Source organism: Vicugna pacos, chromosome 34 (assembly GCF_048564905.1).
Source record: "Vicugna pacos chromosome 34, VicPac4, whole genome shotgun sequence".
Taxonomy (NCBI): domain Eukaryota; kingdom Metazoa; phylum Chordata; class Mammalia; order Artiodactyla; family Camelidae; genus Vicugna; species Vicugna pacos.
The window spans coordinates 12,933,871-13,057,953 of NC_133020.1; the positions used below are offsets into that span (position 1 = coordinate 12,933,871).

The 124,083-nt window shown below is 39.4% G+C and overlaps 1 protein-coding gene across 3 annotated transcripts; it reads left to right on the top strand.

Annotated features, from left to right (window-relative positions):
• Positions 1 to 1,452: 1,452 nt before the first annotated feature.
• On the top strand, positions 1,453 to 94,831 carry RERG (RAS like estrogen regulated growth inhibitor). 3 transcript variants are annotated; one of them, XM_072954307.1, is made up of 5 exons: positions 1,458 to 1,711; positions 5,046 to 5,202; positions 82,150 to 82,206; positions 91,460 to 91,533; positions 93,096 to 94,831. In XM_072954307.1, the coding sequence occupies exons 2-5, from the start codon at positions 5,142 to 5,144 to the stop codon at positions 93,501 to 93,503; spliced, it is 600 nt and encodes a 199-aa protein (XP_072810408.1). In that variant the 5' UTR covers positions 1,458 to 1,711; positions 5,046 to 5,141; the 3' UTR covers positions 93,504 to 94,831. The 3 variants fall into 3 exon arrangements, with proteins under 3 accessions (XP_072810409.1, XP_072810408.1, XP_072810407.1); XM_072954306.1 differs by lacking the exon at positions 1,458 to 1,711 and adding an exon at positions 11,145 to 11,331 and having other exon boundaries at positions 5,185 to 5,202; XM_072954308.1 differs by lacking the exon at positions 82,150 to 82,206 and having other exon boundaries at positions 1,453 to 1,711.
• Positions 94,832 to 124,083: the final 29,252 nt, after the last annotated feature.

Below are 124,083 nucleotides of genomic sequence, written 5' to 3' on the forward strand. Positions count from 1 at the left end.
GCCCCCACCCTCCTTAATAGGCAATTTATCAACAATCCATTGTTGCTCAGCTTGCCTCTTCTCCAATCATATTATTAAAATATTTATCCAACAAAAGTTAGTCTTTACCCAGAAAGGGATTTTTTGCTGCTAAGAAAAATAAGATCCACCCCTCTCACTCCCAGTTTCATTGGAATCATAAAAGGGTTTCTTAATGTGATTCCTAGTTGCATTCTGGAGATGGACTCTGGTAAGGAATACCCTCCTCTCTCGGACTAGAGTAGCCCCAGAGAAGTCTCTCAAGGGAAGCTTTGAGTTACCCGACCAAGGGCAGCACCTGCCAGCCAGCTCCAGTACCTTCTGCACCAAAACTGTCCTTTTGAGATTCACTATGGTTTTTGCTTCTGACCCTGTCTTGGCCACCCCTCACCCTCTTCTACTGAAGGTAGCTTATGGACTCTGCCCTGCAAATACTGAATTTGATCCTAACACCATACTCCAACTCCCTTTCCTGCCTTGGAAAAATTCCACCTTTGTATTCCCGGCTCGTGGCCTCTGCACTGGAATTCAGCCTCAGGGCCTACCCATTTCACTGACCATCTGGAATACATGATTTCAACCCCCATCTCCTGAACTCCACCAGCCTTCTTTATGTGTGGTGTTGAGGTGGCTCTTTCAGAGAAGTTACCCCCCAAACAAATGCCCACCGTCTCTGGGCCTACCAGTGCATCGTAGGACACAAAAGGCGAGTGGAAATACACACACTGTATCCGTGACTAACTAGGGTGCAAGTGTGAAGGAAACTCCTTGAAAGAGTTTCCTAAGAATCAAAACTCGATTCATAACTGTCTTCCCCACAACGTACTGCAATTCTATACGCAGTGAACTGTGTCTGACTTATTCCCTGAAGTATCCTCAGAATCTAGCTCCGTGCCTTGGTTATGTTAGGGCCTCAATAATGTTCGTTAAATAAACAAATGTTGTAGACGAGTTAGATGTAAAAGGCTAAATGATCAAATATATTTTAAAAAACAAAGTCCATATTCCAAAGAAAAAATGACTAAGTAGTATCTGATAATCACTACCTTTGTAAATGTAAACAAGATACTATTTGGGTTTCATCTTCTTTATCTCCAAAATGAAGCCAGTGGTAGCGTGAAAGAAGTTAGTACATCATAGATGCGCTGTCTGAGGATAATTAAAGGTACCCCTACGGGCTGTTGTGAGGATGCTTTGAAGTAGGGAACAGAAAACACTCCGCAGGGATGTTTTCACACGCAAGGTTTAATCAACGCAACAGGTCTTTCTGCGAGAAATCAGAGGGGAAATGAGCAGGGGGAAAGGGAAGCCGGCCTGGGGGGTGCGCGGAGGCGGATGCTCGCACTCTCCAGCCGGGGGCGGCCTCCCTCGCGGGAGGGGAGGAGCGGGGCCCCGGCCCCGGTAGGGGGCGCCGCAGCGCCGCACTGCAGCAGCCTGGCGGCCCCGCCGGGCAGTGCTCGCGTCCTGCCGCAGTCCCTCGGCCGCTAGTCGGAGCGAGCGCGAGCGCGAGCGCGGAGACCCCGGCCGCCCCGCCAGCGCTGGCCGCCGCCGCCGCCGCCGCGACCGCAGCCCAGCAGCTCGGAAGCGCCACCGCAGACGGGGCTGCGCAGCGTGGGAGGGCGAGCGGTCCCGGCGGGCCGATCCCGAAGTTGCAGGGGACAGCGGCTCTGCCGGGCCTGGAGAGTGTGAACAGGTGAGTGTCTCGCACGTGCCCAGGTGGCTCTTTCCGGATCACTTCCTGCAGCCCCTTCCGAGGCCCTGAGCGCTCGGCCTCTGGGGCGGTCCTCCTGGTCACGGGGTGCGCCCACGGCGCCTCTGGGGGTCGCCAAGAGGGAGCTGCGAGCGCCGGCGCCCTCCGTCCGCGCTGCGTGCGACCGAGAACGCCCTTTTGACTTAGGCTGCATTTGCTCCCTCGGTGGAGAGCGAGGGACCTGCCGTCCGCAAGCGGCTTGCTTGTTTATCGCTGCAGGATACCTGTTGCGTTCAGAGCAGTGCCATAGCCGGGGTCTTAATTATCCTCGTCCCTGTGTGTGCCGCGTCAGATGAGGGAGATGTCCTGGTAGTGAGACCAGGAAAACTTGATTTTAGATCCAGGGGAAGGGGCAGCCCAAAGAGGATCTCATCCCAAAGACCAGGCTAGATTCTTTGCTTCCCTAGACACCTGAACTTGATTTTGATGAGACCCTAAAAAAAGGAGTTAGAAAAACCAATACCTTATAAAGATGCTTGCTTTTTTTTTTTCCAAGTGGAAGTAGAAAGCATGGACCTTGATAAGTATAATAGTCTTGGGAATGAATTTACTATTAATAAATATGAATAAATCATTGTTTTTAAATAAATAAGAAAATCAAGTTATTAGTGAACTGAATGCCATAGGTTTATTGGATTGTAAGTTCCTTGACGGTGGCCACGTTCGTTTTGATATATGATTGTTTGTATATGATTAGCATAAATGTGGAATGAAATCAATGCATGCATTAATAGTAACACAGAATTTGGAGTCTAGCTTCTTTTTGTCTTCTAACTTTCTTTTGGCACTTCTATGTTTAGAAGAAAATTCCTACACGTTTAATCTCCTAAATATCTAGGTGTGATTTTAGCTTTAGGAATGATAGGAACTGGGAAGTTTTTGTCCTAATAAAGCACTGTCCATGTGAAAAGTGGACAGCTTCTAGACTCAGCCAGAATATTTTCGCACAACAACATGAAAACAAATGTTTTCCTAGATCCATGTTATGGAAGGTCTTGGATTGCTAATTGTTTCCAACGTCAATGACTTGGCAACAGGTCACCTTTTAAAACAATTTACACATTTATCTTTGTTTTCTATCTTTGTCAAATGTAAGAAATACATTTTCTCATGTGAGAAATAAAACGTTGAAAGATATATGTCAGTTTTGTGTTTTCCTTTAAGGGATTTTTCTAAACATAACATAAGATTGACAATAACCATCTGTGCCTTTATTAGATTATATACGAAAAATTTAACCCACACAATTTCTCTTTCTTATGTGAAATTCCTATGCCTCTGAGGTCATTTGGGAGTTACTGAAAAATGTGACTTAACAATTTTTTTTAATGTGATAGCTACTTTCATAAAGCATAAATCAGCTGGTAAATTATTTGGATTTTATGTGCATGGGAATGAACAGTTTTGCATGAAATAACAAATTGTTGTTTACATGAGTTCCAGACACTTGAATGTTCTATGTATCAAAGGAATGCTTGCAATTCTTATGTGGACTTTATTTAGTGAATATATCTTAATAGATTATGCTTCCGCGATGAAGCACGGAACCTTAAGCAGAGGCTTTTTTTTTTAATGAATGTGTATAAAATGACAAATAATGAATTCTTTTATCTTTAGCCAAAAGTATGGGACTGGACAAATTACAGATGTTAAAGCTTCTAGGTTTTGTACTATTAATGGTCACTAAGTAGTTTTTTAATTATTGGGGGTGAGATAAACAGCAGCCAATGTTAATGTTGACTTTTTCGTCCTTTAGATGAAGCTTTGGCATTTGGAAATCTTCCCTCTTCACCAAAACTTGTGAGGCACGAGTGGATGGCTTTGATGTCTAACGAGGGAAGCAATTACATATTAATGTCTTGGTAGAAATGCTTTCTCAGAAGGACATTTACTCTTTCCTTTCTCTAGAGAAGCTCTTTTTAAAAAATCTGTAGATGCCAAAACACTGGTGGAAACAGCCCAGATAGCAGACTTGAAAGTGAAGTCTTGTGTTTCGCTCGAACACATTGACCACAGAAGTTCAGAATCATGTGGACGGTGTGAGCCTTGATGTGAGTGACTGCACCAAAATGCAACTGCAGTGCCCAGATAAAGAAGAGGAAGAATCTCAGGGAACTTTTGCTGGGTCACTTGTCAGGTCGCATCTCAAGGGGCGAAGGCAGCAGATGCCACGTTTTTAGAGTGATCGAAATGGCAAGTGCCGGAGGAGAGAGCTAGGGATGGCGAAGAGGGAAGGTGAGGGTCAGAAAAACATTACAAAAGAACAGACGTCCCGGGAAGAACAAGGGGAGATGCGGGGTCTCGTTTTCCTAGAAAGTACACGTCTGAGATGGGGCAAGGGTTCCCAATAGCTGCTAGGCTGCTTGAAGGGCTCTGAGTGAAAGAAAAGAAAAAGTTGACTTAATGCCCTTCCTCCCTCCATACCTGGAAGTGGTAAATTGGACGCAGGATGACTGTTAGATAGTTGTCTGATCATAAGGAAGGATTCCTGTGATGGCTGGGGGATTTTTTTCATTGACCCCAAGGCTCTTTCCAACTTTATATTTCCATGGTACTAACAACCTCGATGTCAACCCCAGAGCATCCATTTATATAAAACGTGCTTACATTGAACATAATGTCATTTCCCAAGTGTCAGGACAGTATCATAAATAATTTACTTGATGTTGTCGTAGAAAAGGAATCAGAAGTCAGCACGTGGCATTTATCTTTTGTGTACGAGGGCATTGTGCCCAGAAAAATAGAAAAATATAATCTACACATTGTAAGTCAATTCCTGGAACAAAGTTATCTGTCACATGACTTGACCATGTGAGGCAGTGTGAAATGCAACAGTGTTACAGTGCTGTTGGCTAATATGAATGTTTACCATTCAGCCCAAAGGGAAATAGCCATCCAAATGTGAATCTGTCCATCGTGTGTGTGTCTGCTGGATGTTTACAGACACGTGGTAAATACATGCATTCGTATACTTCAAGTGTTTTTTATTGAATACTGGCAAAAACCCCGTTCTTTGAGGAAGTACTTTTGAAAATGCTATCTTGTGTAAAAATGTGTATGTGTTAGAACCAAACAGATCTAAGTGAAAGTCCTGGATCTATCATTTATTAGTTGAATGGTTTATAGTAAACTGCTCCAGCCTTCTCACAGGACAATGGTGAAGATCTCCAGGGAAGATGCAGATCCAGTGAAAGGTCCTGGCATCTAGGGGATGCTTAACAGACAGGACCCTCGTTCTCTGGTCATTTATGAATTCCCAAATCTCTGCTGTTTGCAGATTTACAATGAAATGGTGAATCCACAGACTGGGACCAAAAAAGATCTTCTCAGCTCTTTAATTTGAACCACAGTGAACTGTCTGCCAACACCCGGCATGGCTAAAAGTGCAGAGGTCAAACTGGCAATATTTGGAAGAGCAGGCGTGGGCAAGTCAGGTAAGATTTTTGTGCTGGTTGCTGTAGTGTGTTCGTATGTGTTTGTTACTGTGCTCTGTTACTGACCGACTGAGCGGAGGGTGGTCTCCTGTGTTGTTCTTTTAGATAAAGCCTCTTTCTCTTTAGCTAGAGTTTTCATTTTGTGTAACCAGATTTTACGTCCTCTTTTTCTTCTTTATGGTAAAGCAGCTCTGCTGGTAATGCACAAGGCAGTGGATACAGCACGGGTCTTGGTGTTCTGAGGAAGGATGTGAAAGCTCCAAAGAAATCAGATTGTAGAAATTTTAAAAATTACGTTTGTGCTTTTTTCTCTCCGTGAGATCCTGAGGGGCCAGTTTAATAGCTCATCAATCTTGATATTCCCAGCAACCGGCTCAATGTCAAGTATGTGTTGGGTGCTGAATAAATGCTTGCTGAGTGAATATATCTTTACAAGACACAGAATTGTATTATCACCCGAAACTTCTAAAATTTGGGGACGACTGGTGGACACTGAGGCGCGCATGACCTCAAGAAAGACAAGAGCTGTTGCCAGCGCCTCTGGGGTGAGTTTAAACAAGCAAACTGTGGCTTTGATTAATTATCCAGAGGCTTTTTCATTCTACGCCTGAGTTAAGGTTGACAGACCTTTAAGTGTAAGGGCGGGCGAAATGGTGCAAGTGAAAATGTATCTAATTCAATTTGAAAAAGGTGTCTCAGGTTTTATAATTAAAGAAGGTTAAGGAGATGTTGCTGAAATGTCGGGGCAACATGACTTGTCAGATAACGTTGCTTTGATCTCTTGCTAGAGGATAGACCCCTAATTGACTTGGCACACTGAGCTTTGGGTTCTCAAGAAAGGACTCAAACAGACATCTCGTGGATGTGTGTTTGAAGAGGGAAACCCGTTTGGATCATCCAGTGTGACAGATAATCCACATAATCTCAAGCAAACACACGTGAGCAGCTTTTAACGTGACCATCCTCTCTTTCTGAACCAGCTCTCTGGTGTAATCTCAGCAGGAGACCTTCCCTGTTCTAAGTCTCTCTCTCTCTCTTTTCTTTTGATTTTCTCAAGAGGGCTCTTTTCTGCCATCACTTTTTTCTTCAACTTGCTGCTTGCTCTGGCCTCTGGCAGAAACCGAGCAAAGAAAATAGATCGCTGGCAGGGCTAAGAAACTGACAGTCCTCACAAGATTGAAGATCATTAAACTCCTCCCTATTAACCTCCTCCTCCGTGCTTCCTGATGGCGTGAGAACCTAATTTCTGTGGCTGGTAGAGGGATCTGGAGAATGAGGAAGCTGTTCCAGTGAGTGGAGGGTGAGGGCTGGGGAGTGTGTGGGAGGCCCGTCTGCCAACAATAGCTGCTCTAAGGTTCTGGCGAGCGAGGGGGTCTCCCCCTAGAGCGAGCGTGCTGTTTAATTCATTCATTCAAAATATAACACAGGCAAGAGGGGACGGAGGATTTTTAACCTTACATCATTTACCAAAGTAAACTCTATATGATTTGAAAAGTGAAACATAAAAATAAAAATTCTGTTGACAGAGCCACTTGGCTGTAGGCACTGTAGACCCGCCCTTTCCCTCTGTAGGAGCTCAGAGCCAGCTGGATATCTCCTTCTCTCAAGGTCGGTCCATCAGCCTGAGCTTAGACCTCGGTTTCTTTTGTCTTCCCCCAAATTATTTCGATGATTGTTCCAATGATTCCTCTCATTCTTTACTGGCCTTCTCCCTTGAGCATTTCTTTGCCCACTGATCCATCGTTTTCTTTTCCCTAAGCTTATTGAACTTGGGCTCTGCCCTCACTGTCTTTAACTTTTTTTAACCTCCCATTCGTGGCTTAAAATATGGCCGTCTTCCATGGTGATCATGCTGCTGGAATTGCCCTTGCTCAGGTCCCCCCAGATCAATAACCAGCCAATCCAATGAGTATTTCCCAGTTCCGGGCTTGTGAGCATTCAACACGACCACTTCCTCTTTCCTAAAACCCCTTCCTTCCCAGGCTCCCGTGACATCACACTCCTTGGCTTTCCTACCACCTCTCCATTGACCCTAAGCAGTCGTCTTCATGGGTTGCTTTCTATTGGCCCACCTCTCAGACATCGGGGCTCCCCGAGTTCTGCATACCATCCTCTTGTCTTCTCACTCCATCCACTCTCCCTAAAGGTGAGTCCTCACACCCAGAGCTGAAGATAAGACCTACCCACAGAGTCTAAGTTCTGCTGACCTTGATTGTAATCTATGGGAAATGCAGAAGTTGAACTTGATCATTAAGGAAGACCTTTCCAGCTTCTAAAACCCTGTGATTCTTGATGAACGAATCTTCTTTGGACTGGTTTCTTTATTCACCTTCCATACATTCTACCACGTGTGTTTATTTTCATTTAGGTGAAAACAACAGTGTAGACTACACGCCTTCAAACAATTTCCTTTTTCTCTGTCATCTGTAGACAGACTGTGTTTTCCTATTTCAACATCAGACTGTTTGCCTGAGACCGTGTGACCACACCTCACATTTACAAAGTAGTACCAGTCTGACTTCTGCGTGGGAGACCATCTGGAGACCTTTTCCCATAGCTCGGTGAGAGCAGCCACAGAGTACTTCAAATCTATCAACTTTGAAACCAGACTGTAGCAGTATTGAACTCATGTTTATTCTAGTTCTTTATTCATACAGATACATCACTTTCTCATTGTCTCCCACGTTTGCCTTCCTGTTGTACAGATTGTATCTGTCTTATAAGTGACTTTTGTTTTTTTAAGTCTGCAAGGAATTATACCTGCTGGCATGTGGCTCCAGCTCCTTACTCACTCACATGCCTCCCCAAAATGGTCATGATCTTCCTGTGGGCTTGAACAATCCATTTCTCTCCGAACGCCCAGCAGGAGAGGTATTCCTGGGAAGGGGGCGGCAGCTTGTGGCTTTGGAGCGGTAGAAACTGAGCATCTCTGATCTGAACCTGGGTCTGTGTGTGCGAATTGCTTCAGAGGCTACAAGTCTTACTTTGTTAATCTACTTTTCCTCACACTCAAGACTAAATTGGAATTTGGGGTAAATAATACCATATTGTCCCTTTGCTAACTAACAGAGGGCAGGATGCCCTGGAGTCAAGAACAGGAGCCCTGGGGTCACACCGTTAGCTCTGACTCCCAGTTCCACGCTTTATCAGCTGTGTGAACTTGGCAACTTTGACAAGGCACTTAAATCCTCAATTTCTGCACTTCTACAAAGAATATAATAGTGCCTATCTCAAAGAGTTGGTGTTAGGATTGAATGAGTTATTACATGCAACTGTTTTAAAATAGCTCCAAGGCACGTAGTAAGTGCTCAAGTATTAGCTTATATTATTGTAATTTTTCAAGATATGTCCTTTTTAATTTGTAAGTTCTCTAGGGAAAACATGCAAAGATATAGTCACATTCAAGTGGGTATTTGCGTTTTCAGTAAAAGTCAGAAAACTTATAAGGAAAAAAAACTCCATATCACCAATAAGCACACCCTAAACACACACACACACACACACACACACACACACGTTCTCTGTTTGTCTTTCTCTTAAATCCAAAGTCTGGTTAATGTCAGTTACAGCTTGACCACTGATGATCATAACAATACTTCTGCTGGCTTGTATCTTAGAAATCTTGGAAAAACAACCAGAAATACTTTGGTGCCATCAATAAATTAACACACCTTAAATTTGAAAGTGCTTCTGGTATGCGGTAGATGGCTTCCCCAGCTGGGGTAATAGATAAGCCCCCGATGTTTAAAACAGAATGTAACGTTAACCAGAAATCTTTGGTTGACAAGTTGACATCAGAAGTGTCTGCCCAGGCAGAAGTTAATAACGTGTTAATTACAAAAGGTGTGGAGTCTGGGTGTGTGTGTGGACTGCAGGGTGCACAGCATCTTCTATACTGCGAGCATTCTTCTTCCTTCTGCCTAGGTTTAGCAGTTCTTGGGGTTCTGCCTTCAGTGAGCTTCCTGGCTTAGCGAGCTTGCTGGGTTAGCGTGGTAAGCACTGTGGCTGCTGCACAGTATAGAGCCGAGCTTTCCCAGCCTCTTTGTCTTCTCTTGCTCCAGCAGAGTGAACGTTTACCTTTGTTGACCAAGGGCAAAGCAGCCAGTAATAACAAGGCATTATTTCTGTGCATCAGCCTCGAATGTGACCGGCTCCAAGTAACTAAAGCAAAAAGGCCTGCCATAAAACCTAGAATGCACACCCTGCTTATCTAAATGCTTCCTGAATTCACATTTTCACATCGGTAGTAAGTGTGGGAGGAGCTGAGAGAAAAAAACAGCTGAAATTTTAAATTTCCTTTCACAGTTGACATTCTCATTTTAGAATTGAAATATTGTGTGCCGTAGCTAAATGTATTTCTTGAAAGGGCTGGTCTCAAAGTTAATTGAGTAATGCTATCCTCTGACTCAAAAACCAATTGATGCACTCACCCATGAAGGCTTAAGTTCATAGACTCAGGTTGCTGGGCTAGAAGTTGGGTGCCAAACACAAACAAGCATGTGATATCATTTCCCTTGGCACAAAGAGGGCTCTTTTTTCTTCCTTTTTCTTGTTCTTATTTGCTTTCCCCTCTCGCTCTCTCTCAATTATAAAAGGTTTTGAAAGGGTTTTTTCATTTTATTTTCAACTAGGACAGGGACAATTCTGATTCTAAATGTGACTTTTCAGGGGGAGGGTATAGCTGAAGCGGTAGCGCACGTGCTTAGCGTGCACGGGGTCCTGGGTTCAATCCCCAGTACCTCCTCTAAAAATAAATAAACCTAATTACCTCCTCCCTCCAAAATAAAAAAAAAATTAAAATAATAATAAATAAATAAAATATCTTTGAAAGTAAATACATATGGCTTTTCTAGTAAGCATGCTTTAACATCGATGTGTCTTTTATGGCTGAGATACGTTTACGAGATCTCATATATATTAAATAAAAATAGTAATAGCATCTTAGGTAGGTCAGTTTCCTTATGCTGTAAAGCTAACCTTTGTATTTCAGAACTTTTTCTTTACCCAGGTAGCTGTATACCAGTCCATTCCCTTAATTCGTTCTCAGTGGTGTACGTGTATGATGCTTCCTAAACATCGTTTTCAAAGTACTTCTAAAAGAAGGAGGAGAAAGATCTAGGAAATTTGGGGCATGTAAGCATCTCATCACAATCATGTAATTCTTTTTTGTATGTTTTATAAATTATATACAATACGGGCAAAATTTAATGCTAACCCATAATATATTTGTTTGTTTGAATATAAAATGATTTTCTCCCAAAATTAGTGACTGAAATGGAGTCTTCAGGAAAATATAGCAAGTCGATCTGTGGCTCCAGTAACACCTGGGCTTCGGGTCCAGCTTCAGGACCACGAGCAGAGGAAGTAGCCTCCGCTTGTGCATCACGTGAGTGTGAGCTCTGACAGTGGTCCTGGACCTCGCTTTTTACCTACTTAAGGTGCCAGTCAGCTCTTCACGTTCTTGTTTATTCTTGTTCTAAGATTACACAGTATAACCTTAATGGGAAATTTTCTTTAAATATTTGTTTAGGTAAGAGGGGCAGATTGTGTTTTGGGTGATTGCAGAACATCCATAGCTCCTGGAAACAAGTGTGCGAGCGTGTGTATGAAAAAGCCTTTCCTAGGTTGTCGCTGAAATTTAAAGATTACTGGAAACGAGGCCCATTGGTTCCTTGCATAGTTGGTGGTTAAAGAAATAATTGTGTTTTAATGGATTGGGCCAAAGGGAGGAAGGAGGCATTGAGACAGGTTTGGATGGGGCTGGAAATATAGCTGTTTTCTTGTGGTAAATATGGTGATGTGGTTCCCTGTGGCTTTCAAGTGTTTATACCTTCCTCACCTGCAAAAATAGAAAAGCAAAAAGAGGTAAACAGCCAAAAGGAATTGATTTTCATTTCATTCCTTCATTCCAAGAAGAATAAAAGGGTGTTTTCAAATTGCAGGTGTATACCTATGGTTATGTGCAAACGTCAGACTTCTGTGCAAGGCTTAAGGCATGCTGACCTTTCTTGCCTGCCCAGGAAGTAAAGCAAAGATGAGGAATGGTGTTTGTGAAGGCTCAGGAAAAGAAAAGAGAAGGAAAGAAAGAAAATGCAAGGAAAAAAAATCATCAGAATTCGTTGTTTATTGGTGGGTAAACATTTTGTAGGTTGACGGCGACTAATTCTTAAGCTTTCCTCTTAAGATAAATATAATTAGGAAGGAAACAATACTGGAAAACAAGACAAAACAAAATCAAGAACCATTTTTCAAAGCCAAAAGGCCGTATCTCTGTCCCTGCTTCTTTTCTATTGAAATATATTATTAAAATTCAATTGTCCTTTATTTTTAGCTGATGGCTAATTTATTCATGAAACTATTTCCCTGCAGTTAATTATCAGTCACCAAGTGGTTCCATTTTGATCTTGACTTGTTTTCTTGGCAACTGACAAAGACTGACTGTGAGAGAAGGGAGTGAAGAAAGTTGTAAATCATCCTTGTAGTTCCCCTTTTTATTACTGGTATTTCTCCAACTTACGGGTTTGGGGAAATCAGCCAAATTTTCAAGGTGGTACCGGCCTTGAAGCCAAAATTCCAGTGCAAACGCATCCCTGTTGCTACAGCTGCCTTTGAGAATTAATGTGGTTTCAGAGAAACAGGCATAATTTCTTCCATGCCATTAAAAATGAAAGAAGCTATATTAAGACAAGGCAGTCTGAAATAGGTAATTTCAGCCTGGGATAAGCAAATATGTAAAACTCTGATACATATGTATGAGAAATATATATATGAGAGAGAGTCTCAGCTAGGTCACCCAGCTTCTTGGAGCCACAGGCAAGGCTAAAATCCAAGTTGCTGACTGTGCAAGGCTTTTGCAACTTCGCCACTAAATGTTTCTCATTTTGTAATCAACCTGTTCTTTTTCACATCCTTTCAAACACTTTATGTTAGGAAACAAAATGATCATTTGTAATACGAACTTTGTATATAAAAAAAACCTAATGAATTCTATTTTTATAAGAAACTTCCAGTAATCAATGAATTACCAATGCATGACAAAGTCCCTTGGGAGTCCTGGGTATGTTGCCAATCCATACAGCCGAGATTCTCAACAACCTGTATGTATAGGAAAGCTCCCCTGTAATGTACTGCTCCATTTCTTTTAGCTTTGGATCAAGCGTAAGAAGACTAATGAATCACCTTCTGCTAAAGAATACATTTTTCGTTGTTATCAAAAGAGAGTATGATGCACTATGTTCTGTAGTGTCATCTAATGATTTAAAACAGCACCCAACTGAACTGACTGAAAGCACTGGGGTTGAAACTTCAACTTCATCCCACCTATGTCTCTCTTTTTATTTATCTGTCAAATGATACATTTGTTTGCCTTTTTTTTTTTTTTAACAGTGATGCAGGTCAAATAGGCTGTGAAGGTACTTGGAAAAATTACAAGTGTGATTAGCATATGGTCCTAATACTTTGATGCTGTCATTATTGAAATTCAGGTGGTTCCTCCCCTGTGTTCCTTAACATTTATGTCTGGAAAAGCAGTACAGTCATTTCCCTGGCTGTCCATCACTGGAGGCCGGATGAAACCGCTCAGTCCAGGGGTCAGCCGGCAGTGTTCCTGCACTGAGTATATAAGGTTACAGACTTTCCAGAGGTTGTAGATTCTATGCTGAAGGAATTTGCACTTTCAAATTTGTGAAGGAAATAGACACTGAGTCAGGGTGTTCTTTTAGAATCAGTATATAAAGGGGTCAAAAAGGGAGGAACGTTTAGGAAAATAATTTGGATTTATGCCTTATTAGAGAAGGAAGTCTGGCTTATTATAGAATTTTTTGATAATCAAAACTTACCCTTACTAAAAAAATGAAAGCTTTACAACATGTAAATTTTTTTGATGGGAAGATTTTCAAAAAAATATGTAAATATATCTACCTAGATATTTCCCTATAATCTTACACTACATTTTTATTCATTCATTCAACTATTCATTCAACAAGTATTTGTAGATCGCCAACTTTGTGTTCTAGAATAGCTTGTATGTAGTACAGAATTCACGTCTATTCCAAAAAGCCAGAGTGGTAGCTGTTTCTAGTTATCATTATATACCCCAAGCAGATGCAGACTGGATCCTCAATAGAATGAATAAGTTGAGTTAGACCATGTGGTCTATTCATGCTTTATAATTTCATCAATAATCATACATTTTAAGCAGTCTCTTTATTGTAACCAAAGTGGGTTCCTTGTCTGCACTTGGATATCTCCAGTGACAGGAACTCAGCCTTACTGGAAATAGACCATTCTATCCTTGGGTAACTGTATCAGTTACAGTCCTCCAGAGAAACAGAATGTAATAGAAAATACACATGATTTATATACGTATGTATGTATGTATGTATTGGGGCTGACAAGACTGGAATCTGCAGAGAAAGGTGGTGGGCTGGAAACTCAGGCAGGAGTTAATATTGCAGTCTTGAGGCAGGATTTCTTTCACTCTGGGAAACCTCAGTTTTGCACTAAAGGCCTTCCAGTAAATGGATGAGGCCCACCCGCATTATTCAGGCTAATGTCCCTTGCTTAAGGTCAACCGATTGTAGATCTTAACCATATCTACAGAGTATCTTCATAGCAACTCCTACATTGATATTTGATTGAACAACTGGATATGGTAGCCCAGCCAAACTGGTGCATAAAATTATCACAGCAACTCTTCCTGTCTGTTACTTTACCTTCTTTGGACCCAAAGGCTTTTTATCAGCTTCTACTCATTGACTTCAGCCCCTTCGAGTTACACAGAGCACTTCAAATCTCTCTTCTTTATAACAACCCCTAATGTATTTGAAGACAGCCAGTTTGCCTCAACCCAGGCCTCAGATTTCTCTTCCATTGCCTGCTTACTCATAGCTATTTCATTTGCTCTGCAGAGAGCATGGTTTCTAGTTGTGGAATCCTCCTTGCCGTCCCACTCCAGTGGTGCATTCCATGAAGTGTGGGTCCTGGAAATGACATTTCAGGTGTAGATCGCCCACACCAGACCAGAGCACAGCTGTGGTTTTGATACTGGATGCTTTGCTTCTGCTCGGACAGTCTGAGGTCACTGTTGCTTTTAGGGTGACAGCGGGCACAGTGTTGTCTCATGGGGAGTTTAGTGCAAATGAAGTTTTAAAAAAAAAAAAAATATATATATATATATATATATATATGCTATTGCTAAGTCAGATTTTCCCAAACCTATACCTGAGTGTTTGTATGCTTCATTCAGGTGTGGAAGTTAATTTTTACTCTCCTAAATATGGCTTTGTTAGATTTAATTTCTTCTTCTGGAGCCTTTTGGATCTAGCATGTGGTCACCCCTCTCTATTTTCTGTCATCTAGAAATATGTTGGTTTTGGAACATTTTAGGCCCTTCATGCTCTTATTGAATCATAGAACTTTCCATTTTGGTGTAATTTGGCTCAATAAAGTGATGAAGAATCGCAGTGAGTCTTTTGGATAATTTACAGCTAGTGAAGCCAAATGAAGTTCTTTGGCTCTCGGTGGGGACATTAACACCATATCACATTACTTCCATGGTCATTAAATAAGTTCTGTTTAGATTTGCCATAAAAGAAGGCTGTCTGGGAGGAAATCTTACAGTTATAATCCTTTGTTTGATATTTAATTTAACATTTCTTGTTTCTATCTCACATTCTTGTCTTAGGACTCAAGGCACTCTGCTACATAAAGTGCCTAACAGTGGTCAACTTTTATTGGGCCCAGTATCTATTCTATACAGAAGATCATTTTCCAGAAACTTATTTCACGATATGTGTGCATACTTCTGTACTGAAATAGCCGAGTTTATGTGAGGCAGGTCAGAGCTGAATTTGGGAGAATTTTCTTCATTGGGTTACATCGGGAGACACCAATGCCTCAGAATCACCAGGAGGGCTTGTTAAAGTACGTGCTCCAGGTCCCCATCCCTGGAAGTTCTGATTCAGCAGGTCTCTAGGAGGGCCAGAGAATTTGTATTTCTAACACGTTCCCAGACGATGCGGACGCTGCTACTCCGGGGACCACATTTTGGGAACCATTGCTTAAGTTTGCTAAGTACTCAATTTCCATTTGCAATAGGTGTTTTCAGCTTTGACAAAGCATGTAGCTTTTTGTGAGCTGCATGTAATAAACACTGAGTGCCAGGCAGTGTCATGAGTACTGATGATACTGAAGGTAAATAAATCAGACAAGCTCTCTGCCCTCATGAAGCCACATTCTAGTGGCAGTAGACTAGGTGACCAAAAAATACTCTACTGGGGCAGAGCAAATGTGAGGTTTCTCTGTGGTTCCTTAAGACTAGAATTTTTCATTCATTTCATAGTAGGGTAAGTTTTATTTAAAAAAAAAAAAAGACAGTGTAAGCTTCAACAATTGTTAACATCCTGAGCTTTGATTTTAAGAGGATGCTTTGAGCTATTTGGCAATCGTAGATGGGGGTTAGGCTGAACTACAGGTTAAAGGTCTGGGAGTTAAACTTGGCTGAAGACCATGATACCAGATATTCTATGGAGAGAAACTAAGCAGACCACATAGGAACTGAACCCAATAAATTTGACCTAAATAAACTTATTAACACCATGCTCCATCAGTCAGTTAAAGCTAACGTAGAGCCAAATAATGTAAGATAGTTGTTCTTTTGGCAACATTTGGAAAAAATAGTTTTAAATTACTTGCTGACAGTTGCATTTATAAAACTTATGCAACGGTTGTATGGACAGAACTGCAATATGGAGAAAAGTTCATAAGTTTCCACTTTGGGGGTAGAAAGATAACATCTTTTTCTCAATGATGCATTTCCTGTTTTTTTCTAATATATTTTTTAAAGTTCTCTTTTATTTTATGCTATGGGATAGAAATTTAAGAGGTGAAGCCAAAAATAAAAAGGTAAGAATACAATTGTACATATTTCTCTGTCTGAAAAATATTTGACTTCTTTTTGCGTGGAAACTCGTAAATTACAACTAACCCTCCTAACTGAGCCAGTTTCCTAGTCGTTTGGCAACACATGTTGAGTCTGATGTTTTAAAGGAAGGTTCAACCACACTTGGTAGGATGAGTAATGGTTATCGGTTCCAATGCCTGGGAATATTTTTCCATTCAAATATTTTATATCTTGAGTCTGGTTTTCTAGCAGTAATCCAAAAGAGGCGAAGTCAAGAGCACAGTAACCATACATTTAAACCCTTGAGTCCCCAAAACTGAGCCCATGGTTTCCTTTGTCTCCTACTCATCAATTTACAAATATTGATGAAAATCCTGCTATGTTCCTAACTCTTCCATCCTCCCCATCCTCCCACCATATGCCCAATAAAATGTCAGTGTTTGGGGGGGAAGTCCAGAGAACTACAGAATTGTTCTTCTCTTCAGGGACCTTACTGTTTTGTGGGGCATGTATGACTTACACCTGGAAATCAGCTAGGGATAGTTTCCAGCACAATGATTGATTTGTACAAATTTTTATCTGGAAATAGTTTTTAGAAAATTGCCAGAGTTGCACAGGCGGTGCAGAGAGCTCCTGTGGACCCTTCACCTGGTGTCCCCCCAACCCGGTGATCACACCTCTCATAACAACAGTATGGTATCAAGACCAGGAAATTGGCACGAACACAATGTCAGTTGTATGACATGGTTACAACTAAGCCGCAGGTCTTAGAATGACTGATTTTTGACTCAATTCAGGCTCAGGGCTGGTTTGAAAAGACAACTGGGGAGGGATTCAGAAGGAGAACCTTCAAGAAAGCATAAATCTTATCATGAATTTTCAAACGGTGAAATCCGATAAGCTACTCACCATTGGAAATTTACATGTTGAGGTCCATGCAGTTTCGAGTCTTGGATTGTACACAAGACAGCATGCTAGCCGTCTAGTTCAGGCCATAAATGCTGTAAGAGTCAATGGCGGGAAGAGAAATCAATAAGAAGTACTTGGGGAGGCCTTGAAGGGAGGCAGTGAGACTGAAATACTGTAAGTTCAGCGGGATTTTGATGGTGAGGAGTGAACCAACATCCCCTTTCATTTCTTCTCTTTCAAAATTATGATGCTTTCTTCATTACCAATTCACATATGTCATCAATACTGGAATTAGAAGGGGAAAGAGGACAACCAGGTGGTACAGGAAAGGGATAAGAACTAAATGACGCTGAGGGAGGGAGAAGAGCTTTGGAGATCCTGCTGATTCAGTTGCAGGAGACGCCCTTTTAAAGCTCCCCAGAGCCAGCTTGCCAGTCCCGTTTCCTTCCAGTAGCAGGAACGTGGGTTTGGAGCCTGAGAGGCCATTTATTAACTGTGTGTGTGGTCAGCTTACTTAACTTTGGTGTACACCCGTTTTGTTTTCAGTAACGTTCACGTGATAATAATCATCTTATATTAGGGCTGTTGTGCACCCAAACCAAATGAGATCTGGTAATAACCAGCAATCATGATGATTAGCTAACGCTTACAGCATTGACTACAGGCCAACTTCCATTATAGGACTTGACACATATGAGCCCATGTAATCATCATGACTTCTTTATGAACTGGCCCTACTGTTGTCCAGTACTTTACAGCTGAGGAGCATGAAGAGTAAGTAAATCACTTGCCCAGAGTCAGACAGGTAGAGATGGAACTCCAGCAGAAATGGGATTCAAACCCAGGCACTTTGCCTCTGGTGTCTGTGCTTTGATCCACAGCACTCTCAAAATTTCTTACAAAATGCAGTGCAGAGTTGGCGGTGCTGAAGTTGAAGTTGAAGGCAAGTGCCTTCCTCCCCTCTCCTTCTCTTGTCTTCTCTTCCCCTGTTACTTAGGAATATTCATTTATATTAATCAATACCTACAAAAGTATTTTACTTCACTTGAACCATCACTAGAGAAAAATGAGGCACCAAAACAGAGAGAACTATGATGAAACTACCAAGAGATCTTAGAGCCTTCTATTACAGTGTTCTGCAGCTCCGTTTTTAAAATAATATTTCTAGTCCAAATTCTGCCTATGATTTCATGCTAAAACCTCTTATTGGGCTTTTGAGGAGCAGCAGTATGTGAAGGAGGTGTTGAAGGGGAAGGATGGAACTTGTAAAGAAAGATGGAGGAGCTCAACATGTAATATGTGAAAAATGTGGAGCGGAAAGGGAGGATACATGAATAATTTGACCTGGAAAAGCCCCAAAAGCAAAACTCAGAAGCTATTTTAAAATGTCAAAGTCCTAGATGTCAACATTAAAAAAATAATCATCAAGTCAAAAATTTTAAATGATGGGATGTGTTAAAAATATTGGACTGCAGAGATTTTCTTCATTATTTATCACAATAGGAGGATGTTTTTTCCTTTGCTGAAGTACAAGATGTTCTTGTGAACCAAGTAGCTGGAAGAATCAGGCTCCTACACAGGGCAAAATGCCAGGAGGCTTCAAACATTTCATGAGGGCAGATTGGGTAGGATTGGATCCCATCAGATAACTGGAGATCTTTTATCTGCTATGAATAATTCATGAATAATTATTGCTGGAGACTTCTGGGTCAATAAATATTGTTGAAGATTATGGTACTCCTCATAAATGCGAAGGACCACTGTCATCACCGTTGATGATTGTTTTTGATTCCGTAACTCATTATTCAAAATTACATTATGGCACTACTATTCTGGGTGAATAATTAGCATAAACAATTATTGCATTGATGGCAAAATGGAAAAACTTTACATGTAGTTTTCTCAGGTCATTTTTTCAGATTCAGTTAAAAGGAAGTTTTGTTCGGTACAAATTAAGAAATTCCTCAGACCAGCTTCACAAGAAAATATGAGGTTTTGTAAATGTGTTTCATTTCAGGTGTAATGAAACAAGATTCTTTTTATTATTGTTTATTTATGCAGTGTAGCATTGACACAGTTAGTAAGTAAACACTTCTCTCTTACTTGGCCACCTACAGTATAATCATTATAATCTCTCAAATACCCTTGTCTATCTGCTCAGTCAAGTTTATTTAGTTCTGGCATCTTGTACCGAATTCTAATATCATTCACACTATTGATAGGTTTTATTTCTAAAGTGCTCTGGTTTGAATGGCTCAAAAACTTCTGTAGAGTAATTTTATTACAACAAAACGATTTCATTTTACTGAGGGACAAATGCAGACCAAAAGAAAGAACTTGCCACAAAATATCAAATTCATTTTCATCTAAGAATGCTTTTTCTATAAAGATGTGTCGATAAAGTTAGAAACAAAACTGAATTCTTCAAGTTCCACATTTTAAAGATACTGGACTAGCCATTAGATTAAATGAGAGAATTTTCAAATCACCATTTTTATTTGATAAGTGCATGTATGTGAGCGTGTGTGTCTGTGTTGGCCAAGAGTGCACTCCAGAAAATCAGACCCTAAACTAAATATGAACGGCAGTGTTTTCTGCATTTTTTTAAAGGTATGGAACATTTTTAGATACTAATGGGCTTACTAGTAAGTCTCTATTTAGTCTCATATTTAGTGTTTTAACTCCATATGTGGCAAACACTGGTCTAGAATATAGGAATATAAGAAAAACACATAACTGGCTCTACCCACTTGTAGAGAGTTGTAGTCAGAATGGGAAGGTTGAAATAGCAGGTGGTAGGTGTATCTACAGGCAGGGAAAAAAAATCTTGTAATAACCTTTAACAAAAAAGAATATGAAAACAAATATATGTATACATATGCATGGCTGGGACATTATGCTATGTACCAGAAATTGATGCATTGTAACTGACTATACATCAGTTTAAAAAAAAAAGATATTGGCTCCTTATACGGGTGCTCAGTTTGAGTCATGTTAACTGGCGCCCCAGGATAGCTCAGGATGTTGTGTCCTTCTTTCTCTCTGTGTGTCTTCACCGGTGCACACACTGAACACAGATGGCCTAGAGACCGCTGCTCTGTCTCAGTCGGTGGAGCCAGGCATTCATACAGCTCGGGGCTGACTTTCCAAGATGATTGCAATCAGCTTCTGATGTTCTCTTGCTGAGGTTTGCAGGCCCATAAACAACAAATAATAAGAATGGTTTTTTTTTTTTAACGCCAGGCACTTTACAAAGCATTTTGTTTATATTATGTCATAGTTCACCACAACACAGGGAATGTCGGTCTTGTTATAATTTCTCTCTTCCAGATGAGGCTTGGAGAGGTTTAAAACTTGCCCAGAGTGTACATGTTGTAAGTGGCAGAGCCAGAACTTAAACCCCATCATGCTGACCCCAAGTGCCAGCTCTTGTCTGTTTCACGCCCCGCTCCTACTATTCCCGTGGAGAAGAGCTCAGTCTTCTCTGGCAATGTCAGTCACAAAACACAAATGTCTCCCAATTGATTCACGTTGAACTATTTGTGATCCATGAGATTCTCATCGGTCTCCCAAAGAGGCTGCATTTTGTGACACCTGCTAGTAACTCTAATGCTTTTACAGCCCAGGAGCCAGACTTCTGGGATTCAAATGCCTGCTGTGCTAGAGTGTAAATTACAGAATGCAGACATCGGTGTGTGTTTTGATCAGTGCGGTAACTCCATTACCCAGACTAGGGCTTGACGCACGAAGGTGCTAAGTATTTGGTGAGTGAAAGGCTGCTTCAGTTGGCATTGCAAGTATTAAGTGGAGGAATCCATGATTCTACTTAGTGCCTGACAACTAAGTGCTCGATCAGTGTGAGCTGCTGTTCTTCTATATGAGATTGAAGCCCTTGGTCTGTGGTTGAATAGGCCTGTGATCCTTTGAGATGCCAGCGATGAGGAGGTTTGGTTATTTTAAGATGAGAACTTTTCTCTCTCCTTCCTGGCTTTTCTCCTTTCTCTCCTCATTCTCACCTAGGATGTTTTATTTCAGTGGCAGCAATTAACGATTACACAGTATTTATAAACTATAAACTGTTTCATGGATGCTTAAGGATAACCTCTCCTCTCCAGTAATAATTATGTATAAAATACCTTCCTCTGAATGCATTACTGCCAGTAATTGGGGAATCGGCACTTCTAAAGGTCTGTAGAAACCATTTCTCAGCCCAGAGAAGGGTCATGGGTTTTGTTTTTAGTGTAAACTAGATGCTCACGAATCATCAAAACCTTTCCCTTCACTTACGGGTTTACTTGATTTAATTCAGTGTATTTTTGGTGCAAGGTCCACCGTCTTGGGAGCAGAGACCTGGCTGGCCTTTATACCAGGGCTTTAAACTTGATCACAATTGCTAATATGAAGCCCAAGTGTAGGGCTTCATCTGTTGGAAAAATACTTACTCAGGGGAAAAGAATGGTTAAGACAAGGTGTAATTTTCTAGCGTATGTGTGCCAACCTTGTAACAGGCTGATAATGTTAATTATCTCCATCAAGGAAGCCAGGGTCATCTCTTTTGTCACAAAAGCTCTGCTGGGGCAGAACGAAATGTTCTTCTTTTTTCCCATAAATAAATAACAGCTTCACGGCACGTCATTTCACTGGGCTAGGCAGTGTGCTTTCCCCACAGTATCCTCTTCTGCTGGGCTGCTTTCTCACTGGACTGAAGATGAATCCTGCTCACCAAATCGTTGACTAGAGAAGGCTCACTTATGGAAACTCATGGGGAAACAGCCACCTCTTTCTCAGATTTTAAATGTCCCGGAAGGAGGAGGGAAGTCATGGGATCATAGTCCTCAGGTGGTCAAAGCTCACCCACTCCGCTGTGAATGGGGCACGCTTGCTGCTCATTGAACTTCACAGATGGCCGGTACGTCCCTTCCATGTGCTTGTCTGTTTAGCTTAGAGAGTGTCTCACGAATACACAAAACCCACAACCATCCAGCTGAGTGGCTCTTTACCTGAAGTTGTGCACACATCCAATTTAAACCATGGGAACAGGAGCACAGTGGAACTGAAGCTGTGTGTCTGCTGTGGGAGGAGGATGACATATTAACAGTATCTTTATCATCCGTGATGCAACTTTTAGGTATCTGTTTGCCTCAGTTTGGCAGGCAACACAGATTTCTTCCCACCTTCCTGACTTGATCTTCTTTCGACCTCAGTTTAATTTGAGACAAATAAATGCTGAAAGATTTGGGTAATTAACTAAACCAACAGGGGAAAAAAAATCCCTCAGCCAAGTTTGCTGTGCATTAACAAGGTAAGTGGAGATGTTCCATATGCTATAGAACCAAGATACACAATCATTTGTAGAGTAGGGTGAAAACCACCTACTTAGCAGGGAAAAAAAAAAATGAGTGGGCAGAAAAGACTGAGAGATTTACAGTGACCTCTCTCTGTTGATCCAACTTTTCATTTCATTAGGCACTCTTGGCATTCAGTGTGTGAGGTGCTAAGGGGAGGAGATGTGGTCCTGTGGCATTTGTACCTCATTCCATTTGGGGCAAACCTTCCATTGGACTTTACCCAAAGCACCACCCCTGAAGGCAGTGTGTGAATCTCTTCAATTCAGTCACCATCTCTAGGTGGCTAATTAGAATCTTTCCATTTCAGCACTTTATCTGCTCATTAGCTGTGACTATTAACCGTCAGAAGGGCTAAACTCAGGTCGCTTTGCAAGCATTAATTCGAGAAGCTCTCTGGCTTTCTGGGTCCTTACATGAAACTTCTCCACAGAGTATATTTTGGAAGATAGCATATGTAGATATTTCAAAAACCAAAGCAAACCAAAAAACTCTCTCCATTTCTGATGGATGTAAAGGGGTGACTCCTTGACTTGAGTTACCACATGCCAACCGGCAACCAGAAATTGGCCTTGCAAAGATAATAGATTTCGAGTTGGTTGTGGAAATCGTTACCTGGGGAACCCAGTATCACCAGTACGGTTTTCTCTGTGGATTTCATCAGGTTCTCAGTGGTCAGGCAATCAACCCAGGATCCTGCAGCAAACAGAAGGTGAAAAAAACGGACATAGCAAGAGATCCTGCTGGTGTCAACAGAATTGCTTTTAACCAATAAAGCAAAGTAGAACTTCTTTCTTGGCAGCTGCAAACTGGGCATCGTGTGAAGCATTCCTGGAAAAGATGGACTCCAGGCTTTTAAACAACATCAAGACTGTATATCCAGTGCCTGAATCTGAGATAATGGAATGTTATTCAAGGAGTAAAGCATTCTTAGTTCAGATTTCACTGAACACCAGTTGTTTTTTTTTTCAGGAGATCAGATTTCTTTTTTTTCCCCTTAATTAAAAACATTCAGTCTAATAAAGTGGATTTCCAAAGGCATAGGTTCTGAGAGGGTGAATGTATATATTTTGGCAACTGAGGAGCTGCGGACTGACTATATGTAAGAGGGAGTACGAAAAGGGTGTTTCAAGAGATCTGTTTCTAGTGACTTTGGAATGATCATTTATGATCATCCTTAAATGTCTTCTGCCTCTGCTCCCTTCCCAGCAGCCTGGAATGTGCCGATGAAGGCAGTCAGTGGTGGTTGTTTAGGGTCCAGCCTGGATGCTGTGAATGGTGCCAGGCGAGCGTGGACGCCCTCCAGCTGCTCTCTCTCTCTCTTTCACCCTTCCGTGTATAATCTAGCATAATCCCCTGAAGTTGCCTCAAAACAAGAAAATCATCTTAAATCCTTGCACAGAGTTGGTGAGTCATAGTTTTGATTGTTCCTGTAAAGGTACTTGGTTTTTTTTTTTTTTTCCCTTCCGGCAAAGCGAAATCTCAAATTCAAATCCTTTTGGCGGGGGGGGGGGGGGGTGGGAACGCATAAAATGAAAAGAAGGAAGCCTCTTTTCATCGATTCACACCTTTTCATGGTATAGTAATAACCTGAATCGTTTGCCTACCTCTGAAATTCGGAAACATGAGAATGAACACAGAGGAAATAATAGCCAGGTGTTCATAGGCAGGTTTCTCTCACTTGCAATGGGATTTAGAATTTCCCTTATTTACATATCTTTTCTCTCCAAAGAAGACCCAGAGTCAAAATGATCAGGAATGTCTCCCAGCTCTAAGTTCAGCAATCTCTCTGCTCTACTGTGTTGCTGTGTGTCCATTATTATGTCCTGGACCCTCAGTTTCTAAAACTGTCATTTTAAGTTTGTCTTTCTTTGCGGGAGACAGAATCGAAGACTCCAGTGTGGGCAGTGTGGGGATGGGAGTATAATTAAGACTCTCACTGTGTTCAGAGAGGCAGGTATTATTCTCCAATAAAAAGAACCAGAATTCCTTGGAGAAGTGATTCCAGGGCTGGGGCAGGCAAAGGAAAGATGAGAATAGAATTCTTGTGGTGCCAGAAAGTAAGAAAGTGCTGGAAAACAAGAGAGGATGGATGCAAGTCCATCAATGTGAAAGGGCTCCCAATGGCCAGAGTTGGACTAATTTGAGCAAAATAAATAACAACATAAATCCAATAACAGTATTGGTTATAACTCAGTGGACAAAACGGTCATCCTTGAGTCCACATTGACATAAATAACCAAATAAATAAAAGTGGAAGAACTAACAAGTCTTCTTTACAAAACAATTCCAATTAATAAATATAGATGAATGGTTAGAATAGAACAATAGAACATCACACTCATAATTTCTGTGGGCAACTGTGGATGGATTTCATGGGTGAACATTTAAGTATAAACAGGATGTTTGCACAGTTTCAAAGTATCTCCCCTAAAATAAACATTTATTAATTGCAAAGGGAAAGACAGTAACTTTACGGAGAAGAACCTGGCAGGGACCACAGTAACTGAGTACTAAAGGGGAAATTTAATCAATTAATTAGTTAATCACTAGGAATAAGGCACATCTAAATGGCATGAGTCACTGAGAAAGATAAGTCATCTCTAGGGCATTCTTTCCAACAGTGTGTAACAATCTAATCGTGGGTTAACACCAGACAAACTCAAATTAAAGGACATTCTGCAAATAGCTGGTGAGAACTCTCCGTACTATTTTGACAACTCGTTTGTTAAGTTTGAATTTATCTCAAAATTAAATCATTGCATAAGTGATATTCAGTTCTCTCTCTCTCTCTGTTTTTCCAAGACTGGAAAAGAAATGAGTCTGAGGCGTCCGGGACAGTGGCAAGATAACTGCTTATGATAAAACTTGGCATTTGTTCATTCAATAGTTACTCAGAAGCCAGGAGGTTGAATCACTGTGTTCTTCTCAGGGATTTAGCAGTTAACAGGCCAGACAGATCCTGACAAAGCAGTAAGTGCCAGGATAAAGGAGGGACATGATTCAATGGGAAAACGCAGAAGTAACACTTGACTTGGGCTTGGGGGATGAGAGATCACAGAGCTGAAGATGAGTACAAACAAGCCAAGTTGGATGGGTGGAGGTGGGGGGTGTAGTTCTGGGGGGAAGCAGAGATGTGTTTCAGGCCAAAGAAACAGCATAGCAAGAGTGGAAGCAAGAGAAAATGGAACTGTTGAAAAACAAAGAAGTAGTTAACTTGTCTGGACCATGGAGTTCAAAGGGAGCTAGAAAGCTAAGCAGAAACTAGATGATGTTAAGTTTGTTACTTAACCTAAATGTAGTGAGGCAGCTAGTAAAATTGGCAGCTCCAATTAGGAAATGATCAGATTAATATTTTAGAAAAATTACTCTGGCTGTCCTGTGAGAATCAGATTATACAGAGGGTTGGGGCAGAGGTGGAGGGCTAGGGAGACCAACTAGAAGGCTATTGCAGAAGTCCCAGCAAGGGATGGCAATGGCCTTGACACAATGGTCAAGGCATTAAAGAGAGAATGGACAGATTTGGGAAGTTTCATTAAGGTATAATCAGCAGAAGTCAATGCTTGATTGTATGAGGGTGGTGAGGGTGGGGGGGGATCTACTGCTGAGAATGTTAGATTCCACGTCCAGAATCTGTAAGTCATTTCTTAGTCTACATCTGGATTTATGCTATCACGTACAGCAGTGGCCTCTGACTCAAAGATGATTATCTGAAGGTCTGTGATGATGCTTGTGTGACTGTGACAGGCACACCCCAAGATGATCCCCTAATGAGTCATGTCTCTTCCCCTTGGGTTTGGGTGGAACCTATAACTTGCTTCTAATCAATAGAAAATGGAAAAGGAGATGGAATGTCACTTCTGTGATTAAGTTATATAAGACTCTGTCTTAAGCAGACTGGAATGAGAGAGACCCCCTTGCTGGCTTTGAAGAAGATGCAGTGGTCTGAGTGGGTACGTGGCAGGGAATTATGGGTAACTTCTGGGAGCTGAGAGCCCCGCCCCCAACAGCCAGCAAAAAAATAAACCTTAGTCCCACAACCACAAGAAACTGAATTCTGCCGAAGAACTGAAGAGGCCTGAAAGTGGATCTTCCCCAAGTCAAGCCTCTGATTGAGACCAGTCCCCAGCTGATAGCTTGATTGCAGGCCGGTGAGACGCCTGACCCAAGAAACCTTAAGATTGTAAAGGGTGTTTTGAGCTGCTAAGTTTGTGCCAGTATGTTATGCAGCCACAGAAAGTGAATGCACTTGCTCCAGGTGCATGCATTCCCTTTTGCATTTCCTGTCTTTCGCTCTGTCCATTATCAGAGTCTTCAACCAGGGATCTTTCTTCCGGTTTTTATCTATCCTTGTATTTTCAGCTCTTTCACCTGGCTGTTCCAAATATCAAAACCTCTCTTTGGCTCTAGTTCCAGAACTGGGTTAACTTCAAAATTAAGGAACATCTTACGACCTTTGGAAAACCCTAAGACTATGATGTGTACATAACTCATGACTGGTGACGTTTGCTTTCAGGTTTTAGAACAGCCCAAACATCTTCCCAGTGTTTAAATCCTGAGGGCCCTTTGTGGACCCAAGCTGCCTTTCCATGCTCTCCTGTGTTCCTTACCGTAGGCCCTGTGGATGTCAGGTGCTTTCAGGCTTTGTGTAAGCTGTCATCGTCTGATTCAATTCTTGCAGTTCTTTGAACCCTCTAATCTAACCCCTAAACTGGACTCGATATATAGTGCACCCTCAACTCCTCCATCTTACTATTACTAAGAAAAGTAACATTTTAAATTAATACTAGGAAACAGATGATTATGAAAAGAGCATATGTGGGGATGTAGATAGTCTAAGAAATCATACAAGTTTCTTAATGTCAGGCTCCCTGGTTGGTATCCTTGCTGAAGTGGGTGATAACTAGAAGACTGTGGCTTTCTGCCTTTTTCATGAATTTTTGAGGATGAGATTCACCAAGCTCTCTACTTCCTAACCCTCACTAATGAGGAAGGTCATATAAATTCCTCTCCCAGAAGCTGTTTCTTCCTAATGCTCTAGCCGTACAACCATTTATTCAACCAATATTTATTTACCACCTGCTATATTCCAGTCATTGTCTGAGGCTCTGGAAATATAGCAGTGAATAAAACAGTTTAAAACAACAGAATTTACATTCTGAAGGGTCAGAAATATAATAAGAAAATAAATATTTGCAGTGTACCTTATGTCAGATGACGGTAGCTGAGAGGGGTGGGGGGAAGTAAAGATGGGAATAGAAACAGAGTGTTGAGGATTGCAGTTCTAAACAGGGACCAGAGAAGATTTCAATAAGAAGACTGCATTTAAGCAAAGAGCTGAAGAAAGCGAGGAAGTGAGTCGCGTGCTGATCTGCATAAGGAGCATTCCAGGCCAGAACAAACAGTGCCAAGATCTTACGTCTGCAAGGACACCAAAGAGGAAGACGGGTTTAGATGGAGAGGAGATGGGGAGAGGAGGGGAAAGAGGCCCAAGAGATTCTTGGGGGTGGTGAGACCATACAGGTTCCTAGTCCCTGTGAACACTTTGACTCTTACTGGAATGACATGAAAAACCATTGGAATATTTTAAGCAAAGGAATGACACTCTAATTTCTACAGTAGACTCCAATATGGTGTGTGTTGGGGGAGAGAGATTGAAAACAAAGATGGAGACAGAGAGACCCATTAGGGGGCTATTTCAGTAATCCGGGTAGCAACGCACAAATGTGGGATATTGCCATCACCGCAGAAAGGTCTGTTTGTCTTAGTGGGAAGAGGGACGACATGGCATACCTTGGTTTCTTTTGTTCACTGATGTCAAGAGATCAAAGGATCTCTTTACTCTGAGAGGCCATGATGGTCTAGGGTGTTCTCTTAACGCCCACCAGTGGAGAACCAGAGAGTTGTGGAAGGGATGATAGATTCCTCTTCCTCTCAAATTTATTCTCGCATTTATTTCTTTCTAAGAATTGTAGTTTGGGCTGGAAAATCCCTTTTAAAGAAGAACAAATAAAATCTTACTGAGCACCTATTATATGCTAAATCAGTTTTAATCTGACATTGGTTAGTTATAAGCACACATTATGTGGGTCCATTTTTTGCTAAATTTATCTCCACACTAAGTGTGTGAAGTGTATCTTCATTTCTTGGTAAGCCACAGTTCAGAAAAAAATAAATGACACGTTCAGAGCAGGATTTAGTATTAGAGCAAGAATTGATCCCAAAGACCATTCTCTTTTCATTAATTGACTTGATACTATCTCCTTTTTGAGAATTTCTTCATGCGTGATGATCAAGGAAGAATGTTACTAGATTAGAAATCTTTGTATATGTGTTTGTGTAACTTCATTAATATTAAGAGGTGCTGCAACCATCTCCAAGTAACAGTGGTTACCCAAGCTTGGATCTTCGAGCAGAATGTGCTTTCTTATCCTTTGTCAGTAGCCTATTCTATTAGAGCATGAAAGATAAATATCTCTTTGCCAAGGAGGCATTAAAGCTGGCCGTGTGAGTAAAAGAAAACACTGGTGGAAGTACGTGAACATTGGATTGGGTGAGGGGTGGGGGACAGAAGTTACAGTCGTGACTTTGCCACTAATCAGCCTTGTGACCTTGGGCAAGTAAGTGGTCCATCTCTTTGGATATCTACTTCTCATCCTTAAAATAAGACTGCTGCCTTTCCAAGAACCCATTCTAGCTCTGGAATTCTGGAATCCGGTTTGGTGTTCTCTACTCTGACTTGCTCTGCTGGGAAGACATTTTTCTAGGTCCTTGTGTCTTCAGTATTTGTTTATTTCCTGATAGTGCAGAGGAAATCAATGTGCGGTCTAATAAAATTATCATAAAATCTTTCTTCAGTGTAATTCACCTAGCACAATGCAAAACAAGGTCTCAGAGTATTTTGTTTCACTCTTAAAAACAGCCAGAAAACTGAGAAGGAGCAATATATATGTACAGCATTAATTCACATTTGTACCTAATGTCGTCAAACTTAAGAGCTAACAGTGTTAAGGCTGGGCATTGAAGTGTGAGCAAATTAGTAATAGTCCTGAAACCCCAGACCTAAAGAACATTCTGGCTGCCAGTTCAATTGTATTTAAATTTCGTATTACTAAATTAATATTTAGCATTTAGTTGTGCTAAATGCTGCATTTACTCGTAGGTTTGTCGTAAGCTTTGCTCTCAAAAAGGGAAGTGTCTTTCACTTAGAATCCATCATGGTGCCTTAACCCTCCTTGTCGGCTAGAATGCTGGTTCTGCTGCCTCTTGAAATCCCAGTTTTCAAAAAGTCCACTCTTCCCCTTTCCCACCTCTCAAAAATTATCTTGATCATAGCTACCAGTTTAGCCTGACGTCGTGGAGAAGTTTTATCTGTAGTTAAGAGGCTTGAAGAGTGAGAGATGCAGGGCAGTCTGATTATCACTGTAGGAATCCTAATTGAAACCAAATTATCCCCTGTGTTAATTTTTTTTTTTTTTAATAGGAAGAGAGAGAGGAAAGCAAACCCAAGCGCCCAAGCCCCCTCCATTTTCTGCTTCGTAGTGGAGTTCCCAAGAGGCTTCTCCTGGGTATGATTCATTGACTGGGATCATGTGGGCTGTCCCCAGGGCCATCAGCTCTTCCCAGCTGCTCCATTAATCTCCAGGAAATCCCCAGCGCTGCAACTGTCACTGTGTAATTAAATGCTGTGTTATTTTCTGCTTGGTCCTGGACTTCGGCAGCTTATTTTCATTAATAGCAGGGCCTGTTCTTTGTCACTTATCCCATAAGGCAGTAGAGAAGGATCCTCTGAAGCTTTTCTCTTTTTCATTTCCTCCTCTTCTTCTGAATCAAGTAGTTTCCTTCTTCCCCTCTGCCTCCTCCTCCTCCTCTTCCTTCTATTCCTTCCCTCTCCCACCTCCTCCCCTTCCCCTCCCTCTTCTGCCTCCTCCCATCCCTCTGCCTTGTCCCCTTCCCCCTCCCACCTCCCCCCACCTCCCCCTCCTCCCCCTCTTTTGCTTCCTCCCCCCACCTCCCCCTCCTCCCGTCCCTCCTCCTCCTTCCCCCCACCTCCTTCCTTCTCCTCCTTTTTCTCCCTCATCTCTTTGACTCAAAGACAGAGTCTCTAAATAATATATCAGATTGATATCAATGGCTTTTTATTTTCCTTCTAAATTTTTCCTACTCAGAAGAAGATGGAAAACTTTAGAATTTAATGAGCTTTTTTTTTAAATTTTTTCCCCACGAAGCTTAATCTTTGGCTTAGTCCATGGATCAGCAAACATCTAGGCTATCAAAGGTGAACAGGGGAAAAAAAATCAAGAATTTCACTTCTCGATGTTGGCATCATGCCAGTAATTTCTTAATGGTGGCCACAAGGACCACACCTTGATATGAAAACAGGAAGACCTTTTGAAATCATTATTTTTCTCCCAAGTCCAACCTCAGAATTTTCCCTGAAGATACTCTTTTATTGCCTAAAAGAGATGCCACTGCTTTCCGCACGTTGGCTAGTTTCCTGACACCAGATGAAGTGTCTTCCCCCAGCAGAATGTAGTGGCATCTCAGGACATCTAGGGGAATAAGGGGTTCTAAGGGCTGATGGTCACTGATTTGAACTGCAAGCTCGCTAAGGAGCGTCCCTCCCCATTATCATGTCTCCTGTCAATTGAGTCTCTGCCTTTGGGTGGGCACATTAAAATTAGGAGGGGGAGCTTTAAAACGCTTGGTGTCTGGGCCACAGCTAAGACCGATGCGAGAGGGAAATGTTATGGAGAGAGGTGATCAGTTTCTTAACTCCACGGGAGAAACTGATGAGGAATAATGACCACAGCTCTCCTTGGAGGCCAAGTTATTACACGGTTGCAGATCTGGTACCTGCCTGGCTGTCTCACTTTCTCCTTAAGCAGAGGCAGCATGGTGGAGCAGGTAATAACGCTAAGGGTCTGGAGTCAGAGCGAGGTAAGAACTAGCACTGCTGCCTACAAACCTGGGGCAAGGTTCTTGACATCTCTGGGCCTCAGTTCTCTCATCTGTAAATGGGGACAATTTTTCTAGTATATATATGTCCCATGACATTTATATAAGAAAAGACATATAAAGTGCACACACAGTGTGTGACACTTGCTAAGAGCCCAGTGAATGATTAAGGCATGTTTGGCGTGATGACTCGGTTCCACACATTGCTTTTGTTCCCTTTGCCCTCTGTTTCCGTACAACATATGATCCAGGACTCATAATTCTCTTTCATGCCTCTATAATTTTATATATGTTTTGCATTCTAACCACAGGACACTGTCCCCTTTGACAATTTACTTGGCAAAGTGATATTTATCGTTCAAGACTTAGCTTGGTTTCTCCCTGCAAAGCATTCTTCCGCTTCCCTCATCTGGCCGAAGCACTCCTTTGGTAACTTTCCTCCTGAACTTTGTACCCATCTTGAAAAGGGTAAAAAGTGTGCTGATAGTTTAAAGGTTCATCTGTCTTCCCACCAGATTCTAGTTATCAAGACAGGAGCTCAGGGGTTTTGCTTTGTATCCCAGTGCCTAGCACAAAAACCCAGAACAAAGTAGGTGTGCAACAGATATTTTTTGAATGAAGTAAACAAATGAGTTCTTGTAATATATTTTTCACACACACACACACAAAAGCTGGAGTTACCCAGAATATTGTCAAGAGTCAGAAAGGAGAGGAAGACATAGAGAACCAGGTCTCCAAAGGTAGAGATGACCTGCTCGTTAGAGAAAAGAAACTTGGAAGATGTAACAGCGGTGGTCAGATGCTTTTAGCCTCTCGAGGAAAAGTGTCTTGATTGTTTCTTGAGGGCTCAAATTTTAATTTATTAAATTGAATTGAATGACAAGCTTCCTAAGGAATTTGATGCTCCCTTTGCCTCCCTTATTCACTGACTGTCAGCTTGTCAGTTTATCCTGGAATTCCCTGAAAGCTTTAAAAAAAAATCTGAGGCCACATCCTAGACCCAGGCATCAGCATTTTTTTAAGTTCCCCTAGTGACGTCAGTGAGAAGCCAATGTTGAGAGCCCAGCACAGACCTTAGTCTAGTTTGTTGCCCACAGCAGAGGCTCAAAGCTGTCTTCCGATTGCACAACTGAACCTTTCACTTGTTACCCAACTCCTTCATAGCTTATCATAGCTGAGAATGAGAGCAAATAGCAGTCTTTTCCCAATACTGAATTAATCAGCCTACGAGTCTTCGAAACAGACAAGAGCAACTAATTTGTAGCTCCAGGGAATGACTGTTTGTTATTACTATTTTTGTGTGTGCTCATCTTTGCTGTCAAATTAATATGTTATGTTCTTTGAGTGGTAAGACAACTCTAAAACTATTGCAGCAGGATGTGGTGCTTCAGGGAGGGAAATAGGGGCCTCTGTTTCCACCAACTGATCCTTCAGGTATCTTGTCACCTTGACCAAAGCAACCTGATGATTCTCCATGAAGACATTGGCCATTCAGCACATCAAGGTGGCTAGGCATTCCCCAAAACTGCTGCTCTGAACTTAATGGTTGGTGTCAGTGTAGAATTTCACATCACATGTGAAGGGAAAGAATCCAGGAGGATCAAGGATAACCTTCACTCCCAGAAAGGAGAGGATGTTCATTGTGCATCTGAAGACAGGAGTTGAAGGAAGAGAGGAGATTAAGAAGGAGTACCACTTTTAACTCTGACCTCCCTTACCATCTTGGAAGTCGAGGAACTCTGACTTCCAAACCAAACTTCAGAGCCTATGGGTTCATGTTGAAACAGGCAGTGCCGATGTGCTGCTGATTGCTTCTGCAACACTTGCCTGCCACAGAGAGATGCTTTAAAAGCTCATCTTTCATCAGCGTCCCTCCGGGGGGTGGGTAGGAAGTTCCTTGTAGATTGTCACAGGCAAATATCATTCAGGAGGTTGACTTCTCGTTGTTCAGAACTGCATTACTACAGAAGAAGCAGTTTAACTCTTTAATCTTTGCAGGTGTTCAGTGTTGTACCTGGTACCTTGTGTGCCTAAGGCCCACGTGTGATAAAGATAGACAACATTTGTAGTGGTCTTCTCCTTTGCCGTGCAGCACATTTCCACACGTGTAGTGACGTCACACAATACCTATGATCTCACAGTTTTCATGGGCCAAGAGTCCTGGATCATCTTAGATGGGTTCTCTGCTAAGGGTCTCAACCAAGAATTACGTTCTCATCTAGAGGCTTGAGGAGGGGGAGATCTGCTTCCAGACTCATTTAGGATTTGACCTTACTTTTTGCTTTGCAGCTGTATGTCTGAGGTCCCCATTGCCTTGCTGACTGTCAGCTGGGGGCCTCTCTCAGCCCGAGAGGTGCCCACAGTTCCGTGCCTCATGGCCTCCTCACAAAATGACAGCTCACTTCTTCAGAGCCAGCAAGGGGCTCTCTCTCATCCCAGTCTTAGGTAATGCAACATAATGATGGGAGTGACAGCCCGTCATGTTTGGCGTATTTCACTGGTTAGAAGGCATTCACATGTTCTACACTCACCAAGATGTGTGAGGAGAGGGGTTTATATAGGCCATGACTCACTGCTGTGACCATGTTGTGTGGGTTGCCACAATATTCTAAATAAGGATTTTATGGAAGTTGTCGACTGTCAAACCAACTCAGTAAAGGTGGCACAGTGTGAAGTAAAAGAGAGAGCCCTGGGATTTTGCATTCGTGTAGCTCCACGGCCTTAGACTAGTTACTTAAACTCTGAGACTCAGTTTTATCTCCAGTAAAATGGGAACAACTAACATCTACTATATAGAGTTGTAAATATAAAATTACATGTGTTTTTGAAAGTTGCTGTATGTTGTTCCAAAAATCTTAGTCTCCATTAAAAAGAATGATCCATAGAGATTATTTTAATATGTCTGTGTCCTTTATACCCAAGATCAAGTCACCAAGATTAAATCTTCTCCATGTAACTCAGCTTCTGGAATTTTAGCAATTTATCTGGAAACAATATAACTTATTTTCTCTAGCAAGTATGAACGCCTATGCACAGGGTGAACCTCCAGTTGAATCCTCCAGGGCCAGATTATACAGAGGGAAAAATAATCAGACAAATTGAGGTAATTTAATTACCATAGACTTTTCCCCTCCCTACAAAAAGGATGGAAGAGGCACACTTTTTAACCTGGAGGTTATAATGAGAGTCTTAGAATATCAAGCTGTAGATCACAGAATTTTATCCTCGCTCATACTGTTCCTTTTTAAGGAATGCATTTGAGGTTTAACTGTTAAGGGACACTTTTTTAGGAATACAGATCATACCTCAGGAGCAAAGAAACTAAATATTTTGTGTTCTGTATTCTAGTTGTTGAAACATTGCGTGATTTGGATTCAGTTTATGTGTATTCTGGAAATTGTGGCAGTCAGCATAAGATCTAAGGGGAATGAATATTATATAAACATAACCAACCATCAGGAAAAAAATCAGAGGCCCGCCAACCTTCCCTAAGACCTTGCCTACTTAGGGATGAAGCAGACGATGGGGGAATTCTGTGCAGGCTGTGCAGTGCTTGGTCTATGTTTGAGAAATTACTAGACCTACTTTTCTGTCACTTTCCATCAGAGTGTTATATGAGGTGAAGGGAAAATAAGATTGCCTATGAAACAGAATATCCTTCTTCATGCCTGTCCCCACTCTTTCCTGGGGCATTTCAAATCATGCCACCTAAGGGAGACATTAAAAGTACCTCAGTTCGTGTCCAGAAAGAACTCCTGAGGTGTTGGTCCACTTAAGAAGGACAGTTGACCCCAGACTGACTTGGTAATACGCATTTTTCACAATTCGCTTCTTACTGCTTTTAGGACACACCCTCTGTCATGATGGTTTGCTGTCTTTAGAGGCTGTTAAATCCATCAGTTCAAACACCCTCTCTTCCCAGGTCTACAGCTTGTAACAATGATCTGAATCTCTGTGCGTTCCTGATAAATGAGGTCCGTATGATCGCGTAGCATGCATGCGGAAGAAGTTTACTGGATGAAGAAAATTCAGACATTCACATTCTGTATCTTCTCTAGAGAAAAATTTCATAGGTCATATTTCTTTCTTTCTTTCTTTCTTTTTTTTTGGAAGAAGCAAGCCAAAAGTTTAGAAAAGCAAACACCATCCATTTGAGGCTAAATAAGACCTTCTTTCCTGCAAAACCAGTCCTATATACAAAGGAACGTCTTTCCCTTCTGTTTGGACCATAGGCCTGTCTGGATTAACGCCCTGTCGCTATGGTACTGATAAATTATTTGCATTATTTAAAAAAATACAAAATGTAGACTTTTTTAAAAAATGAGAGCAAAATGAATAGAAATAAAAGTTTGAGAATTTGCTTCCTGCAGCCCTTTGGAGATGACTGCTGTGGGGGAGGAAATGGGGTAACTGGTGGTGTGATTCAGCCCTTTCTTCCCTTCCCTGATTTGTGCTCAGCGTCGCATTCTGATGGATGAGTGTCATCGGGTTTGACGGGAGTTGCAGGAACTGGAGAGTGACAGCGGTGCAGTGTGGGTTTCCCTAAATTCTCATTACACATTTTACTTTTAGAAAAGATACTTGGCTTCCTAGAAAAATTTGATTGGATGACAGAGATACTAAGTGTTTTCTTACAGGCTCTGCATTACACTTTTTGGAGAAGGTGAAGTGATACATAGTTGAAATACAACTGGGCGTCATTCCCAGTGGAGTTCACAGCAGGTAAACCCTGAAATGTGTGAGTTAAAGGTTAGTCAGGCTAAGCCTTTGTTTTCTACAGCCATCATGGGCCTGTGTAAGAACCGGGTTTTTTACGGATTTAGGATAAACTGTAATAAAATAATCTTTCTAAAATAATACAGGAAGGCCAGTTACTCAAAGAAAAGAAAACATCTCGTTAGCTTTCTAATTTTTTGACATCTCAGAATGACAGATTGTAGAATAAACATGCCGTAAGGCGTGAAACTACATAACATCAGCAAAAGTATTCTTCCTGGGCTGGAAATTGTACACCTGATCTAGGAGTTTTAGATCAAATAACCTATTTCATGCCTTCGCTGGCTTTCTTTTCCTAACAAGTTTGATGGATGCTTCCATTTTTTAGGTGCCCAAAAGAAAGACTTTTCTTTGTCAGTGTGTATTTCAGGAAGATGATACAAATTTTTGAGTTGCAAACATGGCGGAGAATGCGCATACCCTTCCACTTTTGAATTCATAAACAAAATTATTTTTATTTAGCTTTTACTTTTCAAAATTCTAAACTAAGTTGATTGGTCAATTTTAATACTCCAGTGCTTTCTTGATCATGGATTAATAAATGTTCTCCTGCTTGTATCACAGGTTTATGCTGAAATTTAAGTGATATCATGACTGGGAAGACATTTTTTTTAAACCATTAAAGATGATACGATAATGAATTGTTGTGACGTTATGTATTACTACATATTATTACATTTCAAGTTATTATTATTACATGCATTGCAATTTATGTCTTCCAGCCCACATGGCTTCCATTCCACTTTTTCATTATGTTTGGACAGGAAATCTCCCTTTAATACTCTCTTAATGAGATAATGTCTGTAAAATGTTGTGAAGTCATCAGGAAGCGAAAGATCATTATTGTTAAGTCAGAATGTAGAGAGGAACAGTTTAATATCACTCAGTGTTGACGTCATTCTGGAATCAGGAATGTATATGTAGAAAACACATGTTTTGCAACTGAGCAATTGGCTCCTCTTTCCTAGAATGATATATAGTTTAATGGCTTTGGACGAGGAGAAAAGAAATAAGACACATACTTTATGATGTGATCGTACATCTTTGAGTCAATATTTGATCATTTTTAACCTCTAACATTCTTATGAGCCAACAGCTCTCCTTTGGTTCCATTATGGTTAACCCTTGGGGGGCAATTTCTTGGTGTGGATAGTTCTTTTAGCAAGAAGCCAGGAGACTTTTTTCAAGCTTAATCTGCCAGTTGTTTTCTTCTTCTGAGATAAAATTGTCTCATGAATGGTAATTTAATTCTTCAAAGTATAAAAGAGAAAATGACTGAATTTCCTGATAGCTCCCACCAGTGGTCATAATGACATTCTTCCAGAGTTTACTTTATGAATAGCAAAGCCATTTGACCGAACCTTTGCAATGACCTCCCAGGGCATTTTTCACCCGGCTCTATGTGTGACCTCATGTCTCACCTTCTTTTTTCTGTTCTCCACTCTCTCTTTATCGACGTAAACTTAGAGGGCCACCCCTGCAGGCTTTGGTCATATCCTTTCTTCCTAAATGGAATGGAGAGTAAGTGCATCTGTTGATTATAACCAAATCTAACACTTATGGATTTCCTCTGATGTTCTAGGAATTGTTCTAAACTTTCTATGTATATTAATTAATTCCATAACAACTCTATGAAATCATTAACCTTATCCCTGCCTATAGATGGGGAAACCGGGGAGAGGAGGTTAAGTAAGTGGCACATCCAGGATTTGAAACCTCGCAGCTCTGGCTGCCAGCACCCTACACTGCCCGCAGCCCTTACAATTACTAACCGCTCTCTCTTTAAGTCTGCAAAGTCCAGCTGTTAGCTGTCTTAATGAATGGGGCATCTGTGGACACAAACAAGGAAACAAACCCCAAGCCAGCTTTTGAATTGGATATGGAAATTTCGTCAAAGTGTTCTAGCTTAATGTTTGACGTATTGTTTGGATTGTTAAGATTTTTCAAGATGGAAACTGTCTTGCTGTCTGTTTGGTTCCTGGGTTAAATCCACATGATTCAGTCATTACAGGACTTGCTCAGGGCCTCCACTGTCCAGGGAGGGTTGAGGGTTTTATTTGGAGTCCTGTGTGTGTGCTGATTCTAAATGAAACCAGAGTCTCAGATGCAGAAAGTGAACCAAAAACAGATTTTCAAAGCTCTTATGTCTGTGTTTGGTTTCTTCCAAAGGCTGGGGGGGGGGGGAGAGCGGAAAAATGAATGTCTGGATGCAATAGAATTGTCACTCTTAATCATTTGTACATGTTAGAGGAACGGAGACTGAAAACATATGACATATCTTTATCACTCACGGTCTGCCTAATAGCTGGGAGCAACCTGGCTGTGTGGTCTTATTCCTCAGTTTGGATGAAGAACACTGGAAACTTCTGCTTTCCACTTGGAAAGCTGGGAGCCTCTCCTTCCGTCCTCACCACGTCAGAAGGGGAAGCTGTGTCCCCGTGGAGTCTTGAATGAGGCTTTTAGCGGTGAGTGAGGCTGACAGATCCACCTCAGCGATTCATCAGTAGTGCAAGGGACCCTAGGAGACAGGAGGCCCCGCATCCTCCCTATCGCCTTCAGCCAGTGTGACTTCAGTCTCAAAGCCTCTGCCCCCAGGCGGAGGGTGCTGTTGATGAATTACTGGATTTGCCTCGTGGGTGTGCAGTTTTGCATTTGAATGTTCTTGGCCAAGATCTCTGGAGCTGCTGCTTGCAGGAAGCTTGGCCGTGGGGTCTGTGCTGCGGGGAGACTGGTTCCTTCTCGGGCCAGAGTCACAGCCCCAGTTCCCCCAGCTCTTACCCCAGGACCAGAAGGGGCCGTTTGAAGCAGGCTTCCAAGGGACTGAGTGGCCCAGGGCAGGGGCTCTCAGGACCCACAGAGGATGCGCCTTGTGGATTCTTTTCACACTGCAGATAGGGCTGCATCTTCATTTTTGATCTGAGACTTCAAACCTTTGTCACTCCCTCCATCATCAGCCCTTTGCGGTAAAATGCCGAGGTCCCCATTGCTAGTGGGATGTCATTCCTCTCTGTTTGAAAGGACAGAATTGCCTGCTATTTTTTGACTTTTCCATTTCGAAAAAGTTAAATTCCTAGCTAAGATATACCATTATCTTCTTTTCTTTAACTTTCTCCCACTGGAAATCTCCCCAAATAGGTTCATGTGCATGAATTTCATGTCTCTCCTTTCTTCTTCCGCAAACCTTCCCCAAACGGCTAAACTCAAGCCATCTGCTTTGCATTCCCACTCTGGCCTGGCCGCTGACCCCGGTGATCTGTGTCCAAGCTTGTGAAGTGCTGTTCTCCGCGCTTTGTGCAAAGTCCAGACAGGTTTTGTAGCTCCCACTGTGCAGTGGATAAGCTGCAATAAAGCATGACTATAACTGGAGCTACCCACACTGTATCCCTCAGTGTCTCATTTTGTTTCTCTGTTGATTGGTAATTTTCTCCACGAAAAGCCATGAGTCACTCTGTTGTGGCTTTCGGCTTTGGCAATCGGAATAAGAAAACCCCTAGGCATTTTCTCACACATCTCTTAATGCCTTGATATTTTGGGATGTTACGTGGCAGCAAGCAAATGTTGCCTAACAATTTTTTGGAGAGACTTGCAACTTAAATGTGGAAGGTAATGCGTACAAGGGAATAAGCCAGATACTTCAAAAATTTTTGATGGAAATTTAGAAAATCTGTACATTTCATTGCAGCACAGTGAGGCAGGAGAACGGTTTCCAGCAGGTACAGAACTCTCATCCTGGGCTTGAGCAGTGATTGATGGCAGAGACCTTAATGCAGTTCTTCAGCTCAATTTAGAGATAAAAGCAGCTCCGAGCCCTAGCTTTTAGCCTTTCCCCAAACTGCACTGGGTTTTGAGACCTTTTGTTCCAATCCGCCTTTGAGATTGCAAAAAGTTATGGCTGATCCCGTAAGGAGAAAATCGCTGCTGTCTTTAAAAGCAATTGTATTAATTAAAGGACAACAGAGAAGTTTATCTTGATCCCAGGAGAGCTAAGCAGTAGCTACCCTCTGCAGCCCCCACCACCCCACACACTCATTCTTACAACCCACTCTTCCTCACCACCACCTCCCGACCACATAAACACATTTCTGTCTTGTTCTCTTCTTTCCCTTCCCATCTTTCTGTTCCTTCTACATTTCTGATGTCCAGAGTCTTCATTTCACTGGGGCACAGGGAAATGATTGTGTTTTAGGCAACACACCACATAGAGAAAGTAGAGTTATAATTTCAACACAAGCTCTTAGTAATTAAGAAACTTTTTACCATAGGCGTTCACCTCTTATAACTGAGATAAAATAATTGATCTGATTTTTTAACATAACTGTAACTCCAGAAAAGAAAACAGTTATTTAATGATCAGGGGAACCTCTTCCGGAAAGCATGTGTTTTTCACATCTCTAATGGGAAGGTCCCTTTACCGAATCTCCACCTAAATCGAGGAACTTGGAGAATGTTGCTGTGCATCCAAGGTCTCAATCTTCATGCTGTTACTACAGACTCCAAAAATATATAACAGTAAATATTTCAGAAAACACAATGGTGCATTTTAAGTGGGGTGAGAAAGTATAATGTTTCAGTCGGAAGAATAGTTGAAATGAGTAAGAATGTAATTAGCGAGTTTCTAGAGAATTTAAAGCTACTCTTGAATTTATTGCATTTATAAAATCAAGTTCTTCTTACTACATAGTTAAAATGAGAGAATTGTGGAGTATTGCTCCATTATCTCAAAATCTAGCTTTCCCCTTTCCTGCTCCAATTTAGCAGTAAAATCTGAAATCTTTTTCCTCAGTCATCCAGGGAAGTGTTTCAAGCTATTTGGGGAAAAAAAAGCTCAGAAGGGCAGATCTGGAGATTATAGCATGTAAATGTCTAAATGTTTGCTCCCAACTCCCTTTGTTCTGGGTGCTCTGCGCTTCTGGTTAATACCACAGACAGTCAAGTGTAATATCATGGTTTTAAGCAGCAAAAAGAATGTAAAAATGATACACGTAGAATAGAAAGAGATGGAATCAAGAGAGATCACAATTTTAGTCTCTCATTTTTCTCTTGCTTCTTTCTTCTTATTGTCCTTCATAGATTCTGGCTTTATTTATATATGTATATACATATATATACACATATACACATATAAATTATATATAAATTCTGTTTATATATATAAAACATATATATATATATATGTCTCTGCTCTAGATTGCATAGCTGTAGCCTATGTGTTTGTAGAATAGGAGGCTGGTAACTCATGTTCCTTTAAGCTGACAGCTTAAGTGTCTTTAACTCTAAAATACTGTGATTATTTTTGCTCCCTTTCCTTTCATGTTCACACATGGAGCCATTGGACTTATTAGAAAGAAATGCACTTTAAGGTGCACTATTAAGCAGGGGTATGAATTTCAGAAGGATTTCATAAATAAGTTGGCTAACTTCTAGACAGAGAATTTTTCTGTATGAGTTCTGAAGTTTTTAAGAAATCAGAAATTATCATGCCAAAATATATTCTTCAATTTATTTAGACATAAACAAAAGGATTATGCACACCAGTATGTTATTTGGACGTAAAAAATTCGAGTGATGACATTTTCAATAACATCAATAGTTTTTATACATTATGGGTAACATTTTAATAAACTATCAGAAAGGCATAGTAGCCAAATAAATGTGTTTGCTCTTTTTGCTTGTATTATTGGTATTTAAAGGGTGTGTTTTGGGGGGCGGTGGGTGTTAGTTGATGGGAGTATGTTTTTTCATTGAAAGATCAAATGCTAGAAAGGTACTCTAACATAATGCACTTCCCAGTGGAAGAAGAAACTTACATGAGTCTAGTGATTTTTGAATATATTAAAATACCTTTAAAGAGTAACAAAAGAAAGTACCAAGTATTTTAAATTAGATCCTTATAATCATGAAAGATGGATGGATTTTTTTTCTTTTCATTACTTCCTAAGATATTTAGGCTTCATGGCAGGCAATTTGAAAGCTGTGTTTCAGCAGACTAGCCTTCTGACCATTTTCAGATTGCAATGTACCCAAGTACCTGAACTCCAATAGAGAAAAACTAAATTTTTCAGCATCTATTGTATAATTTTCGTTATCCAGTGTCCTTCTTCAAGCCAATATGAATCTGTGCAGGTTCACATACTGAAGCAGGTGTGTACACTGATAAGCAACAACAATATAAGCATAATACCTATTACAAGGGAGGTGGGAAAGCCTCCTATGTCCCGCAGAGGGCTGGTAGCATAGGAACACTGTGTTCTGTTCTGGGTACCAATGGCTTAAAAAAAAAAAAAAACAAAGGCACAATCAAAATAAGGGGAAAGAAAGGAGGGCCACTCAGGACATTCTGTCTTTGTAATATGAGGAAGTAAGTGATATGAAGAAGGGGCTGGAAAAAAGGAGGAAAACTTAGGGTTTCTGCCACAAGTCATAAATGCATGAATCTTGAACTAAAATATGTAATCCCATAAATAAATCAGATGAAAACAAAGATCAAGAATCACTTATAATGTCTGAAAAGTTTCAAACTACATTTCCCTTTAAGAAAAAATAATGGTAGGAGACTTCTGGAATTGCCAGATTTGTAAATTTGTAAATTTGCCCCTCCGTAAAGTCAGTGAAAACACTGGCAAAATCATTAAAATTAACTTTTTAGACTGTGGGAAATTAACTGAAGTCTTGTAACAATCTGAAAATAGCTTATTTAGGAAAAAAACTCCTGAACCTCATTAAGAACTATAGGGTTTGTGGCATTTTAACTTGATCTACTGTTACCACTCTTTTCCCAGCTCTGCAAGTAACCTTGAAAACCACCAGCCTCACAACTATGTAACTAAGAAAAACGGCAGCTTTGCGAAGTCACTGGAGGGGCAGGCAGGTGGGGTTTGGAGCTCCACAAAAAGTTCTGCCTGCAGGGCATTGTCACTATCTGACTTACCTCACAGCCTTAGGCGGAGAGGTGGGGAGCCCATTCAGGGTGGTGGTGGTGTTATTTGATCTGACTTAGAACGTCTGCTGGAGGAAGAGCCCTATCCCCAGGGCATTTGTCATAAAAAAAAAAAAATCAGTAGTGATTGTTTAATATCACAGACAAGAGCTTGAGTAGAAATTTAAAAGGAAGATAAGAGAAATGTGACGTCCATGTGGGGGTTTGAAAAGCTTTAACATGTTTCTAGGGATCTAGAAGATGGTACGCATGTACAAAGTTATATGCATGCCCAGAAGAGACCTGAGAGCGCTTCAATTTCTCATCTCTGGCTGATCTTTCTGTGCAAGGAGAAAATGACGTTTAAGACACAGTTTTAAACTGACTGGGCATTGAAATCGTGTCTCAACACACATGGAGAGTCTGACAGCAAAGGTTGGAAGACTTATTTTTTCAAGACATTTAAAGAAAGCTCTGACTGATGATTAGCTGATTAATAAGTTAACTGAACAGAGCCTTCAGCTGTTACACGCTACGGAAAATGCAAACTTGAGAAGATTGGTCCAGGAATGTCACAAAACAAACAACTGGCAGCTACAGCAACAACAAGAAAATAACAATGATGACAGCAAAAAACTTGAGAAGGGGGGGGTGATCTAATTTCAGAGTTTCCACATTCTGTTGTTTAAAATGTCCATTTTTCAACAAAAAATTATGAGACACACAAAGGAACAAGGAAGTACCATCCACACACAGGAAAAAGCAGTCCATACAGTCAACAGAAACTGTCCCTGAGGGATCCCATGGGCTTAATAGACAAAGACTTTAAATCAGCTTTTACAAATACGTTCAAAGACCTAAAGGAAATACGTTGAAAGAATCAAAGGAAAGTATGACAATGATTGCTTACCAAATGGAGGGTATCAATAAAGAGATAGAAATTATAAATAAAGAGCTAAAAAGAGTTTCTGGTTTTAACGTTAAAAGAACTAAAATGAAAAATTCGCTAGCGGGGCCCAACAGCAAATTTTACTGGCAGAAGAAACAAATCATTGAACTTGAATATAGGTAAGTTGAAATTATCCAAGGGTAAGGAATAAAAAGGAAAAAGAAAGAAAAAATATCAATAGAGCTTCAGAGACCTGTGGGACACAATTAAGAATGCTAACGTACCTATAATGGGAATCCCAAAGTAGATGAGAGAAAGAAGCAGAACTATTATTTAAAGAAAGAATAGCCCGAAACTCCCCAAATTTGATTTAAAAAAAAAAATTAGTCTACATATCCAAGTGGGATACAGATTCTAAGTAGGATAAACTCAAAGAGATCCACAACTATACATATCACAGCCAGCCTTTCAAACGGCAAAGACAAAGAGAGAATCTTGAAAGCAGCATGAGAATAATTGTCCTTCCTATATAATGAATCCTCATTAAGAGGGACAGCTAACTTTTCTTCCCATGCTATGGAGGCTAAAAGGCAGGGGAAGGACAACCAAAGTGCTGAAAGAAATCAATATGCAGCAAAACTATGCTTCAGAAGGGAGGGAGAAATTAAGACACTCCCCCAGGAAACAGAAGCTGAGAAGGAATTTGCCTCTAACACACCTGCCTTACAAAACACATTAATGGAACGCCTTCAGGCAAAATTGAAAAGACACAAGGGAGTACTTGATACAACATGAAGGAAAAAAACCAGCATCAGTAAAGGTAGCTGCATAGATAAATATAAAAGGTGATATAAAAGTATTTTTTAATAAAAGGCATCCAGATTAGAATGGAAGAAGTGAAACAGCATCTATTTGCATGTAGCATGAGCATGGATTTAGAAAATCCTAAGGAAGTCACCAAAAAATCTGTTAGAAAGAAGTAACAAATGGGTAAATCAAGATTTCAGAATACAAAATCAATTTACAAAAATCTGTTATAATTCTATACACTAACAATTCAAAAATGAAGTAAAGAAAACAATTCCGTTTATAATAGCATATAATGAATTAAACACGTAAGTTTAAATTTCACAAAATAAGTGTCATACTTGTACACTGCAAACTACAAAATATTGTTGAAAGAAATTAAAGAATATACTGAAGTATATGGAAATATATACTTCCTGTGTTTATATATTTGGAGTATTTCTAATTGCTAGGATGGCAAGATGGCAGTACTTCCCAAAATGTTCTCCAAATTCAGTCCGTTAAGTCTATGTAGTCTATTAAGATTTCATCTGGCATTTTTGCTGAAATTCCTAAGTTTATCTTGAAATTCGTATGGTAATTTAATGGATCCAGAAGAGCTAAATGATCTTGATAAAGAAGAACAAAGTTGGAGACTCACATTCCCTTACAACAAAGCTACAATAATCAAGAGCGTGTGCCACTGGCATAAGGATAGAAAGATAGATCAATAGAACAAAATAGACAGCCCAGAAATAAACTCATATTTATTGATTTTTGACAGACGTTATCAAGACAATTCAAATGGAGAAAGAACAGTCTTTTCATAAGTGGTTTTGGGGCAACTGAATATCCACATGTAAAAGAATGAATTTGAACACACCATATAAAATTTTAATTCAAACTGGATCATAAATCTAAATATAAGAGCTAAGACTATAAACTTTTAGAATAAAAAAGAAAAACTAGGACTAAGTATTTGTGACTTTGGGTTAAGTAATAGATTGTTAGATATAACATGTAAACACAAGCTACCAAAGGAAAAATAGATAATTTTGACTTCACCAAAATTCCGAAATTTTTATGCACCAAAAGACATTATCAAGAAAATGAAAGAACATCTCACAGAATATGAGAAAGTACATTCAAATCTAATATCTAATAATGCACTTGTATCCAGAATTCATAAAGAAACTTCAAACTAAATGATAAAATGATGAATAACCCAATTTAAAAATGGACAGAGGATTTGAACAGACATTTCTCCACGAAAAGATACACAGTGAACAACAAGCACATGAAGAGATGCTCAACATCATTAGCCATTAGGGAAATGGAAATGGAAACCACAATGAGATGTCACTTTGTACCCACTTAGGATGGCTACAATGAAAAACACAGCTGATGATCAGTGTTGGCAAGGATGTAAAAACATGGAACTCTCAAAAGATGCTAATAGATATGTGACATGCTGTAGCCATTTTGGGGGAAAAATGGCAATTTCTCAAAATGTTAAACACAGAGTTACTATATGATCAAGCAATTCTCCTTCTAGCTGTATACCCACCCAATAGAAAGAAAACACGTGTCTACATAGAACCCTGTACGTGGATGTTTATAGCAGCATTATTCATAATAGCCTCGAAATGAAAACAACTCAAATGTCCACAAACTGAGGAATGGATAAACAAAATGTTATGTCCACACAATAGAATATTTTCATCAATAACAAGGAATGAGTACTCATAAATGCTATAGCATGAGTGAACGTTAAAAACATTATGTTAAATGAAAGAAGCCAGTCACATAAGATCACGTATCATATGGTACCATTTATACAGAATTTTCACAAAAGGCAAATCTGTAGATACAGAAATGGTAATGGATGGGGTGGGATGGAGTGGGACTGCTAACACGTATGAGGTTTCTTTTGGGTGATTAAAGTATTCTTAAATTAGATTATGTCAATGGTTGTCCAACTCTGCGAATACACTAAAACACACTGAATTTTACATTTTAGACAGGTAATTATGTGGTATGGTAATTATAATTTCTTTAATAAGGGTATTTTTCAAAAGCTACTATGTAGCTGAAAAAATAAACACAAAGTATTGGGTCTTATATGCTAATATACCTCATGAAAATTAGAATACTACATATCATAATTTTATTAATTATTAGCATAATTTTTATCATTAGGACGTGTGATCCATAGCACCTATTGTTTTAGGTAGGTTGCACTTTTGGAATGTGTTAATGTTGTTTTCAGTGGAAACACATTACTTACAAAATACTCATTTGTATGAGTTCAAGGAAATGGAACAATTTAATTTTATTGAAATTGAAATTTCAAGACCTTTTCGGGATAACATAAAAACTCATTTCAAAATAGTTTAGTAACCATATAAAATTAAAAGAACAGTTGCTCTGTAGGTATGGATATTAGATATCTACTTTGACTCGCCATCACTCCTAACCACAGTCTTACTAAACTGTGCTTTCATTGTGTTCCTGCTCCACTGAGAACCCTTTATTGGTTCCCCTGCTCTCCTAGGCTTCTCTGCGGGCCAGTCCAATCCAGAGGCCAGCCTTATCTTCTGTTCTTACATCAACTCTGTAAATCATCCAAATTATTTGGTCTTTGAACTCACCTGGCAAGTATTCATCATTCATTTCATTAGTCTTTCAATTAAAATACTTGTTCAATGTCTACTGGGTATCATACGTACTGTAAGCTCAAGGTCTTGATATGTGGGGAGAAATCAGGAGACCACAAGGCAGAGTAAAAAGAAATGGTATTAATTAGTTTGTACATATGCAGCAAGAAGGCTAAACACCAGCTCTAATCACTGGTTCTGATTACAGCTTCCCAGACAGGTAGATACACACATCCCAGAGCCAGTGATACCACATATTGCAGTGATTTCAAAAGCCAAGGAGAACTAAAAATCATCATTTATGTCATACAGTGATAAACCCAATAAATGCACCAATTAAAGCTTCTGGGCTAGTAAATCAAAGAGGATAAAAACCTGTGCACATAGCTGAGATTTTCTGAAGCTCCCTTAAATTGTCTGCAGAATTTTATGCTCCCAGTCAGATAGTAAAAGAGAAAGGTGATTTCTACTTCTCCTGGTTGTTCAGGAAGAGATTTAGATTTTTTTCAAGAAAAGACAGTTGTTTAGGATCATCTTCTCTTTGGGGAGCTAAAGTAGTTAGGAGGCAGAGTCGATGGGAAAGCTGTGGTATCTTCCACGAGAGCTGGGAATGTCATTTTGACCCAGAGCGCCTTAACACTGCAGAATTCTGTAGGCTTCCTTATTAGAATGTGGCTGACCATCCTACATTCTACAAGATGTGTTTGTTGAGAACAAAGGTCTGTGACCAAAAGTTAAACTAGGGTCTAGCCTTCTGACCAACACATTATACTCAGAGATTGGAAGCACTGGCCCCTGCGTGTTTGTAAAACGTCACTTGATAGCAATGACCCTAAAGGCTACAATTCCAGAAAGTCTGCCTTTAAAAATTACGAATATTTCTTTTTAAAAATAGACTATGTTTTAGAGCAGTTTTAGATTTACAGCTAAAGTGAGCGGAAAGTACAGGGAGTTCCCAAACTCCTACCCTCACCGCCTTACTACCTCTCCAACTTCAACATCCTCCGAGAGTGGTGCGCTCGCTACAGTCAGTGAACCTCCCGTGATACATCATTGTCCCCCAAGTCCCTAGTTTACATGAGGGTTCACTCTGTTAATATTTATTTTTCAATGATGTAGAGCATTCATTTTATTTAAATAAAGTTGTATTTTTATGTTAAAGTGGTCCTTCGTCTTATTATCATTAGAGTAGTTGAATTCAGTTATGACTGCAATTTCTGGGTATGTATGTGTCACTTACTTTAAATTTGGTGGGGCTTATAACAATTCCAAAATGCTCTGCAAGCTAGGTCTTAACACCTGGTCCTCTCAGAATTCCTGCCTTGATATTTCACAGACACACACACACACACACACACACACATTTAAGTGCATGGTGTGTTGGTGTATGCCCTCCTTGTTTCATTGCTTAGTTGGTGTCTGGCTTCTGTTAATGTTCCCACCTCCCGCTCTCTATAAAAAGTGTGGATTAATCATTAAAAGGGGAAGTTTAGTACAGGCCAGGAATTGCTGTCACATGAACGCCTGGCTAGGAACTCATAAAAATAAAATTCTGTCCTCGTTTAAGAGGGAGTCCTTTATAGCTCCAAGAAACACTATAGATCTGTCTTTATAGGTTGGCTCTTGCAGAGCCTGTCGTGAGCTGAAACCATTTAAAACCACACCACTCTAAACCTTATAAAGTTCGTGTTTATGGCTCAGTTCACTGTCAGACCAGAGGTAACTCATTCTCTTGTTTCACTTCCCTACTTTGGGATCCCTTTGATTTGTAAACTCAATCAAATCTTTTCTTCCCGAAAGTCATTAAAATAATATTATTCTCAAACAAAGAAAACTATAGTGTATCAACAGAACACACCCTCTGGTTGGCTGTCTACCTTACTGTCCATTTGTCCATCATCTGTTTATCTATCTGTCTGTCTATCATCTAGTTACCTTCACCTGTCTGTCTACCTACCAGTTTGTTTAATTATTTAAATTTGGTTTCCCAGAAGAAAATCATCTTAGTGATGGAAAGACCATGGACGTTTTGAGAGGGCCAGGTTCTGTCCCTTACCAGGTACTTGGGAAGACAAGTATCTGCACCTTTGTTTACACATCTGTAAATTGGGGGAATAATATTAATGGTACGATTTAAAGGTTGGAAGTGACTTTGTTAGGCAGACCGCAGCAAAGAAATGTCGGCACCGCCGCGGTGGTGGGCGGCCACGGAGCCGTCATCATCTCTCATCAGTCTCCAGGCACACATTTGAGAAGCCGCTCGCTGGGAGCAAGAGCGCAGCCAGTGAACACAGACCAGGGCGACCTAACCATCCATCACTGAGAATGCACCGCACCCGTAATGCGACACCAAGAAGAAGGAAACCTTACCCTTTTTAAGGCAAGTTTCCAAGTGCACTCACTCCTGTTATCTCATTCTTATTTTGATCATCAAAACAACCCTCTGAAGTAGTCCAGGCACAGATTATTGGCTCCATTTTACAACCGAAAGAGTCTGGGGGGCGTCAAGGGCTTCCTCCAGGTTCCGGAACTAGAAAGCGTTAAAGCGGGGTGGAGGCTGAGTCTTAAGACTCAGAACTGGACGCGTTCACTGCACGGTTGCTCGGTTGCTAACAAGGCAAGCAGAGAGCATGAGGCAGAGGCTGGACGGCGCTTAGACTTCACTCTAATTTGTGGTGGATGATTAAAGTTGTAGGGGACACAGCCACGTCATTAATGTTGAACATGAAACAGCACATACATCTCAGGAAACGTAGCCTTTTTAGGAAAGTAGGGAACTTTACAGGGCTTTGCTGTGAGGCAGCGTACTATTAAAGGAGTGCCTTGGAGCTCTGAATGTAACAACAAAAAGGCTAAGAGCTATCAACCGGTTAATTAGATGAAAAGCGATTGTAAGCCGAAATTGAAAGTAGAGCGAAGGGGAAAACTGAGGTCTAAAGTTGACCTGACCTACTCTCAGGGCATAATTTCTAATTCCAAAGAACAGATTACAAATATGTGTTGCCAGTCTGAAAGGCTTTTGGCCTTGATTTGGGTGAAGAACCAATTAAAATGATATTCAGTCTTACAGCCAGAGGGGTAAAAAAAAAAGATTAAACAAGCAAACAAAAGATACCAGATGATTTCGTGTCAGTAAAAATCTTAAAAAGAAAAAGAATATTTATTTGGATGTCATTGATACAACAATATTATCTATTTTTAAAGTTTATACCCATTATCCACCCTTTTAAAAACACCTTTTTCTATTCTAGCTTTCATCCAAAACAACTCACAAGATTGCTTGTTTTTTGTTTGTTTGTTTTTTAAGATTGCTTGTTTTTGAGACATTTAAAGGGTTATTTTAGATAGCAGCAAATACAATGGCCCCTCCACATATGGTCCTCAGACCACCAGCATAGCATCATCTTGGAAATGCAAGTTCTCAGGCCCCACCCCAGACCAACTGATCAGAAACCCTGAAGTTGGGGTCCAGAAATATCTATGTTACAAGTCTTCCAGGTGATTCTGATGATTCTGAACTTCAGAAACAACTGCTCTGGAAGAGTCAGGCATTGACACAGAGGTGGGGTGGGGCTGTTCCAACGCAGAACCTGAATCCCCACTGATTTCACTGTGAAACAAACAGGGGGGCAATCAAGGGACTGAACTGCTCTCACGGCAACCCAGCAGAGAGTCACCTTCAATCCAGGCTTGGTCTTGTCCCTGAGAAATTCTGGGGTGCTTGGGCCTCCAGGCAGGCCCCCAGGAAATCCAAGTCAGGCTAACCCTCAGAAATCTCTACACAGGCCTTACGCTAGGAAGGAGATGTCGCCTCTGCACTTGGCCCAGGGGATTTCAAGTCTTGCTTATGCACATTCTCCTTTATAAGACTTGCCTTACTTGCAAGACATTATATTTTCACTGGTGGTGTGACCTTGAGAGAGAAGATGCGCACACAGAATAACAGAATCTTAGGGCCAGAAGGGTTCTTAAAAGCCCTGGAGTCCAGCCCTTTGTCAGGCAGTATAGTGGTTAATTGTAACATTCTGACTAATAGTAATCGTGATAATAATAATAATTGCAAATGTATGATATATTTTATAATTTCTTATATGTTAATTTAAAGTGATTTTCTAATAACCTGTGTCTTAGGGAACATGGGTGTCATCATCATCATGATAAAGAAACTGAATGTCAGAGAAGCTGAGTGACTTTTCCGGAGTCCCAAAGTTAAAGAGGAGAGTTAACCCTGAAATGAACATTTTCCCATCCTTTTGGCATCACAACTCTGTAGATCAAGGAGATTAGATGGATTGGATGAATATATTTTATTTGCAAAAATCCTCCTGGCAAGCCCATGAGAGTGGATATTCTTTTTCAATATTTTTTAGACCCTAAGGAAGCCTGGGAACGCCAGCTACGTCTTCTTGCTCCTCTGCCCTTGGCAGCCACTTTGCCTCAGTGCCTTGACCACATATCCTTGCCTGGGCAGACAGTGGGGCAGGCTCTCGGGCTTTTAAGAGGTTGATAACAATAGAAACGTCTTTGGAATTCTTGCCCAAGTTAGAAATGATACATTCTCATGGATCCAAGTCCTTCTTCACCCTGTGCCTACAGAAATGAGTGTTTTGAATTATCTCCAGTGGCGTTAATAATTGCATACCACCTGCATAACCTCTCCCTGTTCTCCTGTAATTAGTGACCTACACCTAAGAGATGATCCGGAGAGCTCGTTAAAGCCACAGAGCAGACTGTGATCCAGGCACCTCCTTGCCTTTGTTCTTCTGTCTCTAAAAGATTGACAGGGATGGATGGCGAGGATAAGGTTCTAAGATGAGAAGAATGCAGAGTAATCCTGGGGAGTTGGAGTGAGGGGGTTAGGTGATCCCCTGAAAGCAGAATTCATTTTAGGGACTCTAAAAATGCACCACGCTAGGAGTGTTTATGTTGTTCTTATTCTTAAACCTTCTTAGATCTCCCTGGTACTAACTCCAGGGCACCATGACACCAGTTTAGGGGAAAAAAAAAAGTCTACTGCAAATCTGAGTAGGGCTGTTATTTAAAGCACCTTCGGTCTCTGCATGCTGCAGATGGAGGTACCTCATACATAGTAACTCTTACCACCACCCATGACAACAAAACCATTTATTTGCCTGACGGCAGGCAGTGCTTGAAAGGAGGGAGCCCAGAATCCCACAGCATCCGTCCTGCGAGAACTCTTAGGGAAGCACAAAGTGTATATTTTCTGGAAGTACAGTTTATTATGTTGTTTGAAAATGTTACTCTGAGCAACAGATGTTATTTCTGGAGGCCAAGCAACTTTATTTTAGTGACAAAAAAAAAAAAAAAGGAAGCCTTGGCAGAAGTTAAAAGATTATTGGCTAGAAGTGCTTGGTATATGGGCTTCCAATCCCGTCTCAGTCGTGGTACCAGGACAGTTTACATGCAGAGCCAGGGGTCTGTAATTTGCAGTCTTCCAGCAGCCGCTGCCCTGCTATGACTAATGCTACCAGGGCTCAGCAGGGAAGCAAGGAACCTTGCTCTCCTCGTCAGCTCTAAAGTGCCATCAGGAGAAGGCACGTGGTGGAGCTGCTGATGGTGTCCTTGAATCCCCTGTCATTTCGGGACACTTCATTTCCCCTCTTTATTTAGCTTAGAGTCTACTCTGGAAGAACAGATTGAGACCTTGAAGAGACAGCATGGTTCTCAGTGCCAAGAGGATTATTTACAATCTGCTCTTACATTTAAATTCTCAGAGTGGCACCCTGGCTTAATGAAGAGAGAGCAAGCACATCAATGGAAAACTTCAGTAACACCCTTTTCAATTCTCTCCAGAGGCAAAAGGTCAAGTTTCCAAAGGAAATTTAGTTTTATTTCTATCTTATTCTCATACACCTTTGACTATTTTGTGCTAATTAACATCTTGCAGGGGTGGTAAATTACCAAAGCCAGAGAAGGAAAACTCAATTTGACTGTTTAGTGGACCAGGGGTGATCTGAGTTGGGGGGATTTGAACAGTGGCTCCTTTGCCTCCAAGGTTGATAACCTCTGGATGAAGGCACGGCACCACATGGGAAATTCTGCTGTTGACCATACCAAGGAAGTCCAACCTGGTGGGTGGAGACATAGAGTCCTGTGTCCCACACTCGCTGGTGGTGATATGGAAGCACCATAGGTGGCTGCACCAAGACACCAGATGATCAATCCATTTTGAAGCAATATCTTGGTCCAATTTTGAGGGTTAAGGCCTTATTCACATCCCTTGGAAGAGGGAGTTAATAAGAGCTGCTTGGGTTCTTAGAATCTCAGAAAAATGCAGCAGGATCCGAATAGACCCTGGTGGTGAGCTGAAGGTTGACTTTATGATGGCCCAAACGCTTTGGTTGTTTAGGGAAGCTCTTAAGTTTGGCAAATAGACCATGAGTTTGGAGCTTACTTCAAAAGCGCTAGAGAGGAGGATGGACAAATTCAGACCCTATGGTAACAGAAGTCCTAATGGAAAACTTGCTTCAGTCAGAATTGGCTCAGAAATTAGTGGAACTGGTCTGCTGGAGTCAGACTTCGTTAACTCTGCTATGTGTTCTGCTCAACACATTGAGTAATTTTGGATTTATTGCTGCCTTTTTCAGCTCTTTTCTGTTTCAAATGGAACTACATTCCCTAGGCTCCCACGTCCTTTGCCTTCCTAGTGTGCTTGGCCAATGCCAGGCAATGACAGAAGACTGAAGGGTAGGAAGGAGAAAGAACCACAATATTTCTCCCTCTCTCCCTCTCTGCTCCTTGTGTCTCCGGTAGTAACAACATTTCCTTTTGAGTTCTAATTACCCCAGGAAAGCCCCTCCCTCCATGATCCCATCTCCCACAAGGCAGTCTCCACAGACTCCAGCTCCCTCTGGAAGGGTCCGTACGCTAGACCCTGGTTACCCATTTCTTCCTGCTGTCCCTTCAGCTCTAGTTGTAGTTACGGCTATTTGCTGTTGCCTTCCCATCTCCTGACTGGCTTCTCAGCTCTTCCCTTGTTTTGCATAACAATTTCCCTCTATTAAATGCCTTCTGTTTGAAAGACCTAGGGTGGTTTCTGTGTTCCTGGCTAGACCCTAGGAGACACTCCCACTGAACAGATCTGTAGTTGCATCAGAGACTATCTGATTATCAACTTACTTCCTTTCCCTTATTCCAGATTTACGTCCTATCCTCTACTGGAAACATTTCTCTCTTCCAGCCTCTTCTTCATATTCATGCTAAATTTTAATTCTTTGGGGTCATTGCCCTTTTCATCTCAAATCTCTATATTCATCTTAAAATTAACAGGCAGTATTTGAAATACAATTTAGGGAAAATGTTTCTGTGAGTCACAAAATTAAATCATAAATGTTCATTCTCATCCCTCTTTCTTCCCTCCAGCCTGAGTCATCCACTTGTCCTAGGACATTATTCTTTTCTCCTTTCTGAGTGTCAGGCCACCTGGCAGGGGTCGTGTCTGCTGGGGTTTGTGTAGCTCTCCCAGCACTGTTGACAGAAGGAAAGCACTCGTGATCTCCCCTACATCTGTCATAATGCAACAAAAGACAGAAATGCCATGTCACCGTGAAGCTAGGAACCATCATTAACGCAGGCTGGGGCTCAAGAGAAAACAATAACTTGTATTGCTTCAGCAAAGTTTGTCAAAATTCTTAGCAAAAATATAGGCTTAACATAAATACCATTCTATAAAGCCACTGCTCGTGGCAGGATTTAAAGTTTTCACAATACAAATGTGTGTTATAGGATTCCCAGGTCTGGCACTACATTGTAAGGAGCCCTGGGTTCCCTGATCCGCTGTGCCAGTAATCAGCTGTGTGACCAGAAGCAAGACTTCCCTTTCTAGGTTCACCTTCACATTTGCAAAATAAGGTAATTGGACCAGATCATCTGTAAGAGCCCAGAAATACAAAGTTATAACCATACAGTCAGTTTGGTTGTGTGTGGGTTTTTTTATTCTTCGTGCTTTTTCTCCCCTCCTTGAGAACAAAAGAGATTCTCATGAGTAAAGAAAGAAAACTTTTCTCTGCTCACTTTTTCCCCTCCAATACTCCCATCTGTGTCACCCCTTTACTCCTTGATGTATGATGTGTGCTCACAATTGTCATTTTGTCCTGGGAGCAGGGCTTCCAGCAGTTGGCTCTGAGAGGGAGAGGGAAGACCAACGGGGCTTTTGACTCTACGTTTGCAGTCTGGGTAGTTAGTACTCATATACCCAAGCTCTCCCACTCTTCTTAGTTTGGAATACCTTAGCTTTGGTATATTGGAAGACTTGATCCCCTGAGTTTTTTTCTTTATTCTGACTGACCTACCCATGCTTTTTTTTTTTTTTAATCAGAACACCCTGTAGGATGGATAAGGCAGGTGTTAATTATCATCCCTGTTTAAGAGATGATGAGATTGTGATTAAAAGGTCAAAAGATATTTCTAAGGTCATGGAACAAATTCTACATACCTTCTACTGTATGATTCTTTTTTTATGTTTTCTTAACGGATGGAGCCTTTACAAAATTTTCCAAAAATGTGGGCTTTACAAAGCCACATTTTAGTGGCATCTGCATATCTCTTGTGTCTGCTTCGGTCTCTGTGTGCTGCCTGCTAGCTCATGACCATGGCCTGGGACTACTTTCTCCCCATCAGGGATCCTGGTGCTTCAGACTGTGAATCGGTGGATATCAACACACTCTAACACAACTTCTTCCAGCACAGTATTAAGGAAAGATTTAAAACAAAAGTGATATAAACATGCTACTATGTATATAGAACTTTGCAAAAAAGTCCTGCTCAACGGCAGAGAAAGTATATTAGCCATAATAATAAAACATATTTGCAGTTTTATACAAAGAAAAATTTGTCATAGATGCAAAGTAACTATGGTCATTTTTCTGTGTCCATTTTCCAAAATTTAAGATAATCTCTACTGCTCTCTTTCTTCTTATGTGAACAATGGAATGTCACAATTTTCCTTCATTGTCTCAGATCTCGGCCAAGTCTCTAAGCCATTAAGTGTCTCTTTTTCCATTCTCAGGTAGATAAACTTGGCTAGAATTTTTTGTTGTTTGTTTTGTCTTTGGCCTGATTTATTCTTGTATGCATAATATAAAGAAATGCCTGAAATCAGTAACTGACGTCAAGGAAACCACAAATCCTGAAAAGTCAAATACATACTTAAAATACACATACATAGTTAAATCAGTCATTAATCACTCTTCTCCTTCCTGTAAAAGGAAAATGAATCATCTTTATGTAAGAATTAAAGATGTATATCTGTACTAGCAAGGCAGCAAATTTTGCAAAAGAATGAAACACTGTTATTGTTGCGCTCAACAAATGATGGTGGTATGTCAGAAGGACAGCTTGAAAGGGTACTTGCTGGACAATCTGAGACAAAATAAATATTGGTAGTAATGGATTACAGCCTTGAATAAGATAAGACTGTATGAGTCCATGCTGATATAAATAATAACACAGTTGAATATCAACTAATAGGGGTAGAAAGAATGACAGATTTAGACAGCTACCATTTGGGATTGATTAAGGTAAGAGTCATCCATGGATTTTGAAACTAACAGGTGGAAGTTTGATGAGGACCAGGATATTTACGTAGTCTTAGAGGATGTCTCACACATTATTTATTAGTTGGAAGCAGAAAAATATCAACTTCACAGGAGAAAAGGGAAAATCACCACCTGAATCAAGTGATTGAAGGTAATTTCACCAATGATGGGACAAACCAGCAACCTATGCCTTCTGATATGATCTACTGGAAAGGACACGATTACTTCTGTGGCATTCTACCCCGCAAGATGTATGTCACAAGGAAATACTAGACAAATCCAGTTAGGGAACATTACAGTCTGACCTTCTTTCAAAACCTGTGTACTCTTCAAGACGCCTCATACACTTCAAAAATGTCAAAGACTTGAAATATATACATTTCTAAAGATGGTGGGAATATTCCAATTTAAATGAGACTAAAGATGTATACACTAAATTCAATGTTTGTCCCTGGATTAGATCCTGGACTAGGAAAAAAAAATGTAATTTAAAGGGTATTGTGGGGACAACTTAAGAAATTTGAATGTGAACTGTGGATTAGATAATATTTTTGTATCAATGTTAAATTTTCTGATATTGGTAACTGTATTGTTGTATTACAAAACACCCTTATTATTACATATACATAGTTACATATTTAGAGGTAAGCTATCTGCAACATACTCCCTAATGGTACAGAAAAAAGCATATATATATATATATAGAGAGAGAGAGAGAGAGAGAGAGGGAGAGAGAATGATAAAACCAGTAGGGCAATTTGTAAATAAGTGGATCTCAATGAAGAGTATATGAGAGTTATTTATTCTATTTTCAGAGCTTTTTTCTAAGTTTGAAAGTATATTCCAAAAAAGTGACAAAAAATTGGAAAGCAAAATTTCCCCATTAGCAGATGCCATTATTTGCATTTCACTGTGATAAGAAAGAAAAGTCCAGCTTCCAGAAATAAGCAGCCAAAGCTCCCATTTCCTAGTCATCAGTATTTTGTATTTTTTGGAGTCAGAGTTCCTTGTGTTTTGTTTTGGTTTTATTTTTTGCATCCTGAAGTATAAGGTGGGAGCCAAAAAGAGTCAAAATGGGACATTGCTGGTCAGTTGAGCCCTATCGCTTTAGGGACAGGAAGCAGTTGATCAGTTTTAGTACCCTGTTTTCATGAAACAGGAATACAGTTGTTTTCCAAGAATGGTCATAAATTTCATCCTTCAAGTCAGCCCCCAACTAGTGGGAATTCATTTGAAAAATTACTTGCTAATTCTCAAGCTTCTTGCACGTCCCTCATGGCATTTTGGCAAAGCAAAACTGGGGGTGGCTGGATTGTAAACTATTTCCCCAAATTGCAAAATATTTTGGAGCTGTTACCAGAACTACACTCTTATCTGCGGACTGCAGATAGTTTTAAGCTGTTCTGGTATGTCCCGCACATCTGCCTTATCTGCAGTCTAAGTGGCCTCTTCTCTTTTCTCCTGCCTTCTTGAACCAAAGGGATCTAGAGGTGAGCATGAAAAACAGAGCCCCTCCGCTAAAGGGAAGGCTCTAGAGCAGGTGCAAGCGAAGAAGCTGAAAGACAGGACAGGTTGAGATGTTTGTTGGTCTGTAGCTGGTCCTCATTCATTTCACAACAGGCAAGGGGTACTTCACGGCAGGCGCCGGTTTAGCTCATTACAGCGCTTTATCTCATTTAACCCCTTAACGTTTCTGAGAGGGGCACTACTTTTATCTCCGTTTGGCAGCTCAGAAAACTAAAGTACAGAGAAATAAAATGATTTGCCCGTGTGAGCGGCAGGGTTGAGATCTGAATGAAAAGCTGCCTAACTTCAGTCTCACTACGCTTTAACTATCCTGTTTTATCACCTGGAATGAGTACCCTACTCTACTTTTTTTTTTCCCGAGGACTCATGGGGCAATGATAATGTCATCCACTCTTGCATAATTTGTCGCATAGCTTGGTTTGGAAAGAAGATACCAACAACTATTATCGGTTTTCTGAACCCAGCAATTTCGTTAACAAGCACCCCTCGAATCTACAGGCTGGTAATATTTGATACTCACGATGTTAACCTCTTGGCATACTGCAAGGTTTTGAAGTGACTTCTGAATCATCAGAGAGAGAGAGATTAAGTTAACACCTTTTTGAAGTGAGTAATCATGATACAATTGCTGGAAAATTGATGTGGCATCTGTGGTAAACTTCTGTATGGGGATGGGTAAACCTCTGGAGTAGGGAACCTAACCTGAGGTCCAGACCCACCGAGCAGTCTATGGGTAGATTTCAGAGGGTCTGTCAACTTGGATGGGAGTACATTTCATCTTCATTTTCACTAACCTTCAAACTTCATTTCAGTGAAATTTAGCACTGTCTTCCATTGTGAATGTCAGTACAAATTACAATGTTGTAAACAGCACCTGTGACTGTCACCAACAGAAACCACAGATATTTTCAATCAGATCAGTTGGCTGTCGATATTTCAAAATGTCCTTCATACTCATAATTAACTTGAAATTATGTTAATTATTAGATAATTGTTAGACTTGTGACTAGGTTTCATTTAAAATGTTAACAAGCATGCAATTACTGTATCACAAATTTGGGGTTTTGGGGGAGGTGGGGAGATAATTAGGTTTATTTATTTAATTTATTTATTTTAATGGAGGTACTAGGAATTGAAACTCAGATCTCATGCATGCTAAGCACACACTCTACCACTGAATTATACCCACCCTCTACAAATTTGGTTTTTTTTAATATTTTTTTAAAACAGTACATCAATATTTTAAAATATTTTAATAGTGGTATGCCAACTTAGATTTCATTTGCAATTATATTTTTATATTATGCACTTTAAAATATTATGCTGAGAATTGATTTACAGGCTATGCCAAAATGGTTCATGGCACAAAAGTGGTTAAGAATTCTGCTCTGTAGCGTAAACTGCATCATGGCCTGAGTGGGGAATACACTGGCTTAACAAGTGGCTGCTTTCAGAGTCCCCTGGAGGCATTGCAGTGACCCCAGGAACAGAGGAAAGTTCTAAATGCTAGAACACAAGAACTGTTCGGTGCTACCCAGTTCTCCCTGGCTGGAAGAGAAAAAGCAACCGTTCCCCGCTTCTAGCCCTAACCCCTTCCAGGTCCTAGAAGGTGGGCAATGACGATTCTGCCCAGCCCCACTCCCCGTGCTCCTTTCTCCTCGATTTTAACAAAAGCAGATCTTCCAGCAGCAGCTCCAGGGCGACCCCAGCACTCTGGTGAATTGGGCCTGTGTCAGCAGGCCACAGGGATGGATCGGAGCCAAGACTTCTGTGATTCTCTCCACCCTCATTTTCCTGTGAAAACACAGCCCAGGCGGACTGTGCTGGAGGGTTGATCAACCTAACTATATATTTACTTTGCTGGAAACTTAAGCTGTCCTTTTATGTGTTATTTTCTCTAATTTCATGTTTTTTTAATCCTTTATTTTCCAACAGGCGGCTTCTGGTCACACCTACACAGGTGACACCAGGTGTGTGCATATTTTTCTGAGAGTTGCAGTCTGTCATACGCCCTTCCTGGAAAATGAAAGATGAAATAACTCAGTGGTGTTAGATTACTTTATATATTCTAATACGACACCTGCTTCCTTTTTTTTTATTGGTAATTACTGGCTTTATATAGTCTTCATCTAGGTTTCCTTGTTTGGGCTTTTTTTTTTTTTTTTCATTCTGAGTATCTCTCAGCTGAGGTTCTCATCAACATTTTATACATATACTATTTAACTTCTTTCCCAAGGCTCTTCATGGACAGGGATCAAAACAGTTTGGCATCAGTCTAAACGCATATGTAACTTACATTTCAAAAAATGAAAATGTGTGATTCTATAATTGCATTTAAATTAGCTTCTCTAAAGCTTCTTGGTCAACTATCAGGATAGGAGGCCCCTTCTGAAGTTTAATATATTTTAAAAACTGTAATTGTAAAAGTTCTGTTAGCGTTATAGTTTTTAAGTCTTCATCTCAACTAAATGATATGAGAGGTCACGTTCATCAACGTGATTTCTGAGTGTGACTGCGACAAGTGTTAACCCACACTGATTGCTTTGCTGGGCAGGGAACCGATGAACTGTCACATAAGGGATGCTCTGGAAGATGTGCCATGTTCTTTGGCCATTGGTGGCTGTCCATGGTCGCTTCTTGTAATTCCAGTGTTTTTTAACATTCTGCAAAGTTCTCATGAGTCAGACTACTCCAGCCATTTGGCCAAATTTTCCTTGAAGAAAATGAAATAAAAATCAAGCCCTGATTCTTTTCTAATTATTGGGGCCACTGCTTCCTTCATGAGGAACAATCACCAAAATAGAATTTGTTTGGCTTCATCAGGCAATATGTGAGTTGTTTTTTGTTTGTTTGTGTGTTTGTTTTTACAAAAGAATCTGCCTCTTAATTGTTCGCTTTGCTCTGGCAAATTTTAAGAGGAACTTACCTTATGCAAATGGCTGTGCGAGATGCTCCAGAAATGGGTGCAGTGGTTGAATCTAAGGCAGTCTGGACACAACTTCTGTTCTCTGTTGATCACCAGGGAGACCCAGTGGTAAATGGCAACCCGAAGACGGGGATCAGGAATACAGATCTGTATTTGTTTCTGGGGGCTGCTATCACAAAGAACCATAAATTAGGGGGCTCAAACAACAGAAAGGTGTCATCTCACAATCCTGGAGGCTGGAAGTCAAAGCTGGTTCCTTCTGAAGGTGTGGGGGAGACTCTGTTCCAGGCCAGTCTTCTAGCTTCCGGCAGCTTCAGGCACTCCTTAGCTTGTAGACAGTGTTTTCTCTGTGCTTCACATTATCTTCCCTCTGTACATGTCTGTCCCTATGTCCAAATTTCCCCTCTTTATAAGAATGTAGTCACAGTGGATCATGGCCCACCCTAATGACTGCACCTTAACCTGATCATCTGCAAAGACCCTATTTCCAAATAAGGTCACATTCAAAGGCACTGGGGTTTAGGATTTCAATATTGATATCAATTCAACCCATAACAGTATCTATCTTGAAAAATTGCTAGAGAGGATAATTTATAACTATTAATAAAACTTATGTAAATCCTATAATTTGCCTTCAGTGAGTTTATTTATTCTAAACATCTTAAATTATTTAGATGACAGGATGGCAAAAATAATGCACCACAAATATTCTTTTTCTACGATTATAAAAGCTATTCAGTTATTCTTACATTCTCCAAGGGCTACATTTCTCTATTATATTCTTGTAAACCTGGTTGGCTTTTTTCTGAATTTCATTGCTCTTCCTTCATTTATAAACACTAGACTCTCTCTCTTTCCTGCTGGATAAGCAAATGTTTAAAGAGTTGGGTAATAGATCTCGTTTGTAAGTAAGGTGCACATCTGGGGCCCTGCTATTTGGGAAATATAATTCAGTTTCATTTGTTTGAAACATTCAAAGTCTATACCACTGCTTCATGTATTTTTTTTATTATCCAGAAGTGTAACCTTCACAGTGATCAGCTATGTTCTCTTAAAGTAGCATACAATTGTAATCAAATTTAAAATTTAGCACTCATCGCAACTCCCCCCATTCTTTCTTTCATGAAAACCTAAAGAAAACTTGGGTGACACTAAGGCTCTGTGGAATGGCTGGAAAAACACTGACCCAGAAGATAAATGTGTAACAAGTCACATTTTTTCCATTGCTTAAGGGAAATTGTAGCGTTAATTTCTTTTTCTTAATCTCTGGGCTAAGTATAAATCTGTGACTCACTCGAACTACCTCATTCTTAGACCATAAATATTAGAAGTGATGACTTATAAGGAGGTCATGTTGACGTGTGGTGAATAAATGCTTGTCCGCACATATTAATTTAACAAGAAGAGAGCACTTTCCTAAGTGGCATAACATAAACAGTAGAGAATTCAGTATAAGTAAAAAAAAGCAGTGTTAGTTTTGAAACGTTTACTGTGACAAAAGAATCCTTTTTCTCCCCCAAATAATAATGCAATTGTATTAGGCTTTGATACCTAAGAACATGTGGGTTAGGTCTGGTTGCAATCAAAAAAAGTTCTATTAAATTTCCAATACTATGGGAAAGTTAACTTTTAAAAAATGTTTGTTCAGAGCAAATTTCTATTCCTAGTACATGGAAAACCACAGGGAGGTGTTCCAGCTGGACTGGTTTTCTCAATTCAAGAGTCAGTGTTAAACTCCCCTCCTAGGGCACTACAATATGACTTGAATTTCAGTGATACAAATGGGATGGTGTCGTGTGTTCTCTGTTCTTGGAGCAAAACCCTAGTGTGTCCAGGATCATGCAAGACATGGTGGGTGAGGACCTCAGTCTCCAAGAAGTGGCTTACTTCAGAGTCTACTCTGTTATGAAAAAAAAAAAACTCTATAGATAACAGCTTCAGAAAATACAAAAAGCCTACCTGTTACAGGAGGAAGGACAGAAGTATCACGTGGTCTCTAAAGCAGGTGAATGGGTGCATTTGAAAGTTTTCCAAACCTATGTAGGCAGCCAGAAATACTGAATGAAAGGCATTCGTTTTTCGTAGTAATGAAGTTTCTGCTTCATCGACTTTGCTGTTGCCGGCTTCTGCTTTCCTTTCTGCCCATTCTGGGGGTCCAGCCTTCTGTGCCATCCTCAGATGGCTTTCCAGAAGGACCGTGGCCAACATTCCCATTGCTGAACAATAGTATTTGGCAGAGCAAAGCAAAGTAGCATCAACCTTCTATATATTTTACAGTTCCTGGGTTATTCCGCGTGCCTTGTGTTTATCTCAGAAGCCATTTATTTTCAACCTGCTGGCAAGAGGGTGGTCTTGTAGTTAAATTATACCATCATGGTGACAATCTCGGGACTTAGTGCATGGGGAAAGCTCAACAGTTATCATAGAATGACGTTTTTACAAGCAAATGATTATGGCAATTTGAGTCATAATAGTGTAACTCATAGTCCATTGATCCCTTCGCAAGGGGGAAAAACCTTACCTGATGTATGTAGAAAGAGCGAGCAGAATAAAAGTGGAATTCTGTTGACCTCATTCCATTAGATTTCTCTGCTTAGAATTAGGGGGGTGAGAAAGATGTTCAACTTTTCCGGAGAAAATTTTGTATATACCGGTAGTGCCCTCTGGTGGATGATAACAACTTTCTTGCGCCGTTCAATTCCTGGACATTCCATTTCACCTGAAGGATTCGTACCTTTCGCTACCACTTAGCCCCCCATCTTAGCATTAGTTGGCATTTCTTTCAAAGAGACTTGTGATATCATAGTCTACCATGAATGTCACTGGTGTGTGTGTGTGGTTTGCAAGAGATAGATGTCTAAGGTAAATTCAACTGACGTGAATACCACTTTTTAATCCTCCCAAGTCATTCAATTGCCAACGTGGGTGCAATGTAACTGTTGCGTGCAAACACTTGGCTTGGGCATGTTTACGTAAACGGTTCAAAGCTGTGGACTGTGTGTCTGGCAAGCTGCTTCCAAGAAACAAAGGAAAAATCAGCATGTTTTCCATTTAAAAGACATGTGGTTCTTATTGCCTTACAGAGACTGGCTTTTGTTTGCCCTTCATTATATTTCTAAAGTGAGTTTTCCACAGTGAAACAACGTGTGTTTGGTATTTTAGAAAATGTTGAAAATACAGAGGAAAAAGAAATCACCTGGAGTTTCACCACAGCCAAGACTGATTTTAGATGTAGTCTGACGAGGTAGCCCGCTCCCCTGGAGGGTATGTCCTAAGGGATCAGGTTCTAATGGGCTGAGGGGGCGCCTGTCACTCACCTTCCTCGCAGCTGTCTTCTCAGTTTATAAAGCACAGTGATAATCTGGCATTTGTTTACTTTCATTTTCTGTCTCAAATTAGGTCTGGTAATTGCATAATAATCATAGCAGCCTTTTTTTTTTTTTTTTTTCCGTTTAACACAGGATTTCAAAGCCTAACCCTAGAGTTGCCATTTGCCCCCTGGAGAACAGCAATTTAGCTCAAACTCCATTCTTCCCTTTAAGCCCCCACATCTCCGCCAGCATTTGTTCTTGTAATAGTAGTAACTACCCTTTATTCAGTTCTTATTACACAAGATAATACAGTGGTTAAGTATGTAACCTGACTGAATATTAATTCTGACTTTCCCCCCAATAGCTGTGTCATCTTGGGTGAGTCTGAAGTCTGTCCTGCGCTTCCTTCCTCCTTTTTTTCAGGTCTTTTTTGGTTTTGGTCTCTGTATTCTTTATTCACCACTTCTTGTTTTATTCCAGTTAGCATTTCCAGTGGTCCTTTTGGAAATCCCAAAAGTGCCTGTGATGGCCATTCTGTGTCTTTTGACTTTATTACCTCCAGTGCACTTACAATTTGTTTTGAATGCACCTGCAGCCTTGTATCCTGGAAAACCTCTCTCTGGCTTTTTTCTCTCAGTTCAATTATCTCAGACGGTTTTCTACTCACTCCCTGGGCTGTGAGTCAGTTTTCATGTTTTGCAGTGTTTTTCCTGGCTCTCCATAAGCCCTCTCTCCATGAGAGGAGATCCCAGATCCGGACTCTCCTCTGTGTCACTTTGCGGGAACCTGAAGTACGTACACGTATGTCTGACGTGCTCTGTGGGCACAGAATGCTATCATCTCTCAAGACTCATAGACCTGCTGTCTGATTCTGGAGTCACATTTTTATAAAAACGGTAGGAGGATTAGCCTCAATTTTATGAACATACATTTTCCCAAGTAGAAAACAATTCAGTGGTCTCTCTTTTCTTGTTCAGCATTTTAATACGTGAATTTCTCGAAATCTACCTTCTAATGCATTCAAATCTTGTAGTAATCATTCTGGAGCAGTACTTTGGTTGATGTTGAATGTTCCTAAATAGTTGATCACATTTTGATAGAGATATTCTGGTCATTGGGTATAACTTCGAATACAGATCTTACATGTACATGTGTTTATTTTTTAAGTTTCCAGTTTCTCTTGTTTTTTTTTTAAAATCAGTATAAGGAGGTCTTAATTATGCACTCACTATTCTGAAAAATAAATGTATCTATATAACTACAGTTATAAAATGATTCCACTTTCCCTCCATCTTTATTCAGATTATGTGAGCCTGCATTAACTAAAGGCCGTTCCCTCAGATGTTCATCTCATTTGCCTTGTAAAGACACAGTTTTAGTTAAAGAATGTTACAAAATGCTTTTTTGCTTAGAGCAAATTTTACAGTATGAATAACGTTCACGTTCAGACCCAGATTTTCACCTTTTGGATTTATAGGATTAATTTAAGGTCACATAATTCTGTAAGCCAAAGCCAGTGCGTCTTTCTGGTCACCTGTATAATTATAACTTTTATCCAGTGTTTACCAGAGGATAGTGAATTCGTTTTTGTTAAAATGAGGCCTTGTGTGAACTGTACTCCAGGCTTAACTGAAGCAAACATAGCCTTTTGTTTTGTTTTGTTATTCTTAAGGTTTTACTAAATTAGATTTACAAACTGGACACAATTAAAAGCTTTAGAATACCAAGTGAAAGGCAGGTTTGAGGGAGATGTAAATTTTCTTTTAAGAATGTTTGCCTAAAACCAAAAGAAAAATAACACTGAAGAGAGGGGCTGTTAATGTAATATTTCTAAGTTGATTTGCTTAAAGCTAATCTGCATGGTTTTGTACTGCTTGCCAATCCAGTGCAAAGGCCAAATCCCTAAAGGTAAACAGGATTTGGGAGGCTGCCTGCTCAGGAATTCAGGGCTTAGCCTTCACTCTGCTCTGGACTGGCTGCTGTCAGTCCAAGTGGGTCCCATCCTCTGTGCCCCAGAGAAATGGCTTCAGTTAACATACACATAGTTCTCAGGCAAATCAAAAGCGTAATACTGTATCTTACGCGACGGCATGGTGCGCAGAGCAGCCTGACCTCTCAGGTTGGTGGGCCTAGATTTGATGTCCTATAAAACAGCATAACAGCTGTAAGAGCAAATTGTGCAAGCCATTTAAACTTTGAGCACCTCACCTATGAAAAGAAAGTAAAAATGCCTACTTTTTTGTCCTGCCTAGATGTTGTATGGAAAAGTATATACAGGGTGACCATGTAAGTTATTATCCAAACCAAAAATACTTTTAAGAGTGAAAGGGGCATTTTCAAGAATTATGCGAAGATAATAGCAGTAAAATAAAGCTCTCCTAGACAAGCCAGGAATAATATCATATCATATCATATCATATCATATCATATCATATCATATCATATCATGTCATATCATGTCATATCATGTCATATCATGTAACGTAATTACTATATAGAACATATGAAATATAACATAAAATACATATAATATTTACCATAATTCAAGGAGCCTGGTACATTGTAGCAGCTTGTGTCATTTTCTTTACCTTTTATTTTTTTGGACCGTTTATAGTTTGTAAAACACTTTTACATATAGTGTAGCGTTTTATAATCACAAGAGTCTTGTAAGGTATACTTATTTGTTCTCATTTTATAAATAAGAGCACTGGAGCTCAGAGAACATAATTACCTAGCTTGAAATTCTTGGGGAGGTAACGGAGGTGGGAGTCAAATCCAGCTCTTAGCTTTTCAAGTACAGTGCGTTGTATTTTCCTATCCCACGGTTCCTCCCAGAGAGCTTGTAAGCGCATTTTCTGTGTAATTGTGGGCTCATATGGCTGGTATAAATTTTTCTAAAACAATCTCATTTCACTCTCAAGTCTTATTCTGTGTTCTGACATGAACTTAAAATAGTCGATTTTAATGAGTATAGTCTGAAACTTCAGATTTTTCTTAGTGGACTTATGGTCCACGGTCGGATTTTGCTGCCACCGTTTTTGTTCTCCGGGGTGTGGTATAAAAGATACATGGAATTCATCAAGCATTGGAAGTTCTTCACCATTTGTTCCTGCAGGTATCTGCTGGCAGGGCTGTCCCTCTGTGCTGCCTTCCATTGATGAACTTGAGCACATCTGCTGCTGAAATTCCCTTGTCAGATTGTAGGTCACACTGAGGTCCACTGGCTCTGGATGTGCCCTGGGTCCCACTTAGACGGTGGCTCTGCAATCCTGTTTGAGATCCATCTGTCTGTTCATCCCATGAGCTGTTTCTGCTGTTCCTTCTCGGCCACGAGGGGTTTGGAAAGGGCTCTCAGGACCATGGCAGGCTGTGGAGGAGAGGTTTCCCCCTGTTCTAAACCTCCTAAAGCTAATTAGAGATTCCGATACCCCTTCTTCCATATCTCTGGCTCAACTTAAGAAGGAAGGGATATAGGATCATATCAGAATTTTTCTCACTTACTTGTCTCTCTGACCTCTCTCTTCCTAGTCTAGAAAGGATGCTTATCTCAGGTGTCTAAGGATGGGAGTTTTGTGGGGTTGGGGATAGACAAGGAGTTCTAGCTAGAACCCAATTGTTAATGCTAAAATCTTGGCCAATGGAATGCTAAAATCCAGGAATAACTATCCAGTGTCTCTGTATTTGTACTCTGGCTTACCTTCCCATGGGAGAGTAAAGGTCAAAGTCTAATTTAAAAGGAAAAAAAGAATGGGAAAAGAGCCAAGAAATCTTCTACTAAAAAAAAACAAAACTTGAGTCAATGCTTCACCACATTTTGTTCTTCTCTCATTTTACAACTTTCTGTCATTTTGTTTTAGTTTTGTTTCTACAGCATTGCACATTTAAACTCAGTTAGGTATGCCACTAAATAGTGGCTGAACATATCATTAGATTTGTATGATTTACCATAGTATCTGCAAACAAAATGATGACTGGTAAATGTTTAAAATGGACCCATCTCTGTGATTGTTATGTGACTCAGAACCGTTTGATAATGGCTTAAAAGCCTGGATTTACTTCTCCATTTCCTCTCCTCTGTGTTCTCTTGAGCCCACTCCAGTCAAGCTGTCAACCATACCGCTCCATCATCAATGATTTCACACAGCCAAGTCCAATTCTCAGTCCCCCTCTTACTTATTTGCAACATTGAAACAATTGATCCATCCCTTCTCCATGAAAAACTTTCTTCGCATAGCTTTCAGGATTCTAAACTCTTTAAGATTTCCTCCTACGTCACCTTCCCAGTCAGCTTCACTGGTTTTCACCTCATCAACCCAACTGCGGAAAGTCAGAGGTGCCCCAGAGTTCAGGGTGCTCTTATATCTATACCATCTTTGAGTGACTTCATCTTTGTACTGACGTATTTGCACATTTCTGTGCATCTCCAGCCTGGATCTCTGCCCTCAACTCCAGACTCCTACGACGTACTGCCTCTTAACATCTCCATGGCATGTCTGAAAGATACCACAAACTTATCTTGTTCAAAATTGACTCCTGGTCTGTCCTCTAAAAACTGGAAGCATCCAGGATGTTCTTCAGCTGATGACTGAATAAACAAACTGTAATAGCCCTGTACAGTTGGAATACTCAGCGATAAATGGAAATAAGCTCTCAAGCCAGGCTGCAACATGGAAGAAATTTAAATGCATATTGCTAAGGAAAGAAATCAGACTGAAAAGACCACATACTGAATAACTATGACTTGACATGTTTACAGGTGGATGGGAGTGAAGGAGCAGGCATTCTGTCTTGCTTTTTATTTTTCCTTCTGTAGTCCTGGAATAGCTTCTTGGCTGGTTCTCCTATCTCCAGCCTTACCTGCGTCCCCCCCAGTTCATCATGGCACTGAAACAGCAGTGCCTTTTAGAAAACAAAAGAAAACAACATGTCATCTTTGTGTTTATCATATTTTAGTGGAGTCTTAGCATCTTAAGCACAATTAGAAATATCTTAACTTGGCTTATAAGCTGTTCAGAATGTGGGGGTTTTTCCACCCCAATCTTTCACAATTCACTTACATGCTTATTTTTGCCAGGCTCTAGTTTTCCAGACACACTGTGACTTTTTAAGTCCCCTTGTTTTGTTTTTATTTTACGAGGTTATGAAGATAGCAGTAGGAGTGGTGGTGGGGCTGTAAGTGAAGGTACCCAGTTGCTAGAGGCAAACCCCGCAGACTAGAGTCATAAGCACAGCCTTTCAAATCTGTTTGTGCTCAGATGGGCAGGGAGCAACTTGAGTCTGGAGCAGAGGCCATGTGTGAACAGAATAACTTGTAAGATCCTTGATTCTCTATAATAAAGAAGGCATTCAATGGAAATCATATGAGATATTCATTCCTCTGCTTCTCTGAGACACCTTGTCACTCTGAATCACTTCTTTGCCCCCAACAAATTCTTTATATTTCCAGTTCCCAATTTCTTGTGTGTTCTGTAAGCATAGGAAAAGAAATTCAAAGGTTGATACCATATGTGTTCCTCTTCCAGAAAAAGTAAAAATTAAAAATTATAATTTTGTATCCAAATCTCTTGAAAAATTTAGAAAAATACTTAATACAATGCAGAGGATTCTATTTAAATATAATGCCTTGGTATAAAATATTATTTTAATGAAAATAATTACAAATTATTAAATTAAAAACCCTGGATTAGGAAATTTAGTAATTTATTTCTTAAGCATTACTCATATAATGAAAATGAGTGACAACCTCCAACTCATATAAAAGTAGTTTGAATTCCTGGGCACAGAATCCATAACTTTTGACTTATTAACCTTCAAATATGAACACAAAGACAAAACCAAATCAGCTGATTACCATATATCAAATTTAATTTCTCTAGTTTCCACTTTCAATTTAAATTCAGGAAGAATTTATTGTCATTCAATCATACAAGTTAATTCTTAATTTAAAATAGAGGTTTTTTTTCTTGATTTTACATGCTTTATAAGCATTCTCAAACCTCTGCTCCCTGTCAGAGACGTTAGGAATTACAAGTCATGGTCCTGCCACTTTTTTTCCAAATTTCATTTGTCATCCTAAAACCGTGCTGTCACTACCAAATCCTTACCTTACCATTCCATCGCAAATAAGTCAATTTTAATGACTTGAAATGCACTGAATCTGGACTCTGAGGCTAGGTTTCCAAATACAAAGTGTTTTCCTAATAATTCTTGGAGGTTATACCATTTGTCTTTAAGAAATTCCTTGCACAGAAAACTGACATTAATTCTGTAACTCTTTCTCAGAGTGATCTTTTTTGTCAGAATGCTGGACAAATCAAAATATTTGGACTTAAACAAACAATAATTTAAAAGCGGTCCCTAGATCCCCATCTGGAACTAATTTACTTCTCATTTGAACTTCTGATGTTATAAAGCATCCACTTTTATATTGCATTAATTTAAAGTTTCCATTAAATTGCTCAATTTCAACATTTTTATGGGGCTTAAATGGTTTTCTCTTTGATGTCAGTTTATTTTGACCATCACAGGAAACAGAGCCAGGAGCAGGTAAGGGAGGGAGTGGGGGAGGGGACTGCTTCAGAAACTACACCTATATGAACTGATTTTTGTCCCCTAACTTGATCTGTTAAATTTTTTAGTTCAGCTAGAGATTTGAGGAGTTGAGGTGGAGGAGAACCTAGGAGGCAAGGGGGGTCACCATGAGATGAAACTGAAAATAAAGTTCAGTGCTAAGTCCTCTTTTCTTACTTTAAACTGCCTATGTGGGGCATCTCAGCCATGCCCACTGCATTTGCCAATCACTTGAAAGTTTCACTCGGCAGTGATCAACTCTCTCCAGCTTCACGCTGTGATGTCAGCTGCCTATGGGACAGCCCTTAGCAGTGCTTGGGACATGACAGATATTCAATAAATATATATGTTGAATGTATGGTAGACGGGTGAATGAATGGAAGGATAGAAGATAGAGCATTGGATGGATGGATGGAGAGATGGTACCTCTCTACCTGAATGTTTTCATTGGTGTCTCATGTTCAACATGTTCAAGTCTAACCTCACTTGCTCTTAACTCATTTTCCGATTACATTCTGAGTCAGAGAATACTGCTCCCCCCAGACTTTTATTCCATGTGGACCAATCCTCTTTCTCACTCTCAACATCTAATCAATGAACAATTTCTATAGGTAATCAGCTCAAATTGAGACATCCCCGTACTTAGAACCTCGGGGTGCCCGCAGACTTTAAAATCCAAGCTCCTCAATGTGACATATAAGCCCCTCCATAGTCTGGGTTCTGTGGAACCGCACAACTTTCCCCCTGTGGAGCTCCACCCACACACCACTCAACGTACCCTGAACCACGTGTGATTCCCAAACAAACCAGAGTATCCCATGTCTAGGCCTGAACATAATGCTGTTTGCTTACAATGTTCTCTCTGAGTTAGCAAGCTCAGCTCACAGTTTAGGCTTAATATGAAGTCATTGCAAAGATCTTGCTTAGGGAATCTTCTCAACCTTGCTTTCTTTGGTGTCTAGCACAGAGATCAATAAATATTTACTGGTTAAATGAATGTGTTTAAAACTCTTATGTGTGGGGAGGAAAGAAAAATTTAATGAGAGAGCCAAATGGAGAAGCACTTGAAAATTCTTAAACGTAGATATCAGTAAATCTATCCGAAATCTGTTTTCTGTGCACACATCTTTGCTCTGAATCCTTCTCCTTAAGATCTGACATTTCAAGTCACACGATTTGCTGGTTTTTTTGACGTCTCACTTCCAGTCCAGCCTGTCAGTTAAGCTTCTCATTTCAGAAGGGGCTTTCAGCTCCCTTTGACTAGGGGTCCTGAGATGCCAAAGCACCACATTCTTGGTCTCAGCCATCACTTGCACCTGTTAAGCCAAAACTTCAGAAAAGTGTCCTGGCCCCCACATGTCCTTCTAAACCAAGGCTCTGTGCTGAGATTTCCATAGTTCATTACTTAATTTGAGGAACAATGGCCCATGTTTCTTAGGGGAGGCTAGTGTAGACGTGGAAAGAGAAGACTGCTAAAAGGAAGACCATGAGCTTGGGAGACTGGCGGTTGATGAGACCCGGGAATACAAAAGACCACAAGTGAGGATTCGAGGGAAGAGGGAAATTTGGAGGCTTGATTCGACAGGAGGATGATAGAGGTCCAGGTGAGGGAGGGAAGAAGGTAAAACTGAACTTCCTTTTTATATTTTAGCCGAACTCCCTGGTTTTCTGTCTCTAAGATGGACTGGAAGCAGTCATAGGATGGACACTTTTTACATATTACTCTGATTTTGTCTATTACACAGTCTCCTCCAGAAAACGCAAAGTCTCCCCCGGGGCACTTCCGTCAGTTAGACTCACCTCAGTCTGATTTTCCTTCTTTTACCCACGTGCTGTAACAGGACTTAGATAATATTCTAAATGACCCACATGCCTTTTTATTTTTCCTGGAACATGCAAAACGTGCAGATTCTCAACCCCTTGAGAATAGGAACTGTGTCTCATTTTCTTTGCTGTCTGTCTTCGTCGCTGCCGATAATGGTTCCTGACGTTCTATTTTGTGATGTTGAAAGAAGGAACTTGTTAACAACTAAGGAAAGAGTTGATTATCACCTGCTACTTTATGTCTGTGTCCTTATATACTTGTTTTCCTCTTCTGCTGCGTCTTTTAAAGACCTTTTCAAAAGAAAAACAAAAATCTCATGTATATGAAAGTTTCCCTCTTGCATCTTGAAATTCGTCTTCTATTTCTGTGTTGCCATGGTTTCCGGTCATGGCTATTCCCTCCACTAAGGATGAAGACATCTTGTCATGAACAAAACATGCACTTTTCAAACATGCCTCTTCGTAAGATGTAAGCTCATATGGAAATCAATTTCAACCATTCAGAATTAAATCCTAGCTATAGAAACATTAAAATATAGTGGTAAATATTGGATATCAGAAAAAGGTTTAAAGTAAAGACATCTGGGTTCAATCCAGTTTTGTAATTGGACTGCTCTGCAAAGTAGATTTATTTATTTTTCAGTTCAGATTTCTTATGTGTAAAAGAAGAACATTAATTCCTACTTTTTAGAGTGTTTATGAGATATAAAATAAAGTAGTCAGTATTCAGTGCAAACCCCCCTTTTGATAGCATTCCAAAAGCCCCATTCGTGTTTTTATTTAAATCATAACTAAAATCTACCTAATGGTATTCTCCAAGAGGATATATACACTTTAATCCAACAGCTAATATGGTTATTAAATGAGTACTTACTTCCACAAAATCAATTTATTCAACAATAAACTATCTCCACAGATCTAGGGTAGAATTCACTCTTTTTTGTAAGTAAGCTTGTTTTTGTTTCTCTGAAGCCTGTGACCACTGGAGGTTTGGAGTTAAACTTAGGGCTGATAAGAGTATGAGGTCAGAGACAGTGGTTCCCTCTGGCTCAAGAGAAGGGACCTGGGGGAGGTGGTTCCTGTGAGTTGACCAATGAGGTTTTCAGTGGACATCTGAACTAGCCATTGAACTTGAGGAGTGCTGATATATATTTAAGGGAAGTTTCACTCTGAAGAACATGTTTTCAAATAATAGAAACACATCAGAGTGCAGACCTGAGTACAAGAGTAATATGGGGCCAAATAATTTATCCAGATTTTAATTGTTTCCTCATTCATTTATTGAACACGTGTTATGTATCAGGTAATATGCCAGCTACAGGAGGTAAAGATGAACAAGGCTTCATCTCTGACCTCAAGTCACTCACAATTTGTAAGACATTCAGGAATATAAATGACTATCTTACAAGGCAGTTGTGCACGGTCTATAATAGAGAAGAAACAAATGACAATTTCATGTCATGTAGGGAATGATTAATGGCTTGGGAAGGCCAGGGAGGACGTGAAAAAGGAGGTGGTGCTTCTCTGCTTAAGTAGAAATGCTCTCCGGTGACCAACATTATCCACAAGTCTATTGCATTCTAAATACATCTTTCTTTTCCATTTTCTTTGATTTAGCTCCATTCCAGGTTACCCATTTAATAGGCTGACTAGTCTTTTGCTTCTTTGGACTTTCCAGGGTACAAAATTTAGAAAGAAGATAGCTTGAAATTATTCATGGAGCAGCCAATATAAGTAATGATCTCTGCGTTGCATTTAAAATAATGATAATAAACCCTGAAAGGAAACTTAAAGAAGCATACAGCCACCCACACTAAGATGAAGCAAAATTACATGATGAGGATGATTGCATTGTCTGTGTTTGTGTTTGGACAGCATGAACTACAGAATGAAAGGAGCAGGGCCAGGGCTCCACACTGAAGCAATAAAAGAACTTCGTGTACGTTCTGAAGTGTATGTCTAGAAAGTCACTTTTTTCTAGAGACATTTCAAGCCTTTATTTTCACTAGGGTTTTGATTTTTTTTTTCTTTTGGTCACAAATACAGTGTTGGGTGACTAAACTTCCAAATGGACCCGAATGTAAAGTACATATGACTTCCTCCCCGAAATTTTTCAAATGAAAAGTTTAGTAACAGTGCAGGACCATACCACTAAGACTGCAGCTTCCTGGTGGTAAATTCCTCATCTGTAAAAAAGAAGGGTTTTTTGTTTGTTTTCTGGTTTGGTTGTTTATTTTGGGTTTTTTTTTTTTTGTCTTTTTGTTTTGTTTACTCCCACTCAACTGAATGTCCTATGCAGGACCTGATGCAGATGTCACTTGATGTCATTTAATAGCTACTGAGGTCAGACAATCCAAGGCCATCATTATGCTGAAATGAATGTTATGGATGGAAGTTCACAGACACTTCCAGAATTCGTTTTACCTCCTACATGGGAACATAGTCAAGAAACCCAGACGGGCTTACTGGTCTGACCCAGTTCTTCCCACTCATCAACCCCTATTCCCCAGTGGTGCCGAAAGGGGGTACTTTGACAAAGCATTGTATATAACACCTCTACCAAACTAAACATAAACTTTTTTTTTTTGTAGTTAAATGCAGAGGGTCGATTTTTTTCCCATCCCTTTCCTCCTTTTCCACAGCAAATAAAGCTCACTGGCCTGGGAGTAGCCTCTCGCTGCCAACCTTTGGCCAGTGAAGAGGATTCAGAGAAAGTAATACAACCATTAATCAGAAAAGGAGGGACGACAAAGGAAAGTCATTAAGCTGTGGCCTCAGTCATGCATTCCGGTGCAAGGTGCCCTGACTCGCCACAGCGGCAACAGTTGACGTCACTCGTCTTGTGACGTCAGCTGATGGCTGTGTGACCAGTGGGAGTGGCACACTGAAAATGTGTCGGACAAGAGCGGGCATATATTTCAGGAGGAAGTGTAAACTCCTTCCTTGATACACACACACAGGTGCATGCATACACACACGCACCTGCTGTACTGTGTACATGCTGGTTAGCACACGCTACCGGGCACCGCGGAGGGAAGATACAGCACAGCCCCTGACCTGTTAGCGCACACTCAGTAAATGAAGGTGGAGAACGATACCAGGAAAACTGCATTATTCCTAAATATTTCCCCATTATAATTTTTGTGATATTGTTTAAATTGATGTTGTGCTTAGTGAAGTGAGAAAACAGTTCCCAAATGGTATGAAACTCTCTTATCTTTCTCCTTTTCATTATTTTTCCAACACTCTGTTTGTTGTGGCATTTTCCCCTACAGATCATCAAATTCAAACTGAAAGCAATTTAGTATTGATTTTTGCCACCCATCGAAGCTTGATAATATACAACGATTGCTTAACATTTTTTGCTGGTCAGATAATTACACTGTAAGTACTGTAATGAAGTAGAAAGGGAAAGAAGAGGAGAAAAGGTATTCTTTCATTCTGTGCATCATAATTTTGAGAAGTTTCGCATTTAGGATACTGGGACAGTTTATTATAATCCCCTTTCATAGTTTTTAAGCTTTAACATTTCTATTAAACATTGAAAAATTTGGTTGTAAAAAAACATGGGGAAAATAATTCAGATAATAGGTGGTGAATATACGTAAAATCCAGAATGGACTCTGATTGTGCTAGTATTATTTGCCCTCCACACTTGCCTTCTTTCCCTGTAATCAAATGTTTGTCCGTCTTTCACAGACTAATTAAAACTCTTTGTGAAATAATTGTTCTAAACTTAGTAGACTCTTGTGGAAGGTCGTTAAAAAGCATTTCAAAGTTACCTGGTCTTACAATGTACAGGTAAATATATATTTCTTATGAAGGTCCTGCAGGTTGCAGAACGAAAACCACAGAAATCACTTAATACATATTCATAGTAACTTTTCATTATAATGTGAACATAGAAGATGATAAGCACCACCTTAGAGCAGATTTTCACGGCGTGTGTTGTCAGGATCAAAGGCAAGTTCAAAATTTATTCAAAATGTGCACGTGAAAAATCGTGTTCCTTGAAGAACTGTCAGTTGAAGTAAAAATTCCTTTCCTATCCTAAAAGTTCTGACCTTTCCGTTGTAAACACTTTTTAGCTTATTTTTTCCAAAACAGTCAATTGAAAGTTCTGTCTGAATCTCTCTTGAGTACATCTCTTACATTTTTTTGGAGTATATGACCATGTGTGTAAGTTCCCATTTACTCTGAAAAGTTCATTTCTTTTGAACACTTGGTTTCTTGCACAGATTATATCCAATCAATTTCCAGTGAAGAATGTTATCCTGGTCATTAAATCTGGTATTTCTGATGTCTGCCTCATCATGATAATGACATCAGCAATTATTTTGAATAACTAGCCCAGACTTGTTAAACTTGACGAGTAGCTTGACTATTGTAATGTAGAAATTTTGCCTTTTAGCTCTTGCTTATAAATGGAGTTTTATCCTATGGACTTATTACATTGATGTCACTTTTAATTCTGTTTCTTTGGATTAAATTCTACTTAGTGAATTTTCCATCTTGTTGGAAACCACCTTTCATTGATAATCATGAAATTTAGTGTCAATAATACCGAAAATAAACCACAAATGGTGAAGAATTACTTAAGAAAGTTATAAATTAGGTAAAATGAGGAAAATGTTCTCTAAATTATCCATTAGGGATGTTTGGCTTATTTAATGGAAAGATATGGGTTTTCAAGGCAATGGGAAGAAGTAAGATATTTCAGAATGCAGAGACTTACTTGAAACCAAATATGTCAAACCTTAAAACTTCTGGAAAAACAAGACCTTATGTTAGACTCTTAGTGAAAGTAAAGATTATCAATACCACCATTTTACTTCAAAAGAAAACCTTTACTTAGGATGTTTGGGATGGAAGGGACAAGATATTCAAAAGAAAATTAGATCAATTTTATTGTTTTAATAAACTTTAAGAAGTGTAATTTGTATAAGGATCATAAAACAGGCATTTCAGATTATATATTTAGGCAGCCTTTTAGGAAAATGTTACAGCAGGGTTCTGCTGTGAATTCTCTTGGGTTAATTTTTCTGCCTGTTCTCTCAATGCCTGGTTACTATTTAACTGTTAAGAAGAGTGAACTGTGATGTGGATTCATACATCTTTTTCATTTATTCAACAAGTATTTTTTAGTCTCCTGTGTACCAGACACTGTTCTAGACACTAGAAAACAGTAATGAATAAAATAAATCCCATTCTTTCATGGAATATACATTTTAAAGAAGGAATTAAGTAAAATAATCATGATAATAACAAAGCAGCATTTCAGTTATTTCAGTTATTACTGTCGGTAGTGGTGGTGATGGCAGTGGTGGTGGTGGTGGTGGTGGAGGATTTACTGAAGGGGAAGGTGTGACTGACAGGAAATAATCTAATCAGCCACTGCACTCACTAACGCTCATTCTGCTTTAGCCACACTGGCTTACTTCCTGTTCTCGGAGCATATCAAGCACACCCCCCTGCTTTAAAGCCTTTGCACTGGCTGTTCCCTTTTCCTGAAACACTGTTCCCCACACATCTTCCTTCATCTCTTCTACAGTCTTCTCAGCAAGAACTACCCTGCTCACCCTGTCTTACTAACATCTCTCACACCCTCCCCTCCCAATGCTGAATTCGCCTTACCTTGCTCTTCCTCTGATGGCCCATAGCACTTAGCACCTCTAACAGACTGTATCATTTGTTTACTATTTTTATTTTATTATCTGCCTCCTCCCAGGAGAAAAGAGGCTCTGTAAGTGCAGAAATCATTTTCTGAATTGCCTCCTGGGTTATTCCAAACACCTGAAACAGGACCGGGCACAGAGAAGGCACTCAGGAAACATTTATTCAATGAGATGAGGTCAGAGAGAATTTAGCAGAAAAGTTGTGACACAAGATGGTTCACGTTTTAACAGAATCACTAGCTGCTGTGTGGAGAGTAGCTTAAGGGAGCTCTGGGGGAGGGGATGCCGTTACAGTAGGGACACCACTGAGGAAGCAAGTGTATCATTGTTATGAGGTGAAATCGTGTGATGAGAGTTGTAGTGGTGGAGGGGGTGAGATATGGTAAATATATCCCATAGGAAAATCATACTTCATAATTAAAGTGTAATAAAATTTGGGGTTAAATAATACTGGTGAAGTTTTATAACTACATGAGTAAATGGTAAATGTCACCTAAGCATCTCAGACAATTTAAATAACAGTGGGGGGTGGTATATAGCTCAGTGGTAAATCACATGCTTAGCATGCACGAGGTCCTGGGTTCAGTCCCCAGCACCTTCAATAAAAATAAATAAACAAACAAACAACCCTGATTACCTTCTCTCCCTCCAAAAAAGCAAAACAAAACAAAATTTATAAATGGATAAATAACAGTAGAGCCTTTAGCAGATATTATTTCCACAGCTGTAAAATTATTTTCATTCTTTAGACTGGCCATTTTAAATTATACTACTATTGAAAACTTTAAAATATTTCAAATGCCTTTGTCTTTTTCATGAATAACCTTTGTGAGAGACAGATGAAAACACGTTTTCAAAGAATGAACATAGGACATCAAATTTTCAAAGTGATTATTGATTTTTTTTTTTTGCTACATAGATTGGATTTTTTAAAAGGGTATGATCCCATTGTTAAAATAACCATTACATAATGATGTGGGTCCCTTAAAAAAGAATATCAGAAATGTGTAGACTGATTTCTTTGGCTAAGCCCAGCAGCACCACCTGTTGGAAGGGGGTGGCGATCTGAAACTGAGCCAGTAACCCAGAAGCAGCAGGAACAACTTATCTACCACAAAATAGTATCTCAAAGGGGCACCAGAATCATTGTGCATTAGTAGAACAAGTTCTTTAGAACCAAACTCCAGAACTGATTCACTCCAATAGTAGACAAAATTCTAACACGCTTGTTAATAAGACTTATCAGTCTTTGGAATAATCAAAGTAACAAGATAGATTTACAAATAGGTTATTAAGATAGCCTCGGAAACTGAGACAAAAAAGAGAAAGCCATAGTATTTGAGGGAGGAAAAAATTATATATTTTGTATATGAAAAAGATACAGATATGCAATCAAAAAACTAAAAATGCTCAAAGGCCCTAACACTCTAGAGTTGTTTTTTTTTTTTTTTTTTTGCCTCAGCCACTCTGGAGCTTCTAAAAGTATTGAGTATTGCCAACTAACTACACTGGGCACTGATCAAGCTTCTTAGCTAAGATCCAGACATTTACAAATGATTTAGTTATGTTCAGTCTACTTGGTTTTAAAAGGCAATGGCGTGTCTAAAACATTTTAGAAAGATTTCTTTGAGAAATGATGAACGTTTAATGGGTCTTGGAACTGGGGTACTTCAGTTGTGTAAAAAAAATGTTAATTTTGATAGCTCATGGCTGAAAGATGCCAGATAAATGAATTTTTCTAGGTCATAAACTTTAAAGTTAACGCTCCATGTTCTAACAAAAGAGGAAACTATTTGTATCCTGCAGGCAGTTACGTTTAGTAACACAGTTAATTTAAAAACAGAAAAATATCTGTCCAGTGCTTTACTCCTTCTTACATGCAAGAAAAGAAGAAAAAGAGTCTCAAGAGAGCGGACAGTGACAGACTCTGAAAGTTGACGATAAAACCACAAGTACGCCCACTGTGGGAAGGATTATCGGGTCAGTGGCCTTGCTGCTTTAGGCACTGCAAGTATTTTGGCTTAAATCCAGCCTCACACTCTGTAATTAGAAAAGAACATCTCCACTTTCAGCCTCCAGCCAAGCCACGTATACTTGTGGTCTGTTTTATGAGGTTTTCATTGCAATTTGCGCTGTGATCTCTCATACAAGCCACTGCAGTGGGGGGTATATACGTTGATCTTAACAGAGGTAATAGGCAAAGGAGAGACGGGCAGTAACCTCCAAGTAACTAGTGCTGTTTCTTCAGGGCGTATCTTTCGACAGCCACCTACAGGGCATTTCAGTAAAAATCAATCTACCATAACGGATATTTTTAAATGATAAAATACAGTAGACGTTGATTCTTCAGTTAGGGTCGGTGGCATCCCAGGGAGACCGTGGAGGGTCTTCAGAGGGCTGGTGACCCTGGTGAAGTTACATGCTAAACTATAATGTGTATACATTTTTCCAGGGAAAGGGTCCCAAGATTTCATTCTGTTTTTAAAGTATCTGTGATACTCTCCTCCAAAAAATATTTTCAAAAGATTAAAAACCATTGTTTTCAGTTATAAGACAAACATAAGAAAATATTCAGCATGCATCCCATCAGTTCTGAGGGTAACAGAATCCACCTGTCTCAACGCTGCTCTTTCTCTAACTCATCTTCTAGCTAAATATTATCCAGATGGCGTAGGCTTTAAATTTAGCTTGGACAATGGATAAATTACAGGCTCTGGAAACAGCCTTCCTGGATTCAATTCCTGACTCAGGCACCAACTAACTAGGTAAGCTCAGTTAAATGAGTTAACGTCTCAGAGCCTCGGTTTCCTGATCTGAGAAATGGGGTCAATCCTAGCAAGTGCTTTGTAGGGATGAAGTGGGGGTCAAGGAGGCCACGCAAGTGAAGTGCTTAGCATCGTTCCGGATCTTGATCCTGACTGTAAATGCTTCATCAGCCTTACTTTTGAAGGGCTTTAATGAATCACTAATAAAACCCCTAATTTTGAGCATTTTTAAAATACAAATATCTTTTTCATTACAATCAAAATGGTTACATTTTAACTCGCCTTTCTCAATCATTATCAGTATTCAAACTTTAGACACCCATGTTGTGATGCTTTATGGCTGAATGCATTGTTTTGCTAAAAATTGTATATGTGAGCATTTTCACATTGCAATATTTTCAACCCTGTGACTAAAGGAATAAATCTAAACTGTTCATGAATGCTCAGTAAACCATTAAAACGTTACACCAATTTTTAGGCCACAATATGGAATTTTAAAAGTACTTGAATAAACATAAATAAATCTATTAGATTTATACGGCAAAGAACTATAAAACACATGTAGTTGTACGGCTATTTCTCTTTCCTTACAGGGGTAAGAATGCTGAGAAAATTAACAGATTTGATTGAAATGTTGCTCTTTTTTTCCACAGCTCTTGTAGTGAGATTTCTGACCAAACGCTTCATCTGGGAATATGATCCCACCCTCGGTAGGTCAAATTTTGTTCCATCCTCCTCTCAAGTCAAAGTTTATGACCCGAAAGAGAGAATGACATTTTCTGTTGCCATATTTTTAAAGCATCTTGCAGCTGTTTTGGAAGCGCTTTGTCAAAGAAGCCCTGTAAGCAGACGGTTGTGTGTTGCACATCATCTGTGCTTAGAATCCTACGGGATTTCAGTGCAGAGATGAGGAAGTCAGGTTAAACCAGAGACAAGAGGGAGTCGGTACAACTTGATGCTCTCCCATCAGGAAATGTAGCATCATTCTAATGGGAGAAGGAGGCTACAGTGGACATGGCTCATTTGGTGTGGGAGAGAATGGCATGGGGACGAGAGTGTAACAGTGAAATAAAGCTTGTGAATGCTCCTTGTGGGAAAATGCCTAAATAAACTATGTTTCTCCTCGACTTCTCTCCAATGAATCTCATTCAGCCTATTTAAAAAATGTTTTTTAAAGTAGTAAAAATTGATCTCTGTGGATCTTGAAAGCAGCAATAATGTTGATGGGTCAAGTATTCATCACGTATTTTTTTCATTGTCCAAAGCAGAGCACTTAATAGTCATCTATTTAGTTCCCTTCTTCAAAATTACACTGCAGATTCATGGGTTCCAAATTAAGCTAAGATTTTACTCTGAATTAAGCCTCTGAGTTTTAGTTTGTTAACGCTTCCGAACCCCCGTTGGTTTTGTAAAAGTCAACAACTTTGAAATACAGAGGAAGAGGGACAGATGTGCCTCGCGTCATGACCGGGCGCAGTGCCCCAGAGCGAGCTGGCCTTGCTGAGAATGACGAAATGGGCAAAGATGATTCCCCGTTGGTTTTTTGGCTCTTTGTGCCTGATTATCACTACAAGGTTACATACATTTACTTTAAAAGGGTTTTTCTTTCCCCTTGTGCTCCTTCCATTGCTTTCACTCATTCATTCAACAAATATGTATTAAATGCCTCCTGTGTGTCGGATTATTCTAGGTCCTGGGGCTAAATCAATAGAACGAGATAGCATTGGCTTTTGTTGAAATTACAGTCTAGTGAAGAGAGAAAAGTCGATAAGCAAATAAATACATGTCAAATAGTGATAAGACTGTGAAGGGAGACTGAACGGGGAAGACGACAGACAGTGAGCTTATATTTTATTTAATTTTTAACTCTTTAATCTATGGAACTTATTTTAGTGAGAAGTGCAAGGTGAAGACCCAACATTTTTTCCAAATAGTTAACCAACTGTCTTCCTATTATTTATTAATAATACTTTCACTGCTTTCAATGCTACCCTTTTTTTATAGGTGGCATCATTTTCACCAGGATGCAATTCTAGATTTGCTTTTCTCACCCAATGCCAGTACAGCACTCTTTTGATAATTGTATGTTGTTTAGACCATGTTGGTACCCAGGAGAGAAAGCCTTCCTTCTTTACTTTTTTACAAAATTATCTTGGCCATTGTCTCTAATTCATTCTTCCAGGTCAATTTTTAAAACTATCATAATACGACGTAATTTGGATTGGAATTGCATTAAAACTATAAATTACTTTGGGAAGATTCACATCTTTATTGTAATCTTTTAATCTAAAAGAATAGCATGCCTACATGCAATTCATTTGTCTTTACTTCTCTGTTTTTCCTTTTAAATAGAAAGTTTTTCAACATCAATAATTTGTGACTTTGTTCAGTATTGCCACCGTCTAATCTTAAGATGATATATTTGGATCTAAAAATGCATTTGCTTTAAAAAAAATCATTTATTATCTATTGTTTGCACGACCTAAGTAAATGCTTACTCTTCTCTTGTATTTTTATTACTTATATAAGCTTTATAAAGGTTATTGTCCATGAGAATCTTAATGATTTATGGGAGTTCAATAGAAAAATGGTAGTTTTATTTAGCTGTGCCAGTACCTCTCAACAAAAGACTAAGCTTATAAAAGATGATCTCATAAAATTTTTTTAACATTTTTTATTGATTTATAATCATTTTACAATGTTGTGTCAAATTCCAGTGTTCAGCACAATTTTTCAGTCATTCATGGACATATACACACTCATTGTCACATTTTTTTCTCTGTGATTTATCATAACATTTTGTGTATATTTCCCTGTGCTATACAGTGTAATCTTGTTTATCTATTCTACAATTTTGAAATCCCAGTCTATCCCTTCCCACCCTCTACCCCCCTGGTAACCACAAATCTGTATTCTCTGTCCGTGAGTCTTTAGATTCCACATATGAGCGATCTCATATGGTATTTTTCTTTCTCTTTCTGGCTTACTTCACTTAGAATGACATTCTCGAGGAGCATCCATGTTGCTGCAAATGGCATTATGTTGTCGGTTTTTATGGCTGAGTAGTATTCCATTGTATAAATATACCACTTCTTCTTTATGCAGTCACCTCTTGATGGACATTTAGGCTGTTTCCATGTTTTGGCTATTGTAAATAGTGCTGCTATGAACATTGGGGTGCAGGTGTCATCCTGAAGTAGATTTCCTTCTGGGTACAAGCCCAGGAGTGGGATTCCTGGGTCATATGGTAAGTCTATTCCTAGTCTTTTGAGGAATCGCCACACTGTTTTCCATAGTGGCTGCACCAAACTGCATTCCCACCAGCAGTGTAGGAGGGTTCCTCTTTCTCCACAGCCTCTCCAGCATTTGTCATTTTTGGATTTTTGAATGACGGCCATTCTGACTGGTGTGAGGTGATACCTCATTGTAGTTTTGATTTGCATTTCTCTGATAATTAGTGATACTGAACATTTTTTCATGTGCTTTTTGATCATTTGTATGTCTTCCTTGGAGAATTGCTTGTTTAGGTCTTCTGCCCATTTTTGGATTGGGTTGTTTATTTTTTCCTTATTGAGTCGTATGAGCTGCTTATATATTTTGGAGATCAAGCCTTTGTCGGTTTCACTTGCAAAAATTTTCTCCCATTCCGCAGGTTTTCTTCTTGTTTTATTTCTGGTTTCCTTTGCTCTGCAGAAGCTTGTAAGTTTCATTAGGTCCCATTTGTTTATTCTTGCTTTTATTTCTTCTAGGAGAAAATTTTTGAAATGTATGTCAGATAATGTTTTGCCTATGTTTTCCTCTAGGAGGTTTATTGTATCTTGTCTTATGTTTAAGTCTTTAATCCATTTTGAGTTGATTTTTGTATATGGTGTAAGGGTGTGTTCTAGCTTCATTGTTTTACATGCTGCTGTCCAGTTTTCCCAACACCATTTGCTGAAGAGACTGTCTTTATTCCATTGTATATTCTTGCCTCCTTTGTCGAAGATGAGTTGACCAAAAGTTTGTGGGTTCATTTCTGGGCTCTCTATTCTGTTCCATTGGTCTATATGTCTGTTTTGGTACCAATACCATGCTGTCTTGATGACAGTAGCTCTATAGTATTGTCTGAAGTCTGGGAGAGTTATTCCTCCAGCCTCTTTCTTTCTCTTCAGTAATGCTTTAGCAATTCTAGGTCTTTGATGGTTCCATATAAATTTTATTATGATTTGTTCTAGTTCTGTGAAATATGTCCTGCGTAATTGGATAAGGATTGCATTAAATCTGTAGATTGCCTTGGGCAGTGCGACCATTTTAACAATATTGATTCTTCCAATCCAAGAGCATGGAATATCTTTCCATTTTTTAAAGTCTTCTTTAATTTCCTTCATCAATGGTTTACAGTTTTCTGTGTATAATTCTTTCACCTCCTTGGTTAGATTTATTCCCAGATATTTTATTACTTTGGGTGCTATTTTAAAGGGGATTGTTTCTTTACTTTCTTTTTCTGTTGATTTATCATTAGTGTAGAGAAATGCAACTGATTTTTGAACATTAATTTTGTAACCTGCTACCTTGCTGAATTCTTCAATCAGTTTTAGTAGCTTTTGTGTGGACCTTTTAGGGTTTTCTATATATAGTAACATGTCATCAGCATATAATGACACTTTTACCTCTTCTTTTCCAATTTGGATCCCTTTTATTTCTTTCTCTTGCCTGATTGCTGTGGCTAGGACTTCCAGGACTATGTTGAATAGGAGTGGTGATAGTGGGCATCCTTGTCTTGTCCCAGATTTTAGTGGGAAGCTTTTGAGTTTTTCACCGTTGAGAACTATGCTGGCTGTAGGTTTGTCATATATAGCTTTTATTATGTTGAGATATGTTCCCTCTATACCCACTTTGGCGAGAGTTTTTATCATAAATGGGTGTTGAATTTTATCAAGTGCTTTTTCTGCATCAATTGGATCTCATAAAATTTTTGAGCTCTCTCTGAATATGTTCCAGTAACTAACGTTACTTTTTGATTAGTCTTAGGTGAACCACTTTCCCTTTTGTTTTGTTCATTCTGAAAAGCAACTGCTAATAATAGAAATCTCCTGCATCAGTTACTTGTAACGCAGGCTTCTTGCACTGAGCACGATGAAACATTATTGCATGACCTTGTAGGGTGCTGCTCAAAAAAGAATTGCAGCTGCTGAGCAACAAGAGTGCTCATCAGACTTCAGGGGTAGCAGGTCTATGACTCACTCTCGGGGGAGGTTTGCATTTATTCACCCTGGATACTGGATACCTGCGTGTGCGCGTGCACGTGTTACTAGAAGTCACGCAAGTTCTAGCTTACACGAATTCCCAATCCATTTGATTCAAGGTGAACCAGACATTTCCTAGGCTTAACTTCGTACTATTACAGTTGCAACACCACCACCAGAGAGGAAAACTACCTGAGAAAGCAAAGTGGTGTATTTGCCAAAAAAGTGTTAGTTTTGAATTCTGAATTCAGAGCCTTCCTCAAAATCATGGTGCCATGTATCAACCTGTAACAGAATTATTGCTCCATAGGAAGCTGGAGATGGTGAACACCATTCAGCATATTAACAATATCGGAATATCTATTACTCTGAAATAATTCTGTAAAGAAAATTCTTGCTAGCAAGTGTTTCCCAAACTTTTAGATTTTGGTGTTTTCTGTCTTTTTAAGAAGAGGAACTATCATAGAAATTCCAGTTCAGATGCCAGGCTCAGAGGGCGAGGGAGAATTACACTCACATTCTGCTGGCACTTAACATTTCATAAAAGAAGGAAGTATTTTTAACATCCATATGTTTTGAAGGATATAATCTAAGAAAAAAGTTCAATCTTTCTCATGGACAGTTTTAGTTCTCCTTACATGTTTCTCATTTTGCTGTGGACCAGTGAAATCTTTGTCAGAGGCCAGAGCTGGCCTGTGAATTGCATTTGAAAACTGCCACTGAAGCCCTGTAGGGTTTTGGACTTGGACCATCGAACCAGGAAAACCCTGTGACTGATGGTGGTGGCAGCAATGTTCTGGTTGTAGAATGACAGCTGCCCATGTTCTGATTAGATTCCCAAAAACAAAACTGAATCTCTACCTCCAAGAGTCATGTTAGTTATCCTCTGAAAATGCTGATGATCATGGCAGAGAACACAAATAAGGCTTATATTGTGTCCAGTTGTGTGCTTGTGTGTGCTTGTGTGCCTGCGCCGATGAGTGTGCGCTGGGGGCATTTGGAGAGGAAGAGAGGGACTGTATCTCAGCACTTGTCACTGCCACTCCTACTTGGGGGGCACCTGGCTCTGTTTGAATGGGTTATGGTGTCTCCGTTTGGTTAGTAAAGGCTCAGACCGGAGTGAGGGTAGGAACTGGGAGACACACTGGATCCACTGGCACTTCAATTTTGTGATTGTTTCTTCCTTCCTGCATTACAGTTCCCTCTGCTGGGAAAGGCTCACCCTAAGAGAGAGACACACCCAGAACACATTTTCTCAACTGGATACTAAAGCAGAGGTGCTTAGCCAACTACCAGAACTATTTAATATCGTCACAGCAAGGAACTTTGAGATCGTCATTTGGCAAATAAAGAAATAAATCCAATGAAGTAAATTTATCCCAGGTTACGTGGCTAGTTTGTGGTTAGACCAGCACTAGAATTCAAGTCAGTACAATTTCCACTCTAGCGTAAATCAGCATTACTAACTGTTGTCGTTACTGTGCTAGCCAAAAGTCCGTATTAATACCCTGAAATTTGCAAAAGAGCTACATTAGTAGAAGGATTAATCAGATACAATATCCCTTTGAGCATCAACTTCTCTTAGTATACAAAATGTGCTTCTCCTCATAAAGTGGCACTGAAACATGCATCTCTCTTATCCAGTGAACTTTACGTGGATAATTGAACACGCCTAATTCCATTTTGAAATGAATATTGATTTTACAGTATACAATATTTCGGTTCAATTAGAAGTATCTCTTAAACAACCATCCCCCCTACTCTTCAAGAAAAAAGAGTCAAAATCATCATTTTCTGTGAGCATGAACAAAAAGAAAAGTGCTTCCCCCCTCTAAGCACATACATGTTTTTTCCTTATGTTTTGGAATCAGCAATAGAGTTTAATTCCAAAAGTACTCAGTACATTGTGTTAGAATTCTCTTCGGAAAAGCTAGCACGTGGATGTACAACAGCTCGCCTCTGTCAGCAACACGTCCACTGTTTCACATGTAGACATGGGTTCCTAATGCAAAAGAGAAGAGACTTAAAGAAAAAAATAGTTGACATGGCATGAAACCCCATATTCAGCTTGGACCAATCACCGCTGCCACCCGCTGCTCTGTCTGTGGCCAACATTCCCTCATTTCCTGCCTTTCATCATTTTCATTTCAGTTAACAAACGGCCAAAGAATCACACAACTTCATACTATTTTCATTATATTTTATTTCCCCCCTCCTGTGGCTTTCTGTGGTTGAAATACATATCCTATTCATCATGGAAGCAACTGAGAAAAATGTCCCTGTCTGTCAGACAACTTTTGGTGCAAAGAGATGGACTGGAGCCCAGAACTCTGTTTTCCAGGCTCCAGGGCTGATGCCAGTCCTTTTAAAAAGGAAGGCATTTTAAGAACAATTTTTGTTCAGATGTTAAGTAGTATTGCTAGCTATTATATATTTTTTGAAAAAATATATTGGATTTTTTTTTTTTTAGAATTTTTGAATCTGTGTTCAAGACTGAAATGAGCTATGATGTTTTTTCTTTTTTCTCTTCTTATTACTTTTGTAATACTTCTCGTTGGAGTTCATGCAATGCCCCACAAAAGGGATTGGGTAGCTAGCCTTTTTTTTTTTTTAATTTCCTGTAACATCTTATTTAATGTTTAACAGAAATCTTCTATTAAGCCAATTGAGTGTAGTTTTTTATGATAAAGAGAAATCTACAATTAGCATTTACATTTCTTTACTGGCTATTGATCTAGTTAAGTGTTCTATTTCTCATTGTATCAGTCTCTTCATTTTTTTTCCCTCCAGAATTTATCAGGGTGTGAAATTTGTTTGGTATACAGTTCATAATATTATTTTATTTTTATTTCATCAGAATGTGTAATTATTTCCTCTTTTTATGCTAAATTTTGCTTGATCACACCTTCTCTCTTAATTTACTAGTCAATATTGCCAGATTCTTACCTCTCCCACCCTCCCTACTTGTTTTGTGTGTTTTTTTAATTTTTCAAGCCCCATGCTTTGGTTTTGTTAACCTTACCTAATTTTTTCTGCTGTTTTCTCTTTTACTTCTTTCCTTATATCTTCTTGGATTTATTCAGTTTTCCTCTTCTAATTTTTTTTCTCTTATTCATTACTTTTTGTTTTTTGAGTTTTTTTAGTGGAGCTACTGGGGATTGAACCCCCCCTGACCTTGTGCATGCTAGGCCTGTGCTCTACCACTGAGCTACACCCTCCCCCTCCTCGTGTAATTTGTTGAATTGAATATTTTACTCACTTTTTTCTGTTCTTTTTATTACATCATCATTTGCAATAAGACAAATACATTAGCTCCCTCAAACCTGCCTCTGGCCTCTTCCCCACCTCCACCCTGGCACTTTGGTATCACCTAGAATTGTAATTCTAGATTGATTTTGCTGTAGTTTTGTTGCTTTTCTTGACTCCATTAAGATCTTGAATTCGGTTTAGGTGCTGAGAAGTCCTGTGTCGATCTGAGTCACATGCTTTTGTAGGAGATGTGCTTTTTTCCTCTAGATCCTTCCAAGTTTTCCTCTTTGCCATTAATATCCTTAAACTTTGCTGTCACAGGTTGAGGTACGGGACTTCTTTCCTTGTGTGTCCTGCTAGTCCTTCTGATCTGATGTTGTTCAATGCCTCTCACCCTGGGGCATTCTCAGTCATTACAGCCTCAAATATTTTCTACCCCTCTATGTATTTTATTCTCTCTTTGAAGTTCATTTTATAAGAGAAAGTAGCATGACTATTTCTGTCATCCATACCTCTTACATTTTATTGTCACGTTTTCCTTCTTACCATTTCCTGGAACTTTTCTGGGAGACTCCTTCAACCTAAACTTCATCAAAGCAGTCAATCATTTATCGAGCGCTTTATGTCAGTTGTTCTAGTTTCCATCTAGAGCAGCACCAGTTGGCATTTATTTTAACCTCTGGTTTCCATTTCATGTGGTCAGGGACATGCCCAGAGCCACCAAGTCTCTTATCCCTGCTGACTTCTTACCCCAGCAGAGCTTGGGGACCACTGCGATGTTAACCTACCAGCCTCCAGCTCGTACTGAGCTGCTGGCACTCTTCTACCTTGAAGAGACAACATGAACAAGAGAACTCTGCTTTGTCCTTTCTCCCCTCCATGCTGCCCAGACCTCCTCTACTTTGGGTAACTGTTCCTCCCCCAACCCCCAAACAGTAGGGTCCAACCACCTTCTACTGCCCCCCAGGTTCCCCATAGCTTGACACGGTCATGCTTCACACGGAGAGTCTCCACTTCCCTCTAGTGTTTATCACATTTCTAGGGCTGAGGTCTGGAAGTGAGTAGCTCGTCTATATGCTGTCTTGTTAGGAGCAGGAATTAACATGGTTCCAGGAGCTGGATTTTCTGGGGTATCAAGGTAGAACACACTTGGTGGGAGTCACTCCCTCATTTTAGGATGTGGAGGCCCCACTTTAGCAGGAAGAGAACATCAGGAAGCTGGCCTCATAGGAGAATAAAGTAAGAGGCAAAGAGACTCTCCCATGCTACATCCCAGACACCTGCGGCTCTTGTATTAGGACCTGTCACTTCCAGGAGCTCCCAGGGTACAGAGCTGGCACAGATTCTTCCACCTCCTCCCTCTCTTTCCTAAAATGACCATTCCCATATGCTCTAAAAACAGATATACTCTTGTGACTAATCTGTAATTTTAAGGGTCAAATTAAATCATGCACTTATTTTTTACCTTTTTTTTCGCTCGTTCCCTCAGAATCAACCTACCGACACCAAGCGACCATTGATGATGAAGCTGTCACCATGGAGATACTAGATACTGCTGGTCAGGTGAATAAGGAATCCAGCTAAAATATAGCTTGGGTCAAACAAAAATGAAACACACATAGTACGAACAAAATTAAGACATTGTCCTACAGTTAACTAATGATGCCTAAAGTCTTTTTTTACTTAACTATCTAGTCATTTTATGTATTAACCTATTTGCAGCAGCCTGTGTATGCTTCCTTATGTGAATTACCCAGTACTCCGAGAGGGTTTTGAAAATGCCATAAGATTCACATGATATCATCTAGAATGAAATTGCCCACCTATATTTGGGAAGATCACAAGATATTAATAGGCTTGTATGGTTTAATGTGTGTTGGAACGCTCTGATCAAGTTAAACAGATGTTTTTACCAGAGAAGTTCTCAGAGCCTTTTTATATGCTTATGTATAAGGTGAATCTTTAAGAAATTTACTATATATTATATTCTAAACTTATATGACCTCAGAATCTTTTTTCAGAATATTTTTAGGACTCTCTCCTGTAATATCCTTTCCAAGCCTCACCAGATCTGACTGAAAATTTGAGCCACGTCATTGAACAATTGCAACTTACTTAAAAAAGAAGCTAATATGAATTTGCTTTGCAGCTGGTCAGTTTGGAAATCATAAACAGATTTGTAGATAGGTGTGGTTCCCAAGGATGGGCGTGACGACTAAGAATGAGAGTTAGGAAGCTGAATGATTTCATGGTACTTTTCAGTGACTTAGGATCCCAAGAAGATTTGAATTAAAGTATATAATCCAAGAAATATTCTTGTAGCTAATTATACACTTTCCCTTCTCATCACTGCCTGCTTCCTGTATATGCTCTCACCTTCCACCCAACACTGATTCCAAAGAGAGAGGCCACAGGGAAGTACAAGCCGGCAGAAGTTACTTGAACCCATAAAGACGATGCATTTTCAAATCACTCATGCTACCTTCTTAGGAAGGACTCATCACCGTATCTGAGAATTACTTCAAATGAGTTTCTCTCGTTAGGATGACTGCATAATATTTGGGCTGTTGAGATAAAAGGAAAAAAAGGCCAAATCCCCTGGCGTTGAGTTTGACTCTCCATACGATTTTTCACGTTTTATTTTCTGCCCTGGTGGCTAATTATCTCTAATCTGAAGAGAGAAGATTAAAAAACAGAAATCAAATCAAAATCAAAACAGTTTCAGTAAGCTGTGCCTCTGATTCTGATCTCCAAAGGGTGGGGTAGGGTCTACTTGTCTGCTACCTATTTGCCAATTCTTTAATCGTGATAAAAGTCTCAGAGCCAATGTGCTCAACTAAGAGGATAATTTATTTACAGTTCTGGGGATTACCGATTTCATGATGTGGCAAGAAAAAATTAGAAGCTGAAACTTAGTGTCTAGGCAGTTAGACAATTTTTAGTTCCCTAAGTAATGCTTCTATTCCAAACTGAGAAGGTAAGCTTATACAGGCAGACTGCCAAGAGACTTTAATGACATTGAATTATAAGGACTAGTAATTAAGGGATCTCGGTAAGCATTTGCAGCGTCCACATGTTGCAGTTACTTCCAGGTCTTCTGACTGCTGTTTTTTCCTTGCTGATAGGAAGACACCATTCAGAAGGAAGGACACATGCGATGGGGAGAAGGCTTTGTGCTGGTCTATGACATTACTGACCGGGGAAGTTTTGAGGAAGTCCTGCCACTTAAGAACATCCTGGATGAGATCAAAAAGCCCAAGAATGTGACTCTCATCTTGGTTGGAAACAAGGCTGACTTGGACCACTCCAGACAGGTTAGTACAGAGGAAGGGGAGAAGCTGGCCACAGAATTGGCCTGTGCTTTTTACGAGTGTTCTGCCTGCACCGGAGAAGGGAACATCACCGAGATATTCTACGAGCTGTGTCGAGAGGTGCGGCGCCGGAGGATGGTCCAGGGCAAGACGAGGCGACGCAGCTCCACCACCCACGTCAAGCAAGCCATTAATAAAATGCTCACCAAAATCAGCAGCTAGGCAGCTCTGTTCTTGGGAAGGCCCTGCGCAGGTGGGTCAGGTCATCGGAAACATTTTCTTGCTTTTTGTTTCTCCCCCCAAATAAAATACTCCATTCCTCGTTCTGACTCTGGGCAACGTCTGGGCTTCCCATGGGTCCCAGCCTCCCATATGTTGGGAAGTTATCGAGTGTTTTAATGCCGTTTCAGTCCTGACAATCTCTCCTTTTCCTGCTTGAATAAAATGCTCTTTACTGCAGTTTGAATATGTAATCACCAGATTCTGAAATGGCTGGGTTCGTAAAGCTATTTTTAGGCACCTTCACCTTGCTTCAGTAGGTTAAAGTCTTTTCAAAGGCATTTTAAAGTTCCATTCCTTGTCAAAGTCTACAAATGATCACCTTAGAAGTCTAAGATGATAGAAAATACAGTGAAAACACGGGAAGAATGGCTGAGAGGTAGGACCAGGGAATAGAGTCTTAGTTCCTATTTGAAGAGAAGATTTTCTGAATTATCTTAAATCATCTAGTTGCTTTTTTTTTTAAACCCTTGTCTGGTTCTTAAATTCAAATATGTTCTCACAAAGTTTTCCATGGTCCTAGAGAGTTTCATTTCAGGTTGAGCTGGTTCTCTCCATGATCTATTGATTACTACACCCTAATTGTTCTTCTGTGGCTCCAATAAAATTCAATTATTACAGAGACAGCAGGGGCCCCTCAATTCAGCTCCTGCTAGGCCACTTCTCACCCAGCCCAGGGTGATGGAAAGACAATAGGAAACTTTTCACCAAACCCTGTGGATTTAGAATCAGAGGTGTCTCATTCATTTCTCTCCCTACTTAATCATTTTAGCAGAAAGACAACATTCCAAAATACAGGAGCATTAAGAATGAAGCTTAACAACCCTTCTGTTGGGAAGCCCAGGCTCTGTTCGAGGCACAGTAAGAAGAATTAGCCTGTGATTCATTAGGTTGGCTCTGAGGCTTCTAATATTTTGGATTAATTAATTCACTTAGGAGAATTCAGAAAAGAATGAGTGATTAAAGTTCACTATACCTGAATAAATGTGTACAAAACAGATTCTTTTATTGTGAAAGTACAGTCAATAACTGATAAAGCATTATGATTCTTTTTTTTTTCCCTGTTATGCCCCCATATATCAAGATTTGGGCACTTTATTTTAGAAGAAAATATATATCTTTTACATACGTGCGTATTTATAAATGCATAGATATATGTGTAAAAATGTGTAAGAGCTGGAGGCTTTAATTCACCAATGCATTCGGACAACTCGTTGTAACTGACTATTTTATGTGACTATAATAAAAAGCATAATTTTCACGTTCTGTCACATTCGGGCAGTCTTTCTTGCGATAACGGGAAAAGTTTGTGATTTTAGGAGAGACCTCAGGAGACAGCTGGATTGCAGAGTTGACGAATCAGTGAATGTGATATAAAAAACAAGCACCTGTTCACCATAATAGCTACTATTTTTACAGTGCTAACGTTGCTGTTTTAAACACCGTATGCATGGTCTTATTTTCCCACAATACCCTATGCAAGAGATAGTGTTACATTCATGGCTGTAAGGATGAAAATACTGAACCACGAGGGAAAACAAGTTTGCACAGCTATTTAGTGGGTGGAGCCAGGATCTGCACCCAGAGAGGCAAAGTCGGACTGCTTAGCCCTTACTATTACCTGCTTAGAGTATATTAGAGGACTGAGATACATATTGTGTTTTTGAGCTGTTGGAATGAAGATATAAGAAGGAGAAAATTTTGGAAATTAAAGACTTCATTTAGAAAATGAAGACTCGCTTTATTTTTGCTTTTATTTCTTTATGAACAAATATTTACAGACAAGCTGGACATAAAACTTGACACACGTTAGTCCATTTGATGGTTTCTGAGCTGAATCTTGAAGAACACAATTGACCCTTAACACGGGGGGTTAGAGATGCTGACTGTTCACGCAGTCAAAAATCCATGTGTAACTTTTGACTCTTCCAAAACTTAACTACTCATAGCCTACGTGTTGACCAGAAGCCCAGGCAATAACATTAACAGTCTCTTAACACATATTTTGTATATTAAATGCATTATATACTGTATTCTTACATAAAGTAAACTAGAGAAAAGAAAATGCTATTAAGAAAATCGTAAGGAAGAGAAAAGGCAATTACAGTACTGCACTGTATTTATCCACACCGTAAGTTCATATCATAAGATGAATTGTCTGTCAATACCTACATCAATATTGTCTTATATGATACAAAACACTGTAGAGTTTATACGTATTAATAACACTGACATCAAAAATGAAAAGATCGTGTGAAAGAAATTTGTATTTCTTTACAGATATAAAAATTCATGCACTGATAACGAAGAAGCAGCAATATGATTGCTTTCTGGTAGCCTGGTGTAATTGATAAGAGTGTTTCCCGGTAGCCTGGCCTATACACTAAAGAATGAATAGTTATAAAACTTGTATGCTATATGGTGTTACAGGTGTATTTATAAAACAGTATTGGAAACAACATTGCATTTTTTTAAGAAACCACTTGCCCAAAATGATAGGCTGACTCATAGTTTCTTCAATGAGAGAGAGAGGTATATCATACTGTAATGTAATTCTTTGAAAAAAAAGTTATAAAATGGTAAGAAAACTAACGCATTATTAATTTTACATGAAATATTGCTCACCTTATGCCTGTGTAAGGATAGACTAGTATCTACCTATGTTTTATCCATTCATGACATACCTAATTTTTACTTAATTTGATATTTCCAGGCTATGTCTTTTCTTTACAAGTTTTTCCAAATTGAGACAAATCTCCAAAAATTTTTACGATATATTTATTGAAAAAAAAATCCACATATAAGTGGACCCACACCATTCAAACCTGTGTGTTGCAAGAGTCAAATGTACATATACAAGTTATCCACGAAACAAAGTTGGCGAAAATATCCAGGCAAAAGAAATAGTGTGGAACCAAAAAATGGAGACATGAAAGGTGCTGGTAAGTGTAGTAACTGAAAGAGTTTAGAGAGCCACCTGTCACTCTTCAGGAAGAAAAGGGAAGGGAAGCCGAGAGAAGGCATTAAAAGAAAGAGAAGGATAAGGGGTTTGGAAGTAAGAAAAAAATGTCAGAAATTCATAAAACTGCAAGTTTTGGTAACCAAGTATTAAAGGACTAAGTAAATCAGTTAGCTGTGATTCATTTTCAGTAATGTCCATTTAGACAGGGTAGGGAAAATGAAGGCAGAGTGAAATTGTTTTTAGAATGTTGTCATCTTCTAGAATCACATTCTCTCATGCTTATACGCAGGGGTGAAACTCAGCCAGTTCCTATTAAGAGCAAGCTCCTAAGGAGACACAGTGCAGTACCCGGATGCCATCCTACATCAAACACTAAGGTGAAATTTACAGCCACCAACACCAGCAACTTCCCGAGACGTATGCATACAAATCCAGACCTGTTAAAACATAAAGTCACTGGCAAAAGTCCCATCTGGTAATTACAGAAGAACACGAGATTGCACAGCTACAAATTAGTTACTCCTCTCATGCCTCAAGCTTCTCCACAAATGAATATTATAAACAAGTTGGGTTTTTTTAAATAGTGTTTTAATGATGGAAACCTGCGTGTTCTTGAATCATAATGATGGGTTGTTATCACCACACTACCACTACCAACACTTGCTGTTTGGAATTGATTTTCTTTCCAGAGTCAAGGGACTTTTTTTCTGTGTGTTGTGTTTATACTCATGTACCTCACAGCACTGAGAGAAGGGCCCCATTAGCCAGGACTTCCCTTTTAAATAATATGTATAATACTTATATATACATAGGTAAACACACCTTGTGTTCTAAGTACAGTACCAACCAAGCTTTCTTATTAAAACAGCCTATGTTCACTTTGAGGATAAGAAAGAAGCCAGTTCACTTGGCCAGATTTAATCAGAATAAAGTTGAATTCAGTTGTCCTGAGCTGATGACTTAACGAGGAGAGTCTAAGAAAAAAAAAAATGAAATAAATAGTTTTACTCCATAGGTTTGACATGCTACATTTAGCAAATTCGGTATTCCCATATATATGAGACTGGTTTTTGACTATTTCATTGGTCTGTTTGTCTCTTCAGGGTCTAGAACCATACATAGCATTTTAAAAATTGAGCTTGATTATATTATGTTATAATTACTCCTGTTACAGCATGCTTTTCTGTAAGAGAATATATGATCTTCCAAAATCTTTTTGTTTTTGGCTTTTAAAATTTTGATTGAAATGTGTCTTGGAGTAACCTTTGAGTTGATCTTGCTTGGAGTCCTTTGAGCTTCCTGTAACTGGAGGTACATATCTCTCCCAAGATTTGGGAAGTTTTCAACCATTATTACTTTAAATCATCTTTCTGCCCCTTTCTCCATTTATTCTCCTTTTGGAACTCCCTTGATGTAGATGCATGTTGTCCCATAATTCACAGGCTTTCTTCACTTTTTAAATAATTTGTTGTCCCTCTAACTGGCTAACTTAAAATGATCTATCTTTGAGTTAGCTGATTATTCTGCAAGATGTCTGTTGTTGAAGCTCTGTACTGAATTCTTCAGTTCTGTCATTGTATTCTTTAGCTCCACGATTTCTGGCTGTTCTTTTTTATGGCTGCTATTTCTTAATTAAATTCATTTTGTTCATCCATTGCTTTTTGGATTTTGTTTAATTGTCCAGTTGTGTTCTCTTGCAGTTTACTCAGTTTCTTTAAGATGATCAGTGTGAATTCTTTGTCAGGCAAATTGTAGAAATCTATTTATTTGCTGGCCAGTTCCTGGAGCTTTTTGTAGTTTCCTTTGATGGTGTCATATTTGCCTAATTCTTTGTGATCCCTGTAGCCTTGCATTGGTATCTGTGTGTTTGAAGGTGCAAAAACTGTTTCCGGTCTTTACACACTGATTTTGGCAGGTAAAAACCTTTTCCTGTCTGTTTCCTAGGCTGATGGAATTACTTCCGGAATTCAGTCACGTTGTGTGGGAGCCAGTTACGAGGCTGTTGTTCATTCTGCTCTAGGGTTCACAGTTGGTAAACTTGCTGCCAAAGGCTTGGGCAGGCGGGAGTCCTGTCTAGTCCCTGGGTGGACGGGACTGCTGCCGGCACCTTGTTCAGGAGGGTGGCTGTGGGATAAGAGTCCACTGCAAGTTTCACAGTTGGGCCCTCAGCAACCCTGTTGTGTGGTAGGCATGACTCTCACCACTTCTCTGGGAGCGCTGCTTCCTGGTCACTGGATGGGTCCCTGGGTGGACAGGACCAACCCCAGCTTGTGACTGAGAGGGGCTGGATCTGAACCCAGGGTTGTTTCAGGTTCCACAACCAAGACTGCTGTCTGCAGACCTGGCTCTGGAGCCACAGATGGGTTTACCTCCCACCAGGTCCCTGGGTGGCTGGACCAGTCCTTGACTGTGGATGGAGGGGCTGGAGCCTATTATGGGTCCCTTTCAGGATCTACTAAGACATGGATGTGAGTGTTTCCCACCCGGTCCCTGTGCCAACTGGACTGCTTGCAGCTGCGGCTGCTAGGGGCTGGTATCAGGCCTTTTCAGGATCTCTCGGGGTACACAGTGGACCCCATTGGCTCACTAGGCCAGGGGCACTACTCATGGACTTTGGCTGGAAAGGGCTGGAGCTAAGCGTGAGGCCCTTTCAAGATCTCCGAGAGGGCAAACAGGAGTATCTCCTGGACTGGCAGGTCTGCTGGCAGACACCAGCTGTGACAGGGTTGGAGCCAAGTGGAGGGCCCTGCGGGTCTCCCAGGGCACAGCTAGCCTGCCTCTTTTTGGGTCCCTCCCTCTTAGCTGCAGCACAGAGGGCAGGTCTGCTGGCACAGGGACCAGATGGGATACATTCCCATCCATGCCACCAGGGACTGAAGGGACCCTGTACCTGGTTCCAGCTTCCTTACAGCTATAGTCTGCCAGCAGGCTTCAGGGCCGTGGTCCCCCCAGAAGACTCTCCTATCTGTAACCCCAGAAGTTCAGAAAGGGCCCAGTTCTTGGCTCCAGCCCCTCCCAACTGCAGTTCATGAACAGTCCTGCTGGCACAAGGACCCTGGTGTTAGACCCTTTCAGGATCCCCAGGGGTGCAGACGGCAGTGTCTCACGCCTGGGCTCTGGCTGCGGATGGGCTAGAAGCCACTTACAAGGCCCTTTCAGAATTTATATTCTAACCAAGTTTGGCAGGCTTACTACCCCCAGGGCTCTCGGACTATGACCAAGAGGGCCTGGGGCAGGTTCAAGGGCCACCTCTATTATCTGGTACGCAGGTGGGCGTAACTCCTCCAGGGTCCTTTGGTGTGTGGTGTGAAACAGCAAAGTCAAATTCCTGAAAAAGAGAACACTTTCAAAGCAGCCAAGCATAGTGGGTAGTGGATGGACATACATGTGTACAGTGGAACAAAGGGTGGCAAAGTATAATTATATTTTTTGAAAGCAGGCACTGATAAGTTGAATTGAATACACTGTAAATCTTAGAACAACCGCTAAAAACAAAAACAAAATACAAAAACATAAATGTAGCTAATTAAGTCAATAGTGTTTATAGAATGGAATCATAAATAATCAATTCAAAAGAAGGCAGGAAAAGAGGAAATAAAGGAACAAAGAACAGATGAGGTAAACAGGAAAGACCAAGATGGTAGCTTTAAACTTAATCCTGTCTGTAACTACATTAGCTGTAACAAGTGAGAGCAGACCACAGAGGAACACCAGCAATACTTCCAGGGTAGTAAATTTGTAAACTTAAAACTGGCTTATTGATTGCATGCGAATCATATCTCAAAAATGCTGAGCAGGAAAAGAAATATATCTTTCAGTTGGGAATTCAGCATGGAGGACCTGTCCAGGAAAGCCATCCTGAAATCTACTTAAAATAAATGTTCAGCGTCTCAGAATAGGTTTTTAATTTGCATCTTTTCTACTCAACAGAGTACCAATACTTTATTTTTAAACAGTTTCATTCAAATCCTCCATGTTCCTATAAAATTTCAGGCTCCCTGGCCTGACATACCTCTGGTCACTAGCGACCCATTGCAAGTAACGGGACATTCTGTTCCCTGGTAAACCCAACGTCCATTTTATCTTTCCTTAGGATCCGTGAATGAGTGCTTGGACTTACTGAGTTTGGGAGTGCGTGTGTGTACATGTGTCTGTCTAATTTTTACACGTTTTATGAGAGAAGAAAATACTTTGGTTTATACAATGATGGAGTGTTTTTAAGAATAAAACCTGACTATTTAGTAATCTAGAGAAGTGCTTGCGGATGTCTTCTTAATGGTCCTTCATGATTTATGAGATCTAATAAACATTGTCATTAAACTTTTGTTTTATCATCCTCTTCATCTTCTCACTGTTATGGGAAGCCAAGGGCTTATTGAGAAAAGCAAGGGAAGGTGCTGAAACAAATATAGGATATTGATTGCCTCCATTCCCTGAGCTTCTGAGTCAATCTATGCACTGGAAGTGTCCAGCTACAATTTATGTTCTTAACATTTGCTTGTAAATTGGCTTTGGGGGATGCTGAATGCAATTTCCCTGGAAAATAAAGTTATAAATCATATCAAGGTTCCCCAGCTTGTCCATAGCAGCCTGTTAACCCATAACATAGCATTTTTCTTGGTAAAGAATACATTAAACATAACATTTCAAAAAGGATAAATGTGTTTTCAGCATCCCCTCATCTCTCCCACACATCCTGGTGTCCCACTGTCCCTTGGACCCTTCACTATATATACTTTCTTTGGGGAGTGGGGCAAATTAGGAATTTTTAAAAAGGATGATTGATAACACAAACATATCTAACTGGTGATCTCAAAGAATAGAAATACCACCAGTTAGAGAAGTAAAAGGAACTATTTTATGTAAAATAGAGGAAGGATATTTTTCAGAAAAAAGCATGCTTACACAGAAACGAGTAGTTTATACAAACACACAAGAGACAAAAGGAACTTGGTGATTCTCTAATTCAACATCCTTACAACTTTTTTGAGCCTATAGACTGCTACTAGTTTATCATTTTTAAAAAAGAGGATTTTGTTTCAAATGATTGGAAAAACAGCATGATTTGGGTTTTTTTTTTAATTGATGTACAGTTACAATGTGTCAATTTCTGGTGTACAGCATGTCTCAGTCATGCATATATATACATATATTCTTTTTCATATTATTTTTCATTAAAGGTTATTACAAGATGTTGAATATAGTTCCACAACAAGAAGAACCCAAATAGATTTACACCAAGACTTATTATAATTAAGATGGCCAAGGTTAAAGATAAAGAAATGATTCTAAATGCAGCAAGAGAAAAACAAAGAGTGAGTTGCAAGGGAACCCAAATACATAAAGCAAATACTAACAGCATGTTAATATAAGAAAAGCACCCATTCATTAATTCATCCAAGTATTTGCATTATGCTAATGAACGTTGTGAATCAGTAACTGTGACCTAAACTCACTTGGCTATGATGATGCCCCTCACAGGACTGGTGTTCTGCGAACTCTACTTTAGGAAATGTTTTCATCGCATCTTCAAAGAAATCGCTTCCATCAGTAACGGAGAGTTCTCTGCTCTACAGGAGGGTCGCTTTGTAGGATGTGCTGTCTCTTGGGAGTAGTCCTGCCCCATAAAAATATACTGTGAGCCATATATGGAAGGCACAGTTTTCTTTTTTTAATCTATTAGATTATTATTGGTTGTCTAATCTCCTTTAAAAGTAAAAAGAAACACATGTAATTCATTTTAAGGTATTGCATTTAACCCCATAGATCCAATATATTATCACTGCAACTTACAATCAGTATGAAATTAATTCATGAAATATTTCACAATCTTGTAGTAAATCTTTGAAAGTCACTGTGTAACTTGCAGCACATCTCAGTCTGGACCAGCCATATTTTAAGAGCTCAATAGCCACATGTGGCTGGTGGCTATTGTATCAGATGGTGCAGTTTTAAAATAGTTTAACATCTATTGAGTCTTAATCTTCCTTTATTTTGAACAAATCCAGTCACTAAAAACTTGAAATTAGAATCCTAAAATTTTAGACGTGAATGTGTTCTTAGAAATCATTTAAGGCAAGCCGCTCGATTCTGTCACAAAGTAACAGAATAGCAAGGGGACTGGAATGCAGATGACATTCTCCTGGCCCCTGATCTGCTCTACTGTTTTAAAATGGAAACATTAGGATTTGAATTTATAAAAAGAATTGCTGGCTTCACCTTAAAAAACAATCACTACAGTATTCCCCTTAAATTTTTTCCACCTCCTGAAAATATAATACATGATTCTTCAAAATAAAAAATCAGTTTGCAAACACATTTTCCAGACTTCATCTCCTGCATAAAGTGATGCCACCTGCTCGTTTTGGGTGCCAAGCTAAAAACAGGGCATATTTTGTAGATTAAAGAGCAACTCTTGTCTGTTGCTACATTTTCATTGTATGAGGTACTTAAGTCCGCTTTACAAACAGATAATAAACTCGGCAGCCTTAGCCAAAGCAGTAATATGCTGGTCCTTCTCCATTTTTCTCAGGAGAAGGGGCATCCAGCTTCCATTCATCTGCTCAGCTTTTGTCCCTAAGCCAAATGATATCACTTAAAACTTGAATTTTTAAATTCACTTTGCAAGTTTTTCTAGCCAACTTATTCTACTGGCCTTGGGGAAAAAAACAGAAATATGAAAAAAATTAAGACATTTAATAGGCAAATCGAGATTTAGTTATCTATGCAATCTTTATCAAACTATTTTTCAATGGAAAATTGGGGCATTTCACATCCACATTGGCCTTCTGCAAAAAGTGGGTCATTAATTTTGCTGGCTTAGTTTTATTACTCTGATCTCTAGCTAATAGTCAATGATGCACCCAAGTCAACCAGGGTACCAAATGAAAGCTTTTATGGAAGAAAAGGAATATAATCAAAGGGTATGTGAAAACAAAGCAGGCAGAGCACTATGTATCCAGGTGTCTTAGGGACAATGACAGAAAAACAAACGAGATAAGCTGCTGTAATTATGTTTCCAGTTGAAATTAATTAATGGTGAATCAACATCCTGTCTCCAGCTACCACCTTAGCTAGCAATCCATTAAAATCGCAGCTCAACGTGGGGAACAGAAATTATGTCAGACAAGTGACGCTGCTGATAAATGATCTGATCGTGTCCATAAAACATCATAAGCCATTAAAGCAGATAATAACTCGTCTCACCAGCTCTAATTACTGGGCACCTGTCCACATAATGCTGTTTCTGAATTCTGCATGAACTCAAATGAAGCTCCACTCTGGACTGCCAACCCACCAGATGTTATTTCCATGTTGCAAGTCATGTCCTTGCCAAAGAATCAAGGGTGAATCATGGGGGGAAAAATCTGAATCCGTAAGTAAATAGCTATTTCCCCCAGAATCATCTTGGTCAAAATTTATTGGGAGCACACTAATAGCCAAGCATCCTATTCCATCTCTGCATGGCTTGGAGGGACTCTAATAATCCCTGAGCAATCCTGACACAGCTGAGCACTCGGTTCCCTACGGTAATGTTTCTCAAAATACGGCCCATGGAACAATTTTAACAGAGTCATCTGGGAAGCGTGTTTAAAATTTAAATGCTGGACTCACTCCAGACGTACTAAACCGGAATATATAGGAGCAGAACCTAGAAATCTGCATTTTAACCAACTCCCTAAGTGATGATTGCATCCATCGATGTACACAAGGTACAGTGACAGCCTTTTCAGTAGGGCCAATGAGACAGAACAAGAAATCTACTCTACATATATCAAGTATCTAGTTTCTGAAGAATCTATGAATCTTATGGGGTGAGGAATTATCTCTCAATTGTTACCATTTTCTGCTATCTGACAAAAGGATGTGCCATTGGGTCTTCACATTTCTGTGCAGAAGGCAGAGTTCTCCAATGTTCTTCGAGTTATAAGAGCTTTGACAAAAGCACCTGGGTGGTTGGCATAGCTCCTGGAGACAGGATGAAACTGAGTTTCTAATGAAGCCTCTCACTTCCAACTTTATAGTAGTACTTGTTTAATTAAAATGGTATAAAGAACAAGGTCACCATCAGGCACCTGAATATGAACAATTCATTTTTGTTTGTTTGTTTTGCTTCCTGAACAGATATTGTCTTGAAATAGCCTTGGCATCAATTTATCAGGTCCCTTTAATGTGCAGTCCTTACTTAAATTGGGTGGAGATGTATCTAAGGCATGGGGGAAAGGTGATAGATAGACTAATTTCTGATGCCTCCAAGAAGTATCTTGAGGGATCAGCTTCTCCCAGCAGCCTGTAGACAGCTAACGTGTTAAACACCCTCAGTGACACTGGGACCTTACCCTGCAGAGAGAAAAAAGAAGCACTCAGATCTTGTGAGGAGGTGCCAGGCTGGATTGCACCTGGGGAGGATGGTGCTTTGTGCTATAGTCTAAGGTTGCTACGAGAAAATTGAAAATTGTTTAATCAGGTATTGGGAGAGTCATGAAGAAGTAAGTGCAAATGTTATCTGAAGCTTTTTGCATCTCAAGCATCCAGATTATTCTGCATAATAGAAGGGGCCTTGTCTCTAGGTACCAACAACTGAAAGTCATAAAATCTAGAAAGTACTGACCCTTTGGAAGGAGTATGCAATAAAGCAAGACAAACTTACAACCACTTTATTGGAAGTGTAGGAGAGAGAGAAACTAAAAATGTCTAGCAAGCAGAGAATAGTACCTAGAAATTCATTGACATTCACTGTACAAAAGCTTACTTTAAAAATCAATAACATTCTGTTTACTTAATGTTAAATCTACTTGATTTTTCTTAACTTAATAGATACTTGTGTGTTTGACCATCTAGTCTTGTTTTTGTTACACAAAGTCCTTGAATTTTCCAGGGCAGGATCTTCTGTCTCTGGGATTTTCAGGAATTTGGGCATAATGGCTCAGGGGGCATACAATATAGTTTACTTTCTCCCTTCACAGAGTCTTCCAAACAAATATACCTCCTCTTTATCAAACTCATCCCCAGGGCACCTAAGAAATACATGACTTGTATTAAGTAGTGTATTTTCAGTCTTGGCTGACAGAAAGTATGCAGTTTGGCTTAAGCGTGATTGGAAAGGTCAGGGATGAGGGCTTCAGGCATTGATGGATCCAAGGAATTAAAGCATAAACAGATTCTATTTGTCTTCAGTCTCTAGTCACAAGGCAGGAAAAACAGTTACTGGTCAGCCCCAGGGGAGAAAGACAGTTTTTGGTAGCATTTTCTGCTGGGAAAAAAATTCCACAGACCTTGATTGTCCTGACATGTGTATTAGATCCATCCTTAAACCACTCCTTGTGATCAGTGGGTTGGGTACTCTAATTGCTCACGACCATATTTGCTCTGGCTGGAGCAAAGATCAGCCGTGCCCAGACACCACGCACTGGTTTCCCTGTGAGAGGGAGTGGTCTAGTTCTAGGAGAACGGGGATCGAGCACTGGGTCGTTTGTTTGTTTCTAAACCATTGAAGCAAATAAAATGGAACGCCATATGAAATGGCCAGTGTGCTGGTAGATGTGTTTCTCTTTGTTGCTGTCACCAGGAGGTAAAAAGGGACCATTTCTGGCTAAAGAACATAGCCTAGCCTGGTGTTCCCCTCTATTGGGGCTATCACCAGCTGGTAGGCAAGGATTCTCAGCTCTCCATTCTTTGTGGATGGGTTGGAGTGTAACCGAGCAGGACCCTGAGGGCCTTCCAGGGTCAGACCCCTCCCCTATATTCTCTGCCGTAGCTCCTCTCTGAAGTACCCAGATAACAGTATGCCATGTGTATTTCCTGAGTTTCTCAAATGCTAAAAACCACCAAAGAAAAGAAATGAACTACTTGATGATGGAGAGCATGCGGTCCCAGACCTTCTGGAGCCTAGGGGTTGATGGTGTTGACCGCCCTGTTACCTAAACATCAACCAATCAGAGAATTGTGCCTGAGCTGCTCACATACCCACAACCCCTCCTCCCTTACCTGGCCTTTAAACATGCTTTGCCGAAACCCTTCGGGGAATCTGGGGTTCTTTTGGGCATGAGCCACCCAGTCCTTCTTGCTCAGCCCTGCGATAAACCTTTCTCTGCTCCAAACTCCGATGTTTCAGTTTTTTTGGCTTCATGGTGCAGTGGGCACAAGAACTTGCCTTCGGTACCAGGAGCATACAGATATTTCCGGACCTGATAAAGATATCCTGGTTAGATCTGAAGCGGTTTCAGATCTCCCAGCAGCCAAGCTCAGCTCCCGAGCGAAGCACTCCAGAAGTCCCTCCCAAGCTTCTTCTTGTGACCTTTCTGCTCTGACCAAAAGAAACGGCCTCGAGGGCTCATGCCTTGCCTTGTTCCAGTCCACATCTCCTCTTCTCACCCCATGATTTCATCCCTAATAAAATAAGATCTTTAGATTCCCCGAGTGAATTTTGTGTGTCCAGTAATACATCATGAGCTCTTCTTTTCATGATTTGTGAACCAGAGGCTCTGAATGCTGCGTGTTTAGCTACCTGGATCCCCTCTATTAGCAAACCAGGAAACTAGCAGATTCTCTCATCTTAAAATCACCTCTCACTTATAACTTACAACCCTCTGCCCACCCAGGTTAGCGGTACATTTCCTCTTTCTCCCATTCGGAGACATCTTCTCTCTGTTACTGTATTCAGGAATTCACAAAGTTCTTTATAATTTAAAAATATGCTCACAGACTTCTGCTTTATTCTTGCTTTCATATATAGGGAATTCTATATTCACATGTTAACGCGGGACCAATGTGGGAAATCACCGCTACATTTCACGGTCCTCTTCCTAGATGAAATTTGTATTTCCACAGTCATTTTCACAACCAGGGAACCAGGCTGCCTGTGGTTGTGCTGCCTCCTGTACCTAGAGCATTATTTCTGTATCTGCCCTGTTATACCTTCAAAGGTTTACACTTGAGAGTCTACTTACAGAACACTATTTAAAGAAAAAAAAATGCACCAAAGACTTAATACCAAAGTATTAAGGTAATCGCACTGTCTCCTAGCAACAACAAAAACAAACAAAAGCAAAAAAAAAAAAAAAAAAACCAAAAAACCCCAAAACAAAAAAAGGAAGTTACCTACTTGTCTAATAATAAGGAATTTGTTTAAAATTATAGCATAGACAAGTATCTTTCATATAGACATGAATATTATCGACAAAGGTTTAAGAAATATGAGTACGTGTGACATTTTTTAAAAAGATAAATGGATGTAAATAATTCAGATAACTCTCAGCTATGTAAAAACTATGCATAAAAAGGAAAAAACCTGAATAAACTCTTAATGCAGTTGTATTTTGCTAGGTTAGAGAGGACTGGTTTTGATATTTGTCAAAGAACCTGCATAACTTTTAGGATAAGAAAAATAAGCTATCGAGAGTATTAAAAATACATACCACCTGATCATAAAGATTCAGCTTAAATATCATTTATTCAGTGAAACTTTCACGGACCTTTCTCCTTTTCTGTCTTTGTATTCACAGATTACTTGGCTTACAATGATCCCTTTTTAACTTGCATTGTGATGATTTATGTTTTTGTCAGTCTCATGATCCAGATCGTCATTCATTTAATTGTAGGAGCCGTGCCTCGTTCGACTCTGGTTTCCACAGCCCTGAGGACAGGGTCTTCTAAAAACTTGGTACTCGTTTGCAATATGTTGTGTTAAGTTGGAAGCATAAGAATTGTAGTTCTGATTTTAGTCACTGCAGTACAGCTTCCACCATCTATTAATTTTCCGTATTAATGAGCTTCTGAGGACACAGCAAGGGGCTTAAAAAAATTAAATCAGCATCTGATCCACAAACAGGAGACATCAGATGCCAGCTACCTGAGTACAAAACCAGTCTCCGGGTGAAAATCTCTGTTGTTCTCAAAAAAGAGTGAAAATAAAAGGGACAACAGACCAGAACTGAAATTATAGCCCAATGACAAAGCCCAAACTTAAAACTCCAGAGCATATTATCTGTGATCTCTGTCCAAGACAAAAATACCACTTTTTACTTGACGCGTCTGCCTCCGCTCAGTCACCATCAAGGCTTGGTTCTGATTCCCAATCGTAGCCATGATGGTGGAGCCAAAACCACCAGCTTAAAAATGTCTGGTTAGTAAAGCCAGGCATTTGTTTCCATGGGACCCAAAATAAACCAGTTGTTAAGATTTTTTTTTTAAATCTGAGGTTAGTAAATGGATCTTGTCTTGCCGAAAATTTGACCTTAATTGTGAACTCTGAGTTGCTGAATACAGATCCAACCAACCCACGTTGCAGTGTTGCACTGACCTGGGTCAGCATTGGGAAATACGCAGTTGAAGTCTCCTTCCCTTCCCCTCTTCATGTCCCCTCTTCCTCTGCGTCTCTTTCTTTTCCTTTGTCTCTCTCTCACAATATCTGCTTTTTCTTGACCCTAGCTTTTCACAACTTGCTGTATAGCAAATAAATATGTTTTTAACTAAAACCTAATTTCAGAATAATAACATCCTAATTACATTTCTTAGCATCTTGAAGTGAATACATAATCCACAATAGGTTTTAAAATCCTTTCTTCTCTTTACTCCAAATAGCTTCCCCATTCTTTCTCCTCCCGTCCGTTTCTCCAGATTCTGCATTATAAAAGCTCAAAGGACAAACCTAAAAGTGACAGGCTTTTCTCTTGGTGGGCAATAAAGAGGAAAAAAACTGATAGAGAAAAACTTTGGTGAGGATGAAGACGGGAGACACTGGGAAACTATTTGTATTTTTAATTTACTCACCATGTCTGCTTCTTATAAATGTCTTTGGGTCTTCACGTGGGAAAGAAAAACTTTCACTTATTATTATCATTCGAAATTATTCTCCCTTCTCATTTGCTTCTTACCAGCCGTTTGGAAAGCTGAAGACAAAACAAAATAGCAGTATTAAATATTGAATGCATCCTGTGTGCTAGACATTGTGATAAATGTATTTCATGCATAATTCAATCCTCAGATCAAACCTAGAAGTCAGATCTTTCCACCATTTAACAGGTGAGGACATGAAGGTTTATATAAGTGGAACTTTCTCAAGGCTATTCAGCTAGTAAGTAATAGCAGACCAAGGGTTAAACCCTGATATTTTTGACCATGAAATCCAAATTCTGAAGTACTGTTTTATATTATGTGACTCTGGCAGATCAAAGTATAACATGTATTGTTTATCTCTTATTTCTCATGCGCTGAACAGGACTGGCCGCTTCATGCCTATTGGAGAAGAGAAACATAGCAAGAAAAATACTCACGTGTACTCTCCAATTGCATCATTAGTTCATTTTAGGACTAGCTCAATAAATTGTGGCTTCCAGGCGTTTTAGAATATGGCATTAATCTCAGTATCAAGTTTCATATCTAATATATAAGAACCATGTCCAAGTTCCAAAAAAAAAAAAAAGTGTTTTTGGTGTGGGGAACATTTGGAAATGGGGCATTTTAATGTATTAAAAGATGTGGTGGCGATTGAGGTACACTTCCAAAGTAATAACAGGAATCGAACTTGGAAGATAAGAGGGTGCTATCACTAAGGCTCCCAAGTAGAAAGGAATAATGTGCCAGAAGTCAGGTGAAGCGGGGGGAGGTAAGAATTTTACCAAAATGTAAGGCAAATTGATAGGATTTTTGTTTATGGTTTTCATAATCAGTCTTTGCTTCCCATATGGCTATAAAATAAAGATAAGAAGTCTTATTCATTATAGCATTGTTACTCTCCAATAAGAAGTTGTGTATTAAATTTTCACAAACTTCTCAAGGTGAGGGCAGTGACAGTAGTATGTCCACTTTACCGGTAAAGAATTGGCTGAGAAAATTGTGTCCAAGGATACTGGGGTAGGCAGAATAACAGCTCTCGTTATTGTGAACCAGTGAATATGGCACCTACTTGGCATGAGGACTTGGTAGGTGGGATTAAGTAGAGGAACTTGAGATGGGGAAACTATCCTCAATTATCCAGGTAGGTCCAATCTAATCACGTGGGTCTTTAAAAGCAGAGAATCTTCCTTGGCTAGAGTCAGAGAAAGAGATGTGACAATGACAGAAGCAGGGTCAGAGAGATGACAGCTCATCCCACTATTGTTGGCTTTGAGGCTGGAGGAAGGGACCCATGAGCCAAGAAATTCAGGCAACCCCTAGAAGCTGCAAAGGACAAGGAAATGTTCTCTCCTCTACAAGTTAATAACTAAAAGAATGTTGCCTATAGCCTAAAACATACAGGATAGCCCATTCTCAAGGTTCTGACCTTTAAAGATATGACACTTTTCCACTGATATTAAAAAAGCTGCAAAACGGAGAATAACGTTTGTCTTGCTGGAGGTTTATAGGAACATTGTGACCAGACCTACGTGGACAGCTGCAATAACAAAAGATTCACGCACCAAGAAGTTTGAAATAGCCAAACACACCCGCTCCCCTTTTAGTATAAAAGTGGTATGAACGTTTGACAATTGCCATAATCTCATTATTCTGATATTCCTCCTGGGGAAAAAAAAACTGTTATTTCTGGTATTTTTATTCATTTTGTTTACAGAGCTCTTACCATGTGTTGCGTTGGTCGCCGTGCTGTACATGGTACAAGGATAAGTGAGACAGATTTTTGCCCACAGAGTTGAGAGTCAAGAAAGACAAGAAAAGACAAACTATAACATTTTATTGATATTGATGGAATGCTGTGCTCTGGGAGAGGTAATTAGAGACAGAAAACCTGATCCAGCAGAATGGGTGTGAGAGAACCCAGACCTCTTGGGCTGAGAATAAACACTGGGACTACATCCTGAAGGCTGAGCAAGGGCCAGCTCAGTGTGAGTGTCCAGCAGGTGAAAAGAAGGCGACTGTTTGAAGAAGGATCATGTAAAGAACATGCAGAGTGAGAATGGCAGGCCATCCATCATACTGTGTGGCTTGGGAACAAAAAGTAGGTGCTTACAGGCAAAGCTGGCTTGGCATAGAATTTTGCCCCTGTTAAATTTAAATATTCATGAAATGATACAGATCTATATGTCTATACTGGCTAACAAAACCATAGTCTAGTATAATAGAACCGTAACACAAATACCTTTAAAATGAATAAAATTTTCAGGCGCTCTGAAATTTTTCTCCAACCTACCTTCTTTTAAAAACCTGTGATAGAAATTTGTCTTCAATCATGCTAAATAATTCTTTCATCTGATTATACACTGTAACTGCCTTCTTCATAAAGAGGGCTGCAAGGGTCTCACTCAAGATAGTAAATTGCGATACAAATGTTGAAGATTGTCAGTCACGGAAGGAGGAAGTTAACGCTGTAATTCCCCTGCAGCCCTTAGGATCGCGCCCCCTGGGAGCTAAGGAAACGTCCATTTCTTCGGCAGTTTTCCTGAGTGACCCAGATTCAGCTCCACTTTGGCTTGGCTAATAAAAGAAGACTGCACAACTCCCTCAGCTCTGCCCGGGTCTCAAAGCACCTTGTTTTAGGGTCACATGTGTAGGCTTGTATTTGATGGGAAGTTGCTTTATTCCTAAACAGGATGGAGAAGGTAAACACTGCTTTTTTGGAAATAACAAGGAACAGTACCCCCTACCGGCCACGTTTATTCATAATGACTTAAAACACAAGTCCCTTTACATTCGTATTTCAATCTCACTTTACTCACAAGTCAAGTAAAAAAGTAAAGATGCCAGAATAGATAAATAAGAGAGGGATACTGGATAAGGGCAGGAGGGAGAAGCGTTTTCCACCTTAAAGCCCTTTTACTGAACGCTGGGGTTTAGGTTTAAGATACTTTGTGTTTCCTTTCTCTATAAATTCCACTACCATAATCACCAGCTCCAGGCAAAACTGAGCTCTTAGTCACATTTTATATGGATAATTAACAGCATCTAACAGAAAAATGACAATCCTGCTTTCAGGATTAGTAAATATTGCCATTCTGGCTCGAAAAGTTCGTTATTGTTGTTGTTTAACAAAATTATAAAAGGGATAGGGTAGATTGAAAGTCTAACATCATTAGCATATTTATTCAAATGCTCTTGAAATTTCTGAAGCCTATTGTCATGACGACCTGTGTACACCCAAATGATCACAGCTGTGACTGGAAGGGTAATAGACAATTGATTAGTGAAACTTAAAATATAAGATTTAATACCAGAAAGAATCATAGATCATCCACTCCAACATCCTTAGTTTATGAGTAAGGAAATGGAAACCAGAGAGTCTATGTGACATTCCAAATGTCACAGTGGTTGAGTCAGAATGCTGGATGATTTCATCACCTAGTCTTTGAGCTAGTGTGCTGGGTATACCACATCAGACTAGCATTACATTACAGATATCGGGGGTGAGAAGTAATTTTTAGAACTGCATTTATTCACTCATCATTTCCTTTTCAATTCTTCAGAAGGGTCTAATGACATGTGAAGGCGTTTTACAGAAAAGGAGATAAACATACACAGAAAATAAAAATCTTAAATTACATGAGGGCAATTGCATCAAGTGTTCCCAATGCTTTTCAGATCAATATCACCTAAATCAACTCTATTCTAATCGATGTCATTTTTTCAGTGTTTATGAGAGTTTTACTATACTTACAGTACGTCTTATTTTAGTCAGTTAATCTTACATCTTCTTCCAGGGACACAAAAGATTTCAATACCTTTTTTAAGTAACTCACAGGACTGCATACAGGAGACTAGAAATATTAAGTAATTGGAAAAAATATGAAAATACTATATATGTCTCTTATTTCTAAAGGCATTGTTTTTAATATAAAACATTTTGACCATCAGAGCAAAAATGAATAGCTACTACAATTCTACCTCAGATTTAATTTGGGAGGATTTCTTTTAGCAATAAGTAGAATACATCTGGTTATTACTAACTGATTTGATTGAATTCAAGAAATATCCAAAATCCTATACACGGGTGGTAGCAATGTCAGTACCAGACACTCATCAGCATGCCATAATTTTCAAAGAAAAGGAACTTCAGTTTCCATTGCAGGCAGTCAGTTAACATTTATGAGTTCTTGTGACACTAATAAAACCTGTGACTCCACCCCTGAGAGCTCATGTAACAAAATTGAGCATAATCAATGTAAAAAAATTAACTTTGATAACCAAGGAAACATAAAAACCAGTGTTTTCAAATAGGAAATTGAATATATGAATGTATAATTTTACTTAGCAATTCAAAACTAAAGGTCAAATCATGTCCCTAAGCCAGGAAGGAGGAACGACTATTGTTAAACTGTAATTTAATAAGTGAATAAATAGCCAACAAATCTTGCAGGCATGGTAACTGATTTCTTTGTGACTATACTAAAAACAGATTCGCCTGAGAAAATAGAAGTGCTCATTTTATTCATACAGCCTGAATTTTGTATAAGAAAAAATATTGAGACATGAGCAAGCATTTGCTGCTAACATTTTCAATATTTGCTGTTGAGAAAATGGTACTTAGGATGTCTGTAGCAATGGTGAACATTTGATTCACCATTGTACACTCTGATTATTTTTTCAAAGCAATAATAGGCATATATGAGACCGCAAAGCATAAAATTTTCAAGCAAGGATCCCAAGCTATGTTTCTGAATCTACTGGCATTAGAAGCAAATTTGTGTGGCAAGCAGTCTACCTATAAAACAAAGGCTTTGATTAGATTTGGAAAAGACAAAGATGAAAGGTAGATTTGTACACTCAGTTCACGTATAAAAAGCAGCAGATCTCCCACATTCTAACGGCATCTAAACATATACTACATTATACATATACATATATATGTGTGTGTTATATGTATATGTATACATGTGTATATATCCTTAAATTAATTATATAAACATATATGTGTATATGCATTTGTGTGTGTGTATGTGTATATATATAATATATATATATATCTCCATACCAGTAGTAAAGGTTAAGAACCGATAAATGCCACAGCAATGCATGAAATTCTGAAGCTCTAAGATTACTAAAAGGACAGTAAATACTACAACTTAGAACAAATTTAGGATTTATTCGGATCCATGATAAGGATTCCTGCTACAATTTATGCTATATACTCAGAGAGTCCCATGCCTTCCCCTTGAAGCACGTTCTAATGGAATGCTTAGTAGAACAAAGATTTTTAAACTGAAAGGTGAGCTACTTCTTGCATCGGTGGTAGAGATGTGAGGTCAAAGAAAACAGAAAAAAATTTCAAAGCATTGAAAACTCTGAAGGCACATGGGAATATTCCAGGCAAGAAGAAGAAATGTGTGATGCAAAAGAGACAATGAAACTGCAGGAAAATTAAGCGTAGACTGTTTTCACATAGAAAGAATCCAGAATATCATGTGTTTTTTTTTAACAGATAATGAAACTGAGGTTTAAAAGGTTCTATAAATCCCCCCTAGGAATTTATCTCAGTGCCAGAAATAGTTCTAGAACCTTCACCACACAATCCTTATTTGAATATGCTTTCAATTAAGCAAGTTGGGTTTTTTTGTTTGCTTTTTTGGATTTTTTTTTTTTTTTTTTTTTTTTTTTTTTACTTTCTTAGTCCTGAGACTAGGATGTTATGATCCTACTTCTAAGGCAGGAAAACTATTCTTTTTTTACATTCTTTTCTCCACCAGGGCCTGGTCTAACTACACAACTCAACTGATAAGGATCCTAAAGGCAGAATTCTATTAAAAGAAAATTTTTCTCCTATCTACTTCAACCTAAAAGGAGCAATCAAATTTAAAACTACAAAGACAATGCTTCTGTAAACAGGTTCACTCAATAAAGAAATTTATCAGATTTCTTCTTTCTCAATTTTTTCTCCCTGCAGGATAAAATGTGATAATCCCACGAAATGAAACCAGTTAGAGTCATTAAAAAACACAAATTTTTTCATGCCCAGGAAACCCCTGGGAGAAGCCATGTGGGCGTTTGGAATGTAAGGAGAAAGAATTGTTCTAAGAAATGGAGGCAAAGCAAGTGGCCCGACGGCAGCACACGCATTAACATTTTTATCAAACGTGAATTATGGAACCGGGTAAATATGGGACACATTCCCTGTTGTCACAGAACTTAGGAGGGAGATAAATAATCAGTCCAGTGATTAGAACAAAGACGGCCACGTGGAGATGTACAGCAGGGCAACTGACGGGGTGGTAGGCGAACCTCACTGCACATCAGAATCACTGGGGGCTTGTTTTCTGTCTGACAATTCCCCAAATGGTGCTCACCTCAGACCTACACTTTGAGAACCACTTTCTCACTTTTCTAAGCAAGAAGATTCTCCTAGAAGTTTAAGCTCAATATTGATAACCAGTGTTGTGGCTGGACCGGACAATCGCAAAATGCCCTCAGCGATAACCATCAGGAAACTTGGAAAAAGAATGAGGTTTGGGACGCACAGGTCCTGAAGATTGCACGGCATGCCTGGGGCCACGGAGTGAGCTTGTGGGTACACAGAAAAAGAGAGAGTGGGGGCCTGTGGTTCTTTCTGCTTTTATGGAGTCAAGACTGGGAGCCTATAGTTTTGCTGGTTCACGCTTTCTTGGTGAATTTAAAACATAAGAATAGGAATGAATTTAAAGCACAAGAAGAGAAAAACAAGCAGCTAAATGCTAATTTATGCAAATCAACCAAAATCTCTGAAACAAAGAAGAGCCTGATTTGAGTAGGAAGAGGGTGGTTTCTGCCTCTTTATCTAGTTGTGTGATTGATACTGTGTTTATTCAAGAGAGCCTTCTCTGAAGTGGATGCCTTGGCAGTCAAAGCTAAGCCGAGCACACAGCATTACGAAACAGAAAAAGCTTATGCTTCAAAAGGGAAAAAATAACTGCAGATGCCACCGATGTGAAAATGATGTTAAAAGGGTAATGAGGATGTCTTATGGATAACTTGATGCCAATAAATTGAACAACTTGGAAAAAATAGTTAAATTCCTTGAAAGACAAAATGAACCAAAACTGAGAAAATCTGAACTAGAAAGTCTGAATAGATTTATTCTTATTATGGTAATTGTAACAATTTAAAAGAAAAAAGTTCCACAAAGAAAACACCACACCCAGATGGTTTCCCTAGAGAATTACATTAAATAATTAAGAAAGAAATAATAACAATTTACATAATGCCCTTCAGTAGAAGGGAGGGGGATGGAAAAGTCTCAGACTGTCTTGAAGCCAGTGTAAGTCTGACACCAAAACAAGACAAAAATACTACAAGAAGGGAAAAACTGCAGACCAACATGCATCATGAACATATACATAAGAGTCCTTAACAAATTTAGCATATTGAATCTGGCAGTCTCTAAAAAGAATAAAATTTAATGGCTAAGTGATGTTTATCATAGGAATACAAAGTTGGCTTAACGTTTAAAAGTCAGCATAATAACAGGAGTAAAGCAGATATTTTTTAGACAAAAATGCAGAAAACAATAACAGTAGAAAAAAATATTTGAGTTCTGCTCAAGACAGCATTAGAAAATGAATAAACAAGCCACCAACTCAGAGAACATATTCACAGACACATACATCCGACAAAAGATATGGATTCAGAATATATAAAGAATGCCTACAGTCGCTCTTTTCTCTTCTGCAACTTTTCATCTCTACATGAATGGAAAAGTGTCATGCCTTTAAATGTCAGAGCCTTGCAAATAGACTATCCTGCACATTTCAGGCTCTGGGCAATAATCTTTTACAAAACCGCAGACCCCGCACGACTGAGCTCAGGCAGCGGGGCTCAAAGGTTAGAGCTAAAAGAATAGATCCAATATGGAGTCAGGTTTGTTTTTCTTTGTTGCAATTGCCTGGAATGGGAGTTTTAGGAAAGGTCCCCCCAGGAAATGCTGGGGAAATAGAATTATTCAATGTCTTGACTGATGTGTTACATTTCTCAAAACTCAAATTGGACACTTAATATTTGAATATTTCATTATCAGTTTTACCTTAAGCAACAACCACAAAAACTAAAGGCACAAATACCATTGAAGCCACTTCGCCCTGTGATCTAGAAAAGCTGAAAATGAGTTCAAACTCTACCTGGTGACTTTAGAAAATCATTTTAACTTCTTCGTGCTCAGAATACCTCTTTTTTAAAAATAAGACGTTGATGCTTACATTTTTTTCAGTCAATGTTGAAGAACTTACCTCAGGCCAGGAGTTCACTAAGCAACTCTACTATTTCATAGGCTTATCATAAAGTTCAAATGGGACCATGAAAGTGATTTATAAGTGATGAGACCGTACACAAACGTTATGACTTGCTACTGAGTAAAGTAACAGAAACCACCTCACAGGAAAAATACATATATACTCAGGGCTTCAAATCCTGTATAGCAGTGACTAATTTCTGCTTTTTTTTTTTACATTTTTTATTGATTCATAATCATTTTACAGTGTTGTGTCAAATTCCAGTGTTCAGCATGTTCAGCACAATTTTTCAGTCATTCATGGACATATACACACTCATTGTCACATTTTTTTCTCTGTGATTTATCATAACATTTTGTGTATATTTCCCTGTGCTATACAGTGTAATCTTGTTAATCTATTCTACAATTTTGAAATCCCAGTCTATCCCTTCCCACCCTCTACCCCCCCCGTAACCACAAGTCTGTATTCTCTGTCCATGAGTCTATTTCTGTCCTGTATTTATGCTTTGTTTTTGTTTGTTTTTGTTTTTTAGATTCCACATATGAGCGATCTCATATGGTATTTTTCTTTCTCTTTCTGGCTTACTTCACTTAGAATGACATTCTCTAGAATCATCCATGTTGCTGCAAATGGCATTACGTTGTCGGTTTTTATGGCTGAGTAGTATTCCTTTGTATAAATATACCACTTCTTCTTTATCCAGTCACCTGTTGATGGACATTTAGGCTGTTTCCATGTTTTGGCTATTGTAAATAGTGCTGCTATGAACATTGGGGTGCAGGTGTCATCCTGAAGTAGATTTCCTTCTGGGTACAAGCCCAGGAGTGGGATTCCTGGGTCATATGGTAAGTCTATTCCTAGTCTTTTGAGGAATCTCCACACTGTTTTCCATAGTGGCTGCACCAAACTGCATTCCCACCAGCAGTGTAGGAGGGTTCCCCTTTCTCCACAGCCTCTCCAGCATTTGTCATTTTTGGATTTTTGAATGACGGCCATTCTGACTGGTGTGAGGTGATACCTCATTGTAGTTTTGATTTGCATTTCTCTGATAATTAGTGATATTGAACATTTTTTCATGTGCTTTTTGATCATTTGTATGTCTTCCTTGGAGAGTTGCTTGTTTAGGTCTTAATTTCTGCTTTTTTTAACATGAAAGAACATGAGAGATCCTAGATGAGAGAGAATATTTTAAAAAGCAAACTACAAACAGCCGTTTTAGTTTATGATCACAGAAAGGACTCTTATTGGTGCAATTGGAGCTGGTTACCAAGGGAAATAGCAGGACAAAAAGCCTTTAATATCAAAAGCCTGAAGATCAGGAATTCAAATCCCTGACGTGGAAGAGTTGACCCAGAATGAATCAGAAGGAAATATTCCACGCAAGAAAATGGAGGTAAAACCAGAATTGGAATAGATCAGTCTTATTCTTACTCATTTTAAACGTATTCCATATGTACAATCAGTTAAAATACAAGATTCTCTAAACAGAAACAACATTAATTTTTTTTTAATGTTTAAAGTTATAAAATAGGTAGTTTAATTAGAGGGTCGATCTCTAGGCCCATTTATGTTGCTACAAATGGAATTTTTTTTATTGCTGAGTAATATTCTGTTGTATAAATATACCACAATTTCTTTATCCAGTCATCTGTTGATGGACATTTAGGCTGCTTCCATGTCTTGGCTATTGTATATAGTGCTGCTGTGAACATTGGGGTGCATGTATCTTTTCAAATTAGAGTTCCCTCTGGATATATACCAAGAAGTGGGATTCCTGGATCATATGGTAAGTCTATTTTTAGTTTTTTGAGGAATCTCCGTACTGTCATTATAAGTGAAGTAAGCCAGAAAGAGAAAGAAAAATACTGTATGATATCACTCATATGTGGAATCTAAAACAGAGGGAAAAAAAAAAAAAGGACACTATGAACTCATCTACAAAACAGAAACAGATTTGCAGACATAGTAAACAATCTTATGGTTACCGGACAAAGGGAGAGGGAAGGGATAAATTTGGGAGTTTGAGATTTACAAATGTTAGCCACTATATATAAAAATAGATTTTAAAAAAAGTTTCTGCTGAATAGCACAGGGAAGGAACTATGTTCAATATCTTGTAATAATCTTTAATGAAAAAGAATATGAAAATGCATATATGTGTGTACATGCATGACTGGGACATCATGCTGTATACCAGAAATTGATACATTATAACTGACTGTACTTCGATTAAAAAAAAGAGAGAAAAAAGGAAAGAAAATATGTATTTTAAATCTATAGCCCACAGAAGACTTCCATTACGATAGCTGCTTTCTCTTAGCGCTGAACCTTAGTTAGAACATCAATTTATGAACCGAACATGCAAGCTCCACACCATCCTAGGGATGTTTTAATAAATTCCCCCAAACTTAGCTCCTTGGGGTCTCAATTGAATCTGCAAAGTAGTTTTATCACTTACATGAATTTAGTTGATTTTATCTTAATGAAGACTCTTACCCTTCTTAATTCCCTTCTGACAAACACACTGAAAAATTTTGATAGGACAGAGTCTAGTTCAAAATGGAGAGTATAATTATCAAGGTACTGTTCCTTCCCCTGGCCTTTCCCTGGCTTTCTTCTTACAGTATTTCTAAAGTAAATGCAAGTGATAAACCCTACAAAAAGTACATTATTTATATTCATATATATCTAACTGTTGCTTAAATCTCATTTCCAAAAGGGTGGTAATGACAAACATGGGATGTTCCTGTGAATTTAGGAAACTAACAGCTGTTGAATAAAGATTCCAACATTCAAAATATTCACCAACTTATTAAGTTACAATAAGATAAATTATGAGAAGATACCCAAAGTCAATGAGACAAGACCTGCCCCATGAATGTTTTACAAAGCAAGATGTTTTGGAGAATTCCATTTGACTATTAAATATTCATATGTTAGTAATATAGCAAACTTACAAAAAAAGACAGTTGAAAGAACTAGTTTGAATCTTCTTTTACACATTTTCAGAATAATGAGATTTAATTCATCAAATGCATGAATAAAAGCAAGTAGGGAATGTACAGAATAATCATGATGGTGAGAGTAAGTGGATTAGAGAAAATCTGGAAATCTAAAATTGTAGTATTAGCATCTACTATTTATTGATGGTCTACAACCAACTTTTATTTCCCATGCTTTGTTTCATTACCTCCTTACACTAGTCCTTGAGGAGTATTTTCATATCTCCATTAAAAAAAAAAGAAATAGGCATTCAAAACTTTAAGTAACTTGCCCAAAGTTACCTAACTACGAGCCAAGATTAAAACCAAAGTCAGTCAAACTTCAAGACTCAAGGTTTGCTATCTGTGTTTTTTCTTTACCACATCCACAGCTGAATTAAGTTTTTAACTTACAGTGTTTCTAGTCTACACTTCCTTCGTTCCACAAACAATTCATAGTCTTAAAGCAAAGCCAACTTACCACACCTTGGCTTAACCAGCCCTCATGGAGTCAGAATTTCCCCATGTAGCTAAAAGATCACTTGTAGCCGTATATGTATACTCATGTATGACTGAAGAATTGTGCTGTACACCAGAAATTGACACAACATTGTAAACTGACTGTAACTCAATAAAAAAAAAAAAAGCTTGTAACCAGATGACTAAAAATCTCTTCTACCTGCATGTGAACATAATGATTCAAACGGTACATTGTTGTATCTTCCTAGTCAAGACAGCCTTAGCTTAAAGTCAAAACAAAACGAAACAAAAATCTTAAGGCCCCAAAAGACGGGTTCATATAGGAATAAGACCAATGGATACATTATAAATTAACACTTTTACCAAAATACAAATGCTTTTCCAAAGCGAAATTGAAACCAGAAAAACTGTAGTCTGTTGCCATTCTTCGTTCCTGGTGCAAGTGAGAAAAAGTGGAAATAAAACATCTTGAATAGAAAGTGGTGGAATTACACCTAAAAATATCAGTAATTAAACCACAGATGATTAGGAGAGGTAATTAAAAGACAACAATCAGGCTGAACTTTAAAATACATATAATTATAAGTTTCTTTGTAAGAGATACAGCAAAATCATAAACATACAGGAAAATTAAAGGTCCAAAAAAAATGTATCATGCAAACACCAACCAGAAGAAACACTGACAGCAGATAAGACAGTTTTAAAGGAAAATAAATAAAAACTATAAAAAAAAAATCTTGAATAGTGAGATTTCGTCTGGTCAGGCTCTCATAGCTGAGTATGAGTTGGAGCCTCAAGGACTTTGCAGATACTTTGTGAATTTCCTTCTATACCTGCATTTATTTGACATCAACAAGGGAAAGAAAGAAACAACATCACTTTTGAAGAAACAAAGGTTTAATTTATGCTTGTATACTGGGTACTCTACCGTTTTCCATTAAGTGAATATATTTTTCATTCAATATCACAGACATTAAGTGTTAGATCATTTGTCAAGGGGAAATGTCCCTGTCCTTGTTTATATTAGCATACTATTTGGTTCTTAGTAGTCTTGATGGTTTCATATTTTTAAAAGGCAACCATTACTTGCCCGATAATATAGGGGAGCCTATACTGAATCAATCTGTCTGAAAAGAATTTTAGAAATAAATGAAAACAGAAACTCTTTCAGCAAGAGAATCATATGGGCAAACACTAATTCAGGGACTTATATCTTTTTTCCCCCCCATCTTTCCCCTTACTCAACTGAAGTATTCCAATATATTGGCTGTTTTCCTGCTTCCTAATCCTCCTTCCAAAGAAAGTAATCCAACTTGCTTTAGCATGCAACTCCTTGTCATTTTCCCCAAAAAAAATTAATAAAGGAAGAGACATTGAGAACAGGAGGGCAAAAGGGGATATTCTTTGGACAGGGGAAAAAGGCTGTCTGGTGCCCTTCAAATCATATGACATAAAACTCCACTGTGTGAGTCCAGCTCTGAACAAAAAGGGAATTTTCTACTGCAATTCTAAACTTTGCAGCTTATGTTTAAATATTAGACATTTAACTACTTGGCTGACATTTAAACATATGGCTAACATATGCCAAATTTGTTTAAAGTTGTGTCCAAAGTTCAAATGTGGGAGACTAAAAGTCCTTATTCATGTTTTCTTATTATATTCATCTGAAGATAAATCAGTGCCAATTTAACTCTGTGTGTGGTGGGGTTGGTGGGTGGGGGGCCACGAAGGAGGGTTGGAGGGAGGGGAACAAAATCCCTTTTTGTTTTTCTTTCTCCCTCTTTGGCAAATGGGGAAGCAAGGTAGAATATGGAAAGTCTGGTAGCAAAGTAAGTCTTTGTATCCAACAGAATAAACATTTTAGATAATAGCCGAAGATAAGGGCAGAGTTTATCCAGAGCAATGTAAAACCACCATAATTCCATAAAGGGGTGAATGTAATAGGGAGTTTATGCTTAGCCTGTGTAATAGTAAATTTTCAGAGGTAGAAAAAATATTAGAAAATTAAAATAGGTAATGCTTAATCATAATTGTATAGCAATTTGCGTTCTTAACTTGTGCCTGGCACTGCTTTAAAAGAACGTATTATTTAAATCTCAGAACACTCCAAAAAAGTTGCTATTTATTGTCATCTCCATTTTACAGATAAAAGTACAAGTGGACTGAGAAACTAAATAATATTTTGACCAAATCAACAGGGCTAGAAATGGTGGAGCCAGGATTCAAACAAAGGCAGTTTGGCTCCAGGATTCATACTCTGAATTGCAGTCATACTGATGCTTCGGGCTGAACCAATCAACTCTCTATTACTATTACTTTGAGAGCGCCAGCCACCGAAATCTAAGGATTATTTAAATTCTTCTTCTATCTATCCATCCACCTCCACCCAGTTGTTAGACTTAGGAAGAGCTAAAACAAGCAAACAAACAAAAAGCAAGATGGCTTCCTACAAGGGAAACTTTGTTTATCAGCAAAGGGAAGGAAGCAGCCTTGTGTGGGATCAAGAATGAGCTCGCCAGCACCATGAATGTGACAAATGCAAAAGCGTAGGTTGATAGTAAACAATTGGTGACTAGTGACAATGTAGTTCTCAGCCTTCTGTCATTACTAGGAAAGGATGATCTCAGAGATCAGTACTAATTAGTATGATAAACATTTCATGACACAAGGTGTCACAAGAGATATGCTCTCAAATTGCACTAAAGAAGCAACTTCCGCATGATTTTTGTGTTAGTGAATGAGATTTCATCAAAAGGGCAAGTAAATTTATAAATGTTTTTCTTCCTTTTTTTATGTAGTGATTCACAATTTTTAAAGTTTATACTCCATTTATAGTTATTATAAAATATTGCCTATATTCCCTGTGTTGTAAAATAGATCCTTGTAGCTTATTTGATACATAATTGTTTGTACCTCTTAATCCTCTACCCCTATCTTGCCCCTCCCACTTCCTTCTCCCCACCAGTAACCAC

Bases quoted from the DNA above. Each gene is read 5' to 3' on its own strand.
- RERG (XM_072954306.1), top strand. From the start codon at position 11,244: ATGGTGTTTGTGAAGGCTCAGGAAAAGAAAAGAGAAGGAAAGAAAGAA. The intron at 11,332-82,149 runs GTGGGTAAACAT...TTTTTTCCACAG, and splicing joins TCAGAATTCGTTGTTTATTG to CTCTTGTAGTGAGATTTCTG. The intron at 82,207-91,459 runs GTAGGTCAAATT...TCGTTCCCTCAG, and splicing joins GGAATATGATCCCACCCTCG to AATCAACCTACCGACACCAA.